The 144179-nt window shown below is 40.4% G+C and overlaps 8 protein-coding genes and 1 pseudogene across 9 annotated transcripts; 5 read left to right on the forward strand and 4 right to left on the reverse strand.

Annotated features, from left to right (window-relative positions):
* Positions 1-4481: 4481 nt before the first annotated feature.
* U2A' (U2 small nuclear ribonucleoprotein A) lies at positions 4482-15000 on the forward strand. Its single transcript, XM_078585183.1, has 8 exons — positions 4482-4770; positions 4976-5016; positions 7157-7286; positions 7376-7581; positions 8751-8924; positions 9281-9331; positions 9800-9952; positions 14804-15000. Exons 1-8 carry the CDS (start codon positions 4689-4691, stop codon positions 14807-14809), a joined length of 843 nt encoding a protein of 280 aa, XP_078441309.1. The 5' UTR covers positions 4482-4688; the 3' UTR covers positions 14810-15000.
* A 5322-nt stretch (positions 15001-20322) lies between these two features.
* On the reverse strand, positions 20323-24368 carry ENT1 (equilibrative nucleotide transporter 1). Its single transcript, XM_078584902.1, has 2 exons — positions 23773-24368; positions 20323-21252 (listed from the first exon to the last, which is right to left on the reverse strand). Exons 1-2 carry the CDS (start codon positions 24287-24289, stop codon positions 20519-20521), a joined length of 1251 nt encoding a protein of 416 aa, XP_078441028.1. The 5' UTR covers positions 24290-24368; the 3' UTR covers positions 20323-20518.
* An 11737-nt stretch (positions 24369-36105) lies between these two features.
* On the forward strand, positions 36106-44802 carry LOC144711316 (chloroplastic import inner membrane translocase subunit HP30-2-like). The gene is made up of 6 exons (XM_078585271.1): positions 36106-36393; positions 38627-38742; positions 41203-41326; positions 41673-41836; positions 44378-44440; positions 44530-44802. The coding sequence occupies exons 1-6, from the start codon at positions 36133-36135 to the stop codon at positions 44558-44560; spliced, it is 759 nt and encodes a 252-aa protein (XP_078441397.1). The 5' UTR covers positions 36106-36132; the 3' UTR covers positions 44561-44802.
* A 10048-nt stretch (positions 44803-54850) lies between these two features.
* Positions 54851-54967, forward strand: LOC144711525 (U6 spliceosomal RNA; annotated as a pseudogene).
* Positions 54968-56898: 1931 nt separating this feature from the next.
* Positions 56899-58583, forward strand: LOC144711065 (uncharacterized). The gene is made up of 3 exons (XM_078584989.1): positions 56899-57127; positions 57213-57357; positions 58270-58583. Exons 1-2 carry the CDS (start codon positions 56964-56966, stop codon positions 57355-57357), a joined length of 309 nt encoding a protein of 102 aa, XP_078441115.1. The 5' UTR covers positions 56899-56963; the 3' UTR covers positions 58270-58583.
* A 13212-nt stretch (positions 58584-71795) lies between these two features.
* On the reverse strand, positions 71796-75483 carry LOC144711401 (MA3 DOMAIN-CONTAINING TRANSLATION REGULATORY FACTOR 3-like). The gene is made up of 3 exons (XM_078585385.1): positions 75106-75483; positions 73767-73861; positions 71796-73633 (listed from the first exon to the last, which is right to left on the reverse strand). The coding sequence occupies exons 1-3, from the start codon at positions 75329-75331 to the stop codon at positions 71906-71908; spliced, it is 2049 nt and encodes a 682-aa protein (XP_078441511.1). The 5' UTR covers positions 75332-75483; the 3' UTR covers positions 71796-71905.
* Positions 75484-96161: 20678 nt separating this feature from the next.
* On the forward strand, positions 96162-103899 carry ELO3 (radical SAM domain-containing protein / GCN5-related N-acetyltransferase (GNAT) family protein). The gene is made up of 9 exons (XM_078585177.1): positions 96162-96686; positions 98672-98741; positions 98909-99081; positions 99743-99917; positions 100020-100186; positions 101282-101501; positions 101577-101681; positions 102722-102874; positions 103728-103899. The coding sequence occupies exons 1-9, from the start codon at positions 96223-96225 to the stop codon at positions 103884-103886; spliced, it is 1686 nt and encodes a 561-aa protein (XP_078441303.1). The 5' UTR covers positions 96162-96222; the 3' UTR covers positions 103887-103899.
* A 5585-nt stretch (positions 103900-109484) lies between these two features.
* Positions 109485-119777, reverse strand: LOC144711423 (uncharacterized). Its single transcript, XM_078585420.1, has 4 exons — positions 119551-119777; positions 119239-119306; positions 118964-119135; positions 109485-112335 (listed from the first exon to the last, which is right to left on the reverse strand). Exons 1-4 carry the CDS (start codon positions 119690-119692, stop codon positions 109664-109666), a joined length of 3054 nt encoding a protein of 1017 aa, XP_078441546.1. The 5' UTR covers positions 119693-119777; the 3' UTR covers positions 109485-109663.
* Positions 119778-135768: 15991 nt separating this feature from the next.
* LOC144710830 (putative membrane protein At3g27390) lies at positions 135769-143070 on the reverse strand. 2 transcript variants are annotated; one of them, XM_078584646.1, is made up of 10 exons: positions 142694-143070; positions 142493-142601; positions 142230-142422; positions 140946-141082; positions 139571-139859; positions 138969-139075; positions 138775-138901; positions 137434-137870; positions 136318-136402; positions 136022-136158 (listed from the first exon to the last, which is right to left on the reverse strand). In XM_078584646.1, exons 1-9 carry the CDS (start codon positions 142785-142787, stop codon positions 136360-136362), a joined length of 1536 nt encoding a protein of 511 aa, XP_078440772.1. In that variant the 5' UTR covers positions 142788-143070; the 3' UTR covers positions 136022-136158; positions 136318-136359. The 2 variants fall into 2 exon arrangements, with proteins under 2 accessions (XP_078440771.1, XP_078440772.1); XM_078584645.1 differs by lacking the exon at positions 136318-136402 and having other exon boundaries at positions 135769-136158; positions 142694-143068.
* Between the last annotated feature and the right edge of the window lie 1109 nt (positions 143071-144179).

Below are 144179 nucleotides of genomic sequence, written 5' to 3' on the forward strand. Positions count from 1 at the left end.
CAGGCTGCCCGCTTGGGGCCGCCCCAACCAGGGTCGCCCAGGCCGCCTCGCAAGACTTCGACACCGGCGGCGCCAGTCGTCGTCGACGCCGTCTGACGCTTCAAGCCGCGCGTGCTACGCGCATTCCGGGTGCGCTACACGTCCTCCGCGCACTCCGCGCGCTCAGCGCCCGCGCGCGCTGCTCCGCACGCTCCATGCACTCCGTGCACCCTATGCGCGCTTCGTGCGCGCGGGTATTCGCCTACGCCTGACTCTGCGACAACGACATCTACTCTCTACCATGGTCGTTCAACGCCGGAACGCCCATAATCTTCCTCGTCCAGTGGGCCTCTCAACGCCCGGATTCGCCCAGCCTCGTCACGATCGGAATTTCTCACATCCTCTTCACGCACTATGGTGCCGAGGTATGCCTAAACTCTTTGGTGTCGAAAGTGTTCTCCGTCCAGTGTTTTCTCGAGAAGTTTCCACCACCGTCAGAATTAGATTTGGTTTGGAATTCCACTTCTTCTCTCTCTTTCTCGAGTGTTTCTTCGCGATGCGAATTCGGATATTGATTTCGGTGCTTAGGCATCGTCGCGCTGGGGGAAGACAGTACTCCCTCCCTCGATAAGGGTCGGAGCTGCACCACCAGATTTTCATCAGTTTTAAAGTCCGAATTCGACCGTGTGATTTCTGTGGCTGTATTATCCCTCCAGTATTCGATCCATCCCTAGTCGTCCATCTACCCGTAGTGACGTAGGATGACAAAGGAAAAGGGCGACTAAGGAGAGGGATGGGTTGACGATGGGAAATGGGTCTGTAGGGAGGGATAAAACAATCCACATAAATTCACATGGTCGGATTCGGACTTTAAAACCGATGAAAATCTGGTGGTGCAGCTCCGACCCTTATCGAGGGTGGGAGTACTGTCTTCCCCCACCGCGATGATGCCTAAGCACCGAAATCAATACCCGAATTCGCATCGCGAAGAAACATTCGGGAAAGAGAGAGAGAGAAGAGGTGGAAATCCAAACCAAAACTAACTCTGACGGCGGTGGGAACTTCTCGAGAAAACACTGGACGAAAAACACTTTTGACACCAAAGAGTTCAGGCGTTCCTCAGCACCGTAGTGCGTGAAGAGGATGCGGGAAATTCTGATTGTGACGAGGCTGGGCGAATCTGGGCGTTGAGCGGCCCACTGGACGAGGACGATGCTGGGCGTTCCGGGCGTTGAACGGCCCTGGTTGAGTGCAGATGTCGTGGTCGCAGAGTCAAGTGTAGGTGAACACCCGCGCGCGCGAAGCGCGCGCGGCTTGGAGCGTCGAACGGCATTGACGACGACTGGCAGCCTGGGATGCTCTGGGTGGCGGCCTAGGACGTGGCTTGGGCGGCCTTGGCGAGGACAGCCTGGGCGTCCTGGCAGGGCTGCCTGGGCGTCTTGGCAGGGCTGCCTGGGCGTCCCTGGTGGGAGGTCTGGGCGACCTTGGCTGGGGCTGCCTGGGTGGCCTCGGCTGGGGCGTTTTGGGCGGTCCAGGCAGGGCTACATGGGCGGCCTTGGCTGGGCGGCCTGGGCGGCCTTGGCTGTGCGGCCTGGGCATCCTGGCGGGGCTGCCTGGGCGGCCTGGATTGGGGCGGCCTGGGCGTCCCTGGCGGGAGGTCTGAGCGGCCTTGGCTGGGGCGGCCTAGGCGTCCTGGCGGGGCGGCCTGGGTGGCCTCGGCTGGGGCGTCCTGGGCGGCCTTGGCTGGGGCAGCCTTGGCGGCTTGGCAGGGCGTCCTGGGCGGCTTGGCTGGGGCCGCCTGGGAGAGAGAGAGAGAGAGGGCGGGAGAGAGAGGGGAAAGAAAGAGAATAGGAGAGGGAGAGAGGATGGCGAAAGAGGAAGGAGAGGGGGCGGGAGGCCAACGTCGTAAGGCGGCGGCGGTGACGACTAGGGTTTAGAGGGGTAGGGAGGTTGGGCAGTCCTCCAAGAAGAGTTAAACAAAACTCAATTCTTGAAATTATTACTGCCTAAGAGTTTCTTGAAAACAATGGCCTTTATATAGGCCTTGGAGGAAAGAGAAATTTACGAGAAAGTAAAGACGTGCGCCGTGTCACGCCAAAGGGCAGTTGTGGATCTGCCTTTGGCGTCGTGTCATGACGCGCGTAGAGACGTGCGCGGGTGGAGACGTGCTAGTTGGCAGTTTTGACGTGTCGGCTTTAGTGTTGACTTCAGTTGACCATGGCGGGTTGACTTCGGTTGACTCCAGTTGACCGTGGTCCATAGAAGGCGTGTTGACTCCGGTTGAGCGTGGTGACGCGTTCGTCGATGATATGTTGGCGTCCTCGCCATCACTTAGTCTGTCCCGTCAACCCAGTCGTCCATTCCTTCGTCGTCCATTCCTTAGTCGTCCACTCCGTAGCCGTCCTACGTCATACTAACTATAATAAACACATATTTCAACCCATCTTTTCTGCACACGAAGCGCATAATATTATTCCCTCTCTTAAGAATTATTCAGCTAGAGAAATAACACACGTGGATATCAACATGGCAATAGTTTTCATTGGGTATTTTACATGCTCAATTTGCATAGAAAAAATTATAAAGACATATTGATAATTTAAATATTTTATTTCAACATATCCTTCGGACTTGCCTTTCAGGCTTGTATATATTTAGCATGCTCGTTCACTATACCTATAATTCACTTAAAATTGTCATTATCAACCTTCACATTGCTATAGTTTTCGCTGAGAATATGTTTCATCAAGAATCAGCTTAAATGACAAACCTCATCAGGTTTCTAGCCAATAGGAGTTTATGTAGACAAAAACGTAGTAAACGTTCCATTTACTTGATATGCATAGACTGAAAAATTCTCAAAGTATATTTATATCATTTGATATATATGTCAGAAACCTTTTTTTTAGTCTGCACAAAACCCCTAGAGTATTGTATGTTATGTATTCTGCCAGGAATTATAATCTGATAAATCATAATTTCCTCGTAGCCAGAGTTCTTATCAGGTCTTTGTGTATTACATCAAATCCTTTCGTCAACACCACATTACATAAATAATAAATGTAGTTCACTACTCAAAGTTTTGAAGCTAAACCCCAAATTATTCTAAAACTTGTAAATAGCACAAGCTCTTAGCAGATAATGGCACATTGCATCAAAACTGTTTCCAATAGAAATCCATTCAAATGAGATTGAATAAATACTTCATAAATTTGACCCACTTAATATGAAAATTGCTTAAAATAAATCGATTGTGTTAAATACCCATGCGGTGCAGTGTCCTTATGCTTATACAAAACCATGGCGACCTGAATACTTTGTGCTCAATCATTAATAATTAAATGTTGGATAACAGTTTGGAATTTCGAGAATGAACTCCATGAGATTATGGTCAACCACACGATGGACTGGCCACACAAAATGACATGCAAATAAAGTAAAATTTAATTAATAATGCATATATCCAACATAAACACAACCTACATATAATTGAATTTATATGTATGTATTGTGAGTTTACTCCATTTTTGCCACAGACCCTGAAATATTGGATAACATGAGAAATTATATTTTTGAAAAAGAGTTCTCAATATATCATGCCATACTTCATCAGCTCCAAGCAAAATATTGAAACATGCAAAAAAACCTGAAATATGCTAAATAATTTGTGACTTTACAGTCATGGCATGCTAATGCACCCAAACCACAGAGAAAAAAACAATTGGAAAGTGTTGGAATTGAATCCACAAAGTCTGATTGGGTCGGCGATTTGCTTGAGGTGGTAGGATTGGGATTATCAGGTCATGAAATTGATACAATAAAGTGTTGCCCTGTGACACAGGCCGTAATTCCTATACTGAAAGAAAATTATTTTATTATCATAGAATGCCCCCAATCAGAGCTGAATCATCATGTTAAATTATAAGTATTGATATAAAATTAATCAAGTAAATTCATAAAACTTTCAGCCAAACATTTCCACTCATGGATCACCAGTCATTAATATTTCAAAATCGTAATTAACAAAAGCCAGAATCAAGCTTAACACAATACAATCAGATTAGGGTAATGACTACTCGTCTAAGATTCCAATATTATGGGTCAGGAGATACTAAATTATCAAAACTAATTCTAAGCAAGGCAATGACTCTTCTAATGAACTATCATGAGATTACATCCATTAAATTTCACCAATAAGAATACTCTTTACTTGAATGACAAAGGGTTTTAGGTAGGAAAAAATTACAAGGCATAACTATACTTTTCCTCTTTAATTGAATGACTCTCCTTCCTAAAACCCTTTGTTTTACTCATCCCTTCATTTAAAAAACCAATAAAAACTTAAATGTAAAACATACTTTACAGATAAAAGAAACTTTCATTATAATGTAGACTTGAATTTGAACAAACTTTAGCATTATAGTGTATGAGCTTATAAGAAAATAAATGAAATATGTGAGAGTACATGAAAAGAAAGATATAAACTTACCCATTTAAGCAGTATTGTAACCCAGAATAGAGGAGAGAGTTCTGTCAAAAACCCTTGTCTTCGATCTGCTCCCAAAACCCCCCTCTCACGTTGTTCAGAGGTTGGTCGCTTTCTCTGATAGTTTTCCTCGGTGCAAGAGAAGAAGGGTATACTTTGTTTCTTCACGGGCAATTTTCTAGCGTTTGCTTGAGTTGAAATCGTTAAGGGGGCCGTCAAAATCATGGTGCGGCTCACGGCAGACCTAATCTGGAAGAGCCCGCATTTCTTCAACGCTCTAAAAGAGCGTGAACTTGATCTTCGAGGTGAATACCCACTTTGTGAGGGTCAATTCCCACTTGGGTTTTCTTATTTCATGTTTGTTTTCGCCCCAAAATTTGATCTTGGGGAACTTTGCTGAGTTTGTAGAACCCAACATTGAAGGGCGTTGCTTGCATTATTCTTATTCTTATTCTTCTTCTCTTTCTCTCTCTTATAATTCCATTCGGATGATTTTATGGATTTTTTCAGGGAATAAGATTGCGGTCATAGAGAACGTGAGCGCTACAGAGGTATGCATTTTTCCTGAAATAAATATAGAATTTTTTTCAATGCACCATCAAAAGTGAGGACCTTAAATAATGCAGGCCCCCAATTTTCCGAATCACTGATGTTTCCTCTTTTTCCTAGCGTGATAACTAGAAACGTTTTCTAACTTGGTGATTTCTCCGAAAAATTTAGAGCGGTTTCTTTTTTATGTCTTTGTGGCCAACGCTATAAAAAACTTCTATATTTCAATGAAAGATAGCTGTGTACCTCTCACGGGCCACGATATAGTTACATATCTTGTATTTCAGAAAGTTGCCAAAAGGTTTATCACTTGTGCGCATGTGATAAAATTCCAAATATTGAAAAATTTGAGCTTCTCTGAGTTCTGAGCGATGAAAATAAGAGTTGAAAACATGCTGACTCTTTCTTTAATATGCCCATTGAAAGAGTTCGGCACAACGAGTGCATATTGGGCATTAGGTATAGGGTGTTTATATTGGGTTATATGAGGGAATGTATGTGGTCCGGAAGATAGTTATCTGGAGATCTTCCCTAGGGCTCATTCATTGGTCTGGAATTGGCTATTCAGGCTCTAAATTATCTTCATCTATGTAACTCATAGATCCTCATGAAGATTTTTTATCTATGGTGTCAGATCCAAACCCGGTGCTGCTTTTGATTCTATGTTAGTGATCTGTGGTCGACTGTGTCAGACTTGTTGTTCTTCATGGAGTGCTCTCGCTGCCAGCAGTCAATATGATTACAGGTTTGAAAAGGCAAAAGCAATTCACTCACTGTAGAACAGCCAGTTAAATTGGGGGTTGGGCTAGGTCCAATCCAAGTCATTAAGAAGAGCCCTTAGGTAGGTCATCTTAAGGACATATTTCCAAATACTTGAGAAATAAGTTCTTAGAAAGTGTCACAGATGAGTAGAGGAACTGTCAAAAAAGGAGATACCAGAGGGGAGAGGGGAGGCAGGGCATTGGAGGAGCCTACGGCCCCAGGAGCTAGGAATAAACCGTAAATGTCTTTATTTCATAATCTTCCTTCTGCCTTAAATAGACGGATAAATATTGCAACTTCACTAAAAATCTGCCTTCTAATGTAAGGGATGACACTTTTAACCCTCCATTTAACAGGGACCTATCTAGAAAATAAACTAAAATATAACTCAGACCAACAAAGTCTAGTTGTTAGAGCAACAACGACATATGTTATCTGAATATCAGTGTTTAAAATATTAATACCGGAACATTATGTCCATCAACTGGACTTGATGTAAGGCTGGTATAAGCATCTGTCGCAGCTACTGCCGTGGCTGCCACAAACTCCAGAGACCCTCAATTGCAGCTATCACCGTCTCTGTCACGTCTGCCGCAGTTTCCGTACCTGCTATAAGCATCTGCAGAAGCCACAGTCGCCGCATCTACTGTCATCAGAATTGCCATTACGACATAATCTGCCGTAATGAGCTGGATTGCACCTGCAGGCCCAACCGTCAACGCAGCCCAACCCTCATAGCCAGTTTGTTGTGGTACCCTTCCAAATAGTTTTTCCTCAGAGAGGGAGGGAGGGAGGGAGAGAGAGGGAGAGGGAGGGAGGGAGGGGGAGAGAGAGAGGGAGGGAGGGAGAGGGAGGGAGGGAGAGAGAGAGAGGGAGGGAGGGAGAGAGAGGGAGGGAGGGAGGAAGGGAGAGATAGAGAGAGAACGAGAGGCCTCCATTATACTGCCTGTTTTATCTTAATTCTCACATTTTCTTTCTTAAAGAACTCATGCTTCCTTTTGCTATGTACTTCCTCTAAGACTATTTACCTGTTAATCGGTACTGTTTCTTTGCCGTGTACTCTCTGATTAACATTTTTCCATTGGATTTGTGAATTGGGAACTCGGCCAGGTCAAGTGTTCTTCAACCATTGATGCATCTGGATAGGTGCATGCCGTGCATATTTCTGTGCTGTTGTGTTCTTCTCTACGAACAATTATCTTTCTTGAAACTTAATTGATGATTATTCATTGAACAACACATTTAATGTAGTAAATATCACCTCTGACTGAGTATCAATTTTTTCCCTGTTATATATTTTATCTTGTAAATTACTGTGTAGTTCAACAAATCTTACTATTACTTGTTTTCATGTGCCCTGTTGCTATGATTTCTTGCCAGGATCAATTTGACACTATTGATTTGACTGATAATGAGATAGTTAAGTTAGAGAACTTTCCTCCCATGATGCGTCTTGGTACATTGCTGATGAACAACAACAGAGTTACTCGCATTAATCCCAATATCGGGGGTGAGGCATGCAGAAATATTGAATAATTTGTAATCTAAATCATCTACCTGAATACTTATTTATTTATTTCCTCCATGGTCTCTTTGCAGAATTCTTGCCAAAGCTGCATACTTTAATTCTCACGAACAATCGTCTAGCCAACTTGATCGAGATTGATCCACTTTCCTCCCTTCCAAAATTGCAAACTCTAAGTCTACTGGACAATAACATTACAAAAAAACCAAACTATAGGCTATACGTTATTCACAAGTTAAAAAAGCTGCGGCTGCTGGATTTCAGGAAGGTGACGCTCAAGGTCAGTTTGTTTTAAGCTGTCAACAAAAAACCTCTATCTAATTTTTCCTCTGTTGAATCCACGAAAGGACATTTTTTATATGATACAGGCAAGGTTAGTCATTTTTCAATGTCATCGCCATTGTCATCGACCCTCGTTGAATGTTGATTGATGAATTTTAGTTTGGCTGACATTGTCGATGATGAGGATGCGGTGTACAGTTGATGTTGGTGATGATGGAATACCTCCTATGGTTGATGCCATCTGTCAATGTTGGCCATCCACTTTGTGTAAAAAAACTGTCCACTCGCCATAGTTAATATCATCATTCACCAGCCTAGTTGACTAAATTTTCTTGAAATATGGATGAGTGATGGTGAATATGGCGTTGATGCTTCTTGATGTTGCCCACGTCATTCGCAAACAGTCAACCAACATCAACATTAATGTTACACGTCACTATTGTCAGGATGGGCTAAACGTTATTTGCAAGTTTAGCATGAGCAGGATAGTATTAAAATTTTGGATACTGGTGTTTATTTCATGATATTAACCTCCCTCGCCAATTTTCAATTCTCGTTCATTTCTATTTCAATTGTCCCATGCTCGCATATAACGTTTTCCCCTTGCCTCAAGATGAATAAACGCTTGAATGACTGTCCGTTGTAATTGTATTCTCCCAGATTTGAACTTCCATTGAAATTTTTTACCCACAATATTTTCACTGTGTCTGAGTCCAGCTAGATCAAAATTGATGCCTATTTGAGATAATAAACGAATTATTTGGTCACAATGTGATTTTTTACACATAATTTCAGCTTATTATATTTTTATGGATGGTTGTAAGCCAAAAAACCCCTAGGCAACAAATGAAAATAATAACGGTGACCATTACTTTAAATAAGCTCTTCGAAAAATCGCATTGTGACCAAATAATTCGTTTATTATCTCAAATAGGCATCAATTTTGATCTAACTGGACTTCGACACATTATTAGTGAAAAAATTGCGGGTAAAAATTTTCAATGGAAGTTCAAATCTGGGAGGATACACTTACAACGGACAGTCATTCAAGCGTTTATATAAATTAATTTGTATCAGTAACTGCTGTTTGCTTTGACTGGAAAACATTTTTACTTTAAAATAATTTTTTGCACAAAACGTTTTATAATATCTGTACTCTGATGATAGGAGAGAACCGAAGCAGAAGCATTGTTTGCATCGTCAGAAGCTGTAGAAGAGGTTAAAAAGCAAGCAACAAAGACAATCACCGTAGCTGAGCCGCCCAGATTGCCTGAGAGGCCAAAGGAAGAACAAGCACCCAAAGTCGTCGCCCCTACGCCGGAGCAAATCACAGCCATTAAGGTATTTTACCTTTTTTTAACAAAAACCATGGAATATTTTTTTTTGACAAAGTCGTCTAGTTGCCAACTCAATGTCATCAAGTCGCGTCATGGTCAGCTTTTTCCAGATATGTTCAGTTAGTACAAAAGAAATCATGTATAACTCAGATCATATGATCCTTCAAAAAAATCACATAGACAATTATATTTTTCATCAAACCATATTCACTTAAAATGCAAGAAGCTTATTTATGTTTAGGAAGTATGAGTATGCCCAAAGGTTGGTAATTCTTTTTCAGTTGACTTAGGATTTTTGGGGTTACTTGCATTCATCTCTCTTGATTCTTTTAACATTCTATCGTGGTAATGAATACACAGGCTGCAATTGTGAGCTCGCAAACTCTGGAAGAAGTTGCGCGACTAGAACAGGTAAAACCTTCATTTTGCAATTGGTTGTCATTTCTGTAAACAGTAGATAAGGTTTGACGCGTTATGACAATGTTAAATTTTGCCGTTGAAGTTGACGCTGCCTATGATTGACAGTTTGCCAGTCATCAATACAACTGATGTCAACATCACCATCACAAATTGCCCGCATTAGGCTATCAAAGTCAACATAAACGTCAGCTAGGCCAGTTGACGGCAATAGCAAAGTGTTGGGGTTGACGATTTTTAACTTTTTTATTAAGTTGACAACTGTCTTTGTCAGGGTGTGACCTCATCAACGTCATCATCATTGTCAACTACCCATATTCGTTAGTGTCATTAACATCATCAGTGTCATTGACTGTAGATGATGTTGACGTTGATATGTGCAGAACCCTACTTGTACGAGTTTTGAAGACATTTTCTATGGATCATGTTCACCCATTATCAAATTATCTCTCCCTTTTGTAGGCTCTTATGTCTGGACAACTTCCAACCGATCTGAAACTCCCAGAAAACAGTGCTTCAGATGCCATGGGTAGCAATGCTGATAAAATGGACACAGATGAAGGCAACGGAGTCGAGAACACTTCTAAAAATGCTGAAGAAAGTCAACCAATGCAGGTTTGTTTGCTTTCATATGACCGTTTTCTATCGTTAAAAGCCTTATTCTTTTTCACTTCCCTAGGCCAGTTTGCGCTTCATGTTTTCATATATGTCTCAAACCATGTAAACTTTGCTGATGTTCTGACTGAGAGATTGTACTGAGCTATTCCATTCGTTTAAGGGACCCCAGATGATATTTTATTGTTAAATGTGTCGAATAGGCAATGCTTGGCCAACTTCCTCATTTTAATCTAAAACGCTTTGAAATTTTTTACTGAGAAATCACAGAGAGCTATAACCCATCCTTTCATAGAGTCAGCTGAAGATTTGGCTCTAGATGCATTCTATGCATGGATCTTAAACACTGGAAAAATTCCTATTGCAAAATCGGATAGCCAGTTATGGAAAATCGTCAATGTCATCACTTAGTATTGTCTTTGCCATTGTCATCCATGTTTGAGCTTTTCTGACGATGCCATTGACGATTCATCATCGCCATTTGTCAGCTGACGCCTCTCTCTCTCTCTCTTTCTTATATTTCTTTCTATTGTTAATCTATAGTGGGCCTGTACGAGTTAAGCCCATTATCTAGAAAGCTCTAATTTTAGAACTCTCATGTAATTTCGGGATACCAAAGCCCTATAAAAGGGGTAGGGCCCATTGTTGTAAATAAGAAGCCATTTTTGGAAAAGTGCTGTTTTGTCTTCTATTCCAAAACATGGTATCAGAGTTCGGGTTGGAGAAAACCCTAGCATAAGTTTGTGATTTCAAGAATCATTTACGTTGGAGTTCAAGTTGGAAGGCATTGTCAGCAAGAAGAAATACCGTCGGTCAGTGGCATCGGCGATTAGGTTGACTTGCTACCGTCGGTCAGGGGAATCGGCGAGGAGGTTGATTTGCTGCTAGAGAATCCAGGTGTGTTTGCTCCTTAACTAAAACTATGTCTGTAGAAAGGGAGATATTGAATATGAAGGGGGTTAAAGGCACAGATGAAATCAGTGAGGAATCCTATGTCAATTCCTCAATGATTCTTCCTGTACCGGAATCCCTCAAGTTAAATGGAAGAAACTTTGAAGAATGGGGTCAAATTGTGGAGTTGACCCTCAGCTTAAAGGGCCTGGAGGATCATTTGGAGACTGAGATGAATTCCTCAGATCCTGGATATCAAAAGTGGAAGAAGGACGACATGCTTGCCCTGATTTACATGAAGACAAGCATGAAAAATGACCAACTTCCCAAGGTGAAATACATGAAGACCTCTTATCAGGTCTGGTCCTATTTAAAGAAGAGTGCTCCCAAGAAGTGCACAACATATATGAGTTGCGAATTAATGCATCGGATCTGGACTACTCAACAAGGAGAAAGACCAGTATCTGAATACTATGAGGAACTTTAAGCTTTGTGGGCAGAGTTGGATCATCTAAGGCCAGTGAAAGATGAAAATGTGTGGGAATACACCAATAAAGATAGATTGTTTAAGTTTCTCCTGTGTCTGAAGCCAAGTTTTGAATCGGGAAAAGGTTCCTAGCCTGGAGGAAGCTCTCTATATTGTGCTCGATGAAGAGTCTCTTAGAGGCCTCAATCCTGAAGGGAAAACAGGGAAGGAGCTGGTCTCTTAACTAGGTCAAGGGGACCGAAGGATCGAAATCAAGGAGAAAAAGGATTTGCCTACAAGAAAAACCAGGGACAAGGTGACAGAAGCGATTGGAGAGGACCAAGAAGACCTAATATAGAATGTAATTATTGTGGTAAAAAGTGGCATGTAGAAGACTCTTGCTGGGCAAAGCATGGTAAGCCTGAGAAGGGAGACAAAGCATACAATGTGCAAGCTGACAACTGCCAGGAAGAAGGTTGAAAGTTCAAGAAGGAAGAAGGAGAGGAAAAAGAGAAGGGAAACAGCGACATAATTAAAGCTCTCAAGAAAGAAATCCTGGATGAAGTAATTGGCCAAATCAGTTTCTCGTCCTTGGCCACTTCAGGTGAGTCTTCTGCTTATCTTTCTTTTGTTAGGAGTGATTGGGTTGTGGATACTGGGGCTACAGATCACATGACTCCGAATCGCAGGAAATTTGAGAAATTTAATGTGTGAGAAATTGTGTGAGAAATGTGTGAGAAATTTCCATCGTTACCTTTAAAGTTAGGACTTACACCAAGAATCCTTGGATGTACAGCCTTTGTTCATGATGACAACCCAAAAGATAAATTTAGTCCTCGGGCAGTGAAGTGTGTGTTTGTTGGATATTCCTCAACTAAAAAAAGCTATAGATGTTACCATCCTCCTAGCCGGGAATTTTTTATTTCAGCAAGTGTTACCTTTCATGAGGATGAAGTATATTTCAAGGAAGAGGCGCATGCAGGAGTCTCAAGCCAAGGAAGTGAACAGAGACATGCACAGGTAATTGGGGAACCATGTATGACATGGAGCCAGTTGAAGAAAACTTGATAGAACCAGAAGAAGAAGAAGAAGAAGAAGAAGAAGAAGAACAAGAGAGTGATGAGTTAGGGGGGGAATTGAAGGAGAAGAAAACCAAGGAATAGAAGTGGACAGCACATGCAGACAGGAGGAAAATGAGCAACTACAGGAGCGGGAAATGGATCAGGAAAATATCCCTCAAGAAGGAAGAAAGGAACTGACAGATTCAAGAACACAAAACAACAATGATCTTGGTTGGCCCATTGCTCTAAGGAAAGGGAAACGTATGTGGACTCAGAAACAGGAATACTCATTGTCGAATTATGTAAATTATCAAGCTATCAGCAAGGATTACAAGGTATTCTTAATGGCCATTGAGATGATAAATGTTCCGAGAACATGGCAACAGGCGATACAGGATGAGAAATGGAAAAAAGCGATGGATGAAGAAATGGGTGCTTTACTCAAAAATGGTACTTGGGAAATTGTGAGGCTTCCAAAGGACAAGAAACCAGTAGGGTGCAAATGGGTTTTTACGGTAAAGTATAAATCAAATGGATCAGTAGAGAGATATAAAGCACAACTCGTTGTGAAAGGATATACACAAGAGTATGGGATTGATTATGAAGAAACGTTTGCACCAGTAGCTAAAATGAACACTGTCAGGGTATTAATTGCTTTAGCAGCCAACTTTAATTGGGAGATGTTACAATATGATGTGGAAAATGCATTTCTGAATGGGGATTTGGAAGAAGAAGTGTATATGAAGCTACCACCTGGATATTACAAAGATGAAGATATGAATGCGTGTAAGCTGAAGAAATCTATTTATGGACTGAAGCAGTCTCCGAAGGCATGGTTTAACAAATTCTCTGGAAGCTTGAGAAATATGGGATATTATCAGTGCTACAATGATCATGCTCTGTTAATAAAAAGGGGATCTTCAGGTAAGATATCAATTCTTCTGGTACATGTAGATGACATCATTATCACAGGAGCTGACAAGGATGCGAATCTGCATTGAAGTCGAAAGTAAGGTCAGCTATTTGAGGTTAAATTGTTCGGACGGTTGAGATACTTCTTGGGAATTGAGGTAGCCTACTCCAAGACAGGCATATTTATCTCACAACATAAATATATAATGGACCTTTTGAAGGAAACCAGTGTGAGTGACTGTAAGCCATCAGCAGTCCCAATCGACCCAAACTCCAAACTTAAGATAGATGAGAAAGATTCACCTGTAGACAAAGGCAGTAATCAAAGACTCATCGGGGAAACCGATATATTTGAATCACACCAGGCCAGATATTGCATATGTGGTTGGAATCCTCATTCAATTCATGAAGGATCCAAGAGAGTCCCACTGGCAAGCAGCACATAGAGTGTTAGCATATTTGAAGGGCACTCTTGGACATGGGTTACTGTTTAGGAGAAATGGAGGACTAAAGCTAGAAGTATTCACGGATGCAGACTTCGGAGGATCAATGGTGGACAGAAGTTCAACATCTGCTTATTGTTCATTCCTGGGAGGAAACCTAGTGACGTGGAAAAGTAAGAAGCAGTCAGACGTCGCCCTATCCAGTGCAGAAGCAGAATTCAGAGCTCTCTTGAAGGGAATTTGTGAGGCAGTATGGTTGAGAAACTTATTAATAGAGATTGGATTTCCAAGTGCAGAACCTGCTGAGATGAAGTGTGATAGCAAGTCAGCCATTGCTATATGTTTGGATCCTATTCATCATGTTAGGACAAAACACTTCGGAATTAATCGACACTACACCAGGAAGAAAAGAGATCAGAAAATTATCAGTCTGGACTATGTACCATCTTCCGCGCAGAGAGCTGATATGCTGACTAAAGGAGTCACTGGAGCAACATTACAAAGACTCAGCGACAAACTGGGCATTCGGAGTCTTCATGCACCAGTTTGAGGGGGGGGTGTCAGCTGACGCCTCTCTCTCTCTCTCTCTCTCTTTCTTATATTTCTTTCTATTGTTAATCTATAGTGGGCCTGTACGAGTTAAGCCCATTATCTAGAAAGCTCTAATTTTAGAACTCTCATGTAATTTCGGGATACCAAAGCCCTATAAAAGGGGTAGGGCCCATTGTTGTAAATAAGAAGCCATTTTTGGAAAATTGCTGTTTTGTCTTCTATTCCAAAACACCATTGTCCACTCACTGTCATCCTCATTGGCAGCAAACAACGGTTGACAGATGATGACAAACTTATCGTCGTCAACCAATTGATGATGATGACAATTCTTCATTGTCTTCGCTCACTCTCCATCGTCATTGACCCACCAAAATAAGGTTGTCATCATCATCCCCAAATCCAGTCCTCATTCATCCAGGTTTTGAGCTCAGATGAATGGCCATGATTTGCATATATACATTGCTATCCAGCATCCTTTTATATTTTGTTCCAAGTTAACATCCGATTGAGGTTTGTCTTTGTGCAGGACTAGCTGCAGCTTGCCATGTTTTCCCGGCCTCCATGGAAAGATGTTCATGTTATTTTCACGTTATTACTGTCACATAACAATCACATCAGACGAATTGGTGCAGTTTTGCTTAAAAACAGCATGGCGGCCAACAACTGTTCCACCTTGTCTGAAGAACAGATTTATCAAGGAAATGAGTTCCTCGGTTGCCTCAAGGTTTGTTTATGTCCATTATAATTCATGCATACCCTAGTCCTGATAGTTTTGTTTAGTTTTATTTACAAGCTATATAATCATGTCTATAATAGTATTCAGGTAGTAAAATGGTATCCTGTGGCAAACAAGCCTGTAGGCTGGAGACAGAGAACCAATCAGACTAGTCCGAAGAATGATTGTAATATGCCAATGAATTACTGGGTTGGACTTAGTTTTGTAGATTTATAATACAACCCCGGACCCCTAAGGATAACTCACCTCATTTGCATAAGATCTCTTTCACATAAATATGTATAGCTCCCCATCTTATGCATGGGTACCAAGATGTACAGGGGTTCAACTTGATGAAAAGAGAGGAAGAGGAAGAAGGCAGGACAGTACATTGATAAACTCAAAATTAGAGTTTTAATTTTTCATTGGTGTTTCTGAGTTTAATAAATAAAATGTAAACTTGTACTCAAATAAATCTAGATAGAGATGAGTTCAGATTGTCTCCATAGAGAATGATAACTAAGAAGTTAATATTATTTTAATATTGATTAATGAGATGGGGGAAGATACAGATAAATACGGTGCCAAGAAACAAGGAAAATGTGCCAGAAGAAGATAATTATTAATAAGATTAATGTAATTATAGTAGATAGTAGATAGTGATAATGAGGATGTTAGAAGAATGAGGGAGAAGGGAGTGACAAAAACAAGAAATGATGGTGAGATGTTGATACTCTAACCTTGTATCTATGTACTATTTGATTTCAATTGCCAAATGTTCCACAAGGATTCTGTACGATAAGAGAAATTGAAATGGAGTAATGAGATCTGAGTGTCTTCTATTCCCTCTGCTAGACTCCTTCCTGGATCTGATCTGGACGGCTCCCACTCCTCTCTGTAGCTCCTTCCTGGATCTAGATCTGGACGTCCTTGTGCCTCGGTGAAGCTCCCGCTTGATCAAGATTCCCTCCCGATCGGCAGGCTGATTTCCTGCCCTCAGACTCTTCTCGACGATGTAATCATCGTCTTGTCCTCCAAGAAAATACTCAATGCCTATTATCTGGTCTCCTGACCTTATTTATAGGGACATGTCCCCACTCTGCTGTCTTGGTCGTCGTTTCTGGTCAACGGTGCTGGTTGACCACCCTTCTCTTGTTCCATCTTATTTATTTATTTGGCGATGAGATGAATCTAAGTTAACGTTGATACGAAAAGAATCAATGTAAGTTGAGGGCACTTACTGTAGATATTATGATGTGATACGACGACGGCCGGGATCGATCGGCGCGTTTCACGTCACAGGGTTATGATGCGAATGTATGGGATGTAAGCCGAATGATGAGAAAATACGAATGAGCAGATAAGAACTTGACGGATAGCGACGTCGGCCGTACCGATCAATGAGAGACGAGTGAACCTAAGATCAAACTCCCAATGACCCGCTGGACCTACTAGACGTCTACTAAGTGAGGGGCATTTAACAGCCCTGGAGCGTTCGGCGTCCAAGTCGGATGACAGTCTGTCTACCACAAGAATCCCTATGCTCGACAAGGTGGCTAGTCCTATCCGATGATGTTCGAGAATATCACGGTAGCAGACGCGATAGGGGAAGACGAGACTGTCGAAGATAATAATACTGAAGTTTATAGAGGGGAGACGACTGACCTTTGTATCGCTTAGTCCAAGGCGCCCAAGTCGTCGAGCGGATGCTTAGTGTCGGGTCGTGCGGACGAGTGTCGTTGGCGAGACAAAACCGGTGCGGACGGTGCGGTCGAACTACCAGCAGAGAGCTGAGTCCACGGGTGGCGTGCAACAAAAGTCGGAGCAGAGGGCGCACAAAGGCGCGCGCGCTGGCTGGCGACGCGTGGTCGTGTGGGCGGGCAAGACAACGAACCAATTATCGTGGGAATAGTCGTGGGGGTGGGGCAGAAAACCAAGTAATCGGTTATGGCGTAGAGGGTGGGAATCAAGAAATCAAGAAAGATGAGGGCGAAGGGGAGAATGAAGGGGAATCAAGGAGATATGGTGAGATCAAGAAATCAAGAAATCATGAAATCAAGAATTCAAGAAATCAAGAAATCAAGAAATCAAGGGGAAAGAAAGTGGGCGATCAAGAAAGACAAGAGGATGCGGTTGGGGATCAAGAAACGATGGGGAAAGGAGGGTGGGCGATCAAGAAAGGCAAGACGAGGCGGTTGGGAATCAAGAAACGATGGGAGAAAGGAGGGTAGGCGATCAAGAAAGGCAAGACGAGGCGGTTGGGAATCAAGAAACGATGGGGAAAGGGGGGGGCGATCAAGAAAGGCAAGACGAGGCGGTTGGGAATCAAGAAACGATGGGGAAAGGAGGGTGGGCGATCAAGAAAGGCAAGACGAGGCGGTTGGGAATCAAGAAACGATGGGGAAAGGGGGGTGGGCGATCAAGAAATGGTGGAAGGGTGGAAAAAGGTACCAAGAAATGGCTTTCTTGAACTGTAACAACCAAGAACCCTCCAAGAAAGAGGAGTTCTTGACGGATCTGGGGTGTGCTCCCTCGACGGAGCAGATTTCCCAGGTTGATGACGTGTCGGCGACGCTTCTTGAATCTCCCAAGACCCCCGGAGTAATCTCGACGAAGGCCTCTTTCGATTCTTGATGGCGGCGACTTCTTGAAACTCTTTCCTCGCACCGGAGTGATCTCGACGGCGCTTTAACACGTCTCCCTCGGAGTGATCTCGACGGGAGAGACGTGGGCTCTACCCACGGAGTGATCTCGACGTGGGGTGGGGCTAGCCAAACCCCCTACACTACTCTCTACGATAGGGGGGGAGACGAATTGTGAATAAACTTTTCAACAATGACTCCAAGGTGTTCCTTGGGCATGCCATCCCCTTATATAGTGAGGATGGGTGCCAAGTGAACGTGGGAGAGGACGAACCGTCGCGAGACGTGGTTCGGCCTCCCTTACAAATTCAAAATACAAACATAAAAAGTAAAAATGACGAGGACGGGGCCCAACAACATTGGCCCAGTCCACGAATCCAAAAATACAAACACACATGAAAATGAGCATAAGTAAAAAGATAAAAGTTCTTACGCGGGGTACTTAAACCCCGGGTGGCGAGCGTCGGCGCGAGCTGCTCGGCGTGGCTGACGACATCCCGTCGCGTCATCCTCGAGATGGTTCTTCGTCATCGTGGCGTCGTCCTCGAGATGGTCCTCCATCATATTACATTCTGCCAGAATCATGAAATTCTGTGAATTTATGTTCCCTGTTGATTCTTTGCATCGTCTCAAACATATATGAGACCACGTACCAGTTTGAGGATCTCATAAACCCACTCTCTTTCAATCCGCCCAAAAATGTAAGAAGCAAGTTTTAGGATGATTTTTGCCAAGATCCATGCCTCAAATTATAAATTAGAAGGTAAAGGCAGAAATAGGGTCAACCATTTTCTTTTTTTTTCTTCAAATTTGTTAGTGTGTTCATAATGAATTTTAATCTAGGAACTTTTTATCTGCAGTATTTGTGTGCTACATCACATGACTTATGCATTCTCCGCTTGTCATGCGTCACCATGTATTTGTGTTGTTTTATTGACTTTTTCACCTTGGAAATACACAAAAATACTGTTTTCCTTTTCTCGGGCTTTGTATGCCTGCAATATATTTTGAATAATTTCTTTTTTTATTTTTCCATGTCACGTGCAGATTAAAAACTTAGCTTGCATCTGTCAATCATTGGATGTTATGGCATCACGATTTGTAATGCCGTAATGATATATTTTCATAATTATTAACTTAGGTAATCATTGGTGAAACTAATGACTAGTTGCCATTCAATCAAATCTAATGACGCTGTGTCGAGGTATAAAATAAGACTAAAAACATTAAATAATCCCAAAAAATATTTTCTGTCTAAAAGTTTAATGGAAAAGACTTAGAAAATTAATATCTTGGTAGTCTAATGCCAAAACTAGTATCTTAGTATATATATATATAAATCATAGAATGTGAAAAGCCAAAACTTGCAGGGCTGAGGCTGTAAGTGCCTAGACTGTAATTTAGGAGTTGGTTGAGAGAGGATCCAGGAAGCAGAGCATCTGAACATGACATAACAAAGTTGAACTACACACTGAACATGTATACTTTTTTTTTTGAATTAAAAGAGGGAAGACCACCCGGAATTCGGTGGTCAACCCAGAAATACTATTATCGTAATATGATCGTGACATCCTTATGATATTCCTCATACCAAAGATACAAACACCATGTCTGACTTAGTTAACTAGATCATAGTAGTAAATATTTTAGAGAACCTAAATCACCACCTTAACGTTATCCCTTAGCTGCTGAAACCAACACATCCACTGGTCAGCCGCTTGGTGCTTGATAATGAACTCAGATTGCAATGAAATCTATAAAAATACAATACATATTTATTTCTAAAATGGAAACAAATTAAAATTTTGTGAATTGATAAATCAGTTTAATCTGGTGGGAGAATATGTTGATGTATTCTTTCAGATTAGGAACTTAGAGGGGGAATGTGAACCAAAATTTGGTTTGAAAAATACCACAAGATGGGGAAAAAGTGCCAAATTGCAGATACCATGGTTGACCTAAATAAAAGTTAAGATTGAATGCAGATACTATGGTAGCCACTTTTCTAGATTTAGAGCAATTTTTTCCCATTTTTTAAAAATCATCCTATCAAAGAAATGAGTGTTTATTTCTTCAAAGGATCAAGAATCCCTCACAAGTTTTTCCTTTATTTATTTCTTATTTATGTATGCATCTATTCTTCCAACTTTTTTAGTCTCAACAAAAAATGAAATATTCAAACACCAGATCTGAATTTTTTTCCCCAAAGCCAGAAATTTCATATTGAAACGAAAATTCACACGAACACATTTGGAAGCAGAAAAAATATACATTCAATTGATTCCAGCCACAACTGATGAACTCCAAAAAGGAGAAGACAGAGTGAAGAAGACAAAGAGAGAGAGTTCGGAAGAGAAGAGACTTGCCGCCCTCGGAATCGGGTAGATGGCGATCACACACAACCTAAACTATGATTAACTTTCCAACCCTTTATAGGGATTTAAGAAGCCTAACAACAGAGATTACAACAATAATATACCCCTACTTGGAGGAGCATCAACCAATCATATATAAAGCTTACAACCTTTGTACACATCTAATGGTCAGTCACTTGGTGCTTGATAATGAACTCAGATTGCAATGAAATCTATAAAAGTACAATACATATTTATTTCTAAAATGGAAACACCAAATTAAAATTTTGCAAAGATATAAATCAGTTTAATCAGCTCAGAACTTAGATGGAGATCACACACAACTCAAACTAACATTAACTTTCCAACCCTTTACAGGGATTTTAGAATCCTAACAACAGAGATTACAACAATAATATACCCCTAATTGGAGGAACATCAACCAATCATGGCACATACATAAGCAATGGAAAGCTTACAACCTTGAGGGTAAATTTTAAATACATGCAAACATTAAAAAAACCCAATAATCATATAACCCAGAACCAGGAGATTACTGAGCCACAGGCCAATCCCAGCACCAAGAACAGAACAATGGCAATCCCAGCCGTCTCCGAATGCTGAATTGGAACAGACTTTGGTGCAAGAATCATCAGCACACTTGTAAGATACCCATTGGTAAGCCCCAGCAGGGAAGTCAACACCGTGACCGGTATTTCCGTTCTGAGCATCTCCGGCCCGTGCATGCATGCAAGGAAGAGAGGAAAGAAGAGCAACCGGGCGACCGCTCCCATAATCGCGCCCGCTTCGCTCTGGACCATGTACACAGCCGGAAGGCACTTGCCCACAAGGTCGAAGACGTTGTACGTGGCGATGAGGATGATGGAGTACCAGTCCTTCAACGCTTCGGAATGCACGTCCTGGGTAAGGTAACCGGGGAAGATGGAGAGGGTGACCGCGTAGATGAGAAAGATGCCGAAGCCGAACCACTTGACCCTCGTGACGATGTTCCAGAGGGTTGACCGCCACACGGACCCGGTGAGGGACAAGTCTTTGCCCTCTCTCTCGTTCGCCTCGGCACGGGCTCGGACAGCCTTGTAGTAGCGGACGACGGGAAGGTGGTGCGCGAGGTTGTAGCAGAACAGGCAGAGTACCATGGTCAAGATGCTGACCGCGAAGTAGAGGTGGGCGCTCTTACGCAGGCCCGGCGCGTCTTGTGGAAACACAGCCTTGGTGAGGATTCTCATAATTGAGACCAGAACACCTGAGCAAGGGGGAAAAAAAAAGGATGAGATGGTAAGTAGATCCTAGATTCAAGGTCAAAATTAAAGGGGTTAATTTGTTTCAGTACCCTTTGCGCGTAAAAAGAGAAATAAAAATGCACTCCTTAAACAGTATTAAACTAAATTATGGCAGATTCAAGGTCAAAATTAAAGGGGTTTATTTGTTTCAGTACCCTTTGCGCGTAAAAAGAGAAATAAAAATACACTCCTTAAACAGTATTAAACTAAATTATGGCAGATTCAAGGTCAAAATTAAAGGGGTTTATTTGTTTCAGTACCCTTTACGCGTAAAAAGAGAAATAAAAATGCACTCCTTAAACAGTATTAAACTAAATTATGGCAGATTCTGAAAGCTGGTATTCGGGTGAAATCTAGAATTCCAATCACAAGTTTACTTTGTTCTCAGCCATTAGTTTTGAAAAGAACAAACTCCTTTTGTGCTTGATGGGATTAGAAACCACCTCGTTTTCTGGAAGTATCTTCCAGTCTGGAGGTTAAAAATGAGACACTGTTTGTTTCAGTACCCGCAACCCATACTAAAAATGTATTTTCGAAAATCTTTTTACGAAATTTATGACAGACTCCAGAAACCGGTATTAAATGAAATCAAGAATTTTTACAAAAAAGTGCTCTTATTTATAAGCCGCCAGCCTTGAAAGAACCTCCTGATTTTCTTGTCTTGGGGGACAAGAAACCACCTCTTTTTCTGGAAGTATTTTCCAGTTTGGAGGTTAAAAGTGAGTCACTATTTGTTTCAGCACCCATAGCACATAAAAAGATAAACTAAATTGCACTTTAATGAAATTCACTGCCGACTCTGTAAGCGGGTATCAGCAGAAAGTTGGAATCCTAACAGAATTCTTCTTATTTCTTAGGCATTAATTTTTAAAAAAGAACCATCTCAGTTTCTTACTCAGAGGAAAAGAAACCAAGATGGTGGAAGACATTACATTGTACAGTGACTTTACCAATTTTCTGAAGAATATTTATTTTACTGGCCTTGAGACTAATTAAGACAACATTTTCCTCTGCTAAAAAATCAGTACACAGAGAGGCGAACATAGATATTGCAAAAAATCAATTATTTTCTGGAATTCAAGGTGTCTGGGAAAGACATATCACAAAAAAGAGAGCAAACCCCCAATTTCAGACATTTAATTTCGTCGAAAACTGATGCATTCGAGAACAATCCAAACAAACAGACGAATATAACTAAGAAGACGAGGCAAAAATATTTTTGGGAATTCGAGGTGACACAGGCAGGCAGAGGAGCAAAAGAGAGCAGAAACCCAAATTCTTCCAGCAAATTTCATAAAAATAGATATATTTGAGAATACTCCAAACCAAAACTGAAAAGGGAAGAATTTTAATAGTCAGCAAAGATGAGTTTCAATTATTTTTGGGAATTTGAGGCACCAGAGGAAGGCATAGGACTCAAAAATGCGTGAAGCCCCAATTTCAGAGAGCAGATTTCATCGAAAATAGATGCATCAGAGAACAATCTAAAACAAAACTGAAAAGGGAAGAATTTAGGTAGTCAAAGAAGATGAGTTTCAATTATTTTCAGGAATTAGGGGCCATAGGAAGGCATATCACCAAAAAGAGAAAAAAATCCAGATTCAAACAGCTGTTTAAAAAAAAAAACAGCTAATTTCACCGAAAATTAATGTTTACAAGAACAATCCAAACCAAAGCTGAAGAGGGAGTTTCAGTTATTCTTAAGAATTCGAGGCGCCAGAGGAAGACACATCACCAAGAAGAGAAAAAAAACCCAATTCAAACGGCTGATTTCAGCAAAAACTGAAGTTCACAAGAACAATCCAAACCAAAACAGAAAAGGGAAGAATTGAACTAGTCAAAGAATATGAGTTTCAATTATTTTCCGGAATTTGAGGCACTGGAGGAAGGCATATCACCAAAAAGGAAAAAAAACCCAATTGAAACGGCTGATTTCAGCGAAAACTGAAGTTTACAAGAACAATCCAGACTAAAACTTTTTTTTGAAAAGTAAACAATCCAAACCAAAAATGAAAAGGGAAGAATTTAACTAGTCAAAGAAGATGAGCTCCAATTATTCTCAAGAATTCAAGGGGCCATAGGAAGGCATATCACCAACAAGAGAGAAAATACCACACTTCAATCAGCTGATTTCAGCGAAAAATGATCATGACAAGAACAATCCAGACCAAAACTGAAAATGAGTTTAAAATTATGTTTGGGAATTCGAGGGGCCATAGCAAGACATCACCAAAAAGAGAGAAAAACCCCCGATTCAAACAGCTGATTTCACCAAAAACTGATATTTACAAGAAAATCCGAACCAAAACTGAAAATGAGTTTATAATTATGTTTGGGAATTCAAGGGGCCGCATTGGAAGACATCACCAAAAAGAGAGAAAAACCCCCCAATTCAAACAGCTGATTTCACCAAAAACTCATATTTACAAGAACAATTCAAACCCAAAAAAAAATTCAAGAAGATGCAAAGCAAAACAAATTACCAGAAGCAGCAGTCCCCGCGACCACAGCCTGCATGTAGCGCTCAGGAAGCTCTCCAGCAGACCCGATGACGCCGCCCTGAACCAGCGCATCGCCGATTCCAGCAAGAACAACGGCGAAAACAGTAACGTCGTACGCAGAATACAACCCTCTCTGCCCCTTGACATAGGCAAGATCAAGCACAGGAACGATCAAGAGGCTGATTACGAAGATAACAAGGCCAGAATTGACGCGAACTGAAGCCCCCGATCGGTGCGCCCACCATCCGACCATGATCACGAGGAAGATCAGGGCGCAGAACATGTAACAAACGGCGAAAATGCGATCGATGGACACATCGGGGTAGATGTAGGAGAAGTAGTCGACGGCGGTGATGAACGCGTTCCACGGAACGAGAAATCCCGCGCCGAGGATGAAGTAGACGACGTAGGCGAGGTGAAATCCGTCCTCGGGAGGATGACCGTTCTCCAGTAGAAACGCCGTCTCCTCTTCCCCCTTCTCCGATCCGACCTCGCCCATCTCTCCTCTCTCTCTCTCTCTCTTCTTTCTCTCTCTACTCCTCTCTCTCTCTCTTGCTCTGTGGCTGAGCTCGTAAGCGTGCAGGAGAAGAGATATATACCAGTCGGGAGGTCGATGATGGTCCACGTTAACGGGTGCGATGATCCTGCGGAACAGTTCAACGTATTCCGTCATCCGCTCATCGTCCGCACCACACAATAAAGATATACCCATGATAAATCGTTTTTTTATTTGAATAGATTATTTTGGGAACATTTGGGATTGACTGATGATGGTTCTGTGCATAACAAACTTTATGCAAAATAAACCCTCAGGAAGTATTTGATTAGTCTTTTGGGATGACCCAGCCCAACGTCACCGGGATGCGGTCTCGTCTCTTCTCGTCTCCTCTCGTCTCCTCTCGTCTCATCTCGTCTCGTCTCGTCTCGTCTCATCTCGTCTTGTCTCGTCTCGTCTCGTCTTGTCTTGTCTCGTCTCGTCTTGTCTTGTCTCATCTCGTCTCATCTCGTCTCGTCTTGTTTCATCCCGTCTCGTCTTGTTTCATCTCGTCTAGTCTCGTCTCGTCTTCTTAGTGGCATTGTATTTTGGGACGGGATGGATGACGGCTGGCGAGGTTGGGATGATTCATTCCCGGAGATGGAACATGGATAATAGTTTTTGAGGGGAGAGGAATTGGGCTAGAGATAAAAGGAGAGGGTTTAAGGGCAAGGAATTGGGTTATTTTTTATTTTAGGATGACCACGGTAAATATTTGATTAATCTTTTGGGATGAATCAGCCCAACATCACTGAGACGAGGTATACTTATTTCATTATTTAAGTGGCAGATTATACTTAAACATGAATTCTCAATGTTCCAATTCATAGAGTACTCGAGAAGGACATGTAAATATCTAGATAAAAAAACAATATATAATCCCACTGAAATGACGATTTATGGACTTTTGTTCGGATATGTAAATGATGGATAACGGGTGATCTTAATGGAAATAGTTCACAATATTAACATATGAATCCATGTATGTTATTGTGCCTAAATGTCAATCAAGTTGATTCATGTCACAATTGTGATACCAGCCCCTTGACCTTGAACACCCAAATACATATTGTGGATGGACTCTTGTGTTATTAGGCTTTGATTGAGTGCTTGAAATCCAATTTCATGCAGTGGAAGATGGGAAATAAAGTCATAATTGATCTATAAAATAAGAAAGGATCTTATCACCTTGTACAGAACTGATTCCACCCTTGACCTTCTCCCTGGAAAAGTTTATCTAAGCCATTCACATGTTCAACCTCTAGACATATTTAGTTGATGGATGCAATGATGTATCTCTTCATCTTCGTCAATGCTTCTTAAAGATCTAGCATATTTTATCACCATAAAGTCTTACTGGTAGAGTGAGAAGATTAACAAGACATGAATAAACAGGGGATGCCCAGGTTTGGCTGGCACGGGCACCTAAATTGGGTGCACTCCTTATCAACTTATTTGAGAACCTTTTGAAAAAAACTCATTATAATGTTGTGTACCCACCGACATCCATATATCTTAAGCGTGTGACCATCTAGTGTATCTACACTAAGAAACTCTTTCCCAAAAAGGTCTCACTTTTGTCCTTAGTGTCTGACATCACATAAATTATTGGGTTATTTATAAGAAATTTACACATGCACATTATCAAGTTTAAAATGATTAAATTAATTCTTAAGGATTTACTCAACTTTGTGTCACATTTATTTTATGACCTTAAATATATTAAATAAGATTTATAAAATGCTCGCCATGAGTCAGCATTTGATCAATCGAATGGAAAACAATGACTACTTTCAGCAATTATTAGCTTAGACAATCATTACAAAAAGGTGTCATTATGGCATCATGAATTGTGATATCATAATGCACCAGCATTGAGTGACAAGCTCTTATTTTTTTATTCGTAGGGATGACATGGACAAAATGAAAATAAAAATCACATTTAAATCACAATAAATGCAATTCAAAACTGAGTAAAAAATGATTTAAAAAATCATTTTTATAAGTCAAAACTTGCGGCGGTACACATGGTGTGCACCATGTGCCACTGCATTTGATTAAAAAAAGAGAATAATGCTGATGTGATGGGCAGAGACGCATCATCACCTCAAAAAATTGTTGAGAAATATTATCTTTTTTCTAACGTGAATGATACGAGTCAAATCATCATTAAATATGAAAAAACAAATTGAAGAATATGATTTTTTTGTTTTCTTACCCTACACAGAGACATGTGGCATTCTAGGATCAACTGATAGCAGCAGATGGGATGATCTCACCAATGATTAAATAGAGGACGATTAAAAATATTTCCGCAGCTAATAGAAAATGAGGAAGCATCACCTTGCCTTTTTCTCATTATTATCATTCCATGCTCTTCCTTTCTCAATATTCTAAAATTCCAATTATCACTGTACACTATCTTCTATTTATTATCTACTATCTACTATCTACTATATGCTATATATGATAATCATCTTAATTATATTATTAATTATTACTATCTTGCCTTGCATTTCTCACCTATTGACTTTGTATTTCTTTGTATCTCATCTAATCGCACCTCAATAACCACTATTAAAAATACTGAATCCTTAATTATCACTCCATATGGAGATTATTTGTAATCATCACTATCTAAATTTACATTAGCGTGGACAGGTTTATATTTACACTCATTAAATTCAAGAATACTAATGACATATTAAAAACCTAAAATTTGAGTTTATTAGCGTCTCTACGCTAATGAATAGCTAGTGTTATTCTTTCCACATAGTTTGATGTGTGTCACGAGTTTCCATTGAATATGAATAAATATACTACATGTTTAGAGACTATTTATCACTGCATTATGATCTCATCATAATTCACTTGGTAATTTCACGTATTCAATGACTTCATTATAAGACACAATAATAATAATGAACAAATATTTATCTCAGCGATCTTCAAAATGACATGGAAACGTGGTTGGTTTGGCAGACACAAAATATCCATGATGGAAAATCATGCTTTTTACTATGAACATGATGGAATATATGTGGCTATAAAGCCAAGTACACATTCCATATCTTGTTCCATATTCATTAATGCATTTTATTCATTATAATGCATAAGGGATGCTCATAATGAACTACATGAATACATGATCTGACTTAGTCAATTATGATGATATCATATTTTTCAGATTGTTAATTCTATAATTATGTGTGCCAAGTATTATTATTCGAATACTGGAGAAGGATATCGAAGTATATGGATAGAATAACCCTGTCTAGTCTTACTCATATAATGAATATGGACAATCCTGTAGCCATTGGTGTGTAGACACTAAAGACCGGGGGCCTGTTGACTAGGCTTGAGTCCTTGAAGACCGGGCCTTCTGCTTCAACCCGTGCTCCTAGAGAGAATAAAGACTAGTTTTTTGGATCTAGATGCTCCCATCACAAATGATGTATCTGACCGTAGTCGTTGGATTTCCCGTCATAAGGGGTTGACAACCGTGAACCCCTTTAAGTTTGGTGCACCCCTAGGCCATGTTTGAAGTTGCATCAACATACACATAAGTCACCCCATCAATGATCTTGTTCGTAACTCATCGTTCATGTGACCCCACCATCTTTGTAAACGTCCACGCCCAAGCAGAAGCATGGAGAAACAAATAAGAAAAAAGAGTCAAATATAGCGCAGATTGTCTGATCTTCCATACAAAGATTGGTTGGTCACGATTAAAAGATTACTTATGATGCATCTTGTTGTGACGTGGACTTCAAGTTGAGTCGGCTCAAAGCGTGGTCATTACTTCTTTGTTCAAATTATCTCAGCCCGGTGGGTTACAATCCATCTATATATATGGCTTCATGGACAAACAATGTGAAGCAAATATTACTGATAGTGAAACTAATTTTAAAACTGGCAACTTTTCCAACTTCTTTGGGCCACATTTATTATTAGGGATAGTTAATTTCATATTTTATTTTTTCTAGGTAGATCATAAAAGTTAAGTATGATAAGAGGAAAATTTTGGATATTCCAAAAATTAAGTAAAATGTCCGTCCTCTGACATATGATAAGTCCAAATTTAGGAGTTTATGTCGTCGTTTTGATTCAGACTTAAACAACAATATTTATGAAGTTTTTTCACTTAAATATTCTATAATTAATATAGGGAAAGTAAGGGGTCGATCCGCAGAGAGGCAGAAATTAAAATTCAGAATTTTTTCTTAAGCTTGGGGTGAAGACAATGATTTTTAAAGTAAAAAAATACAATTTGGGATTTTTATAGATTTTTAGGTAATTTTCATAATTCCATATCATTTAAATTGAAGCCAAAATACAAAGAAAAACACCAAATAATATTTTTACACTATTTTTTCTATTTTATCTCAACAAAATAAATCAGCAATAAATATTTTTAGAATTTTCTGGAATTAAATTTACACCAAAAACCACTATAAATATGAAAAACGAGAGTTAGAGATTTTTTATAGAATTTTTTAGGTGTTAAAATGACTGTCAATTGATTATTTGAATTTTCTGGTTTTTTCCGAAAAAAAAATCTAATTTGTAAGTGCAGAAATTTTTTTCTGATTTTTCGGATTTTTTTCTATTTTTAATAATTTTTAAATACTAAAAATATGGTATTTACCTACTCCGGCGATCGCCGGAGTGGCGGCGGTGTCGGCGGCAGGCCAGGTGGGCCCGCGGGCCTGGTGTGTCCTGTATAGAGCTGGCCTTAGTGGGTCAGCCCACTAAGGTTAGCCCAATTTGGCTAAGTGAAGACTTAGCCAAATGGGCTTAAGCCTTATTGGGCTTAACCCAATGGTCAGGACTTAGTCGATTTGGCTAAGTCCTGCACAGGGCTACCCTGTGCCTTGCGGTCGTGTGCGCTGGCTGCGCGCAGACTGGTGGGCAGAGGGCTGTCCCTGCTGCACGGGCACCACAAGCCACCGCACGGTGGCGGCTAGAGGACAGAAAATTTGAGTTTTGAAAGGATAAAAATGATATTTTAATGCGATTTTTTTTGGAATTCGAAGTAGGGAATGCTTGAGGATATGGAGAGATAGGGAGATATTTTAGAGGGAGAAATAACTGTTTTTAGATAGATAAAATTTCAAAATGAGATGATAGAGAGAGAAAATGAAGAGATAGAGAGAGAAATTGAAGAGAGGGTGTAGAGAGAGTTCGAGAAGGAATTTGAAGGTGTTGATGAAGGATATTTTTTATGAAATTTTGAGGGGATGAACTGTGGATATATATGAATTTATAGAGAGAGAAAGAACAGATTCTAGAAGAGAAAGGGTTGAAATGAGGAGATAGAGAAAGAAAATGAAGAGAGAGTGTAGAAGGAGTTTGAGATAGAATTTGAATGTGAAAATGAAGAAGATTTTTTATGAAAATTTTAAGGGATTAACTAGGGATATATATTAAGGTCTAGTGAGAGAAAAAACCTATTTTTGAGAGAGAAAGTGGAGAAAATGATTGTTTAGAGTGGGAAAGTGATGGATTTTAAGGGTAAATGGATGGGAAATGATGGAGAAAGTAGAAATCTAAGATCCTAAAGCCTCAATGAAAGTTTAATGAGCCCTCAATCCTTCCTCTCAAGTATGGGTCCTTATATTTTTCCAGGATCAGGCATTTTTAAATGCGAACAAGAGATGAGATTAAGAGAAAACTTCAATAAACTTACATCAAGCAGGTTAAACAACCTGGATTCTGAAAAATGCCTTGTCCTGCTGGCCAGCCACTTGCCAGAGCACATTCAGAATGAGGGAAAATGAGGGATAAAAAGTCTATTTGGACATTAGGAGAATTACTAAAATACCCCTTTGGGCATTATCTATTCTATTTTCTTGCCATTTTGCCTCTTTTTCTGCATTGGTTGAGAGTTTTGTCTTGTAATTTACAGTTTGTTTCTTTTGTAAGGTGTTTGAAGGCCCAATAGGTAGGTCAGGTTGTGGCCCAAACCCCTCTGATATCTCCTTTAAAAGACCACAACACTGTTTTATCATTTGCAGCGCATTTTGATAATCACAAAGCTCCCAAAAATCCTCCAATTTCCTAAGACTTCTATCTTCTAATTCCTATAAATTTCTGCAAATTTAGAACTATAAAATACTCATCAGTAATAAAGTTGGTTGAATTCATAGAAGTCAATGAAGTTAGTGAAAAATAATCATTATGTGCAAAAGTTGGAATTTCTAGCTAATGTATAAATATTTGGTTAATTCAAATAATAACATAATAAATTATAAATTACTAATACTAAAAACATATAAAATGTATGAAAATATATGTTCATTTATCATGTTATCAACATACATTCTGTTATCAACATCAATATCATTGTTAGTGGAATGATATCTTATATCAATTATCCTTCACTAGTCTCCAACAACATATTTACTATGTACCAGATTTTTAGGATGATGGATCTTGAATATGGAGAATGCTAGTTGTACACAATGAGGTATATTAGTATCACCAACATCACCATCAACCATCCACCATCCAAACTTTGTCAATATTATCAGATATTGGTCTCCTGTCTCCAACGACCTATTGACATCGTCATCATACCCAACAATAAGGATAACATATATCAGATTATTCCATAATAGATTTCAGTTACAGAGACTGTTAGTTGCACCCTAAATGGTACACCCTCATCACCAATGTCATCCTCAACTGGCTTTGATACCACTGATGAGTTCGGTGCGTTGGTTCGACCATGGAAAACACATTCCATGGATGCGAAAGATTGTCGATCGATTCATAATCGATTTTTAAAACAAAAAGATTGAGTATACCTTTGTGGGGAACTTATTCCACATTTAACATAGTAACTTTAAGATCGTTTCTGAAGCCGTTCACGCGTCCAGCCTCTAGAAGTATCCACGCGATCACTTGGCGCTTGGATCTCCACCTCTTCCTCTTCAACTCTTCTTGGAGACTCTCTCCTTGGTTGATGTAAAGAATGAAGAAGGAAGGGGGCTCTCAAATTAGGCTTGCATGGGTACTTAAAATGAGACCCCTTTCCCTCTTTATATTTCACTTAAGGTTTTTCCTCAAAAACTCTCCAAAGTAAAATATATCCACCAATGCCCTTACGACCTTGTCCGTGTGACTCTCTAGGCCCATGTATCGTTCTAGCTAATAACTTTAATTGCCCAATAACATATATTGACCAACCTTACTAATTAAATATATCAACATATAGATTAATTAAATAAGGATCGATTTAACCCAATCGGTAGGTTAAGTTTCCAGACCGTAGGGTGCTAAGCTACACCTCTTGCTCTAGAAGATATTGAGTAGTCTCGAACTCTCTCATAGAACCTTTACCATCATCGGTTGTCGTACATGTATAATCCATCATCCACGCGAGACTTTTGAACAACCTAGGGTATGATTTATCGTCAAACCCTAATCTGTCATTCGATTAGTACTGACGCGTAATGGGGATCGATTAGTACTCACTTCTCTGGCCAGGGATTTTTCTACATCGTCTTCCTCGAGTCAATATCCTCTTATACTGAGGGTGGATGATCCCATATTGACCACTCAATCATTTCCATAAGCTTCTTACTACATTCAATCTATAATTTATTTGAATCCCATGATTAGAGGCTCATAAGTTATAGTCAAAACATAGTCGTCCACTCACGAGATGTCCTTGATGTCTCAAGTTAGTGTATCATTTATACAACCGTGACTTGAATCAACCAGATTGACGTTTAGGTATAATACCATTTAAGGAGTCGAACAGATCAATTCAATAAACTCTTTCTCCATAGAGCACCCACTATCGGTCCTTAGTATTGACACACTAATAGCTACAGTGTTGGGTTCTAGATGCCTTGACATGGATGAACAAAACAAAACGATTGCAGTGGAAGACTTTTGCAAAATCTTAACGGCATCAATAAAAACATTAAACGAAGTACCCTTGCACGAATGTCATTCATGATTTCTGCGATCCCCAAGTGAGACGAGTCGAGTTGCTCATGTGTGCAGCCTCTAGACGTATCCATGCGATCCTCGGCACGTCGAATCTCCTTCTTCTCGTTGATGAGCCCCATTCTTTGTCCGTCGGCGTCGTTACGTCGTCCCGATCACATCGGGGAGGGGAGGGGATATTGGGAGGAGGGAGAAGACGGGGAGAGGCCCCTGAAAAATTCTGGCCTAGGTGAATTTAGTTCATGGCCTTCCCCTATTTATACTAAGTGGGTATTTTTCATAAAAACCCTAAAATTTAAGTATATCTTATGATAACCAAAACACCATTCGCATGTGACCCTCTAGGCCCATGTATCAGACTAGTGAACGACTCCAGCGGCCCAATATCCTTTATTGGCCTTCCAAATTAATTAACTATATCATCATATATATTAATTAACGTCGCATCCATTTAACCCAATCGATAGGTCGAGACTCTGACACGTGGGGTGCCAAGCTACACCTGGTGTCCTAGAAGATACAAAGGAGTGTGTATCGACTCACTCATGGAACATGTTCATCATCGGTTACCGTGTATGTATTATCTTTCATCCATTTGATGCTCCTTGGACGACTTAGAGTATGGTCAACTGTCAAACCTAATCGATCATCCAAGTTAGTACTGATGCATTCGGAAATCATCGGAGAACTCTTCTCCAATATTTCACTGCCTTGGCCAAGGACTTCGTTGCATCGTCTTCCTTAAGCTGTCACCTCTTATACCGAGAGTGGACGATCCCATCTTGACCACTCAATCATCTTCGTGAACTTCTTCATGTACCCAAACTAAAAATGTTTAGAATCCCATGATTAGAGACTCATTGGCCATAGTCAAAGTACAACCGTAGGTCCACAAGACGTCTTTGGTGTCTCATGTCTAAGGACCACTTACATAACCGTGACGTTAGTCAACCTGATTGACAGTTTGGTATAATACCATTCAGGGATTCGTACGGATCGATTCACTGATCTCGTTCTACTAAAGAGCACCCACTGTCTATCCTTAGTGTCTCCACACTAATGGCTACGGGACCGACCATACTCATCATATGAGTGAGGCTAGATAATGATATTCTATCCAGATACTTCGATGTCCTTCTTGCGTATGCTTTGAATATGAATGTTTAGAACACATGCTTAAAGACTAGTGATCTCCGTATTACGATCTCATCATAATTTGCTAAGTCCGATCATGTATTCATGGACTTCATTATAAGCATCACACGTGCAATATAATGAATATGTTCTATTAATGAACATGGAACGAGATGTGGAATGTGTGATTGGTTTGCCGGTCACATATATTTCGACCATACAGGATCAGCTATACTTATTGTATAAGTAGGATCAACTAGTGCTATTCTCTCCGGATAATTCGATGCCCCTCTCGACTATCCATCGAATAGGAATATATAGAATACATGTTTAAAGATTAGTGATCACTGTATTATGATCTCATCATAATTCACTAAGTCATTGCACGTATTCATGGACTTCATTATAGACAATAAAAATGAATAGAAATATTTTATTCAATGAACTTTAATAAACATGGTTGTGTGATTGGCTTAACGGCCACATACTATCCATCAAAAACTTTATCAACGCTCTTAGATATCGCTTTCCGGTCTCCAAACTCACATTAATATCGACAACATACCAAATATTTTGGATAATGGGTATCATACATAGAGACCATTTGTTCTCCCCAATGGTATGCCTGATGACCAATGTAATTGTTAACTATTAGACATCCTAACTGTATCAAAACCATCATCAAGAGGGTCGATGATGTGTTTGTTGGCGCAACCCTAGGTCAGGCCTCACATAGTGACATGGTATTTATTAGTGTTCAGTTGTCCAATATCTATTTGATATTTGATATCAGACAAATGATATCCGACATTGGGACAAAATTGGGGTAGTTTAAGATACCGTAAATTAGATATTGAATATCCATCTGATAATGTATGTCAAGACACGTATCGTAGGCCTCTTGATGAGCGGGATGTAGGTATTGGATACCAAATTAGACATCAAATATCCAAATCCATACCGGAAATCGCTATCCAAATAATGATATCCAATATCCAGATGCTAGTTCAAAACATCCTCTACTCTATCCCTTGTCAACATACCAGGTATCAAATATCCATTTGAACAGTTAGAGTACTTCTAAATAAATCATAATAAAAAATACTGCTCTCTACCAACCTTGCCTTAAATCTGTATGACACATAGATACTGGGCCATGATATCCCTGCTATTAGGCCCATTTTGTACCAGGCCAAACTAAGTATGAAATATTAACTGAAAACATTAAAGAACAATAATAAAATGCTCAAACATACTAAATACAACTCTCTATAGCTTAGTGTCAATTTGGGGCCTTACACTCGCACATTTATAAATAATTCAAAACATATTTTACATTTATATGTCAAATATCTAAGAAATTAGTATCTAACACCGAAATCTGCTACTGTCATTCAACCCTCAAGATGAAGACAAATGCCGATATCAAATATCAGTTACGAAGCAACTGATATCTAAGTTAAATTTGACTGTATAGAATTGGGACTGGAGGTCCTCCATTTGAGGGTGGAATGGTTGGTCAATCAGTAACTGAAACCAGAAATAAACTATTAATTATTTATTTCATATTTTTCTATAAATTCTAAAACTAACAAATCCAACTCACCGGAGAGTTTTCTATTGATCTCAGCATAGCCGTCATATATTTGCCCATCCCTCTTGATGTAGAGTATATTTAACATAACCATGAACATAAAATTTATACTTTGACTTTGACATTGACTTGTCAACCTGACCAAACCGGGACCGGTCCGGATCAGACCGAGACCAAATTTTAGGTAAGGTTTAGGTCTTTGCTAAAAACATAGACCGGACCAGGATCGTCAAACCCTATATCAAACATCGGCATTCAATATCCAAATATCACTAAAATCAGATATCAGATAACCCGTTTCTGACATCCGGTTTAACATTCGTCCCGACATCGTCACCCGACATCGGACTCGGGATTGGCGAACACTAGTACTATTCGACTACAAGAAGGATGACGCTTCTCGTTAGAGATCAACAGTCGTCATCCATCACGTCATACGGCACAGTGACGACAACGTGACGGATGATGTGATGGTCAGAGTGACAAAATTAGGTGCCCGTGACGGTGACGGTGATGGATGATGAACTGGGCGTGACGGTGACGTTACGGTGACGTGACGGTGATGGAGGGCCTCAGACGAGTGGCCTGATGGGACAACCGTCACGGATGACGGCCGTGAGGGATTTTTGAAAATGACCAAAAAAAGCTTAAAAATCGTTAGATTTAAGCTTTTCGACGGCCAAGATTTCGTCACGTGGTTTCACTAACTTGATTTCTTGGCCTTTTGCAGAAAAGTCGCAAACGGACGCCATCTAAAGATAATTAGAGATATGCCCCTCCAATTTTCTCTCCTCAGCATGGTTCTTTTTCCCGTCACACGTGACGGTGACGCCGTCCCGTGACGGGGATGCCGCAAACCATGACGGTGACACAAATGTGGCGGATTTTTCCGAAATCCTCGGATATGTGGCGGAACGGTGACCTGACGATAGTCATCACGTCATCGTCCGTCACAGATAGTCATCCGTCCCGTCACGTCCGGGACGTTCCCTACTTCCCGTCCCGTCCCCTCCCGTACCGTTCCGTCCCGTCCGGTCAACGAACAGGAGGAGCATATAAATATCTACGAGCGAAAATTCAAAATCCGGCGGTTCTATCTGACTACTCGGCAGCCGCGGCTATGGAGGGGGTCGAGGTGGGGAATCCCGTAGGGTTGGCGAAGAAGTGGGCTATGGCGAAGCAGGAGGGCTTCGGCGCGTGGCTTGGCCAGCAGTCCTTCGCTGTGGAGGCCGCCATTACCGCGGGGCTCGCCGCCGTGCAGGGAGGAGTCATGGGCGCTCTCATGAGCTCCCTCAACAAGGATTTGGCCGCTTCTCTCAAGTCCCAGGGCGGCGCCGCCGCCGTGGAATCCGGCGCTGCCAAGTTCCTTCTCCCTCCCGAGGTAGCCGTGCTCGTTTGCCCTCTATTCACTTGAAATCGTTCGTTTGTAATTTTTGTTCGCGTTATTTCGTTTGCGGTGGACGTTTTTTTTCAATTTAAGAATGGGGATTGTAATTTTTAGGATCTCTTTTTTTTTTTTGAGTTTTTAATGATTTGAGTTTTTAACGATTCATCAGATTTTTGTTTGATTTTGCCCTCCCGAGATAGCCTTGGCCACTTGCTCTATCCACTGGAAATCGTTATTTTTAATTTTTAGGATCTCTCATTTTTTTGAGTTTTTAATGAATTATAATATTCGCATAAATGCTTGTGAAAAATGGATCCTCAGGTTTTTGTTTGATTTTGCCCTCCCGGGCTAGCCTCGGCCACTTGCTCTATCCACTGGAAATCGTTATTTTTAATTTTTAGGATCTCTCATTTTTTTGAGTTTTAATGATTTATAGTATCTGCATAAATGCTTGTGAAAAATGGATCCTCAGGTTTTTGTTTGATTTTGCCCTCCCGAGATAGCCTTGGCCACTTGCTCTATCCACTGGAAATCGTTATTTTTAATTTTTAGGATCTCTCATTTTTTTGAGTTTTTAATGATTTATAATATCCGCATAAATGCTTGTGAAAAATGGATCCTCAGGTTTTTGTTTGATGTTGCCCTCCCGGGCTAGCCTCGGCCACTTTCTCTATCCACTGGAAATCGTTATTTCTTTTACAATGGGTGTTTTCTCGTTTTTATACTGTTAGTGATGTCTAGTTTTTCTTCTGAAAAAGAGAAGGGAAGATCACCCGAGAGTGGTGATCGACCCAGGTATAGTGTTATATATGCTCGTGCTGAGTATGAAACTGACCAACTTGGTCCCTTTAACGTAATTCACCTCCCGACTGACCAATGGGGGACACAAGTTGCCACATTATGCATAACAGAATCTATAGTGACAACCCTTACCTTGAACACGATATTATTACGATGCAGCCATATCGCCAGAAGTACTACGAGGATCCTTGTCCAATCGTCCTCTGCACGCGCCTCCCCAAAGTTAGCTCCGACAGGCTTTGTTGGATATCACATCTACACCAATGGGATGCTGTGAGCTCCAAATGGCCCGGTCAAATGGACATTCAAAGAACAGACGTCAGCAGTCTTCCTTTACTCGTGCGCACATGGGGAATGCGGCCGATGTATTTGGTATTGGGCGCTTACGTGGGACTTGTGCCATCAGTTGTCGTCTAAGAAGCAGCCAGCCAAAAATCCTGATGTTTAACGGGACCTTTTGCTTCCATTGTCGATGACAAGTAGTAATTATAGATTCCTCCACTGTTGCATCCCCTCTGATCCTTTTGTAAGCCTCTTGGACTGAAAATGGTGTGTTGTTCCATGTCCAGCCGTCCCGTGCTCTGTTTCTCAGCCATAGATGTAAGATCAATTGATGCATGTGCAATAAATCCTCCAGCTGCTGGTCCGACAAAGCACCCTCCGCCGTCGGGTTCTATGCGGCATCCCAACAATTGCGCACCAAGGCCTGGGGATTCCATGCCAGTGCAAAAAGGCGGGGACAAGCCTCTCGCAACTTTCGTCTGGCCGACCAATCGTCTGTCCAGTATCGGAATATAACACTGTACCCCAAGTGGGGCACAAAAAAACGCTGAATTTGTGGGAAGGTTTGTCTCAAGCCAATCCAAAACAGGGATACCCCTGTTCTGTCTCTGACAAATGGTTGTAAAAAATGGGTCATCGAATTTTCGTTTGATGCGAAGAAGAGACTCCATTTACCCGTCGAATGCCATTCATGTGTTGTATTTTGGTTGTTAGCCGGGTGCAAATTAAATCCTTAAAATGGTTTCTACTTAATTATTAAGTCAGTTCTAGCAATTAACTTCTACGATTCTACGTCCGTGCATCATGATTCTTCTCTCAATGTTTATTTTCAGCGTGTGATCGAGAAATGTTGTTGAATAGTTTCTTGGAATCTCTTTTAGTCGGCAACTCAGGAAAATATATTTCAGTGTCTTCTAAGATCTACATTTGAATGCAAACACTACCGCCGAGTAGAATATTCTGGTCTCATAGTCTGTAATATGGTATAACTCGACATAATATCATGAGAAATTACCTTCAAGTGCATGCTGTCTCATATTTTTTTCTATTTATCCGTTGTCTCCTTTGTGATGGCTTATCTGCTTTGTCTTAGGTGTAAATCGTTTCTCAATCCCATTGTTTTTTTCTTAATTTTCATTTGTAGGCCTCGATAGGCGGTCCTCTTATCCAGGCTCGCAATTTTGCAGTCTTAACTGGGGCTAATGCTGGGATACATTGCATCATAAAAAAAGTGCGGGGAGTAGATGATGTCCAAAACAAGTAATTTTGTTTATTTCTCACCATCTTCATTATTAAAAATAGTTTGTTTATTTCATTCGTTAGAAAGAGAGAGAGAGAGAGAAGTAGGTGATCTACTCTTTAACAATAATGAAAAAAGGGAAAGTCCCATTATTCATTCTTTAACAAGATAAAGGCCTCACGTACCATCTAGTGTTCGACATTATGCATAGAACGTGTGGGACACGTGCAACTTCATAACAACTAGGGACAAAGAAGCAGTATGGTTGAATTTCAGGAGGAAAATTCCACATGCTGTCTAGCTGATAGAGAGTTCTCGGACTGGTCTAAATCCATGATTTTATCTCCAAGATGAGTCAAAACGTCCAATGCCATCTTCTTTGTAATTCCTCCCATTCTCTAACAGTTTCTCTAACGCTTTCACCATTCAGTGCTTTGTTGTCTGCAATCGCCTGAACCTCTTACTTATAGCACTATTGTCTGGGAAGAGGCTATCAGATGAGACAGGACAGTTATCATCCTCATTCATCATCTTTGAGTTTGTTCAATGCAGTTCTTGGTCCATTACAACATGGTCCTGTACGATATGATAGCCCACTTTTATCACAAGCTCGCACTGTCTGCCCTTTGGTGGATGGTTTGCAGATCTGAACTATAAGTGATGGTTTCCTACATCATCTGGTCCATCATCAATGCAGAATTTGTGGGGGGGAGGTCTATCATCCAGTCCAGCATCTGGGGGTCCTGGTATGGGGCAAAATTTTCGTTGCTGGAGGCATTACAGTGAACTCTCCTCTGTAGTTCTTCATGCACTTTCACTCTGGGCATGCTGTAACTAAACTTCCTCAAAGTTCCTGGCTTTCGTAGGTTCTGCTGTTTCTCTTGCAAATGAACAAGAACATATTTATCACCTAATTGATCTCTCCCAGTTTGTTCCGTAGGGTGCAAGCCACCATAGTTCAAAGGGTATGTATTTTGTGCAAGGGGCCTACTGCCTTCTCAATTGTTTGGGGTCATACTCCCCCGAAGACGTACTTGTGGTGCCATACTCAGTGTTAAACATTAAAAGATGTTATGGGTGAGGTTTACTAGTTCTGGGCAAAGCCTTCTGGAATGTCCATGGTGTATTGCAGGGTATTATTGCTAAATAGGGGGGGGGGCGCATTCTATGAATTCAGGAGTCAGTAGCGATGGAAGGAAGTAGAGGGATCAATCAAAGAGGTAGGGAATGTTTTAGAGGGAAGACGGCTGAATATCAGATGAGATTTAGATGGTTACATGGGTGGGGATAGTAGGGATTTTGAAGGGACTGAGACACAGACAAGAGGCGAGAAAGAGAACTGCAACTTCACCTCATTGATACTTTGTGATCGTCCTCCCTGAGGAAGAGCTGAAGGAACTATCCTCCGGGGAAATTAAAAAGTCCCTTTAGCGGGATAAAAAGACCAAGCTGGTGCCTGGGAGGCTATTTCCATTGACAAAAAGAAGAGAAGCTTACATATTCATGTTAGAGTCCTTATGAAATAACCGATTCTTGAAATCGTAGGGTTATAAATACCCCCTTGTAAGGTCATTAGAAAGACTTTTGATGAATGATTACCCTGTGGTTTCGTGGCACGAGTAGCTGTATCCGGCTTTTGTGAGGGCAAGAACTCCAGATTCGGAGATTCTTGAGAGTTTGTTCTCCAATCGCTCTCTCTTCTTCTGTCTTACCTCTTCCATCTCTCCTATTCTCCTCTCTATCCCTCGTCCCGTTTCTTGATTTTGTTAGATCTCCATGGGGATCGTAACAATTCATTTGATCCCTAAAATCCGTCATGGGTATTTCCACTTACTCAAGATGCAGTATCCATCCCCAAAGGAGGGCAGTCAAAAAGTTGATTGGTGAATTTGGATAGGAGATCCTCCCACTGGGCCGCAGGTGCTGATCTGGACCTGCTCTCTTTGATTTCGTTCTAGCTTTCCCTCGATCGATTTCTCTAATTCCTCCGTGAATATTTATCGATAGAGATCTGTACCAAGATCTCTAGCAGTTTCCTTTTGAGAGGCTCACCAGATTCCGCTTCATTTTTTCTTTTCTATATCATTCCCCTTCTATTGGATCCAAAGTCGTACTGGTGTAGCCTTGTGACACTCAGAATGTACTAATATAAGCCTGTTGATGAAGTCAATACTATCAGAACCCGTGACGATTTGACTGCTGAAAGAAAATAAACAGTGAGGATTTCCTTACGCTCGTTTGTCATTTTTGTTGTAACATTTGGTAAAATAGGACTTATAACCCTACAGCAAATTATCCGCGCTCCCTTCTGGCAGCTTTGGTTAAAGGTTTGAATTAGTTGTTTTTATGTTGACTTGAGATGGCAGCACACATTTAATTTTTTCTCACTTTGGCTAAATTTATAGCCTATTATTTCTTTTAAGAAGTTAAATTTATTCCAAACATCTTACTATAATATATACTATTATCTGTTGTATCAGCATGGCAGCAGCATTTGGATCTGGATTTTTATTCTCATTGGTGAGTAGCTCATCGGGCCCTAACATTCCAGGGGCAGTAGGAACTGGCGCTTTATTTGCGCTTCTCCAAGGCGGAGTTTACAAGGTATTAAGGCAAAAAACATAAATCGAGATAGTCTCCTCTGCTTTTTTCCCTTAGTCGATTTTCTGCTAAACTGACATACTCTATATTCAATAAATCATTCGGGTAAATATGGAATTTTCACTTACATATACTCTTAAACAACTATTATCTTTAAAGCACATATATTATACAATTAGCGTTGACGTTTAGACCTTTGTTATTCCATAATGATACCATGGGTTCAACCTTTGCTGGAAGACAAATAAATCATATAATTTTCCGCCCTGAAGTAATATAAAATTGGCATTTCTTGATTCCCGATTGTAGTTGGGTGAACTTATCTGGATTTAAAGTGTAATTTGGACAGCTGGGACAGATGATGCCCAAGGAGAGTGGTAGCAGCAAGGAAGAAGACGATCCATTCTACGCCAAAGGGTGCGGCATGTTAAGGACGCTAGGCCTGGAGCGATATGAGAAGAATCTAAAAAAGGGCTCACTCACCGATGCTTCCCTACCCTTCCTCACTGACAGGTAAATTTCAGCCCTTGACCCTCTTTTTAATAGTCTTGTACAATTTGCTATGGAATGCTATGATATGCAACGGAATGATATATTATAGCATAATATCTGAGAAGTGAAAGTTCTTTGAAACTGTCAGTCATGCTATATTGCCAATGTTAATCTGCAATTCAATAGAGAAGACATACGACAAAGAGGGTTTTCATTTCAAGTTTACCTTTCTTTAATATTGAGTTTGTATTTAAAATTTCATTTAGATTTAGGAGAAAAAAGTACAAGTCGATTTTTTTAATGTAGCGAGTACAGGTAAAGTCAAAAGAACATATTCAAAAAATTAGTTTTTTGGCCCCCTAGAAAGGTACCCTGCATTCGAGTTACCTTTTAAGACTTGTTCAAGGACTATCATAGTCTGGCTACTGGATCCACCGTTATCTGATCAGAGAGTCTTGTGAAGGGCATGAGATGAATAAATAATAATCTTAGAATTCCCCGCAAGGAGACTGGAGAATCTCTAGTCCCGGCTTGCCAATGATCATATGGAATGTAGGTCTATGAAGCCTTTTGAGATGATGTATGTGAAAATAATGCTTTGAAGACTCGTAAGAAGAAGGGTTAGAATAATGCGTCTAAATTTCTCCTTGCACTCTTGTCTCGCTCTGATTTATTTGATATTCCAGAAGGTATAAACGACATAGGCTCTGTGGTATTGAGGATCATCCTCTGCTGCTATTGTCTATGATAGTGTTTTGGACAATGTCAAAACTTGTTGTCGTCATCCACTGTCCGGACATTATCCGCTGCTCAGGTGATGACGACAATTTCGTCATATTCTTTGTCATCTGAACAAGGTTTATATGGGGAGTGTGACAAAAGGAGATGACAAAAGAAAATCATCATTATCATCATTTTCATCCTAGCATCATCCTGGCTTGGATGAATGAGGGGAACGCGATGACTCACCGTCATCTTCTCGTCATTGTCATCATCATGGGGGACTGCAAAACTTCTCTATGAGCGAGCTGTTGAAAACATGATCACTTGAAAAAGAGAATATTGAACAGCAAATGCACTCAAAAACCTTATCCAAGAACAGCTAATAAGATCTTCCAGTAAACAACCTCAAATACTCGAGAAGCAAGCTTTTCAGAAATTCTAGACTAAGCTGATCCTCGCAGTTTCTGCCTGGTCTGGACATTACTTGAGAGGGGAATATTGGAGTATGACTCCTCCAGACTCTGAATATATTCTCCAAAATGTTCTACTAAGTTCCTGGCAATGATCTTACTGCTGGTCTCCCCCCTCGATCTCCCCAATAAGAACACCCTGGTTCTTATCAGTAATCTACGTTATCGTCATCATCATTCCTCTCCCTATCTATATACAACTAGCCCGCTCGCTTTCTAAAACCACGTCTCAGGCCTTCTATGAGTTTTTTTGGGCTAGTCAGCTCCTTATGGAGCTGGGTTTCTCTTGCTCTTGCCAATCTCCTCGTCATTACTGTACTCTTACTTGATAGGGCCTGTTGGATTGTATGGATCTTTGGGATGTCTGCCCTACACTGTGTCTCATTTTATGTACTCTCGCCAAGGGTTGCTGGAAGATGACTAGTTTGTCATCGTCGTCCCAAATTTCACCATCTGATTTTTTGATTTGAGACTGATGATTGATATGAACCTCAGTCTAGGCTCATATCGGAAGGAGGGTAGAGGGCGAGTTGAGCTAGACGTTCCCGGGGTAGGAGAGTCGAAACGGGAATTATAAGAGGGATCGAACCGACAGGCCCGGGATCGACCAGGGATGAACCGCCTGATGACGCGGTGAAGGGTTGATGATCGCGGGGACGGGGATCGTCGGAGACTAGAAGAGAACGAACGGCAAGGGTAGGGATCGGATTGGAGGGGAGCCGGCTGTAGATCTGGTGAGACGATCACGGGGATCGTTGGACGGTTAAGGGGATGGGACCGAGACAGGGAGGATCGAGATAGTGAGCCAAGAGGCCGATCTTACCATAAGTCTTGACTGCCCTCCTCAAGAGAGGGCTATACATATTTATAAGAAAATAAAGCAATCTACCTTAAGCATGATATGACTAAAATACCCCTAATGGGCTAAAATGCCTAAGATACCCTTGGGGGTACACGATCGTGTCATCGTCGTCCCCAAATTTCACCATCTGATTTTTTGATTTGAGAATGATGAAGTGGAGATGACAAGATGATGGTGAATTTGTCGTCAGATGATTATAAAGTAGGATAGTCGTCATGCTGATCGGATCCAAACCCTACTATCATCACACTTTGATTAGATTATATTGCTCTAAAATTATGTGATATGTTATCATTTGGTAAACTATGATATGATTTGGAATGATATTGTTATGTATTTGATTAATTTTTTTTAAATTGATACACACTATCATGTAATGGTATGATGTGTTATGACATGGTATAATATTTTTAGATCATGGATAATTTAATTCGGTATGATATACTCGTCATACTTTGCAATGCCATCATGTTAGTATGTGACATGGTATGATATCATGGTATTCAGTGACCTCAAGGAGGCGAGCATCCCAACTGGGCCCAGGCTTATCATATTGGATCACATTCACAGGTACTTTCCTATTTGATCATTTCAAGTTCATTATTTGTGTGTTGACGATTTATATATTCTTTATTTTTATTAAATGAGTCAATTTTCAGGAAGTCTGAATTGGCAAAAGGGAGCTCGTGAATTCGTTAGTCCGTGGTTTGACCAACCTTAGTTTGCATGGTTTAATTGCTCTCTCTAGTATTTTAATCTTATTTATTTATTTATTCATTCAAGAATTATCTTGAGAGGGAAGAAAATCACATGATTGAACTTCGTCCTCGACTTCTCTCTTGGTGAATTGTTCTTTCGCAATTGAGAAATAAGGGGATAGAGAGTAGAAATATTTTGTACCCCTTGTTATTAATTTTTAAATTTCCCTCTCATCTCTTCCTCACACTTCCCTGGTTTCAATCTCCAGCTTAGAGAGATTACATTCCAGATTTGCCACGTGTCTACCTTTCTGGATACGCGAGTCATGGATTTTCCAATTTTACTGAACTTTGATAAAACCAAATCGATACCGTCAGTTTCGTGATTCGACATACTTATTTCTGGATACACCTCTGATATTGGTTTATCCATTCATAATCGCGATGCATATATTTATGAACAAAAGTCATTAAGTCTTGAAAAATGAAGCCATACTTGCATAACACAGTTCTGATGCCATACTTTTAGGTTTTGGTATTTAATTAAGCATTATACTTGAGCCCCTTGAAGTGGGGTCTTGACCCATCCCAAACATCTCAAACAAATTGCACTTGAATTGGATTTTCTAGACTCAGATTGCACATTCATTGTTGCAGCCCGAGGTTGGTACAATTCGCAAACTGAGCACGAGGAAAAGAATATGTTTCACTTTGTGTGAACGCAAATTGTGTGTATTGTCATTGTAGATTAATTTTCTGAAATCAAACAAATTTGTTAAAATAGAAAACTCACTCAATTGTAAGGTAGGATCGAGGTAGTCTCCACAGGGACTGGCCTTTAGAGGTGAATTTAATTATTGAGTTATAGTGAGGAGTAAGATAATTAATACGTTAGTGGGCAGAGGTATTTAATGAATGTGAGAAGTAAGATAATAAGAAATAATGAAGAATAGTAAATGGCGTGATAGAGAGAAGTAATGAAAAGGAAGAGTCGAGATAGTAATGAGATAAAATCACTTTGACACCTCTTATGATGAATAAATTTTATTGATTTTCAAGTTAGTAAGCAAGTAAGTTATAAATTAGATTAATAGTTTTAGGATTAAGGATGACACTGAGATAGATAGTATAGGAGAAATAAGATGAGTTACATGGATAGAATAATGCTATGATAGTCTTAATAGAAGATGAAAAGATTATTTATTTGATTAATAGTAAGTTATGTGTAAGATAGGAAATGTATATAATAATGATGGATATTAAGGTTTAATTAGATAGTGAATTAGATTTTATGTTAATATGGTGTAAGAAGTATTTAGTTCAGTAAGAGGTAAAAAGAAGAATGAAGAAAAAGAAAGTAATACTAATGATAGGGAAATAAGGGATTATATGTTAAGATATAGGTTAATGGAGGGCATATATATATAATTCTTACTTTCCTATCTATCCCTCTTATGCTTAAATTCTATGCATATATATATATATGCATAGAATTTAAGCGTAAGAGGGATAGATAATAAAGTAAGAATTATCAAGTGTAGAAGAGAACTGAGTAGATAGATAAGGTGGATATCTCAGATAGTTGAGTTAACAAGATATATAGACATATTAAGAGGTAGAAGAATTAAGAGGATTAGTAGGATGAATTTTAGTGTGTATTTTAGGATTTTTATACTTATGATTACCTTAGATGACTAGTAATAGAATTTATATAGCTAAATCTATTTAAGAAGTATTTTTAAAATATTTTTTATAAGAGAAAATTGAAAAAATGATTTAATTTGTTGAAAAACTTTGAACACACACAAGACGTTCAATGGAATGCCCAAATGAAAACGGTCTATGAAATCTTTGCAAAATCCAATCGGTTCGCGTTTTAACCAAAACTATTGTAAACTAACATATTCTATTCAGAATTATCATCCAAATTGAGTCATGAAAGATACCAGAGATGCCTTAATTCCAGCGAGCAAGAGTAAGGGTGCTGATCGCCACCCGTAGCCTCAGTGTGTGTCCCTACTCATCTTCGTCCATGTTGGTGCAGATCAAAGTCTCCCTCTACTCTCCCTAGAGCTGTCCTGAGCAGTTGAGGCTGTCAAAGAAGTGTCATCTTTCTCCTCTTACTCGTCCCACTGCCAAAATGGGTCTTCGCCGCTTCTGCTTCGCCTGTAGTAAGATGATGTTATGGCTTCCAAAATCACCTTTTAAAGAGGGGAGAGGAGTTCTCTCAACCCTTCCATGGGCTGCATTTGATCCAACGGCTCTCCAGGAGCCGTTGGATCGGTCTGCAGTCCCCTCATCACTAGCCTCCACCGGCCAGCTGCCGAGAATGACGGTCGGGGATGGAGAATGATGGGTTTACCTCCTGGGCGTCTGATAAAGTAATTTTTAGTAGTAAAAAGATATGCATCTTAGAATCATTGTTCTATTAATGTTATCTTTATTTTACTATAAATTCCCCTTTCGTGCATTTTTTTTGAAAAGCTTAAAGATCACTATTTAGAAATTTTTATTTCTAATGGCACTAAGCTTAAAGTGCAACAATAAAAAAAGGAAAGTAAGAACAACAAAAAGGGATTTTTATTGTCCAGCTGAGAAGGGAGTCAATGCCACTCATGCCAGCCGCCAGCTAGCGAGCACACATCACTCAATCTGGCCAGTAGATGGCAAGCATCGTCGCACAAGGAGCCACAGACTGCTGGCACACAAAGGCCCACATAGAGACCCACACAGAGGCCCATAGAGAGGTCCGCGCATGCAAGGGGGAGATGTTAAGCAATTTCAAAGGGGGAAAGAATAAGAGAAATTATATAGTCATGTTTATTTTTTAATTTCTCTGATATAGGATCAATGCCGCATTCTAAATTTCAACACCGCCTTGGGCCACGCCAAGAAGCAATTATGACCCGGCTTCGAGCCAACCTGGCCCAAAGCCTGTGTCATTTTGGGCCGTTTTAAGTAAAGGGACATGATCTCAATTGTCCAATCTTCTTAAGGAAGATTGGAAGGTGAGATCTGTTTGTATTATTTTATCATTTTTATTTCTTTTTTTCAGGCTTTCTGATTGGATGTGGCAAATGAAGTGGATAGCAGGTCTAAGGGCTGAGAGAATTAGAGCATGGGAGGCTGACGCGGTGGCTGAAGCGACAGCTAACAAAGCAGCTGTCGTGGTGAATGAAGGGTACACCATAAGAATTGGTCCACGGCTGTGATCTAATTGCAGCCGTTGAACCCACTTGAAAGAGGGGATCAGACAGTCGGGGGGTAGTCCCACCCTTCTCCATCCCCCGGCCGATGTCCTCATCAGCCAATTGGCAGAGGCCACCGATGCCACAGATTGATTGAATGCCCCTGGAGATCCGTAGGATAAAATCTGACCCCTGGGAATAAAGCAAGATTTTGAAGGCTAAAAAAACATATCTCTCATCGCAGGAAGGAATCCCGATGGCGAAGATCCCTTTTAAAATTTTGAGCACTCGACGGCGTGATGACACCTCCATGGTTGTGCAGACAACTCAAGAAGACTTCAGGGAATAACAAGGAAGTGAGGACTCTACGCTAGGAATGTCTTTATATAAAGACCTATATTCTTGATAAACGGAAGAAAAATATGACCATTTTTGTTCAATAAGATACCAAAGCGGATGGTTGAGTCATCTCATACTAGAAATAATATCATAAAATCTTTAGGTAACTTGGATTCATCAATGATATGAATTGGCCAAATCCCCTAAAACCATTTCAATATATATACATAAAGTTTATTTTGATTGCTTTTCACAAGATTTATCCCCCTTTACCATTCATATTTGTATAGATGAGCAAAATTTGAGAGGTAATGTGACTCTCCAAGCAGTGTGCGGTGTGGTGAAAAATTTGAACCACGTGTCCTGTCGAAACTGTACATAGAAACTGTACCACACAACACACAATGGACTGGGTAAATGTGTGCAAATGAAAAGAAATCAAACAAAAAATATTTATCTTATAGAATAAATCAACCCTCCCTTATGCAAGATCAGATCTTGCATGCCATGCATAAGAAAATCAATGCACACTTCCTTGCCTGGCTACTCCACCTTTCCATCAACTTATTCTTTAACCAATGAAAAAGATTGAGCAATCAAGTTGAGGTTCCAACCAGTGCTATTCGTCGTCTATGATACTTTTCTGAATCAGGAGTAGTTTCAAGTGGAAGAAGAATATCTCGGTAAATGGAAAGGTGATCTAATTATATGCCACACGATGGAAGATTATCGCCGAAAGAGGAATTTCAAGAGTCGATGTTTGGAGAAGACATGTGAACTTTATTGTTTAAGAAGACTCGTATTGTTTAAAAAAATCCACAAAATTTGAAACTGTTAAAATATAAAGCTAGTTTTAATTTTATATGAAAGAATTCTTAGCTACCTAATATATAATTCTTATATGATGTTTATTAAATATTTTATATGGATAACATATTGGCTAATAAAAATTTAAATTTAATGTGAAAATTTTCACTTAATTGTGCATTTTTGACTATTGTCCAGTGTGTGTATGGATATTTTGGCTAAAAATTCACAAAACACATTGCATAAGGGGTTTGCTGCAATCAATGTTTTACACAAGGTGCAAAATTTGCACCCACTGCTCAACAGTGTCTGTATCCATACATGAATATAGAAAACCTGGAGATCATCACATTCACACAATTCTTCATTTTGGGCAAATTTCAAGATAACGCATTCCTTTATTTTCAAAGAGAGTGACAAGCACAAAATGGCCTGTAAAAACAATTTAAAAATCCTATAATCATGTTTTATAGGTTTATGAGGAGTTCACATTTAGTATACTTAGCTCAATTATTGTCATCTTTCTCTTTGGTTTTATATCTAGGTGCCAAACTAAGTGTACATATCTTAATTTCTGAATTTCAAGACTAACTGATTTATGAAAACTGATTATTTAATAACTAAAAATATATTTTCTAAAGTTAGAGACATGGAAACAATTAAATAAATTTTAACTCAATAAACCATAGAATTAGGTTTTCATTGGAAATATATGTCACTAGCTAGCTAATCTCACATTCCATGTCTCATCCATATTCATTTTTACACTATTATATTCATTTTAATGCAAGTGTGATGCTTATAATTGAAGTCCATGAATACATGCAGTGAGTAAGTTAGTTATAATGAGATCATAATACAGAGATCACTAGTAATTAAACATGTATTCTAAACATTCCGATTGATGAGATCATATATGGTTGGCAACCTAATCACACATTCTATACGCCGTTCATATTCATTACTACAATGCATTTGCTATAATGCATGTGTGATGCTTATAATGAAGTCCATCAATGCATGATTGAATTTAATGAATTATGATAAGATCGTACTACGGAGATTTATAGTCTTTAAGCATGTGTTCAAAATATTATTGTTCAAAGAATACTCAAGAAGACATTCAAGTATCTGACGAAAATAGTGGGTGTGCATGGTCGGTCATGTGATGAGTACACCGGTCATGTGATGAGTATCTGAAGAATACTCAAGAAGACATTAGTTTGGTTATATCAAGTTGATTGATATCACAATTGGATAAGTGATCCATTGACCTGAGACACCAAGGACATCTCGTGGATGGATGAGTACATTTTGACTACGACTTATGATCCTCTAATCATGAGATACAAACCTGCCATAGCTCGGGTGTAGTAAGAACCTCACTGAGATGATTGAATGGTCAAGATGGGATCATCCACCCGTAGTATAAGAAGAGATTGACTCAAGGGAGATGATACAAAGAATTCATTGCCGGGGTAGTGAAGATATTGGATAAGGCACTCTCAAATGATCATCATTCCACATCAGTACTAATGGAATGATGGATTAGGGTTTGACAATAAACCATGCCTTAAGTCATTTGGGAGTTTCACGCGGATGATGGATTATACATATACGGTAACTGATGATGGTAAAGGTTTCATGAGAGAGTTCAAACGCTACTCGATATCTTCTAGAGCACGAGGTGTAGCTTTGCACCTCACAGGCTGGAAACTTAACCTTTCAATTGGGTTAAATTGATGCTTAGTTAGTTAATCTATATGTCGATATAGTTAATTAATAAGGTTGGACAACAATTTTTATTGGGCTACTAAAGTTATTAACTAGAATGATACATGGGCCTAGAGTGTCACACATAATATCATAGAGACATAGGTGAATATCTTTTACTTTACGGGTTTTTGAGAAGAAAACTTGAGTAAATTATAAATATGGAAGGGGCACTCATTTCAAGAATTTAGACCAGCAAGATTTGAGAGCCCCCTTTCTTCACTCTACTCTCTTCTCCATTCAACCAAGGAGAGTGTCCTCATGGTGAGAAGATCTTAAGAGATTTTCAAGGAGAGTTGAAGAAGAAGACAGGGAGATCCGAGCACCAAGTGATCACGTGGATACTTCTAGAGGTTGGACACGTGAACAATTTCAAAATGATCTCAACAAGAGCAGGTCAAGGGTAGAAAAAGTTCCCCAAAAGGCACAAAACGGTTTCAAAATGCCTCCACATCATGGAAAACAAGTTTTATATGGATAATCTAAGGCACAAAATTTAACAGGTATAAGAGGTGCCAACCCAAAGAAGACGACGTGATAAAGTCCTTGGCCAAGGTAGTAAAATACTAGAGAAGAGTTCTCTGATGATTTCTCAAACACATCAGTACTAACTCTGAGTCATCCTACGAGCATCAAGTGAATGGGGGATTATATATATACACGGTAGCCGATGATAAACATGTTCCATGAGTGAGTCGATACACACTCCTTTGTATCTTTTAGAGCACGAGGTGTAGCTTTTCACGCATGTACTAGAGATTTGACCAATCAGTTGGGTTAAATCGATCCTGCATTAATTAGTCCTTATGATGATATAGTTAATTAATATGGAAGTCCAATAAAGGTTATTGGTTCGTTGGAGTCATTACTTAGACTGATACATGGGCCTCGAGGGTCACACATAAATGGTCTTCAAACGTCGAAAGATATACTTAAGTTTTGGGGGTTTTATGAAAAGCACCCATTTAGTATAAATAGGGGAAGACCCTAAATTAAATTCACCAATGTCAAAATTATTCAGGGCACTTTCCTTCTTCTCCATTCTCCCCACACCTCCTTTCCATTCACGATGTGATTCGAACAACGTAACGACATTGACAAAGATTGAACAGGGCTCGTCAATGAGAAGGAGGAGATTCAACATGCCGAGGATTGCATGGACACATCTAGAGGCTGCCTACTTGAACAGCTCGACTCATCTTGCTCTGGGATCCAATAAATCATGGATGTGTTTCGTGCACAGGCTCTTGATTTATTATTTTAATGATGTCACTACAATTTCATTATGAGTCTTGCACTACATGGAATCCTCGTCTTCATCCATATAAAGGCCTCTAGAACCCAACAATTGATGGAAATATATGTGGCCGGCAAGCCAATCACACATTCCACATCTCGTTCCATGTTTATTAATAGAACATATTCATTATAGTGCTCGTATGATGCTTATAATAAAGTCCATGAATACATGATCAGACTTGGTGAATTATGATAGATCGTAATATGGAGATCACTAGTCTTTAAGCATGTGTTCTAAACATTCCTATTTGAAGGATACCCGATAAGGACATTGAAGTATCCAGATAGAATAGCACTATCTAGCCTCACTCATGTGATGAATATGGTCGGCCCCGTAGCCATTAGTGTGGAGACACTAAGGATAGATAGTTGGTGCACTTTAATGAAAAGAGTTCACTGAATTGATCCATTAGAATCCCTGAATGGTAATATACTGAACTGTCAATCAGGTGGATTCACGTCACGATTATGTAAGTGGTCTTTAGACCTGAGACACGAAAAATATCATGTGGACGTACAGTTGTACTTTGAGAATGACCTAAATGTCCATAATCATGATAGTCTTAGTTTGGGTACATCAAGAAGTTTACAAAGATGATTGAGTGGTTAAGATGGGATCTTTCACCCTCGGTATAAGAGGTGATAGCTCAAGGAACACGATGCGATGAAGTCCTTGGCCAAGGCAGTAAAATATCAGAGAAGAGTTCTCCGATGATTTTTGAATGCGTCAGTACTAACTCGGATGATCGATTAGGGTTTGATAGTTGACCATACCCTCAGTCCTCCAAGGAGCATCAAGTGGATGAGGAATTATACGCACATGATAACTGATGATGAACAAGTTCCATGAGGGAGTCGATACACACTCCTTTGTATCTTCTGGAACACGAGGTGTAGCTTGGCAACCCACGTGTATGAGACTCGACCTATCGATTGGGTGAAATCGATCCAACATTATTTAATCTATATGATGATATAGTTAATCAATTTGGAAGGCCAATAAAGGTTATTGGGCAATTAGAGTTGTTAACTAGACTGATACATGGGCCTAGAGTGTCACATGCAAATGGTCTTTTGGACGTCGGAAGATATACTTAAGTTTTGGGGGTTTTTTATGAAAAATACCCACTTAGTTAAATAGGGGAAGGCCCTAAATATAATTCACCCAGTCCAAAATTATTCAGGGGCCTCACCCTTCTTCTCCCCTCTCCCTACACCCCTCTGCATGCTCGATGGGATCGGAATGGCGTAACGACGATGGTGGAGGTAGAGCGGGGCTCATCAACGAGAAGGAGATTCGACGTGCCCAGGATCGCGTAGATATGTCTAGAGGCTACACACTTGAGCAGCTCGACTGGTCTCACTCCGGGATCTAATAAATCACGGATGCGATCCTTTCAAAGGTACATCGTTTCATGGTTTTAATGATGTCGTTCGATTCACAAAAGTCTTCCGCTGCATGTCGATTTGATTTCTTCATCCATGTCAAGGCCTCGAGAACCCAACAATAATAAGTTCACATATGTGACGGAATGGTCATCATGGGATAGTCTGCCCTCGATATTAGAGGAGACGGACTCAATGAAGATGATGTAGTCAAGTTCTTGGCCAAGGTAGTGGAGATATCATGGGAGTTATTCTTTGACAATTTTGTCATGCATCAGTACTGATTAGAATGATTCAATCGGGAATGATGATTAAGCGGGCCCTAAGTCATTCTAGAGTCCCATGTAGATGAGTAATTATACATACTCATTTAGTCAATATTCAATGAGTAATGAATGATTATAATGGTTCCATGGGAGCGTTGACATGTTTCTTTGTATTTTCTAGGGTACGAAGTGTAGCTTGACACACCTATGGATCGGGTTAAATTGATCTTTGATTAATTAATCTATATGTGATATCCATAATAAATAAGGCCAGCACAATAAACGATGTTGGGACATTGATGTTATTAACTATACTCATACACGGTTTTTTGGACATCAAAGAATAAACTCAAAGTTTTGGGACTTTTATTATTTTTTCTGAAGGAAGGGGACTTTTGTCAAAAATTCATAGGGACTTTTTATCGTAATTTTTGTCATACATTATAAATAGAGAGGAGCCCTCATTTCTCGTAATTTTCCCTCAAGTGATGCTTTTAGTGGATTCTAGATGGAGTGGAAATCAAATTTCTAGAAGCCTAGTTCGCAAAAAAAAGAGAAGATCCAATGCTCTGAAGATAGTGTAGATACGTCTAGAGTTAACACATCTGAATGGCTTGAAGATGCTGACTCAAGGAACCAAGAAATTATGGATGTGATCCGTGCAACGGATATGTTCTTGGTTTTTTGTCCAGAATTATTTTTCACAATTGAGCTTGAATCATGTCGATCGCGGCCCCAAAATTGCCATTAGTTTTTATGACCATCTCAAGGAAATTCAACATATTTTCAATGGAAGTTGTATGTTATTTTAGTTTTTCGATCTAGGTACTGGATCAAGACAAAAATTGCTCTGGAAAAATTGATCAAGACAAGAAGTCCAGATAAAAGGGCTTCTTTACTTATTCAAACTCATGGAGTAATCATTAAAAAACCTCATTCAATAACTGGAAACTTTATTTTCGGCTGACTAAATATATAATCAGGTTTTATAACTACCTCAACACCCTAAGCTCAGTTGTCATCATTTTCCTTGGTGGTTTTCTGAACTAGCTACTGAAGCAAGAGCAGACTTCTTCATTTATGGGTAAAGTTGATTTCTTGACTTAACCAAATTTATCTTCTCAAAACTAAAAATTAACTTTGAAGGTAGGCATATGAATACATTTAAAAATGATTGGTCAATAAAATATACCAATATATTTGCAATAATAGCTGGCTCTAGCATCACATTTTGGGGTCATCTGATAAAAATTAAAACAATTCATTGAAGATTAGCATGGCCCTTGCACAAGAATAACAAGCAAGAATCAAGAAACAATTCAACAGCCGTTCCAGAATCTTCTTCATTTTCTTTTATAGTTTTTGGATGTAGGTACTACAGAAAAATATATTGGAAAAATTTCGAGATCAAGGACTTCTTCATTTTTCCAAACTCACTATATAAGTCCCAAAAACTTTATAGAAGATAGGGACATGCACACAATTAAACAATGTTTGGTTCGATAAAAATATAGAAGAGGTGGTATTTCATCCATGAACAAGAAAAATACCCAAAAGGGGAGATTATAAGAATGACGGGGCGTAGAATTGTCTGCCAGTAGATATGAAGAATGATGGTATTTTGCCAGGGGACGAGAAAACCATCCATTCTGATGGACGGGACAATTTTTTTTCTCGTGGGAACCAAGTGGGAGTCGAGTAGGAGCTGAGAGGGAGACGAGAGCCCAAGAGGGAAAGCCAAGTGATCCTAGAGGAAAAGCTGAGTGGGAGCCCAACATTAAGGTGACTTTTGTCCCGATTCTCGGACTGGACGAGAATATCTCGGATGGGACGGTTTCCAGACGAGACGAGGCGTAGACGAGGACGAGAATGTCTCGGATGTGACGGTTTCCAGACGAGACGAGGCGTAGACGATGACGAGAATGTCTCGGATGGGACGGTTTCCAGACGAGACGAGACGTAGATGAGGACGAGAATGTCTCGGATGGGATGGTTTCCAGACGAGACGAGACATAGACGAGGACGAGAATGTCTCGGATGGGACGGTTTCCAGACGAGACGAGACGTAGATGAGGACGAGAATGTCTCCGATGGGACGGTTTCCAGAGGAGACGAGACGTAGACGAGGAAGAGAATGTCTCGGATGGGATGGTTTCCAGACGAGATGAGACGTAGACGAGGACGAGAATGTCTCAGATGGGATGGTTTCCAGATGAGACGAGACGTAGACGAGGACGAGAATGTTACCGATGGGACGGTTTCCAGACGAGACGAGACGTAGTCGAGGACGAGAATGTCTCCGATGGGACGGTTTCCAGAGGAGACGAGACTTAGACGAGGAAGAGAATGTCTCGGATGGGATGGTTTCCAGACGAGATGAGACGTAGACGAGGACGAGAATGTCTCAGATGAGATGGTTTCCAGACAAGATGAGACATAGACGAGGACGAGAATGTCTCGGATGGGACGGTTTCCAGACGAGACGAGACGTAGTCGAGGACGAGAATGTCTCCGATGGGACGGTTTCCAGAGGAGACGAGACTTAGACGAGGAAGAGAATGTCTCGGATGGGATGGTTTCCAGACGAGATGAGACGTAGACGAGGACGAGAATGTCTCAGATGGGATGGTTTCCAGATGAGACGAGACGTAGACGAGGACGAGAATGTTACCGATGGGACGGTTTCCAGAGGAGACGAGACTTAGACGAGGAAGAAAATGTCTCGGATGGGTCAGTTTCCAGACGAGACGAGGAAGAGAATGTCTCAGATGGGACGGTTTCTAGACGAGGCGAGACGTAGACGAGGACGAGAATATCTCAGATGGGGTGGTTTCCAGAGGAGACGAGACTTAGACGAGGAAGAGAATGTCTCGGATTGGTCAGTTTCCAGACGAGACGAGGAAGAGAATGTCTCAGATGGGACGGTTTCTAGACGAGGCGAGACGTAGACGAGGACGAGAATATCTCAGATGGGATGGTTTCCAGAGGAGACGAGACTTAGATGAGGAAGAGAATGTCTCGGATGGGTCAGTTTCTAGACGAGACGAGGACGAGAATGTCTCAGATGGGTCGGTTTCCAGACGAGACGAGACGTAGACGAGGACGAGAATATCTCAGATGGGATGGTTTCCAGACGAGATGAGACGAGACGTAGATGAAAATATTTGGGATGGGACGGTGCAGACAAACCTCTAAAACTGGGACGCGGGGACGGGACGATCATCATCCCGTCCCGTCCTGCGTCCCCGTTCCATAACTACCTAAACGAAACTCAACAGTTCTACTCCGATCATCGTCGATTTCATTGTTGGTTCGATCGATCTTCGAACTGAATCAAATGCAGGAGAATCGCGGCGATGAAGAAATCGATGGCCGTGATGATCTTGTCGCGATCTCAGACCGAAGAACGCTCTACCTGGTGAACATCTTCATGGGCAATTCCGCCAATTTCCTCAACTCCTTCGCCGCCGTCTGCGAAGATAAGCTCCTCGACGTCCACAGGTGACCTAGATCTCCTCTCCGTTGCATCGTATTCATTCTCCGTCGTTTGTGAATTTTGCGTTGAATGAAAATACGATGAATTTAGGAGGATTTTGCGGTTGGATTCGTCGCTGCGGATTTTGGAGGAAAAGCTGGGGAAAGCTGGAGAGGACCGACAAATTGCTTGTTCTAGCTTGTCATTTGCCGATCCGAGCTCAAGCGATGGGGAAATTCGGGAGTCGAATCTCTAGGTAAGAAAGGGGAATTTTCCCCAAAAATCTTGAATTTCAATTCTTTCCCATAATCATAGAACAAGCCTCAGCTAGGGTTCATCATGCGTCAACCGTCACGTCGCCGATGTCAGGGATGACGATGACGTTGACGTTGAAGCTTGGTACCATCAATTTTGAGTTAGGCTTAGACATGGTTGTTCGGTTCCTTTTGCGCGAATTTGTGCGAATAGTTTGGGTTCTCTTTGGTTTTTAGAACATAATAATATCAAATTCTCGAACAGATCATCGCACACACCTGTATGCGGTTTCAATTCTTTGTGCAAATTTTGTTCTAGTTTTGTTCGAATGTGTGAATTTTGTTCGTTTTTGCACAAAAAAAGAACAGAACAAAGAACCTGTGCGGTTCTTTTGTGCGAATTTTTTGTTCGTTTCAAAGGAACAGAACAGAACAACCATGTCTAGTTAGGCTTGATGGACACGAATTGACAAGGAATGATGGCAAGGGACAGACAGAAAAGTGACTTGGAAATGATAGCCATTGAGTCATTCATCAATCCATCTCAACTGTCATCAGCCCCGTGATGTTCATCTGTAGCCTAAAATGTACGATACTTTTTTGAACGGACCATATCGCGGAAAAATCACAAAATTATATTCACGTTCAATCAGGGATGATTTAATAACTTCTACAGATGCAGAGGATCCCATAGAAATAGTCTGGATAAATAAAATTCACTGTCTACTTTTTCTGGTAGCTATCCTCAATTCTCTCATCTCTTGAACTTTTTCTTCGGCATTTCTTCCATCCAAAACACAGCTACTTCTAATAGAATTCCTCTTTTGTTTCGTTCTACGTGTCCGTTCTGTGTTTCGTCGTGATCAGGGATTGTGACAGATGGAGATGATGACACGTGGTTTAATTCAATGCAGAGGGAAGAGCCTTTCCAAGGCTTGGCATGCCGTGAATCCTCTTGAAAGAGAGGAGTGCCCTCAGGAATGTTGACAGAGGTGGTGTATGGCTGTCGTCAGCTCGTGCCATAAGGTGTTGGTTTAAGTCCCGCAAACAGGTGCGTCCTCGCGTGTTTTTGTCACATATGAGATTTGTGATAATCAAAAAAATCATCAAGTCTACTATTTTTTTGTCTTGTTGAGGAGATATATTCGTCTTTAGTTCCATGATATGCCATAAGACACTAATAAACATACATTTTTATGATAATTTTTCATGTATTCGATTCATGTCACGTACTTGTGTACTCAACTACACCTCTTGCAGAATCACTATTTCTAGTTTTTTTTTGCCTGGAAGCCTAGGCCCTCCTACCATACCGAAGCTATCCTAATTTATGGTCAATCTTTTCAATGGATCCGTCTCTGAAGATGTAGCCCTTTTCGTCATGTCCCTTTTTATAATACATTATAAAAATTTGGAAATCCGATAGTTTCTTATTGCTTGTTAAACAATCATCTTCCTATGCCTCAAGGAATGTTTCAGCATGTGAGCCATGGAAAAAATATTCAGTGGAAGATTTTTTCAAGTACACAAATTCTTTAGTGTAGAAAATTTCATTTTCAATCAGTGAATGCTTTCTTACATATGTTATTCTCAAAGTTGAAAATTGCTAATTTATTATTTTAATTCATTTGTATGTACAATAAATAAGTTATATGGATAGCGCATTAATTCTATAAGAATCACAATCCTAGGAGTACAGGAAATGATAATATTAGGTCAGACTCTACAAAATTATCTCATAATCCAATATTATTCTATATTTTAGAATTACATTCCTTTATAGAAAAAGATATAAATAACATTTCAAAGGAAATTCAATATGATACTAAAAAAGCCAATAGGAGAACACTAGAAAATACCTTTACGTAAGGTTCTTATAGATTACCACTGGCTAGGTTAGGATTTCTTTCAATAAATATTGAAGTTGACATACAATTTATGGTTACCTACATAAAATGTAATCAACATAATCTACATAAGAAGGGATACTCAACTAAGTATTCAATAATTTTATATCATAACAGATTCAGGTTAAAGTAGCATTTCTATAGGAGATCATGTATTTAATATTGCTGCTCAACAGTCAACGGTAGTTTTGGTAGATATATGCTTTAAGTGTAACATGTTGATACTGATGGATATTATGTGGCCTTCAAGCCAAATCACACCACCATGATTATTTAAGTCCATTAAAAATAAAATATTACGCTCATTATTATTCCAGTGAGATGTTTATAATGAAGTCCACGAATACATGCAATGACATATTGAATTATGATAAGATCATATTACAGTGATCGCTAGTCTTTAAACATTGATTTTAAATAGTCCTATTTGATGGATAGTCGAGATGGACATTGAATTATCTAGATACAATAACAACTCTCTAATCCTACTTATACGATAAGTACAATTGATCATGTGGCTATTAGTGTGGCGACACTAAGGACAGATAATGGGTGCTCTTTGGAGAAAGAGGTCACTGAATTGATTCGTACGAATCCCTGAATGGTATTATACCTAAATGTCAATCAGGTTGATTCATGTCACGGTTGTATAAGTGATACACTGACCTGAGACACCAAGGACAACTCATGAATGGATGACTATATTTTGACTACGACTTACGAGCCTCTAATGATAGGATTCAAACAAGTCATAGTTCGAATGTAGTAAGAAGCTCATGATGATTGAGTGGTCAAGACAGGATCATCTACCCTCAGTATACGAAGAGACTGACTCAAGGCAGACGATGCAGCTAATCCCTGGCCACAGTAGTGAGAATATTGGAGATGCCATTCTCCAATGATCTCCGTTACACATTAGAACTAATCAAATGATGGATTAGGGTTTGATGATTAACCATACCCTACGTCGTTCAAGAGTCTCACCCGGATGATGCATTATAGGTAATCGATGATGGTAAAGGTTCCATGAGATATTTCAAACACTACTTTGTATCTTCTAGATCACAACGTGCAGCTTGGCACCCCATGGTGTGAAAACCAAATCTATCGATTGGGTTAAATCGATCCTTAGTTCATTAATCTATATGTTAATATATTTAATTAATAAGCTTTGTCAAGAATTTTTATTGGGCCACTAAAGTTATTAATTAGTATGATACTCGAGCTTAGAGGGTCACACGCATAAGATCATGGGGCATTGGTGACTATATTTTGCTTGATGGATTTTTTTGCAAAAACTTGAATATAAATAGGGAAAGGGGCGCCCATTTTAGGCACCCAGGCCAACAGAGCTGGGCAGCCCCCTTTCTCCATTCTGCGCACTTCTCCATGTTGGGTTCTAGAGGCCTAGATCTGGATGAACAAATGGACACGATCCGCAACAGAAGACTTTTGCGAAACGAACGACATCATTAAAATCATGAAATGAAGTACCTTTGCATGGATCGCAATTGTGATTTCTTGGATCCCGAAGTGAGACGAGTTGAGCTGCTTAAATGTGCAGCCTCTAAGCGTAGCCACTGATAAGCCGAAAAATCACGTAAAATTACGTGGTCGTTGCGCTTTTTAGACTTATGCAATAAATTTATAATTCCCTTAATTACTAAATAAGAATATAGAGCAAGCAAGGGGTCGATCCGCAAGGAGGCAACAATTCAGAATTTTCAAACAATTTTTATGAATCAAGTCAAGTAATTTTGAATTTTGCAATATTTAATTCAATTAATATTAAATAATAATCTTAAAATAATCAAAATTAAGTAAAACTTAATTTTGATTTCGGTCAGATAATTCCAGATAAGAATATTATTATTATTTTAAGCTCATAAAAATATAAATTATTAATTTCCCAATTTAATAAAATTTATAATAATTTTCAGAATTAAAATTGGGAAATTAATAATCAAGAAAGTGATTTTTGAATTGGAGTTCAAAATGGATGAATTTTCGGTTCAAATTTTATTTTTGGGTTTTTTATATATTAAATTAAATTCCTAAACAATAAAATCCGAAATCTAGAGAGAGAAACAAATCAAATTAACCTAGAGAGAGAAAGTGAAGAAATTGGGGAAAGCCCCAATTTCGACCCTAAATTAAAAATGTAATGAAGCAGAAATGTCCTAAAATGATTAAGAATTAATTATCAAAAGTCAGATCTTGAATCCAAATAAAAAAGAAGTGCTGATGCATTCAAAACATGAATCTAGGGCATGTACATTTCGCCCATGCCAAGGCGTTTTCGAATCGTTCTAGAAGATGATCAAATACAATTCAGAAACTTACAAATTTGATAAAAAGATTCAGATCTGACGACTTCCAGAATGCCTCCTGTGTCCTTCCTGGCCAATTGCTTGGGGAGAGCCTCCAAAAAAGTGAATTTCGCCTTTTTTTCTGACCTCTATTTAAAGATCCAATCGTCCAGATTGTAGAGGAAAAGACGAACCTGCCCTCAAAATTTCAGCCCAATCGGAGTTTTAGATCTCAAGATATCGCAGTTTTAGTGAGATCAAATGTGGGCCGTTGGATCTCTTTTATTTTCTCTAAAAAATCGGAATTTCCTATTGGATGGGCTTGATTTTCTCGCTTTCCGTGTTTCGGGACACGTGCACCCTCGTTGTCCGCGTCGGCCGCACTTTCTGACTTTTCAAATCTCTCTCCTCCTACTAAATATCTTTTCTTCTCTCTCCTCTCTAGCCGCTCTACTCTCTCTCCTCTCTCTTCCGCTTTTCTCTCTCTCTCTTTTAATCACTCTATTTGACTTTTCCTATCTCTCTCCTCTCTTCTCTCCTTTCTTATTTAATTAATATATCCCTTCATTCGCCCAATTCGGCGAATGACGTGATATTCATTTTAAATGCATTTAAAATGCAAAATAAATAATCAATATATTATTTAATTAAATAAAAATCATTTCTTGCCTAAATAATGGTCAGAAAAATAGAGAAAAATTCATAAAAATATGGGAAAATTCAGAAAAATCAGGAGATGATTTACTGACCTTAAACCAAGCAAATAAAATCATGTAAAAATATTTCTTCACTGAAACAATGTCAAATTCCATGTAAAAAATGATAAAAAATATGAAATAATAGAAAAACGACATGTTAACTGATTTCAATGTATTTTATCATGATAGCATGCAAATATGACCATTAAAACACATAAATAGAATGTATAATTCAGTAATTAAGTATATTAATTTGCATGTTATCAGCCACACGATCCTTGGCATGTTGAATCTCCTCCTTCTCCTTGACAAACCCCGTTCTACCTCCACCGTCGTCGTTACGTCGCTCCAATCGCATCGGGCATGGAGAGTGGAGAAGAAGGGTAAGGCCCCTGAACAATTCTGGCCTGGGTGAGTTTTGTTCCGGGCCTTCCCCTATATATACTAAGTGGGTATTTTTCATAAAAAATCCCAAAACTTAAGTATATCTTCCGACGTCGAAAAGATCATTTGCATGTGAACCGCTAGGGCCATGTATCAGTCTAGTTAACAACTCCAGTGGCCTAATAATGTTTATTGGCCTTCCATATTAATTAACTATATCATCATATAGATTAATTAATTTCGAATCAATTTAAACCAATCGACAGGTCGAGTCTCCAACACGTGGGGTGCCAAGCTACATCTCGTGTTCTAGAAGATACAAAGGAGTGTGTATCGACTCACTCATGGAACCTCTTCGTCATTTGTTACCATGTGTGTATAATCCCTCATCCATTTGAGCACCCACTATCTATCCTTAGCGTCTCCACACTAATGGCTACGGGACCGACCATACTCATCATATGAGTGAGGCTAGATAATGCTATTCTATCTAGATACTTCGATGTCCTTCTCGCGTATCCTCCGAATAGGAATATTTCGAACACATGATTAAAGACCAGTGATCTCCGTATTACGATCTCATCATAATTCACTAAGTCCGATCATGTATTCATGAACTTCATTATAAGCATCACACGTGCACCATAATGAATATGTTCTACCAATGAACATCAAACGAGATATGGAATGTGTGATTGGCTTGCCGGCCACATATATTTCCATCAATCCACTCAACCAAGGAGAGTGTCTTCATGGTGAGAAGATCTTCAAAATTCTCAAGAAGAGTTGGAGAAGAAAAAGTGGAGATTGGAGACCAACATGATCGTGTGGATACTTCTAAAAGTAGGGCAGGTGAATGTCTACATAACATTCTAAAAGGAAGCAAGTCAAAGGTGGAACAAGTTCTCCACAAGATATATATAATGTGTTGATTTAAAGATTGATTCTGAATTGATTCACGCTTCCGTATCATGGAAACCATATTTTTCCATGGTTGAACCAAGGCACTGAACCAAACACTATATTCATCCCTCAATAAAATTCCACTTGAACTTTCAAAACCTCCGTTCAATTTAAAGTATTCAAAATATCTTTCTCACTTCAATCAAGCCCTGGTCTCAAAATTTTTATTCCAACGACAAATAAGAATATATCTTTATTCTATAAGCCCAAAAAGTATAAAAGTGTTTAAATTTTTTCCAGAAAGATTAAAATGTAGTATCAAATACATAAAATATGCAGTTTTAAGCACAAGGCTTAATTCCATTTTTTCAAAAATAAATTCAAACACACGAATCTCGTGAAGCCCTAAACTTAGTTAGTATGGAAAACTCTATCCTCACAGTATTATTGGTGTCCTATATCTATAAAAATGATTTAATAATATCCTATTATTTGGATTTTATTAAATTATGCTTCTTTTGATGTTAATTTATAGTGCTTTTATATTGTTAATGTTCGCTCATTTAAGTTTTATTAATTTTTAGCAGAATTAAATAAATAAAACCAATACATATTTTTCTCACGTACTCATCAAGAAACCACACTTTTTTACGACATTATAAAAAGGATACATCAAAAAATATTTAAAATATTTTATTTGTGTATCCAGGTAAAAAATGGTCATCATGTTGTTCACAAATTTATAAAATGTCAACTATTCATAAAATTCGTTACCAGTGTCATGTGTCATTTTTATCTGGATGTGCTTAACCGTAGACTCAAGTAGAAAAAGATCTTTTATTCTATTAAAAAATATTGAAATATCATTTTTTCTTAAGTACTATTGGTGGTTTGAGTATATTAACTGATATATTTATTTAAAAGCGAATAACTTCATAACACATGGTGGTATAGGATTTTTTATAAAATATTTTTAAAATTTAGATAAACTTATCAATCTGTTAGATTCCGTCATAGTCATCTGGATTAATAATAAAGAATAATAGGCAGTGTGTCCTTCTAGCAAACCAATGTAGGGGCTGAGCTCCAAAAGATAATTTATTGGATTTTTGCACCCCTTCACATGTCCCTAAAACTGAAAAAATAATAAATTTTTATAAGTTCAAATTTTTATGTGGTCCGACAGGTTTCCAATGTGACAGATGGCATTTTATAACTCTGGATAATGCATCACAATGTGGGCAGAAGTTTACTGAAAATAATACATCATTTACTGCACTTTTGATTGCATCTTTTTTATGCTGACATGTGTCTAGCTTATTCCATCACATTTGTTACAATGCAGATCCTGGATCATCTTGTCGATCCATTGTCACCTGCACTTAAAATCATGTGATCAGTCCTATGTCTAGATCATAACAATAACACAAATAGAGATGAGATAATGATGCATATTCCCACTATTGTGATGGCCAATCATTTAACAAAATGGTCAAAAAGGAATGTGACATATGGCAGGCTGCTGATTAATCTTGATAAAAGCCATTTTAATCCCTCTTTTGAAAATAAATATGAGAAAATATTATCTCACTTAGAAATTTAATTTATCTATAAATAGAATATCAAATCTATTTTAATTTATTATAATAATTTTAACACTCTATAATAGAATTAAGCAGTTTAAGAAAGACAATATATATTACAATTTTAGTAAAAATAAACATTGTGAAATAAATGAAGTATGTTGAATTAACTACAATGTTCTCAATCACTAACCATTTATGAAGGTCACCTGGTGAATAAGGTCCATGACTTAGAACTAATAAGGCTCTAAAATTACTAAGGCTCCTAATTTTCAGTTAAAATGATGTTTGTGTGCTGATGAAATCTGAAAAAGCTAATGGATCATCGTTTTAAACAAGCCACTTTTGAATCATCCTACTAATGATATGGCTTTTGAGGTGTTGCATCAATATTCACTTTTCAATGCATATAGTTGATAATTTATACATATATCAGATCCTCGGAAACTATATTCGTTTCAGAATTTGACATGAATGGAATCTGTATAATATTAATGTATGAAGTATTATGTTTGTGATAACCAACCGTTTAGATACACCAGCTAGTGGCTAAGTTACACTAATTAGAACTAATAACGTTTTTTAATTAATCTGGATCCTAATTTTCAGACAAAATGATGTTTATTGACTGATGGAATCTGTACATCTATTTTAATGGTCAAGTTTTTGAGGCTCTGCATCAATATTTATCTATCCATCCATTTCATTGATGATTAATCTTCATATCATTAGATAAATATATAGAAAAGTGTTGATGCATTTTAACATATGATATGTGTCACTAAGGGGTTGCATAGAAAACGCATCCACATTACTTGACAAACAAATTTATACTTGTGACTTTGATTCCTAATTTACTGAATTGATATTCATAGTTGAGCATATTGTATTAGCCAATAATTCCATGTCCAGGTAAATAAATCATATTTCAGACATTAGTGGATAAAAAAATATTATAACAAAATTTTAATCTATTTCATGATATCTATCATTAATCGGTGCCACTGTAAGACATATAAAAAACTAGTATTATTAATCTAGAAAATCACTGAATTATGCATGAAACTGCTATAGTTTTATTCATACTTATCATTCATTGTATTTTCTTACGATTCATATGCTGAAATATTAATTTGAATCTATATCAATGATTTTACTAGCACAAAAGAATTCAAGCCATCCTACTTTAATAATCATATTATAACAACGTTTTAGAAGACTGAAAAGGAAACGAAGGATTGGAAATATTATTTTACTTGTAATCCACTGACTAGTTTTCCCATGGCTCTCTTGAAACATTTATTAAGGAATGGGAAGATTAATAATTAGACAAGGTAATACTTAAAGAGGAGCTTATTTCCAGAGCAACACCTCGTCATTATCTTCATTGACCAATAGGATTCTAAATAACAACAGACTAGTCAGAATTGAACATGTACCTATACTCATTATGAGAAGTAGACGGTCAGGATTTAATATAAGATAAGATAGATGGTTAGGATTAAATCTAGATAGGATAAAATCAAGTGTCTAGGATTAAATCTAGATACGCTATTATAATGGTCAAATAATCAAATGGCCAGGATTAAATATATTCAGAAAAGGAACTATGCAAAATCTTGGACTTAAATCAGGATACATTTTATTTGATAAATTATATGATGTGGGTCCCGAAATAGCAACAATTTCATAGTCCACGAGAACCATGCATGAATCCACCATCACTGGAGAACTCGCTCAAAAAGGGCACTAAAAGACATGAAAAACTATCATATAAATTAATTTTATTACTGTCTTTTGGCCTTAATATGAACTAAAGATAAACTTATTTTTACATAAAAAGATAAAATATATAAATTTTGAGGTTCTTTTGTGATGATATCGCATATATGATACTTCTGAAGGTCGTAATATTTTAAAAAAACATGCTACGTAGAATAAAAATTCTAATATATATTGTGAAAAAACATATGGAAAAATATATTCTCTCATCACTATTTTAAGATCAATCTAGTGAAGGGTTTGAAACAGTAGTGGACTTTGTCGGTCTGGGCGTATTCATGAGAAATTATGAGGATTGAGTTAGTGTAAATAATACAGACTAGATTGATGTATCTCGGAATGGTTAAATTCAGAAGTAATGATAGGGGGATATGTTAAAGAAGTCCCAGTGAGTCTTATGTGTGGATAAATGAAATTATAACTTTATAAAATTATGATATAATGCAAAGAAATTTTATATCCTATTGTATTAATCCTTAGAATTTAAATTATTCATTTTGTCCATATGATTCATAAATTAATGCTTTTAGTATTCATTGTATGTATGCTCATAAATTATCTCAAGTTAATTGATTCAGGATTAAAAACGAATTCCACCATTTAGTGAAGCAAATCATCTTATGACATATTTTCTGGGTAAGAAGTTTTCAGTTTTTTCTTGCTGAATGTATAATTAATGATCTTGCTTGTGGCATCCCAAAGTATGAGAAAATACTAATAGGGTTTTTTATAAAATTTTGAACCAAATATATTATGCTTAATTTCAGTAAGTAAATGAATCGAATTATGATTTTTATTATTGATGTTGGGTAGGCAAGTGAATCAGTTAAAAATTTATATTATAGGTTTCTTTATTTCTAGTAGGGATATAATAAGTGAATGTATTAATAACAATGAAAAGGGATGAGGTAAGGATATATATATATATATATATATACATTTATATATATATTTATATATATATACAAATTTAGGCTAATCCCTTATCCTATCTCGGGTAGTCCCTTTTCCTTGGATTTTCTCTATGTTAATTAGTATGGATATTCTAATATGCTAACGCCTTATCCCTTAAACAAATTTTGATACAAGATCTAAAGAAAAGAAAATATATTTAAAGCATAGAGCATGGGGTTCATTTCATCAACATGTTATTCAATCACCAAGGCCACTACTAAATATATTCCCTTTAATGTATGTGATGGAAATATATGTGGCCAGCAAGCCAATCACACATTCCACATCTCGTTCCATGTTCAATAATATAGTGGACGTGCGATGCTTATAATAAAGTCCATGAATACATGATCGGACTTGGTGAATTATGATGAGATCGTAATACGGAGATCACTAGTCTTTAATCATGTGTTCTAAACATTCCTATTTGAAGAATAAGCGAGAAGGACATCGAAGTATCTAGATAGAATAGCATTATCTAGCCTCACTCATATGATGAGTATGGCCGGTCCCGTAGCCATTAGTGTGGAGACACTAAGGATAGATAATGGGTGCTCAAGTGGATGAGGGATTATACACACATGGTAACAGATGACGAAGAGGTTCCATGAGTGAGTCGATACACACTCCTTTGTATCTTCTAGAACACGAGGTGTAGCTTGGCACCCCACGTGTTGGAAACTTGACCTATCGATTGGTTTAAATCGATCCAACATTAATTAATCTACATGATGATATAGTTAATTAATTTGGAAGGCCAATAAGGTTATTAGGCCACTGGATTCGTTAACTATACTGATACATGGGCCTAGAGGGTCACACGCAAATGGTCTTTTGGACGTCGGAAGATATACTTAAGTTTTGGGGTTTTTTATGAAAAATACCCACTTAGTATAAATAGGGGAAGGCCATGAAGGAAATTCACCCAGGCCAGTATAATAGGGCCTTCTCCTTCTTCTCCCTTCTCCCATGACTCCTCTCCACTCCCGATGCGATCGAGACGGCGTAAGGACGGCGATTGAGGTTGAACGGGGCTCGTCAACGAGGAGGAGATCTGATGTGCCGAGGATCGCGTGGATACATCTAAAGGTTGCACATTTGAGTAGCTTGACTCGGCTCGCTCCGGTATCCAAGAAATCACAGATGCAATTCGTGTAAAGGTACTTTGTTCCATGGTTTTATTGATGTCATTTGATTCCCTTCAAGTCTTCCGCTGCGGAATATTTTGATTTCTTCATCCATGTCAAGGAATCTAGAACCCAGCAGTATGCTTATAGATTGGATATTCACTTTCAAGCATATCTTTCAATATTCAAAATACTTGGCAATAAATTTTTTAGTATATAGTTTCAATGTTTTTATTGTCAGCTCAATAATTTACTTCAATTCTGATTACTTTATTTATTTACTTGTGCATTCAATTTGATTTCATTGCCTATCTTGTACATCTTATATCTACTTCAAACCTAGTATCCATCTATTAAGCATAAAATATCAATACTAATATATGTTTCATTTCACATACATATCTTTCTCAATTCTTATCTCATTCAAAACTCTTTTAATAGCATTTCTGAATTATTAAATATCTAACTCTCATTTTTTCACACTCACAATTGAATTGGATTAGATGTATATTAAATATCCAACTCTCTTCCTATATACATATATCTGTTCAATATTAATCAACTTCTATTTCATCTTTTACATATCTTTTCAATACAAAAGTATTACATATATCTATTAATCTTTAATGTTATCAAAATCAATGAAATTTCAGAATTGAATCTTTATAATCAAGGAAGAGGTTAAGTAAGAGAAAGTAATTATCATATAATAATCAGGGAATAAAATCATACTATGTTTAAGAATGGAAACTTGATGAATTGACAGATTAAGTTATAGTTGACAATAGTTGGTAGCATCATTCATCTTTACACCTGAAGTCAGCCATTTCAAGATGAATCTGCAGCCATATATTGACAAGGGTGCTCATTTACTTCAGATGACAGCACCAAGTCCATGAGAATGAGTGATTACAAGAAGTATGATATTCCCTAATCTAATCATATACTTAGGTACATGGAAAATATCACAACTTCATATCCCATGACCTAGGATAACTAACCAAATTTGCACACCTCAGCTTTGATGAGAGTTGGCCTCATTATCATGTCATGATCTGCTTATTATGTCAAAATAGTACTTTTGTTATTATGTTTGACAATTTTTTAATCAGCTTGTTATATCAAGATGGTTTCCTTTCAATATGCATCACCCAGTTAATTGTGGCACAAAAGTAACAGTATTCTATAAACTATGAAAAAAATCAAAACATAATTTTGGATTATTAAATATATAGATATCAAAATAATCATTTATGTTGATCAGGAAGAATATCAGAAGCCCTATTGGAGGTGGAGAGGAAGAGGGAACATATTATGGGCGTTATGACAATACTCTCATCTTTATATCTCCATTTAACAATGGGGACCTGCAAAACTTATGTGATAGGATATATCTTTTCACAACGGTAACTTCTCAGTGTGAATTGACAAGGGAAAGAAATAAAAATTTTAAAATTACTTTGTTATCCTTCAGTTTACAGTAATAAATTTTTTCAAGACAGATGGCAGTTTTATTAAATCATTTGGTAAGCAAAAATGGTCATAAGGGTTTGTTATACCAATACATTCTGCTCTTGGCCCAATTCTTATGCAAAAAACTAATCTTCAACTTACAATAATAATTTTCTCATCATTACTCTCTTTGGACATTTTAGATATATCATTTCTCTTGTTCCAGAGAAATTACTGGAAGAAAAAAAGAGAATCAAGCATGACGGGCAGCTGAAAAGTAAAACATAATATTTAACCCATGCTAATGATTTAATCATTTCTCTCTCTTTCTCTGTGTTAGTTTCCAATTTTCTTAAGAAAGATCAAGTGGATCAAGAGGAGAGTATAATTATTAGCGAGCGCCAATAATGTAATCATGCTAGTTATGTAACCATCTTTCTGTCCCTCCCTCTCTCTCTCTTTGTGTGTGTGTCTCTCTCTGTTTCTCTCTCTCTGTCTCTGTTTCTCTCTCTGTCTCTCTCTCTCTGTCTCTGTTTCTCTCTCTGTCTCTCTCTCTACCTCTGTCCCTTTCTCCATCCCTCTCTTTGTCTCTCTAGCTCTGTCCCTCCCTCCATCCCTCTCTCTCTCTCTCTCTCTCTACCTCTGTCCCTTTCTCCATCCCTCTCTTTGTCTCTCTAGCTCTGTCCCTCCCTCCATCCCTCTCTCTCTCTCTCTCTACCTCTGTCCCTTTCTCCATCCCTCCATTCCTCTCTCCCTCTCTCTCTACCTTTGTCCCTCCCTCTCTCCCTCTCTCCATCCCTCCATTCCTCTCTCCCTCTCTCTCTCCCTTTGTCCCTCCCTCTCTCCCTCTCTCCCTCTCTCCATCCCTCCATTCCTCTCTCCCTCTCTCTCTACCTTTGTCCCTCCCTCCATCCCTCTCTCCCTCTCTCTCTCTCTACCTCTGTCCCTCTCTCTCTGTACCTCTGTCCCTACCTCCCTCTCTCTCTAAGTATGTCCCTCCCTCTCTCTCTCTACCTCTGTCCCTACCTCCCTCTCTCTCTAAGTCTGTCCCTCCCTCTCTCTCTCTACCTCTGTCCCTGCCTCCCTCTCTCTCTAAGTCTGTCCCTCTCTCTCTCTACCTCTGTCCCTCTCTCTCTGTACCTCTGTCCCTCGCTCCCTCTCTCTCACTCTCTACCTCTGTCCCTCCCTCTCTCTCTCTCTCTCTCTCTCTCTCTCTCTCTCTCTCTCTCTCTCTCTCTACCTGTGTGTTTCCATCCAATTCTCCAGAAAGACAAAAAAAATGCTCAGGGAATCAGATAAACTGAACTCCAAGCAGGGTATGAGGGTCAGAAGAGAAGAAGAGGCAAAAAACGCTTTGATGGAAAAAGCAAAACACAGACTGTTTTCACAGGGAAGAACTCCTTGCTCTAGAAAAAGAAAAAAGAAAAAAAAAAAGAGCACACCAAAAGCACTCAAGCTCCAGGCAGAAGAAAGGCCAAGGGCAGCCACCCCTGGCTCTTAGCCTGCTCCACATACCCCATGAACTTGTCCCTGGCATCCGGTATGTCCAGCGCCAGGTCTTCGATCCCGTCCCACACCCTCCCAAATCCCTTCGCCATCTGATTACTCGTTATCAGCCCCTCGCCGAAGCTCTCCCTCAGCAGCTCCAGCACCCGGTCTCGCTTCTTCTCCATCGCCATCACCACTGCCTTCTTCACCACCTCGTGGTTGAAGAACGGCATCGCCAGCTCCCGCACGCACCGGCACGCCTCCCCCACGTCGCCCCCGCTCTCGTACTCCTCCAGCAGCTTCTCGATTCTGTCCTTGGCATCCTCCACCGCCCGTCCCGTGCTGCCGCCCCAGCACCGCAGCAGCCGCTCCCCTGCGTGCCCCGCCGCCACCATCGCCCTGGCCGACGGCACTGTCTCGCCGCCGCCGGACAGCTCCTCCAGATTGTGCGGCGCGAGCACCTCGTCAATCACCGCCCGTGCCAGGAACAGGGCCAGCTTGTTGGCGGCGTCCACCACGTCGAGTGCCGTGTCTTCGGCGGCATCGAGCAGCATCGAGAACCCGCCGGCGACGTCCTCCGTTGACAGTGCCTCCCCGTGCAGCGCTGCGAGCAACGCCGAAGCCATCTCCTTCTCTCTGTTCTTCCTGTCCATGGCCAGAGTGATCAGCTTCTTCACGAAGATCGGGTTCCGCTCCGGTGCTGCCAGCTCCTCCAGGCTCCGAGCCACCTCGGCCACGTCCCCGGAGAGGAAATACTCGTCGACGATCACAGCCACCTGCTCCTTGTACCTCCGAAGCTTCTCCTCCTCGCTCGGCTCAAGCCAGCCCTCGGCCGTGACCCTGGAGACCAAGGCCTGGAACGAGGCTCTGGCACCGGGGATGTCGAGGGAGAGGTCATCGAGGGTCTCGGACAGCCGGGCGAACCCCTTGGCCATCTGGCTGGAGCTGATCACCATCTCCTCCGCAGACTCCTTCAAGAGTTTGAGGATGAACGGCTCGGAGGACGGGTTCTCGAGGGCAAGGACCAGGGCTTGCTTGACGACCTCGTGGTGGAAGAAGGGGACCCCGAGCTGTCTTATGCAGCGGCATGCCCCGACTGTGTCGCTGTTCTTGAGGAATTCCTTGAGCAGCTCCGAGATATTCTTCTTGGCCTTGGAGACCGTGAGATGGGTCGTGCCGCCCCACCGAGATTCGACGACCTCGGCGTGGTGGGGTGCAGAAAGATAGCTCTTTTCAGCCGTTTGGATGACTTCCAGCCCCTGAGCCGAGCCAGAGAGCTTCTCCCTTGCACTGGCGAGGAAGGCTGGCGGCAGAATGTCGTCAACAATGGCCCTGGCGAGGAACAATGCCAGAACATCGACCGCATCAACAATGTCCAGCGCCAGATCATCGACTGAGTCGATAAGCATTGTGAACCCAAGGCTGATCTGGGCTGATGTTATAGTATCTGCATAGAGAGAGGAGAGGAGAACAGAGGCCATCTCCTTCTCCTTGTCGTGCCGGTCCATGGCCATGGAGACAAGCTTCTTCACAAAGTATGGATGGAACTCGTCTGTCGGCAGCTCTCGGAGGTCGGAGGCAGCCTGGCCAACATCGCCAGTACTGAAATATTCCTCGATGATGGGTACGACGGCTTTTTTGTATCCCTCTAGTGGGTTGGAAACTGTGGCACCCACAAGCTCATAGGGTTCCTGAAATGTAGCCCAAATCATTAGCAAGATGATGCTTTAAAAGTAAAGAAGAAGAAAACGGATAAAATTAGGGGAAGTCCCTGAGCAAACTAAACTATGCTAGTGTTTTCATTTAGAGAAGAAGAGATTGCACCTCGTCGCTGTCATAGTTGGGATCATTTCGATCTAGATGAGCCTCCGCGTCAGTGTCAAGCAATTTACCCCAAGTTCCTTTGCCGCCGCCACCATCTATTAATTGATAAATTAGAGAATAGACACTAAAACATTAGAGCCATGATTCAGGAAATATATTTACATATACCAATATATATGGCACGATAATTACAACAGAAGTTTTCGGATAATTTCCGACCAAAATTCGAACCGCATAAGCTGTCTGACAAAACACTCATGAAACGCCTAGTTAAAAGGCACCAAATTCTGATTTATGGGATGCGTCCAAACAAGAGAATAGGAATTTAAACGTAACCTCTAACTCATTTCGTTAAAAGGCTACCACAGAAAGAAAACTCTGGCACCAAATATGAGACAGATATGAAAAGAATTAGAAGAAACGAAGAGACAGAAAAAACATTAGATAAAACCCATTCATCAGGACAGTCAGGTCAGAACAGAGTCTGAATGTAGCAAAGAAGCATGCGAAAAAACAGAAGATTATGTAGTTTGCGTCAAGAAAATTACAATGATGAAAATTTCATGGCCCTGATAATAAAGAGAAAAGTAAAAAATGAGAAAAGTAAGCATAACAGCCATCAAACCATAGTAGAAAAACATCACTTGAGTATCATCAAGAGTTGAAACTTCTAAAAACGGGTGAAATTAAACGTAAAAGATGCCAAAGACTGGATCTCCTGCTTAAAAGATGTAATCGTAACCTCGTGATCTAAGTTCTTTCCGATTCGTGCACTAACAAGACGAACAAGAACTCAACGTGTGAAGTAGAATCTATCCATAAAGAAATCTGCAGATTAAAACTGCAATTTTTCGGGAACAAGCATCAACCCTCAAGCAAATCACCTCAAGAATTCAAAACAAATCAGCATTAATAATCATTAAATTTGTGCGCAAAAAAAGAAAAAAATAAATTCCACCCAGTACAACCCCCAGTCCGAACATACCTAATCCGACATCGTTGTACACCAAAAAAAAGAGAAAAACACCACAAAAATCACAAAGTGTGAAGCTGAATCTATTCCTAAAGAAATCTGAAGGGTATGACTTTCAGATTAAGACAGCAAATTTTCCTAAAGAATCATCAACCCACGAGTAAATCACCTCAAGAATTCAAAACAAACCAGCCAAAATAATCATCAAATTTGCGCGCAAAAAAAAACACATTCCACCCAGTACAACCCCCAGTCCAAACATTCCTAATCCGACATCGTTACACACCAAAAAAAAAGAAAAAAAACCACAAAAATCACAAAAAAACTTAAAAAAAAAACAAAACCAAAGAATCCAAGAACGCGCACCCTTCTTCACGCGCACGACCTTGCCCGAATGCGACCGTCGGACATGCCTAACACCGGGGTTTCCTTTGACGGCGGGCCGAACTCCGACGGGCCTGGGACCATTGTCTTGGACGACGGAGGAGGTCAATCTGGCAGAAGACGACTGCCCATTCGCGTTCTCCGCCGCGATCTTCATCACTTCTCTCTGATCATCCGTCAAGAAGCTCTCCCCGCCGTTCGATGCCATCTCCCCCAAATCGACCACTTCGCCAACACCACTTCCACCTCCGCAAACCCTAGAATCGAGCCTCCATCTCTCTCTCTCTCTCTCTCTCCTCCCACTCTCTCCTCTTCTCTCTCTTTCTCTCTCTAGAAGTACTGCACCAGAGAGATGAAGAAGAGGAAGAAGAAGAAGAAGAAGAAGACGAGGAGGCCAGCTTTATAACTACGTTTTGACGTGCACGTTCGAAGTCAACTCACCAATGAAATAACGCCACGTGTATAATTTTTACACGTGGCAAGTTTTGATTGGGTTTGGGGACCGCCGAGATGATGCGTTTTGTTGTCGGAGAGAGACGGAAGATTTATTGGTGTGTTTTGATATGCACGTAATAAGTGCGTTGCGAGCAGGAACTTCACACGTGGAGGAAATGGCACGTGGCTTGTTGTGATTGGGTTTTGGGGCTGGCCTGATGAGGCGTTTTGGTGGGAGGAACAGACGGATTAGGGTTTTTATCCGTGCCTTCGTTTCGGTCTTATCCACGGAATAGGTGACGTCAGCTTTTTCTTTGATGACGTGGCTCGTCTTCCGTCGTCCGTCTTGACGAAGGGACGGAAATAAACGTCATCCGTTGTCCGTCCACGACCCTATTGGGGGTAGGATAATTATGCCAGAAATGGTATATTTATATGAAATAATGAAGGGTTTTTTTTCAGGATTTGGGGCTATAATAACCTATTAAAATCTTGAATAAATAAGTAGTGAGTTGATTTTAAGAATTCAAACTTATAGAAATCTTTCACAACCTTGAGTAGCGATGACATGATTATGAGTGAAATTTTAGGAATTAAGATTGTAGAGACTCAAGGGATTCTTCCATTTTTATGAAATCATGAGGTGGGCAAGTTTATGAATTGGGATTATTTAGACCTATCAGAAACTTGACATTCAGACTGTGAATGTACACTTGACATTCAGTAGACATGAAACATTGAGTTTCAGAAAAAAAAATCTTCGGCACAGAGAATAATTTCTTATAGACAGATTTGTCAAAGAAAATTCAGGGGAAGGTTTGTGTAGAAACCGGAAAATAACAAAACAGTATTGTATAATTAAAGTTACTTGTCCCTTGCAAGCCTAATAAAAAAGTATAAACCTATATAGTCACCAAACTTTTAAGGGGTTATATCACGGTGTGGCCCGAACTTTTTCGAAAATTCGAGTTACAGCCCTTACTTTTTTTTTGCCGCGACACAGCCCGAAGTCCCATTTGGTCCGCAGCCTGTGACGTGGAGTCTACGTGGCTGCCAGGTGGAGTTCCGGCGGAGTCCACCTAGGCGGAATCTATGTGGCAGCCACGTGGATTCCACGACACAGCGCGATTTGAAGAAAGAAAGATTTTAGCCCGCCCAATGTGAGTCACCCGGGAGAGAGCTGAGAAAGGCAACGAAGGAGAAGGAGACGGTGGAGAAGGAGGAAGAAAGGGCGCGAGGGAGAAGGGGCTTCTTCTTGGCTACGGGAATCATTGCGAGCTTCTTCCTGGCTATGGGAGTTCCACGAGTAGGGTTTCTCTGTTCCATTCATGTAACTTTCTCTATCTCTCTCTAGATTTCATGGTTTACTGCTTTTTTAGCTACGTGTGGGTTGCTTTCTCTCTCTCTCTAGATGGACATACATTACTGCTTCTCAAAATACCGATGATCTTCTATCTTTATCTTGAAGCCCATATTTTATTGCTCTCTCTTCGATTCATGTAACTTTCTGTGTCTCCCTCTAGATTTCATGGTTTACCGCATTCCTCAGCTACATGTGGGTTTCTTTCTCTCTCTTTCCAGATGGACATGCATTACTGCTTCTCAAAATACCGATGATATTCTCTCTTTCTCTTGAAGCCCATATGTAACTTTCTCTGTCAATTTTAAGATCTTGTTCAATGACTTTTTAAAGTTCTTCTTTCTGTCCCTCTCTTAAATAAAGATTACCCAGGGCTGCTATTAATTTTTAGCATTCTGTTCAGTAACATTTGGAAAATTGTGCAGTCTCTCTCCCTTTAATGAAGACTACCTTGGGCTATTTGGTTGTCTCTATGTAAAACTTTCAAACTCCATTCTTGCAACTTTCTCTCATTTTTCACATCTTGTTTAGTGACAGTTGAAAATTTTACGATCTCTTTCTCTCTTAAAGGAAGATTTCCTTGAGCTGCTCTTTTGATTAACAAGACATTGGGAAATTGCAGTCTCTCTCTTAAATGAAGAATTTCTTGGGTTGTTGTTTTTTGTCTCTGTGTAAAACTTGCAGACTACAGTCGTGTAAATTTCTCTATCAGTTTTGACATCTTGTTCAATGACATTTTGATAATTTTAGTCTCTCTCTCTCTCTTCATCAAAGATTATTTATGACTGTTATTTTTGCCTTCATGTAGAACTTTCACACTCCACTCATGTGACTTTCTCTATCAGTTTAAACATCTCATACAATGGCATTTCAAAATTTCAGTTCCTCTCTGCCATAAATGATGTTTACGGTGAGCTGCGTTTTTTGACTCGGTGTAAAAGTTAACTTTCTCTCTCTTCTTTTCATCTTACCATGTTTATTTTTAAAATTTGTGTCGTTCTCTCTCTTGCATTCGTATAAGTTATCTCTCCCGCATTTCCTTTCTCTCGCTTGGGATAAATGTTTTGAGTTCACTCGTGCAATTCTCTCTTATTATGTGTATCATTATTCTCTCTCTCTCTCTTTATATCTCTTGGATGAATAAGATTATTTTCATGACAAAGATGTTGGTGTTTCTCTATTGATCACGGAGGATATGGTGTTTCTTTCTCATACTTATTGGTGAGAACAAGAAGTGTGATCCCTATTTAATTTATTTTGAATTTTTTTTGCTTTATGTTATGAAAAATATGAAGAGTTGTCCTCTTCTCATCATAGTCATCTATTTTTTGCGCTTTTAGGCGTTCTTCTCTTCTTCGACAGTGGACGCTTGGATTCAAGTAATGTAAGATTTTATTATCTCTATTTTTCCTGCACGTCTTATAATTTTAATTTTTAATTATTTCCAATGTTATTTGAGATATATTTGTACATCGCGATACTAACCCTCTTCGCGTTGATGATTCAAATTTTTTTTAAAATTGGTAATGTACTTTTTTTGGCGTTGAACTCTCTGCAGAGTTATAAATATGTCTGTGGATTGTATAATCTTTTTATAAAACATGTATGACAAAAATTTATGGTGTTAACGCATGTTCTATTACTATTTACCATCCGTCACTTAACATGGCCGATGACGAGTGCAAGGTGTTCGGTTCTGAGTATAATAGCGATGATGACTCAAAATATGATATATGTAAGGAAGTTGAGGAAAGTGACGTGTATTTAAGTGCACCAGACGAATATTCCAGTGAGGAATGGAATGACAAATTGGTAGATCATAGCGAGTATGACGATTCAGAGGATGATATGTTAACCCCCGATGGTATCGATGACGATGATGAAAATTGAAGGTACAGATACAGGGGAAATACGTATAATCCGAGATGCCCCACTGAGAGTTTTATATTTCAAGTGGGCATGAAGTTTGAATCGGCATCGCAATTTAGGGCAGCTGTGAAGGACCACGCTATTTGGAACGGATTCAACATCACTTTTCCGAGGTCCGGTGACCGGAAAGTGGAGGTCGTCTGCAAGGGAAATTGTCCGTGGAGGATATATGCTAGTTTGGATGCTAGGATAGAGGCGTTTGTTGTGAAAACGCTTAATGATACACATATGTGCAGCAGGACGCCGAGGAATAGCCAAGCTAATTATCACTCGGTTGTGAAACACTTCTTGGAGAAAATTCGACTGAATTTGGATATGAAGGTGACAGATATGATGCGGGAAATAAATGATCTGTTCGGAATCACTGTTTCAAAACAAACATGTTATAGAGCCAGAGCCGAGGCGCGCATGAAGCTTCTAGGAATATTGGACGACCATTACCACATGCTTCCCGCATATGTTGCCGAGTTAAAGAGGGTAAATAGGCGTGGTACTTTTGAGCTGGTTCTCGATAGAGCGACCCCAGATTCCTTGGTTAGTTTTAAGAGGCTCTACATATGTTTCGATTTGATAGCAAGAGGGTTCCTTGAAGGTTGTAGACGAGTCATTGGAATGGACGGATATTTTTTGAAGACAGAACTGAAAGGCCAACTATTGAGTGATGTCGGCAAGGACGGGAATAATCAAATGTTCCCCATCGCCTGGGCGGTAGTTGAAGGTGAAAATCAATCTTCGTGGACGTGGTTTATTAAGCTACTGATGAATGATCTAGGAATGGTGGACGGAAATGGCTGGACGATTATTAGCGATCAGCAGAAGGTACTTAATTTATTTCTTTGGACTCTTATCGCTTACTGTCAAACACGTGTAGTACATTAATAGATGTGTACCGTCTAACATTGTGCAGGGACTAGAGAACGCAGTGTCCTCCTTATTGCCCAATGCGGAGCATAGGAATTGTGCTCGGCATATCTACGCGAATTGGAAGAAGAAAGGACATTCCACGGCATTTTTGAAGAACTTATTCTGGAAAGCTACGAAGGCCACCACGCACGAAGATTTCCAACAGCTGATGAGGGAGATGAGCAGTGTGAACCCACAAGCCGCGCAAGACTTCCAAGATATAGGTATAAAGAAGTTTTGCAGGGCGTACATTAATGAGGACAGAAGGTGTGAGGTGATCGACAACAACATTTGCGAGTGCTTCAACAACTACATCATGCAGGCCAGGTCTAAGCCAATCATCGACATGCTGGAGGAAGTCAGAGGTGCAGTAATGCAGAGGGTAGCAAAAAAAAGGGAGTTGTTTTCAAATAGAACTGATACGTTATGCACTCGGATAAGGGAGGTTGTCGAAGAGAACAAGAAGAAGTCCAGGAGATGCACTCTTAGGCATGTAGGGAAGTATCAATTCGAGGTCACAGACTTGGGAAGCAGGTTTGTCGTCGATGTACTTCACAGAATATGTAGTTGCAGATATTGGGAGTTAAGGGGCATTCCATGCCCCCATGCTATATGTTGCATTCATTGGGTCAAGGAGGACCCCGTCATTTTTGTCAGTGAATGGTTCAAGAAAGACGTATACCAACTAGCTTACACTTATGGTATCCCGCCAATGAATGGCAAAAACCTATGGAGTGAAGTTGATGGGAGCTATGTATTCCCTCCTCTTGTGAGGAGACAACCTGGAACACCCAAGCTGAAGAGGAGGATTGACGTCGCTGAGAAAGAACCCACGGTACATAGATTGTCAAGGAGAGGCCTGCACATGACGTGCTCCCTCTACCACCAAGTTGGGCATAATCGGAAGACATGTCCCAACCAAAAATGGAAGCTGGAGGCCAGGTACAGTTTCAATTTTATGTCTAACTTTGTTTACATGTGTCATCATTTTTTTCCGAACGTTAACCAATTAACTTGTTTCACTAATCATGCAGGGATCTCAGGAAGCTACATATCTGCCAATTATCGAAGACCATCGCCGGTGAAGTTGCAATTCGGCTACGAAACACAACACGCTCAAGCTTATTAATCGCTCGCCCTAAACAAACATTTGTAGAACAGGATTCAGTTCTCGGTTGATGATACGAACTTTGTTATCCAATTCCAAAGAATTCTCATTCATGTTCGCCGTTCTGAATCGCCGTTGATTAATCCATGCATTTCGGTACTTATTCGTCCTTCATGTTAGCCCTTCTTCTTCGTCGTGGCCCATGTTTTCACAGTAAAACAAAAGGTTCTTACGAACTAAATCGGCCAGTGTCATGCCTACTTATAGTACGTATTCTCCAATAAACCAAGAAATTGTCTTCCAATAAAACATATTTCATTATGTTCCTCGCGACCTCAAAATTGAGTCACAGAACAAAATATAATTCACAAGTCTGCGAAAATGATACGTCCTCATTCACAATTCGATACAAGTGATCCATCATGCTTGCGAGATGTCGGCAAAATTGATATGGCCTCATTGAACGCCAACCAGTCCACCTCCGGGCCACCTCCGGTCCGTGCTGGGTCAACCTCCAGGCATGGTCGAGCTGCATGCTCCCCGTCATTAGCTCTCTGATAAGCTGATAAGCTGCATGCTCCCCGTCATTTCAATGCCTCCTTCACCGTCCCCTGCTCTCACCCAGCAAGAACATATTTTAAATTCAAATTGACAATCAAGAATAATGTTTAACTTTATTGAAATGCTATTTATTAATAATAAATGCATGGTACAATATAGTTGTTCGTCTCACCTGGCACAGAATGCAGCCCGGCTGTGGGGAACTCAGTCTCCTACGTTGGAGTTTTTTATCTGTGGGGAACACATAATCCAGCCAACTCACTTGCTTTTCTTGCCTGAAAATTTCGGTATCGACCGAGATATGAAATTTGAAATATGTTTTTCAATAAATTCTCAAACGACATAGGTGCATATCTAAAAGCGTTAAATGAAATAGAATAAAATAAAGGCAGGTTCACATCTGTAGGAGGAAAAATAATGTTCAACTGTAATGCGCCTTGGCCAGATCCTGGGGGTGTAAAATTTCAATAGCAGAACTAAGTTATCGTTCATCGACCAGCTCAGAAATCTACGACTGGAGAAAATCCTTAGTGGCACTGCTCAAATAAAGATGAGGTTTCAGAATCTCAATCAGATGTACATCATCAGTCGTCTGGGAAAGGCAGGATAAGTTATTCTGAGGTGTTTCTCCTTTTTTGATTGATTCTGCTTTCTTCTGGAGGGCTTGGCGTTCCTCAAGGTAATTTCTAGCAAAAACATCTTCAAAGGTGCTCAACAAACCATGGGAGATTTATGATCTTTGTTTTGCCTATATTACTGCAACTGAATAGAAATGAGGATAAAAAATGAGAAAAATAGCATGAAATATCCGTAAAGAGCAAGAAACTGATGCTTGGAACAATGAAAAAGCAACATGAAAGGGAATTGGGGCAAGAAAAACCTTCTTCCGTCCGGCGGCTAATAGATCCGTCGTGTTCTTCTTTCTTTCCATTAGATCTTGAAGCATAGGCCAAGAGGGAACCGGGGGGTCAACGATTCAATCCTCACAAGAATCTGCTCTGCAAAGAGACCCACCAATTAAAGAAGCAAGAAATTGAATCCTGAAGCAACCTAAATCCATGACGACCGCAAGAGAAAAGGCACAGATCTACCAAGAGAAAAGGCGAATGGGAAAGAAGGCGTCAAACCTAGGACGAATCAAACTAAGAAGCAAAACAGTCAAAGATGAATCTGTTGATCAATAAATCCATCCGCCGGATAACTGTACTGCTTAAAAGAAATCTTGATTCAAATCACGAGAAACCAAATTTCCAACAGAATTTGACAAAAAAAGCATATGAAAACAAATTCGTTGCGTCTGGAGAATTGATTTCTTGGCAAATTGAAGACAATGCTCCGATCAGCGAGAATTCTTCTTCCCCCCCTTCTCCTTCATGCGAGAGTTCTACAGAGAGAGAGATTGAAATTTGAGATCCAATCAGTCCGCAGTCTGCCATCACTCGTGGATCAAAGCAAAAAAGAATCGGCGAGGAAGAAGAATTGAAGATCAAATTTCAATGAACCCTAGAACATCAAGCGCAAATGAACGAATGGGTATGGAAGAGCATGAATTTAGCTCGCCCATCTCCTCTTTATCCCAAGGCACCTCCGTGGCCCGAGAGCAGGCGTTGATGACGGTGTTGTAGGTGAGGACCGTCGTCGCGACAGAGTAGGGCGGCCGCTTCAGCCGATCGAGGAGGGCGGGGGTGAGGGCGTGCTCGCAACGATTCCGGCGCCGATGGCATTGATCAGCGCGGAAGCCCCTTCTCCCTCGTGCCCTTTCTTCCTCCTTCTCCACCATCTCCTTCTCCTTCGTCGCCTTTCTCAGCTCTCTCCCGGGTGACTCACATTGGGCGGGCTAAAATCTTTCTTTCTTCAAATTGCGCTGTGACGTGGAATCCACGTGGATTCCGCCTAGGTGGACTCCGCCGGAACTCCACCTGGCAGCCACGTAGACTCCACGTCACAGGCTGCGGACCAAATGGGACTTCGGGCTGTGTCGCGGCAAAAAAAAAGTAAGGGCTGTAACTCGAATTTTCGAAAAAGTTCGGGCCACACCGTGATATAACCCCAATTTTTAATTGATATACCGTAAGTATTTATTCCCATGGAAAACAAAAATAATGATGATAGGCCAACGATGTAACCTCTAATGCTTGGTCTCAACTTGATACGTGGACCAAATAAGAACGTTTGTTGGAACTGTTGTCTTTTATGCGGGCTTTTCTAAAACCATTAATGTCGATTGATTTTCCATGTTTTTGACCTTTCAATTACCTGAAGTAATTCTTAAGGTTGCATATACATATATCCCCCCTTCAATTACATATTCATTGGGTTTTTAGTAAATTTGATGGAGAATAGTGTAATATTTGTGTCTTTTTTCAATAAAAATGAGTCTAAATATTCTTACAAGTTTCATATGTACGGCTCTGTCAAGAAGCTTATGTTGGTACTTTTATTGTGATTGATTGACCATTTAAACGCCAAATGCAACAGAATCAATGCAAATAGTATCAGATTTTTCTAGAAATTTAAGGATGATCTTATCAGCTTTTGTGGAACTAATTCCACCCTTGGCTTGCTCACTGGAAGAGTCTTTCCAATACGTTCACATGTTCGGCCTCTTGATGTATCCGCTTGATTGATGTGACAATGGGTCTCATCTTCTTCTTCTCCAAATCTTCGTAAAGATCTAGGAGATCTCACCATTTAGTCTCATTAGTGGACTAAGTGGAATGGGGAGAAAGAAAGAACATGAGGGGATGCTAGGTCTGGCTGGCTTGGGTGCTTAAATGTGTGCCCCCATTTATTGATACTTATTTGAGAATTTTTCAAAGAAGTCCTTACAACTTTAAGTATATCCTAATATGGTTTATTGCTTCTGCAGTATCATTGGTTTTCTTTAAATTTTCATTATTCATGGTTTTGTAAATATTTTGACTTTCCTAAAAATATAGGAGAAATTAGTGCGATAAAATTCAATATTCAAATGAACAAATTCATTGTATGTTATTCTCAAGAAAATGTTATCTGCCAGGATACATATATGCATTTCTCACTTAATCTGGTTAATGAAATAGAATAGGTTTGGTGGGAAATTCTAACAAGTGCCAGATCAAATAGGTCTCCTATGAATTTTATTCATCAAAAGTTATGATCAAGTAATATGTAATTGCTCACGTCAAACAAACTATTGGCCATAACTTGATGATTGGCCCTTTGTCCAATTGTTGAAATGTTTGCTCCCTCTAGAATGAGGAAAAGGTCAACTTATGATTTCTGTGTTCATTTAAATAACACTAATATTATTCTTCAAAATAATTCATTTGTTATGCATCTCAGTTACTTGTTCTCGCATATGATCACCAGTTTTTTTATGGTCAAGCATGATCGGATTAATGGTGAGTTAACCATTTTAAAGGTTTGTTACCTTCGTATTGATGAATTGATGAACCTCTAATCTCAATGAAGTTCTAAATCATTTTTTCTGATTCAAGTCCTATCAATGAGTTTTAGGTGTTCTCATGTATGATCATGAGTTTTTTTCTAGTCTATCATGGTTGGCTAACATCAAGTCATCCATTTGTGGCTTAATGTATTTTTTAACATTCATAAGAACATGAACTTAACCATTTATGCAAAAATTCCCTAGTATTCAATATTAATATTTCAGAACGCATGAATAATAAAAAATGGAAAAATAATATATTTTCTTGCTAAATAGCACTTCTTGAAAATCAAAATAAAATCAAATAGAAGAATTACCAGAAAATGATTCATAATATCTATAATTTTGTCACGGAATTATCACAGGGATGTAGGAATATATGATACTGAATTTGACCCCTATCAACAGGAATTTCTGGTCAAAATATCTGGAAAAGTAACAAGTATGTAGGATGTAGGATGGCAATTATGTATAAAAAGTAAAAGCAACGTAAATGTGAGGTCTAATAAAACCATAGAAGTAGTTCATACTTCAATTAAATTACATGAATTCACCGTCAATAATGACACACGATAACTAACAAAATGTTATTTTCTCATGTTTTATAATACTATATCCTAAAGCTTAGACAGTTCTACTAAAAATACATATCAGATCATTAAAAGTTTTCCTATATTTTGCATTAACAATAGACAAAGCTTCAATTAATGTAGCTTATTGGTCAGATTTTCTATCATATCATCACAAAAATTTAAAAAATCATCGTTCAGACAAGGTTGATCGATTTATTTTTTGATTCTCTGCACATGTTGATCATGCATTTTTACCTTTGCACACAATTAATGAAACTGGAAAACAAGATTGGTCTAAACTTCAGTTATTGAAACCGTCTGATTGAAACTATCAGTCCACACGAATTATATGGGCCAGAAAGATTCATCCAATTAGTTTGATAAATTGTACAACCCTATTGATCATTAAGATTCATCCAATTAGGTTAGAAGTCTCAATTAAAAAAAATGATCAAATTCATTACATTTATCCCATAACACGATCAATACTATTTTAAAATTCAAAATTGTGAATCTGAAATGATGGTATTGATAGATATTATGTGGCTGTCAAGCCAATCACACTACCATGTTTATTTAAGTTCATTGAATAAAATATTATGTTCATGTTTTGATGGAGGACCATCCAGCTGATCGCGTCCCGACTTGTCTCCAGCCCTTACGCGGAGCCAGAGCCGACGTGAAGAACCAACTCTTCCACTATCAATCTTGAAGCAATAGTCGCGTCGCCTTGGAGCATGACAAGACGTCTTTATGTTCTTTTCTTTTCTTTTTTTTTTGGAATCGTCGGAGGCCTGCGCGAGTACCGACCTCCTGCGTATGTTTTCATTTTTAATTGTGATTTAGCTATCATCTTTTGGGGGAGGAAATCCATATTGGGCTTCTTCTCCCCCTAAAGATCCCTTTTAAAGGGGAAGCCAATAGGCTTTCCCCTTACAAGGGGCCCAATTGGGTCTCCCACGACCACCACTTCCTCTCTATAATAAGGAGGAAGGGTGGACGTAAAAAAAGGAGGCTTGTTGAATTGTGAAATCTAGATCTCGTCTCCGTTATTGGCAGTTTTTTTTTATTGTTCATCTTTCTAGCCTGTTGCTGAAGAAGAAGATAGCATCATTGTTTCTATTCTCAAAGCGCCCTCGGAGTTCCATCGCCCTTAAATCCTCTTCTCTTTGAGAAGGTTGCATCTAGCGTTAATTCTTTGGTTAACCACTACCTCCTCGGTGGAACTTTGGCACTCATCTCCGGGGTGAAGTTCTTTCTCGTCTGCATTTTCTTTTCAACCGTGACCAAGAAGAAAAAAAAGAGAAGAAAAAAGAGAAGTTTATCAAAGAAGAAAGAGCCGTGTTGATTTGGAAGGTTCGAGGCAGTTCTTTCTCGTGGAGTTCTAGTTCCTCGTTCTTTGAAGTTAGAGATCTCAATATCTCGATCTTCTTATCAAGAATTGATGGTCGTTGCTCTTTGCCTTGCACGAACTTTATTCTGGTCTTCCCGATCAGATTTAATATGGTCGATTTCCTCTCAAAGATCCATTGGTCACGGCAGATATCCTGCATCAGACTCGATCTTTCCACCGAGGAACATCCATTGTCGTGGAGAGTCTCGACTGAACGACGTGAAAGGTTTTGCCACGAAAACACTCCGTGACGGAAGGTTATCAACGGGAAGGCATTTTTTGTCGGGCTATTCTGGCTGTCATCTAGTGGATCCTGAGCCTGTGGCGATCAGCCTAGTCCACCGAGTTACGATCATTACGATGCTGCGTGTTGCAGATGTACCCATATGAGAATTTTCCCCTCTACGTTGCACTTATTTCTTCTTTTATTTGACGGAGCTGCTGACGGCTGAGTTTCACAAATCCTCATGCTTGGATTTGTTCACCACTGTCCCTTCGGTGCACACCAATCCTCGGTGTGATATTGTGGACGTGTGGAAAGTCAGGGAACAGCGCTGCAACGTGGAACGCTCGACATCTCAGCCAGCATATTTCTCTCCCTTGCGACCTTGATCTAGCCGACGGTGAACTATGCAGGTGTGTCCATTCCTTTTTAATCATTTATAGTGTTAATTATTTCTTTCAGTGCCGATCTCTGATTGCTTATCGCCCCGAGAGAGTCTTAAACATTTTTATAGGACTTAGCCACCCTTATCCTATTAGGATAATTCCTTGACGGTAACGGGTTTGATCGATTACTCGGCGGTGCAGACGCTCCTGGACAAGATCGTTCCCCACTAGTAGTTTTTTTATCTGCTCACCTAGGTCATTGGGAGCTTGTTCGTGATATAACTCGTCATGTGTCGTCTAATTGAACTACGTTTCATGTCACCCGATGATTGACTTTACTTCTCGTTATTATTTTCTTAAATCATTTTAATATTCCACTTTATTAACACGAATTGCCGATTCCGACCGTCGTGTTACACCATGTTCATTATCATTCTAGATATGATCTTTATAGCAAAGTCCATGAATACGTGCAATGACATTGTGAATTATGATGAGATCATAATACGATGATTTATAGTCTTTAAACACGTATTCTAAATATTCTTATTCGATGGATAGTCGAGACAAACATCAAATTATCCGGATAGAATTGCACTATTTGATCCTACTTATACGATAAGTATAGCTGATCATGTGGCTATTATTATGGCGACACTAAGGACAAATAGTGAGTGCCCTTTGGAGAAAGAGTTTACTTAATTGATCCGTACAAATCCCTGAATGGTATTATACCTAAACCTCAATCAAGTTGATTCCTATCATGGTTGTATAAGTGATCCAACGATCTGAGACACCAGTACATCTCGTGAATGGACGACTACATTTTGAATACGACTCACGAGCCTCTAATGATGGGATTCAAATAATTCATGGCCTAGATGTAGTAAGAAGCTCATGGAGATGATTGAGTGGTCAAGACGGGATTGTCCACCCTCGGTATACGAGGAGATTGACTCAAGGAAGACAATGTAGAAAATTCCTGGCCAGGGTTGTGAGGATATTAAAGAAGTCATTATCCAATGATCCATGTTACGCATAAGTTCTAATCGAATGATAGATTAGGGTTGAGAATAAACCATACCCTAAGCCGTTCAAGAGTCTCGCGCGGATGATGGATTATATATAGACGGTAACAGATGACGGTGAAGGTTCCATGAGAGAGTTAAACACTACTCGGTATCTTCTAGAGCACGAGATGTAGCTTGGCACCCTACAAGCTCAAAACTTAACCTATCGATTGGGTTAAATCGATCCTTAGTTAATTAATCTATATGTTGATATAATTAATTAATAATTAAATAATAATGTCAACCAATAATTGTTATTGGACTACTAAAGTTATTTACTAGATTGATACATGGGCCTCGAAGGTCGCACGCATAAGATCACAAGGGCATTTGGTAGATGTATTTCACTTGGTAGGGTTTTTTATGAAAACTTAAGTAAAATATAAATAGGGAAGGGGCACTCATTTCAAGCACCCAAGCCAGTCAGGTTTAAGAGGCTCCCTTTCTCAACTCTCTTCTCCACCAAACTAAGGATAGTGTCTTCATGGTGAGAGGATCTTCCCGATCTTCAAGAAGTGTTGAAGAAGAAGACGTGGAGATCTAAGCGCCGAGTGATTGCGCGGATACTTCTAGAGGTCGGACGAGTGAACAACTTCAAAATGATCTCAAAGCAGCAAAGTCAAGGGTGGAAAAATTTCCCCTCATGGTACATTCAATGTTTAATTTTAAAGATCTATTATGAATTGATTACCACGCTTCCACGTCCATGGAATCATGTTTTCTATAAATGAAGCAACGCACTAAATGCAACAATGGTATCAGAGCCAGGTTGTGAGTGCCTTGTTTCAAAGGGAATTGAAAATCATCCAAAAGGACATCAAAAATTTGGATTTTGGACGTCTATAAGGATGTTTGCCAACCCCCAAAGGACGCCCAAGGGCACCCACGTCCGCCCTTAGGGACCCAAGGGTCTCCCAACGGCGGAGCACACGCGCAGCAACTGACAGTTACGCCCGACAATCGCTCGCGCGGGGCGTAGGCACACACGCAGGCAGGCTGTCACCTGGCCTCAGACCGGGTTGAACCTAATCCACTTTCAACAGCTTTTCAAAACCGTCGACAGTTCAGGTCGACCGGTCCGAACTGGGTCAAAATCAGATCACATCTAGGTCAGTCAAGTCGACTAGGTCAGACTCGGGTCGGTCGGGTCCGATCGGGTCAATCGGATCATTTGGTCGATTGGACTCGATCCGACCTGATCCGAATGGGTCTGATCCACAGACTGGATTGGGTCATATCAGCGAAAAAGAATTGTTTTCAAGGAAATGCGGGAGCCCAGATTTGAACCAGTCTCTCGCACTTCTAGCTTGTGAGTGGGGTGGCGCTATCACTGCGCCACCCTGTGTTCTTTAATATATATATTATATTTAAATACTTTGTTAGTAATTTTATTAGTTTAAATACTTCAGAAATATTTTTTTAAAGGCTAAAATAAATTGCAAAAAATTCTGAGAAAGTCAAGAAATATGTTTTTAATTTTATTAACTCAAATAAATAAAAATAAAAATTATTTGATGTTGATAAAATTATGAAAAATATTTTTTGGATTTATTGAATGAAATAGTTTGAGTTAAATTATTATGGGCTTCAATAAAATTCCATAAATTATTTAAAATGTTTAAATAATTATTTCTTGAATTTGAAAGCATGAAAGTCATGTTTCTTTATTAGAATTTTGAAGTATTTAAATAATTATGTTATATTATATTTGTTATGTGATTTCATTTGTGATTAATATATGTGGCATGATGAATGTGTTGTGGAAAAATCAAAACTTAGATGGACTAAATATAATTTCCCTTAAGTTAGTGGACCAATGAGATTGGAGAGTGGAATTGACTATATGAGATATTCAACTTACACTCTCACACTCATACAAATTCAAACACCACACATAAGGTAGGGCATATGTTGATATGATATATTACGTGTGCACATGTCATTGAAGAGACCATATCAAATCCCTCTCTTTAAAATCTGAGCTGCAACTCAAAAGTGATGAACTTAAGTGTGGTCCTCCTTTGTTATAGTCTTAGGATCTAAGTCCATTTTAAGCTAGGTTGGTGGAGTCAACTCCAGGCCTACTTCTTCGCGAGGAACAAAGAGCTAGTGTGTGACACAAGGTCAAGATAGAGGAACTGTGTAGTTTGGTGGGGGTATACTCCAAGATTATACACAGATTTATTTTCATCAAGTAAGGATGATATTGTTCAAACGAAACTCAGTGGTTGGTTGGGGACAAAAATATGATTGGATATTGCAAAGAGTTGCAAGTCCAATGAGATGGGTGTTCAATAATGTGTATTATGATTGGTGGGGTTATCGTAGTACATATGTTAAAATTCTGATCCCCACTAGGAGATAGCTGGTTTTTTCACTTACCGTACACTTGAGGACTGTATGGAATGATGAATTTCAATGGGAGCTACATATTTGATGAACTTAGAATCTGATTGAACTAGTAATTCATTTGACTTATCTCGTGCAAGCAAAGATGTCGTCGAGCAACCTGATTCGTAGCATAAGAGATGCCAACCGATTGACTGGACCAAACTTTATTGATTGGCTCATAAACTTAAAGATCCTCCTTAATTCTGAGCACATAGCCTACGTCCTTGAGATTGATGGGACAGGAGAGCTTGCATCAGATGCAACTAAAGGGGAGATAACATAGTATCAAAAGTGGAAAGATGATTCCACTACGGTCCAATGCTACATGCTAGCTTTGATGTGCAATGAGTTGTAGAGGCAATATGAAGATATGGAGCCAAGGCCAATGTTACTTCATTTGATGGAGTTATTTACCTAACAGAGATATGAGATATCAAAGAGCCTATTCAGAGTTCACATGAGAGAGTCGTCATTGGTACAAAGTCATGTACTGAAGATGATTGAGTGGATAAAAAGGTTGGCAGCGATGGGAGTTGAACCCCCCGTTGAGATGAGCATGATACTCATTCTTCAATCCTTGATTCATTCTCCGTAATTCATTCTCCCCGACTCATTCTCCTAGTTCATTGTTAACTTCAACATGAACAAAATTCAGACAATTTGCCGGAGCTGTTTAACATGCTTACCATTGTCAAGGGCAACCTTCAAAAGGACAAAGCCCAAAGTTCTCTTTGTCTATAGGACCAACAAGAAGAGAAAGGCAATGTCTGCTTCAAGGCGAGACAAAGGGAAGAAGTAAGTGAAAGCATCACCAACAAAGAAGGACAACAACGAGAAAGACACGTGCTTCCATTGCAGAACAAAGGGACATTGGAAGAGAAATCGCAAGAAGTACCTAAATGAGATAGCTCAAAAGAAGCATGGCGATGCTTTAAGTATCTATGTGATAGATACTTGTCTTGTAGAGATTCATCATCTTGGGTATTGGATACTGGATGTGCCTTTCATATCTGCAGTGACTTGTAGGTGTTGAAAAGTAGAAGAAAGCTGAGTAAAGGCGAGGTGGATCTGAGAGTGGGGAATGGCCCAAGAGTTGCCGCTATCACAATGGGGATAGTGAACCTCAAGCTTCCCTCCGGAGATTTCTTGTCTTTAGAACTGCTATTATGTTCCTAGCATAATAAAGAACATCGTATGTGCTTCAGGTTTGGATAGACTCGGGTACACCATGACCATGGTGAACAAATATTCTTCCATTTATTTTCAAAATAAATTGGTTGCATCAACACCGTTGGTCAATGGGTTTTACTCGATGGATGTTTCTTGTAATAATCTCCAAGTAGATGTTGCTCCCAAGAAGAGTAAACAATCAGTGAACACAACCTATTTATGGCACTGCCTGGTTGGGCATGTTGGAAATGGAAGATTGTTAAAGTTGCATAATGATGCATACTTGGGTTCGTTTGATTTTGAATCATACGCAACCTGTGAATCTTGCATTGTGCGTAAAATTACTCAAATCACCATTCTCAATGAATGGGGAGCATGCCAATGGCATTTTGGAACTTGTACATTCTAATGTATGTGATCCTATGACTGTCCAAGCTAGAGGTGGTTGTTCTTACTTCATTGCTTTAATTGATGCTTTCTCTAGATACGAATGGGTATACGTAATGAAAAATAATTTCTAAGCTCTTGAGAAATTCAAAGAATTTAAGAATGAAGCAGAGAAACAATCTGGAAAGAGAATTAAAACACTTCAATCAGATCGATGAGGAGAACACTAAGGTATAGAGTTCATTCAACACATGAATGATAATGGTATCCTAACTTAGCTAACTCCTCCATACACACTACAAATGAATGGGGTGTCGGAAAGGAGAAATCTAAACTTATTAGACATGGTAAGATCTATGATGAGCTTCTCAAAACTACCAATGTTCCTCTAGGGATAAGCGCTTGAAACAACCGTGCATATATTGAACATGTTACCAAGAAAGTCGATAACTTTCAAATCATATGAGATATGGAGAGGAAGACGACCGAATTTTATGTATGCTAGAGTATGGGGATGTCCTGCCCATGTAAAGAGGCATGACCCAGGAAAATTGGAACTAAGAACTGAGCTGTGTAGATTTGTGGGATATCGAAAAGAGACACATGCATACTACTTTTACCAAACTGAGGAACAAACCATTTTTGTTTCAAAGAGGGTCGTCTTCCTAGAGGATGAATATTTTCTAAGAGAAGATAGTGGGAGTAAAGTAGTCTTGAAATAAATTCTAAATCAAGACACAAATGCTATCTCATCAGATGAGCGCTCAGTTCTTGAACATGTTCATGAAAATACACTAGGGCCATATAAGTCAGGAAGAGTAGTGAAACAACATGATCGCTATATTGGACATATTGCACCAGGTGAACTCGAGACACTACACCTTAAGGATGATGACCTTCTAACACATGATGACCTTCTAACTTTCAAAGATCGCGAGAAGTGATGGATTCTGAAATCCAGTCCATGCACCAAAATCAAGTATGGTACTTGGTTGACCCTCCTAAAGGTATAGTACCTATCGGGTGTAAGTGGATCTTTAAGAAAAAGATTAGAGCATATGGACACGTTGGCACGCACAAGGTAAGACTAGTTGCAAAAGGTTATTGTCAAAGGCAAAGAGTTGACTATGATGAAATATTTTTGCTAGTTGCCATGATAAAGTCAACCAGAATGCTTTTCGCCATAGCTACGCACCACGACTATGAGATCTGGAAAATGGATGTCAAGACTGCTTTTCTCAATGAAAACCTTGAGGAAGATGTGTACATGATACAACCCGAGGGTTATGCATCCAAGGAATTTCCAAATGAGGTGTACAAGTTTCAACGATCCATTTGTGGATTAAAACAAGCTTCGAGGACCTCGAATCTCAGATTTGATGAGGCTATCAGAATTTATGACTTCATTAAGACTAAAGATGGACCGTATGTATACAAGAAAACTAGTGGGAGCGCAATTACTTTCATGATTTTATTTATGGATGATATCCTACTCATTGGGAATGATGTAGGAATATTGTCACTAGTAAAGGCATGGTCATCCAAAAACTTCTCCATGGAAGATTTGGGAGAAGCAACCTACATATTAGGAATATGTATCTATAGAGGTAGATCTAGGAGGTTGGTATGATTATCCCAATCTATGTACATAAACACCATTGCCAAATGTTTGGCACGGTTAACTCTAAGAGAGTCTCACACCAATGAGGCACTGGGTTCAAATATCTAAGAAGCACTCACCTAAGAATCCTGAAGATAGAGCAATGATGTCTAAAGTTCCGTATGCTTCAGCTATTGGATCCATCATGTACGCGATGATATGTACTAGGCCTGATGTTCCATTTTTTCGAAGTGCTATTAGCAGTTTTCATGCAGACCCAGGAAAGGAACACTGGGTAGCAGTGAAATGCATCCTTAAGTACTTGAGAAGGACTAAAGTTCTAGGGTTATACTGACTCAAGTTTCTTGTCAGATGTAGATGATAACTTAATACAATGGAGAGCCTCTGGCCTTAGGCTTCATTTCATTGCATTTTTGTCTACTGTGTCATCTACTCTTGCAAATAATATTAAACATAAATTCCTTTTTAGCAACGACGAGGTTATACAATAGCATACATCTAATAGATGATATGTGCCTCTTATATTCCCTCCCATGTATAGGGATAGCTCCAAAACTAATTATTGACAGATTAAACACTTAAACATTCATAACGTAGCTCCAAAAGCAAGGATATTAAACAAAGTGTAACAAAGTAACCAAAGTGTACGCTATGCTAGGATTGGACCCTTCGGTGTTAGCGTATATCAAGTGGGATTAGAAGGGTTATGGGTGGCTAGTGCCTAGCAGCAACAACAACAACCTGTGCTATGCACAACACATTGGGGTCTGCAAGCAGACGTGTGTGCAGAACATAGGTGGGCGCTAATAAGGGGGAGGGTGCACAGGTGAAGAACGAGGATAAACACATGAGTCATATTTCGTCGTCCGTTCCCGAGCCTTAAACTCTACTTAAATGTGCATGTTTTTGGGGCAATTGAAATTTAGTATCTTAGCTGCAATAAAAAATTCGATCATATGTCTTGTCTATCCAATTTTGTCATCCGTCATCCGTCATCTGTCTAGAAGCCTTAAACCCTACTTATACATGCATTTGTTGGGCACAAGAAGGTTAACAACAGCAACAACAACAACAACATATGTAGATGATGAGAACAAAAAACACACACACACATGCAAAAAACATCATCCCGAACATCAACAACATCATCATCATCATCATCATCAACATCATCATCATCATGAACATGATTAACAAGATCAACATCATCAACATGATTAACAAGATCAACATCATCAACATGATTAACAAGATCAACATCATCCACATGATTAACAAGATCAACATGATAAACATCATCAACATTTTCAATGTCATCAACGTGATTAACCTCATCAATATGATTAAATAGATCAACATCATCAACATGATTAACAAGATCAACATCATCAACATGATTAACAAGATCAACATCACCCACATGATTAACAAGATCAACATCATCCACATGATTAACAAGATCAACATGATAAACATCATCAACATCATCAACGTGATTAACAAGATCAACATCATCAACGTGATTAACAAGATCAACATCATCAACATGATTAACATCTCAACATTATCTACATCATCAACAACGTCAGCGCCATCAACATGATTAACATCATCAACATCTTCAACATCATCAACGCGACTAACATCATCAACATCATCAACGTGATTAACAAGATCAACATCATCAACATGATTAACAAGATCAACATCATCAACATCATCAACGTGATTAACAAGATCAACATCATCGACAAGATTAACAAGATCAACATCATCCACATCATCAACAACATCAACATCATCAACGCGATTAGCATCATCAGCATCATCAACGTGATTAACAAGATCAACATCATCAGCGAAATTAACAAGGTCAACATCATCAACAAGATTAACAAGATCAGCATCATCCACATCATCGACAACATCAACGTGATTAACAAGATCAACATTATCAACATCATCAACGTGATTAACAAGATCAACATCATCATCATCATCATCATCATCATCATCATCATCAACATATATACAGTGAAAACAACAACCTATATAAATAAAATGAAAACTACACCCCTCCTCCCTATAAACTATAAACACTACCTGAGCAGAAGAACTTCAACTCTTCGTCTTCCTCCATCTCCGCGAGCTCCGGCAGCCATGGCGCTGGAAGCGAGGAAGAAGCCCGTGCCAGGGCGGGGAGGCTTCTCTCCGTCCGCCTCATCTCTCACCGAGGAAGAGGCACGCGTGCGAGCCATCGCCGAGATCGTCTCCGCCATGTCCGATCGCTCTCGCCGCGGCGAAGACGTCGACCTCAACGCCCTCAAATCCGCCGCTTGCCGCAAATACGGCCTCGCCCGCGCCCCCAAGCTCGTCGAGATGATCGCCGCCGTGCCCGAGGCCGACCGGGCCGCGCTCCTGCCCCGGCTTAGGGCAAAGCCCGTGCGAACGGCTTCCGGGATCGCCGTGGTTGCCGTGATGTCCAAGCCCCATCGATGCCCCCACATTTCTACCACTGGGAATATCTGCGTTTACTGCCCCGGCGGCCCGGACTCGGATTTTGAGTACAGCACGCAGTCCTACACCGGGTACGAACCCACCAGTATGAGGGCTATTCGGGCCAGGTAATTCCTTGTTCTTTGCTTTTTTCAGTTTTATTTGGAGTCTGGAACTGAGGGGAAATCGCTTTTAAGTTTCTGATCGTTTCTGAGAAATTAGATGCATTTAGATGAATGATCGTTTTTTTTGTCCTAAAACCCGAATCCTAGTTTTTTACCCTTGCTCGTGGTTGTTCTTTGCTGTCAGTCTTATCGGGAATCTGGAACTGAGAAGAAATTACTTATAAAACTGAGAAGAAATCACTTTTATGAATCTATTCATTTCTAAGAAAGTAGATACGTTGAGAGGAAAACTCGTTTAATTGTCCTAAAACCCGAACCCTAGTTTTTCCCCCTTGTTCGTGGTTATTCTTTGTCGTTTGCTTTATCAGGAATCTGGAACTGAGAAGAAATCACTTTTCAAGTATCTTTTTCATTTCTAAGAAAGTTGATACGTTGAGAGGAACAGTCGTTTTATTGTCCTAAATCCTAGTTTTTTACCCTTGTTCGTGGTTGTTCTTTGTTGTCAGTTTTATCAGGAATCTGGAACTGAGAAGAAATCATCATAAAACTGAGAACAAATCATTTTTAAGTATCTTTTTCATTTCTAAGAAATTATATTTATATATTTTGAAACATCTTAGAAAATAGATACATTTAGATGAACGCTTGCTTTATTGTCTTAAACCTACATCCTTGTTTTTTCCCCTTGTTCATGGTTGTTCTCTGTTGAAACTAGTCCATAACTGGAGACTTTTAAAACTGAGAAGAAATCAATCTAAGTCTCTAATCAATTTAAGAAATGAGTTACTTATATAATTATATTTCTCGAAATGTGATACTTATATAACAAATCTCAGTAATCTCCCATCAAGAACTTGTCCAAATCCCCCTTGGAGTAGGGAGAGAATTTCGTCGGCGTTACTCTGATCGCCATCTGGAAGCAGCAACCTTAGACGAGCAGGCTGAATTCAGCCGCTCATCCCATGGATTCAGCTCCCTTATGAAGATCTCCGTCACGCAAGCATCACCTCTCCATTTATTGACCAGCCTCGTCGTCCTCCTCCTCGTAACCTTAGTCCCTAAGAAATAATGACGACGTCATGCCCCCTTCATCTCAGGGCCCCCCTTTTATAGGCCCACATAAGGTCTTTTTCAGGCAAATTAAGGAATGATGACCTCCTGAGTCAACACGGCTATCTTGCATGTGTTGATGCATTTCCTCTCCACTTTCACCTTTGTCAGCACATGTGGTGTTTACGCACTGACCTGGCAATGTTTCTGGGCTAGTTTTCTCTGTTTCCCAGCCCTCTCTCCTCTTCTTCAAATATGTCCTTCTTGGGATCATAACTGAATCTCTTTTAAGTATATAATTACTTTTAAGAATCGAATCACTTATAAGTGATTAGATACATATTGTTATATCTCAACTACTGCACAATGTCCTACACCCGGTACAAACTGAACAGCATGAGAGCTATTCAACCATGTTATCAAGGTTCCTTGAGATAAATGTGTCCTACACCGCAAGTCCTAAACCCTTAACCAAATTTAGCCTTTGGTGTATGAACCAACCAGCAGGAGGGTTATTCAAGCCAGGTAATTGATTTCCGCAAGAAAAATATTCACTTAACACTAAACCGAATTTTGGGGTTCCAGTTTTTTTCTTGTTCATAGATTTTTCTATTCTTCTCGTTTTTTCCCTCTTTTTACTCTCTGTTGATGATTATACTTGCTCGGAATTACTTTGGTGTGGAATGCTATCGCATTGAGATCGTAGGGTCTCGATTTCGTTAAAAAAAAGATTCATATGATTCAAATAGAAACAAAAGAAGCTGATTCATTTTGGAAATTTAGAAGAAAACGTTTTTATTTACACTTAATTTTGGAAAAGAAGGATGGCTTATGGATGAAGATCATGCAGTTTTCGGTTGGGAAGTCAAAGAGAAAGAATTATCGTACAGTAGTTGTTCATTTCTTTTTATTCACTTATTTTTGCATTACGATCACAGATACAATCCATACGTCCAAGCAAGAAGTCGAATAGATCAGCTGAAGCGTCTAGGCCACAGTGTTGACAAGGTTTTCTTCTGCACCAGAGGAATCAGTTCTAGCTTTTAGTCTCCCACTTAAACAACTTATAACAATACTTTGTTAAAATCTATTTCTTTCTAAACAACTTTTATAAGCTGATGCTCATCCTTTTTCCCTTGTGGCATGAATTATTGTAATGACCAAGACTTTTGCAGGTGGAGTTTATATTAATGGGTGGAACATTCATGTCTCTGCCTGTTGAATATCGTGATTATTTTATTCGAAATCTGCATGATGCTCTCTCTGGGCACACTTCTGCCAATGTTGAGGAAGCTGTCAACTATTCAGAGCATAGTACCGTGAAGTGTATCGGGATGACAATTGAAACGTGAGTGGTTTAATTTATGTTGAAAAGAAAGCCTCATTTTCTCTATAACTTTGGTCTTTTTTTTCTTCTATCTGTGAAGTCAAGATCCTACCTAAGGTACAAATTGAAGTAGTACCCTTGCTATCAGTTATTGCTTTTGGCACAATGGCAGGTGTTTGAATCTGAACTTGGGCACACTGCCGAGGTAGAGGGTAGTGTACACTGCAGGATGGTTGTGAAAACATTCATCATCATCCAAAACTAGTCTTTGTCATCGTTGTTGTTGGCAACCTGAGTGATAACGATGATTCCATCATTGTCATCCTCTACCTGGTTGCAGACAAATGATGGTAGCAATGATGATTTTGTCATCATCTCTCATCGTCTGAGTGAGGTAAACAAAAAGAATGACAAAGGGCAGAAACAAGAGGAAATGGCCAGGATCATTCTCTGGAGGACAAATGACACTGCTCATTGCCTCTCGTCCTTCCCGTGGGTGTCTGGGAAACACCCTGTAATGCGAGGAAGTTGAAGACGGCAGTGATAGAGTCAACATCATATCTAAGTTAAGTGCTGAAGTTTCACCTTTGCTATCAGCTGTACCTTATAGAATAATGATAGATGCATGAATAATAACAATCATTCACGATACAATTATTAATTTGATGATTTTGTGAATCAGGAGACCGGATTATTGCCTTCGGCCGCATTTACGCCAAATGCTATCATATGGATGTACGCGTTTAGAGATTGGAGTACAAAGCACTTATGAAGACGTTGCCCGAGACACAAACAGGGGTCATACTGTGGCTGCTGTAGCTGATTGCTTCTGTCTAGCAAAGGATGCTGGTTTCAAGGTGTTAAACGCTCGTGAAAATGAAATTATTTGTCTTGTGTGAGATTTAAAGAACACAGATACTTCCCATCGCCTCCTCATAATTTATTTCTCATTGTTTAAGGTTGTGGCGCACATGATGCCCGATCTACCGAATGTTGGCGTTGAAAGAGATTTGGAAAGTTTTAAAGAGTTCTTTGAAAATCCATCGTTTAGAGCAGATGGTCTGAAAATATACCCTACTCTCGTCATCCGAGGAACTGGACTATATGAACTATGGAAGACTGGCAGGTAAACTTATATTACTTTGTTGTTTGTCTTTTCCCTCTTTATATATATTCCTCGTTCTGGAATTTTCTTTTATGATTTCATGTTTTCCTCTTCCCACTTATTTCATATGTTTTACTTGTTAAACTCAGCATGGCAAGGATGACGGCCGTGCACACTAGGTTTGAGAAATGAAAAGCGCACTATTAATAATAGTGAATCTGGTATAAATACCAGTTACATCGATGGGCCACTTATGACAGATTCTTTTTTTTTTTTGAAACATTTTTCATATGCTTTATTATTATTTTTTTAAACATTTAAAGGGATGATTGCCCGACAAGTCGGTGACCCTCCCAGTAGAGCCTTACAGGCCAATTTCGGTCCTATCCACCCAAGGAAACCACACTGCCTTAAATCCCTCCAACTCATGGATAGCCCCATCAGTTGAAGCCGTCCTTCCCCCGAACAGCGCCTCGTTCCTCTGCAACCATATGGCCCAAAGTGCCACCAGTACCCGCTGCATTCTTCCTTTCTTCTACACTGCAACTCTGGATTGAACCCCAAAAAGCCTCTTCTGAAACCATTGATATTTCTTGGCTGGCCCAAATTGTGCGAGTAAAAGGACACTCGAAAAAATATATGTTGACAGTCTTCTTCCCCTATTGAGCATAAACACACGTGCCGATGATGTATCTGGGTATAGCCTTTTGCGAAGGGCTCAGGTCATTAGTCTTCTCCATTAATAGAAGCCATGCAAAAATCCGTACCTTCATCGGGATTTTCTGCAGTCATATGAACATACACTTATGACAGATTCATAAGTTGGGCCATTAGAGAGATAAGACAGATGGAAGGAATAAATGTTACAGGGTAATGGATCATAGGAAGTAGGAGGTCTGTATTAAACTTTACTTAGTATTTAAATCCAAATTTTTTGAATCTTTATCTTCGGCCTCCTTTGATTTGAAATTTGAATCGACTCAAATTTTCCTTTTTTCAACCCCAACCAAAGAAGGTGCAAAAAAATTCAATATAAATTATTGTAATTCCGTTTCTAAAGTTTTCATAATGACATAATAATTAACTAATGCATTTTTTTCTGAATTCGTGGTGAAGATATAAAAACTATCCTCCAGATCTTCTAGTTGACATTGTTGCGAGGATACTTTCCTTGGTTCCTCCTTGGACGCGTGTTTATAGAGTTCAAAGGGATATTCCTATGCCGCTTGTCACGTCTGGAGTGGAGAAAGGAAATCTTCGTGAGCTAGCATTAGCACGAATGGATGATTTAGGGTTAAAATGTCGTGACGTTAGGACGCGTGAAGCTGGAATCCAGGTATATAAATATCAATATTTTACTTCATTCAGGTATGTATCTTTCTCTTTCTCACCAGAGTGGTGTCATTTCTAGGATATCCATAATAAAATAAAGCCAGAAGAAGTAGAGCTTGTCCGTCGTGATTACACCGCAAATGAAGGTTGGGAGACCTTTCTCTCCTATGAGGACACAAGACAGGTAGGACGCCATCCTCTCATAATTTACAGGTTCTGGGCGTGTATGCTTGTTCATAATTGTTTCGGTACTTTTATTCTTGTTCTTTTGTGTTCTTATGCCCTGGAATATCAAGTTAGAAGCAAGTCACGTTCAGGGTGGGCAGATGATGACAAGGTTGTAATCATCATCTTCATCGTTATCCGTCGTGGTAAGTGACGAATGATGGGACGATGATGAGCCAATGTGATAAGATTCCAGAGGGGAATCCTACCACTGAGACGCCAAGAAAGATGAGAGGTTATGAGGATAAGGGCTGTCCGTCACCCTGCTGGATGCAGGAGGGCGTCGCCACACAGATCCTGCTTGGGAGATCTAAATAACGACCAATCCTTCTTAGAAACCCTAACGTTCATTGTATGATACTTTTATCAAAATAGTGAGATAGAAAGATACTGGGCCCTTATGCTGTAATTGGCGGACCCTGACAAGCTCCTTTATGATAAGTATTCCAAAGGATCTTATCACAATGACAGCTTTGTCATCGAATTTTATATTTCTCAACGTCATATTCATCCATCTTGGGTATAAGATGTATGATAAGATGAGGGTGAGGCGATGACAGGATAATGATCAAAATATGAGGAATTCGTCACCAGATGATTCTGACATATGACGATGATGATTCACCATCATCGTCCGCTTGTCATTGTCTTCCTGGACTCCAAACCTGAGTTCCCTTTACTCTGAGGGCGAAAGATGTTTTGTGCTAAATGGCAAAACATCAGTTCTTAATCTTGTTTTAAACATCTAGAAATCAGATATTAAATTGTATGGTTTGATAAATACGTTACTTTGATAGTAAAATTTTCCCAGTTTGGTTCATATTTATTGCATCATTTACAGTTAGGCTTAAGGGTTTTTAGTGGAGGATTTAGTGTTTAGGGTTTAGGTTCACAGGCATATCGGTGATTTTTTTTTCTTTGATTTGATCTGTAATCTTGACGAGTTATCTTTCTCTAATGTTGCTTTGAATTCCAATATTTTCCTTACTGTGAGTCCAGGATATTCTCGTTGGCTTGCTACGGCTGAGGAAATGCGGCCATAACGTGACCTGCCCGGAGCTTGTGGGACGGTGCTCAATTGTTCGTGAACTCCATGTTTATGGGACTGCAGTCCCTGTGCATGGACGTGATGCCAACAAGCTGCAGCATCAGGTAGACTATCGGGCCTTCGCCATGTCATTTTCCAGTGCATTTAATTACATTTTTACCGGCCGTTTCTTCAAAGAAAAGGGGAAAAAAATACTTGTGAACAATTCCTGTGAATTGAAATTTAAACCCTGGTACTGTAAAATATACTCTCAAGAATTCCAATTTTAGATGGCTCAGCTGATTTGTTCTCTGATTTCGTGTGTATGGTGTTTTTTATCTCTACTGGATTGCTTAATACTTCGACATGCCGTTCTGCAAAGAAGTAAAAAAAAAACTTGGAAAAATTCCTTTGAATTGAATTTAAACACAATTGCTTAGTCAAATATTATTCAAAGTTCCAATTTCACCGGTATACTGTTCTTCAGCTCTACATCTTTGAAAAAATGAAAAATAGCGGTAGAGAAGCTTGTATACAGTTCCTTTGAATTGAATTTAAGCCCAATTGCCGAGTCAACTATTCTATCAAGAGTTCCAACTTTACCCACAAATCAGCTGTTCTTCACATGTGAACTGATTTCGTGCTCTAATAGATTGAGTGATACTTCTCCATTCTGTTTCATGAGAAAAAAAAAGGGGAAAAGGAAATAATAACTAGTTTAAATCCAACTTAAAACCCATGTACTTATTAAATATTCTCTCAAGATTTTATTTTTCCTCTGATATCCCCTGATCTGCTCTCTGATATCACCTGCAAACTATTAAATTAACTATCCTGCGGTCATAAATGATTAATTTAACCACTGATGCTTCAAAAGATGCTCCCCATAACGCATTAAATCAAAGTTTCTTGCCATTCTTCAATGTTGAAGCATCAATAATCCTCAAATTTCTCAAAATCTTCTCTATCTGTGTTCAGGGATATGGGACTCTTCTCATGGAAGAAGCCGAGCGAATCGCGAGAAGAGAGCATAGATCGGCCAGAATAGCTGTAATATCCGGTGTCGGCACTCGTCACTATTACAGAAAGCTCGGGTATGAACTTGATGGGCCTTACATGGTTAAGAGCTTGGTTTAGTTTTTGCCTTGGACTTCTGTCTAGCCAGCATTTGATTATTTTCTTTTTTATTCTCTGTTTTTATGATATCTCTAAGATATAGATTTCTGCATGCCCAAGGTCAGGTCTGGTCTACCTGATCCAAAGTCAATCAAACATTTAGTTGACCTGAGCCTCAACCCAGTCTTTTGGTGGGGTTAGGTTAAAATTTCACTCTCTACTTTATTTGGGGAGTTTTATGGAAAATCATGTCTCTATCTGTCTATTTAAGTCAGATGGAGTGAAGTGGAAAATGGGCGATTTTAGGGTTTATTTTTCGAGCTCCTCCCGTCGGCCTGCCTCCTTTCTCTCTCTCTCTCTATCTCCCCTCTGTTCATCGAAAGGTTGAACAGGGTTGGGTTTGAGTTGGTGGATTCAACCTCGGGTTAAATTATTGGGTCAAGTGGTCTCATAGTACAAGTAATTTTATCGATTTTTGGTATTTTTTATCTTTAATTATAAGATCATAGCATTTCTTACTGGCTGAGCCGGCCGGGTCGCGTGACGTACATGCTGACCCAGTTTATCGAGAGGTCTTGGTCAAGTTATGGCTGCTGACCTGTTGACCCAGGTCAACTCAACCCCGGTCTCGTCATCTTGGTTCGGTCGGGTTGACTTAACCGACCAAACCCCCAATCTTTGCCAGGCCTCCCAGCCCAGTAACCCGCAAATATGTTCTTTGATATACTTTGCTCAGAGGAAAAGCAGAGGCTTCTAGAGTCATTCAGTGAAAATTTTTATGTGTAACCTTTGATTTTTGGCCTGGTCATGGGTGACCTCACAAATATGGAATGAAATGGAAGAGGAAAACTGTTCTGTTCTTGGAATGTATTGGTCTAAATCCATAATTCAGAAAGAGTGAAAATTTCTCTACATCATATCCCATGCTAAGTATTGGAATTTAGCTAGTGATATATGCATGAGTTGAGGTCAACTACTCTGTTCCCTTTATAGTGCACTTTCCAGTACCAAATAGTATCAACATTCCTACTTAGGTCACAATGTGAACCAAAGTATATACTTGGGAGAATGCCGCCACACGCGACCAAAGGTCTATACCCAGCATAGAGAGTATCTTGAAGTGGAATATCAATTGATGATTATCTTTGAGGCACATGAATGATGTATATATAACCTTATCTAAGTAGTGAGCTTGCTAAGGGATACGAAATGATTTAACAAATGATATAAAAATACGTATCTATCATGTCTTTGCTTATATTTTTAGGAGTTAATTCAGGGATTTAAGTATCCAAAATATTTGTTTGATTATAAAATAAAGTAAACCCTTGATCATGGTTCCTTTTATTCAATCCACAGTCAAATAATGGAGCTTGTTAGATCATTAAGAAATTTCACATCCTACAAAAATGATACAACTAAATGAGAAGATATTAAATATTGACTGTGAATAATCTAGTGTTAAGAATGGCATATTTTGACAAAATTTACAGCCATCAAACGCAGTGTTCATGAGAAATTATATCATGCCCATCGTAGATATCTTGACAAGTATATCCCATTCTCTTGATGTTAATATAGGCCGTCAAATGAACATACATAAAACATTTTACTAAGAAGACAGTACTTGAATTATTACTTGAATAAAATCAAAAGAGAAATATGAACTATATCCATGAATTTTTTACAAATTTCTTATGAAGTATTTTGGAGTTTTTAAAAATATTTTGAGTTTAAGCCATCTTGAGAAATTATATTCATTTTATTCCAATGAAATTTATTAAAAACTAAAGGGGTGATAGATATATATTCATCATATTTCCTTAAAGTACCATAAAAATTTTCTTTTCGCATGATCATGGCATTATTCTCTTTTACTGAAATCTACCTGGATATGATGCATATGAATAAACATTGGGAAATATTTAATTTTTAAAGAATTAATATGATATCAAAGGAAACTTCCTTTATGACCATTATACATGTGACACTTTTTAAGCAACTGATCGTGTAGGGAAAAAAACTGTTGAGTTTTATTGTTTGTTCCATTATTGAGACTATTTACATTTTCATGCTGGCCCACAAACATTCTCATTCTTCAGCCGCAGAGAGACATTTGGATTGCAAGTACCATGATGAGATTAATATGATGAGAGTGCAACAAGTTCATTCTCTTGGCTCATGTTGAGATGTTCATTCCTCCACACAACAATTCATTTATTGTATCAATGAATCAGAAGAGATGCCAACCATAAACCATATCTGAAAATGTCAATTTTAGGAGAAGAGGAAGAGAACAAAGTAATTTAAAAAACAATCTGAAAGCATTTAATTTATCAATTGCCTTATGTGGATATTGGTAATGTCACTAATGAAGAATGATGGATAAACAAAGATAAGCAAAGAATAGAAGTGGCTTCCTTAATGTTCATGTAGAACCTTCTATGAGTCAAATAGTTGATCAAAATCTCAAAGGTAATAAGTTGAGACACAACTTTAGGATTGTGGATTTGAGGACACGACTGTAGGCGCGACGTTAGTTCCAAGCAACTTAAGGCGCAAAATTTATTGAAGAAAAAATTACTCAAAGGGTGATATGAGTGGGTTACAAAGTCAATTTATATTCATATCAATAACAAAACATCATACATCAGATAAAGGTGCAACGAGGAGTGTGACAGAGCATGAAATGAAAATGAGCATTCATGTTAGAATGTCAATGAAGATTTAGATGAAGAAGGAAGATTTTACTAGGTCAGAAACATTCTGAAATAAAAGTTATGAAGTCAATGAAAGAAATGTTATGGTTTTTGTTATCATAAGAAGTCAATTCATAACTTGCAAATGAACGAATAAGAATGCAAGTAATATCAAATAAACTAATGTGCAGATTTAGGAGTATAAGGGACCAGAATTAAGTTTACAAATGTGAGCGAAGGCGTGACATAAGGCGTCCTATGATGGGATAGCATTTGGATGACATTTTCTCTCCACAAGGTCTATTACGCTCTGATGGCATACTTTGATTCTAATCAATCAAATGTCATACCTTAATAAATAAATCTCATTTCATCAATATAAAAAGTGGCATTGAGATCTATAGAAAGCCTCTGGAATTCAATTGACATCAAAACATGTGCAGATGAGAAGGACCCATCCACTTTACTGACGGGTTCTTAAAAAGAGCAAGGGTTAATATTTTTTTCTAACTTGAACCCGCTTTTGTATGTACATGCTAATCCTTTATGTATTTTATTTCGTATAGTTTTATCTTGGATCTAGACTAAATTGCAAGAAAATCCTATTTATAAAATTTGAGAAAATAAAGAAGAAACAAGTCTAGCACACACCGAAAAAAATGAAGTCAAACATCACAATGAAGGTAGTATTATAAATATTTCATACGACTTGCTAAAATACTTCTTTATAAATGGAAAATAACTATCTGAGGAATGTACATATAAGTATTGAGAAATTTCATGTTTCTAATAAAGCTATTCATAAGAAAGAGAAAGTCAATGCCTAACTTGGTGTTAGTTTATAAATTGTTGTTAAAATTATATCATTGTGGTTTTATATTTATATAAGAGTATCAGAGGAGCACATAGACTAGTTTAGGATAAATATTAAGGTGTAAATAAAGAATAACTTGGAGGTATTTCAAGATAACATTTTTGAGAAATTTTATTTTTGATATATTGAGGCATTATATGATTCCAAAGCAAGAAGATACAAATATAATATTTATGAATAAATAATATCAGATGACTTAAATAAAACAAAGAGAATAATGGAAGCATAATTGAGACTCTGCAGTGAACCTTGGAAAGAAGAAAGGTTGAGTATTGAACTCGCTCAGGGTAGATATTGTTCCTTGGGGTGTTTCCATTTGAGTTAAATTTCCTTCCAAACTTAATCATAAAATTCTTAAAGAGAATTAATAAATACAGATGACTAAAGAAGGAAGAAAAGATAAACATCTAGAAGGTTTTTGAAGTAAAGGCTTGATGTTAAAGAGCTATATCAAGCACCATATGATTAGACTAATCATTAGAAGGCCACATGACAAAAAATTAATTGATCATTAAACAAATAAAATGATTTGATTATGATATGATCCAGAGTCAGATATACTACCGGAAGACATACAGACAGACTAGCCAGCCCAACCCGGAGGACTCTCCTATTCAGGAGGCTTCTCAGGCACTTCCTCAATCAAGACTTAAGCAAATCTAGCCATCACTCACTCTCTTTCTCTTTCTATCTCTCTATATATATGTCATAACTCCTCTCTCTCTCTAGCTCATAATTCCTCTCTCTCTAGGTCATAACTCCTCTATAGATAAGCATATATATATATATATATGTCATAACTCCTCTCTCTCTCCAGGTCATAATTCTTCTATATATCTCATAACTCCTCTCTATATATAATTCTTCTATCTATATATGTCATAACTCCTCTCTCTCTCTAGGTCATAATTCTTCTATATATATGTCATAACTCCTCTCTCTCTCTCTAGGTCATAATTCTTCTATATATGTCATAACTCCTCTCTCTCTCTAGGTCATAATTCCTCTATGATAGATATATGTCATAAATCCTCTCTCTCTAGGTCATAATTCCTCTATGATAGATATATGTCATAAATCCTCTCTCTCTAGGTCATAATTCCTCTATGATAGATATATGTCATAACTCTTCTCTCTCTCTAGGTCATAATTCATCTCTCTCTCTCTCTCTCTAGGTCATAACTCCTCTCCCTTTTGCTCCAATGACTCAATGTTATCCCCCTGAAGAGAGGTGACCTATTCGTCAGCAAACCATTGTCATCCCCTCCCATTTCAATTCTTCTCTCTCACCCCAGGAACCTCTCTCTCTCATCTCTCTCAATCTCCCTATCTTTGACCGTGGAACGACCCTCTGTGAACTTTAAGATTTGGATAAATAATACAAGAACTGAGATGAGTTGATAATAGCACATATATTGTCATAAAAATGTGATGATCATAAATAGTTAAAAACTGCTGAGATTAGATTTTTCCTTGGAATTTGAATTTTCATGAAATCTGTCAACTTTAGCATTTGAATAAATAACACATAACTCAGATGAGTTCATAATAGCACACACAATGCCATAAGAATGCGATGAACATAAATAATTAACTATCGTTTAAATTAGAGCTTTCCTTGGAATTTGATTGTAATCAAATGTGTAAATCACCTGTCAACTTTATCATTTGAATAAATAACACAACTGAGACAACTTTATGAAATTGTCTGTGTTGATAACAGCACAGACAATTTCATAAAAATGAGATGATCATAATCCTTTTAATATCGTTTAAATTAGAGTTTTCCTTGCAATTTGAAGGCAATGAAATGTGTAAATCGTCTGTCAAAAATAAGATTTGGATAAATAACAGATGCGGAATTTGAGTTGTTAATAGCACAGACAATGTCATAAAAATGAGCCGTCTAGATGGGAACCGATAAGCATAGGCATACGAAAACTCGGAAACAAAATTCTGAGAAAAATTACTAAAGAGAGAGAGAGAAAACCTTCCATCCAAATACTGAAACGAAACCTTCTACGTGGAAAAAAAGGAAACTCTTCCTTGGACTGCAAATTCATGCGATCAACACGAAATAAACGAACAAAAACTAAAAACAAAATTCAAGCTTGTGGCCTTGAATCCAGACCCAACAATGCTTGCAAAAGTATTTCTTCATCCAATTCAAATGTTTCCATTCCCACTCTGGATGAACACTCAAAATTTTGGCTCCTCAAGGAGAATTACAATTTGACCACTGAGCCACCCTCCAAAACTCCCCCAGCTCTACGTTTGCTTCCTCTTCTGACTGCAACACGAAAATGACTGATGCTGCTACTCTCTTCTTCTGAACTGTTGCCATTCATTGTGAGAGACCCAGCATCGATATCTTTGATCAGAGTCCGACCCACTCCAGCAGACTGATGATAGATAACTGGGTCATGCCCAGGATAATTCAGATCTGCACAAAGTTTGGAGCTTTTGGCTTTGCTGTCAATAGTTTCATCATTAATATCTTCGGTCATAGTCTGACCCACTTCGGAAGACTGATGATAGACAACTGGGTCATGCTCAGGAGCCCCCATATCTGCACTAAGTTTGGAGCTTTTCAGTTTACTGTCCATAGTTTCATCATTCACATCTTCGACTGGAGTCCGGTCCATGTCAGTAGGTTGGTGATTGCCAACTTGGTCATACTCAGCCCTCAAATCAGCAGAAAGTTTGAAGTTTTTCATTTTGGGGTCAACATTTTTATAGTTATGAGCGTTTATGAGGGAACCCGACTGAGCAACGTGTGAGGGTTCACATTCTTCCTTTCTTCTTTCGCGCTTGTGGGATTTTCTTTTCTTCTTCGCAGGTTGCAGATCGCAACCCATGGCATTACTCTCTTCAAGTTTTCTCTCCTCTATCTCACTTCTCTGTTTTTCATCGCCTCTTTCCTTTGAAGCGAATGCATCAAAAAAATTGATGGCCCCATTGTCATGTTTTTTATACTCTGAGCCAACCATAGTGGCCACAGGGGGATTCTCCTCAAGCACAACCTTCTCTGACTCATAAGAATGATGCTTGCTGTCCGATGATTTCTTGTCCCTGCGCCTTGATTTTTCCTTTTTTTTCTTCAAATTCTCCACATTCGCAGAATTCACATGCATGTTTTCAGATAAATCAGGAATTTTAATTAGCTCATCTCCGCAGAGATTAGATCTCATTACACCAGTAGAATCAGGAACATCAGAGAGCCCAACAACCATACGTACAAGCCCAGAAGTTTCCTCTGCGACAGGGTTTCTATCACAACTAAGAGTTGGCTCTCTATCACTCTGACTAGTTACTTGTTTAAAAGGATCATTTTCAATGATCTCAGCCCTATGTTCTTCATCCCCTCTTTGCATAGAAGCAAACGCATCAGAAAGGGTGACAGTTTCATAATTTTGGTTGTTTGAGTCCTTCTCTGAGTCAATTGAAGAGGGCAATGGGTGATTCTCCTCAAACCCAACCTTCTCTGAGTCACGTGAATGATTCTTGCTGTTTGATGATTTCTTGTCCCTGCGCCTTGACTTTTCCTTTCTTCTCTTCGAATTTTCCGCATTTGCAGCGTTCTCCTGCATATCTTCTGTCGAATTCGGAATTTTAATTTCCTCATCTCCACAAAGACTAGATCTTATCACACCACAAGAATCAGGAGCTCTAGAAAGCTCATCAACTGTGCACCTGTGCCCGTCAGTTTCCTTTGGACAAGCGTTTTTGTCATAAGTAGGATTTTTTTCTCCTTCACAACAAGAATTTGCTTGTTTAGAATGGTAATTGTCAATGATCTCAGTCATATGTTCTTCGTCCCCTGTCTCCTTCGTAGCAAATGCACCAAAACCGTTAACGAGCCCATTGCCATTCTGGTATGAGTACTTTCCTGAATCAATTTCAGAGGCCAAAGGGGGATTCTCCTCAAGCCCAATCTTTTCCGACTCACAAGAATGATACTTGCTGTTTGATGATTTCTTGTCCCTGCACCTTGATTTATCCTTTTTTTTCTTCGAATTTTCCACATTTGCAGCATTCGCACGCATGTTTTCAGTTGAATCAGGAACTTTAGTAAGCTCATCTCTGCAGAGACTAGATCTCATAACATCAGTAGAATGAGGAGCATCAGAGAGCCCAACAACCGTACAGCCAAGCCCAGAAGTTTCCTCTGCGACAGGGTTCATATCATAACTAAGAGATGGTTCTCCTTTCATTTGAGAGTTTACTTGTTTAGAAGTGCCAATATCTATGTTTTCGTCAACAGGTGGATGCGGTTTAGCTATCCTTTTGCTTCTTCTCCTATCTTTAAGGCGATTTTCAAACTTCGTTGTATTTTCCATGAGTTGTTCATCAGACATTATTTTTTCTTTTTGACCTGCATCCGCACAATGAAAGAGCTTCTCCTGTGCATCCTCTGTGGACGCTATCAAGGGTTCTTCCACAGTTTTTGACTCTTCATGGAGAGATAAAATCTGATGATTTCCTCTGACCGTTTTTTCGGTAATTCCAGCAGAAAAATCCTCACAAATATTCTCTGCCTCTGTGTTTTCTTTCTGATGATTTTCTTCGATGGGTTTATCAATAGCTCCAGAAGAAAAATTCTCAGAAATATTTTCTGTTACCGTTTTTTCTTTCACTGCATTTTGATTTTGTACTTCATCTGTCTTCTGTTTTTCCCTACTTTCATTGTAGCTTCTTTTAAGTTCTCCCTCCCCCGAATGTCTAGAATCCTGATTTAGAATGTCACTGATGACACCATTTTCTGCATCCAAGTTTTTCTGATCATCCACAATGTTAGAGACATGCCTGTCATCTCGATCTATATCCATCTGATCACCCAAGTATCCTGCGGAAATAGATCTGTTGGAAACCTGCAGTGTCGGAGACCGGGACTTTCCTGAAACATATGATTATGGGGAATTAGCAAGAATAAATAGGAAGATTTTGTTAAAAAAAAAGAATAATTAGGAAGATACGAACGCTTTTTTAAAAAAATTAGGAAGATATGAATGCTGAAAAGCATAGAGGCCTAGGTACTGGTATCTATCGGGGGAGGAAAAGAAAGAAATAAATCTTCTTGACTGCCTTTAGATAAGTGCCATTTATTTAAGGTCGTAGTCAAAAATTACGTTTAAAATCTATAAAGGGAACTATTCTAAGGACTACCCGCACTTTATGGAGAGGGCAACAGGTCTTTAAACAGAACTGGAGATCTACTTTCATTATATGGGCAACCCAAGAAGTAGAATACAGAGGGAAACCCTGCTATGAGTAAACGGAGAGGAAAGATCTCCAGAGATTCCTATCTCATTCTGTCAAGAGAGGAAGGAAGAAGATAATGACATAACTCAATAGAGTACATGGCTGGGTATACATATACCCTAGGAGGGAGAGAATGATAAGAGGGCTAATGGGCTTATAGAATAGGGCCCATTAGCCCATAAGGCTGACTATCTCACTAACACCCCCCCGCAAGCGAAGTATGGATGACATCCATGCCGAGCTTGGACACTGCACGTTGCAGGAGAGGTCGAGATAGTCCTTTGGTAAGGACATCAGCAGCTTGATCAGCGGATGGAACAAATTCCAAGTCTAAGATGCCCTCGTCCACGCGCTCCTTGAAGAAGTAGCGGTGGAGTTCCATATGCTTGATCCGTCCCTGTTGGCCAGGGTTCTTTGCCAAGGCGATTGCCGACTTGTTGTCGCAGTAGAAGTGGATCGGGCCGGAATACTCCACACGAAGGTCATGGAGAATTCCGTATATCCACTGGCCTTCAGAGGCCCCATCGGCAAGTGCCCGGTATTCGGCTTCAGCACTGGAGCGGGACACTTTGTCCTGCTTGCTGCTCTTCCAACTGACAAGACTGCCGAAGACAAAAGTGCAGTACCCCGTGGTGGAACGACAGTCCACAACTGAGCCGGCAAAGTCCGCATCAGTGTACACCTTCACGGTCCGCTCCATACTCCGAGGAAAGAACAAGCCCTTCCCGGGGCAGCCCTTTAGATACGCAAGTACCCGGTTGGCCGCCTGACGATGGATCTCCCGCGGAGAGTGCATAAACTGACTGAGGAGGTTGACGGCAAAAATGATGTCGGGGCGGGTGTGGGTCAAGTACAGGAGTTTCCCCACCACCTGCTGGTACTGATATGCGTTCACCGGTGCTGAGTCCTCCCCCTTACCCAACTTGACGTTAGGGTCGATGGGAGTAGTAACCGGTGCACACTCAGTCATTCCGGTCAAGGCCAGTAGGTCAACGGCATACTTCTGCTGTGACACAAAGATCCCCCGGGGGGAGTAGGCCACCTCAAGGCCGAGGAAGTAGCGAAGAGGCCCAAGGGCCTTGATTTCGAACTCCTTGGCAAACGCAGAGCTGAGGCGGCCGGCCTCTGCAGAATCGGACCCCGTGATGAGGATGTCGTCGACATACACGGCCAAGATGGAGACACCTGCGGAACTGTGACGGAAGAATAGGGAGGCATCCCCATTGCTCTGAGTGTAGCCCTCGGTCTTCATGACCGAAGAGAATCGACCGAACCACATCCGCGGTGACTGTCTCAGTCCATAGAGAGACTTCCGCAGCCGGAAAACGGTGCCCGGAGGGCCAAGGGTATACCCGGGAGGTGGCTGCATGTACACCTCCTCCGTCAAGTCACCGTGGAGAAAAGCATTCTTCACATTGAACTGTCGTATCGGTCAGTCGGAATGAGCCGCAAGCGCCAAGAGGAGACGGACTGTTTCCATCTTCGCCACAAGAGAGAAGGTCTCGAAGTAGTCCACGCCATACGACTGAGTAAACCCCCAAGCCACAAGTGGAGACTTGAGGCGCTCGAGAGTACCATCAGCATGATGCTTCTTGGCATGAATCCACTTGCAATCCACCGCCCTCTTGCCAGGAGGAAGTGGGACGACTTCCCAAGTGTGGTTCTTGAGCAAGGACTGCATCTCCTCATCCATCGCCGCTTTCCAATGAGGAGAAGCAAGAGCATCGGATAGGCGACGAGGAGGATGCGACGATGTGAGAAAGAAAGGACCGTAGGAAGGGCTTAGCCGATCAAAAGAGAGATAGTGAGATAAGGGGTAGAGAGGTGTGCGAGTGCACTGACGAACCCCTTTCCGAAGGCGATAGGCCATCCCAACTGAGCATCATCATCAGTAGGCGAGGTGACGATCGTCCACGGAGGAGCGGAAGCAAAGGAGGGAGAAGAAGATAGCTCCCCGGGGGTAGGGGGAGGCTCCCCGGGGGAAGGTGGTGCACTAGGAGAAGGATATGGTGCACCAAGAGTAGGAGGTAGCTCCCCGGGGTGAGAGATGGACTTCCCGGGGTTAGGAGGTGCACTAGGGGGAGGATACGGTGCACCGGGAGTGAGACGGTAGGAGGCAAGGGAGAGAAGGTGGCTGGGGACGGCGACGATGGAGGAATGGGTCCCACAAACGGAAAGGGTTCCAAGGAAGGAGTCGAAGACGCCTCAACCAGCGGAAGGCGTGGCGAGGTAGAATCACCGAAGTAAGACTCATGCTCGGCAAAGGTGACGTTTGCCGAGATGAAAAATCTCCGAGACGGAGGGTGGTAGCAACGGTAACCTTTCTGGAGAGAAGCGTACCCGACGAAGACGCACCGGAGAGCTCGAGCATCGAGCTTCGTGCGAGAGGGAGCCGTATCGTGGACGTACGCCGTGCACCCGAAGATGCGAGGGAGGAGTCCAGTCCGCAGTGAGAGATGGGGGAACGCCGTGGAGAGACGATCCAATGGGCTGACAAACCCGAGGGGCTGGGAGGGGAGACGGTTTACGAGATGGGTACTCGTTAAGACCGCCTCACCCCAATAAGCCCACGGAACAGAATAGTTCAGCAGAAGGGTATGGGCGGTCGACGTGACATACCCGATCCGACGTTCTGCCATACCGTTCTGTTCTGGGGTGGCCACACAAGAGGACTCGTGGAGAATCCCATGGTCAGCAAAGTACGTTGCCAGCTCGGTGTTGACGAAGTCCCGGGCGTTATCGGAGCGGAAGTGCTGAATACCTCGGCCAAACTGAGTACGAACCATGGTGCAGAAGTGACGGACCGTCGGAGCAACCCCAGATTTGGTGGTCAACAAGTAGACCCATGTGTAGCGGGTGGCCTCGTCAACAAAGATCTGAAAGTATCGGTGGCCCTTTAGGCTAGCCTGCGGGGCGGGTCCCCAAACATCACTATGGATGCGAAATAATGGAGTGGAGGAGTGCGAGGTGGACGGAGAGAAAGATGAACGATAGTCTGAAGGTCCAATCCAGTACACATCGAAGGAAAGAGACGCTGTAAAACTGAAAATGGCGGGTGACCCAGCCGTAGGTGAGCCAACTGGAGACGTCCCATACGCTGCACATCCGCCGGTCGGAGTTGGCGGTGAAGCAGGAAGCACCGAGAGCGTCCCCCATCGTCCAACAACAGCAACCCGTTCTCCCGCCTAATCGGTGTAGTCCGACCCACCTTGTCAGACAGAAACATCCCGTCAGGCTGGAGGTGAAAAGAACAGGACAAACTGTCAACCAAACGCTGAGGAGACATAAGTATAGCTCGCAGGGCGGGGACATGAAGAACATTGCTGACCACTCCGAGGCCGTCTACAAAAACTGCCCCAATTCCAGCAACACGCAACCGTCCACCACCGGCTGTAAGAACTGTACGGTCCCCACTATGCCTTTCGTAGGATACAAACCGGTCATTGAACGGGGTCATGTGTTCGGTTGCCCCCGAATCAAGAACCCAGCTCGTATCCGATACGAGAGGCGAGTAAGAAGCCGTACCACAATACCACTGCTCAGACTGAGGGAGAGAGAACGCACCAAATCCACCAAAATGTGCCGTCGACTGAGTCGGAGTCTGCATAGTAGCCACTTGGTCACGGAGACGGGCCAAGTCGGCTTGGAGCTGCTCAATAGTCACCGGGCTGGTAGAAGAGGTAGAGGAGGAGGCAACCATAGCTTTCCCTTCGGTAGCCTCCTTTTTTTTCCGGTTGTCGTACTGACGCTTCTTGCACCACTTGCGGAGATGTCCAGGCTTGCTGCAGTAGGAGCAAATCAGCCCGGAGGGGGCCGCCTCCGCGGAGGGAGCAGGAGCGGGCGAGGGAGGCCGGGCGAGGAGGGCAGTCGAGTCACGAGCTGCCTCCGAGGAGAGAGTGCCAATGACATGAAAATGACTCTCCTCTTCCTGGAGTTCCTTCACCAAGTCATCAATGGAAGGAAGGCCTTCCTTGCGATGGAGGGCACGGCCCCGAGTGTCGTCATACTCCTTGTTTAGGCCATAAAGAAACCCCAAGAGGCGTAGGCGAAGAGTGTTCTGGAATGACTTGCACGTCGGATCATCCGTCGGCAAGTAGTAGTCCACCTCGTCCCACAGCTTCTTGTGTTCCAGCGCATAGTCGGATATGGACAATGCGCCTTGGCGAAAGTTGCTGGCTTCGGCAATGAGCATAAAGAGGCGCCAGTTGTCCCCTTCGCGGCCGCAAAATTTGTTGGCCTGGTCCCAAAAACCCTTCACGGTGGAGCAGCGAGGGAACCTTTCACGGAACGAGGGTGCCAGGGAGGTCGTGTAGAGCCATCCAAGGACGAAGTGTTCCTCTGCTTCCCACGCCGCATAGTGTGGATGGGTCGATGGAAGCGGGGCTTGTGTGCAATGCTTGAACAGTTGGCGAGCCTTGAGAGTAGTCTCGACAAAGTGACGCCACTATAACAAATTCGGGCCCTGGAGACAAGTCGTGTCGGGAACCGCCGGCAGAGAATGAGTAACCTTGTGTGACAAGGGTTCTCGTTGAAAGTCTGCATCGGTGAAGCCATCATCTGGGACGGCCGGTTGACGCGTCTGGCCCGTGGAGTAAAGTTCCTCCGACATCAGAGCCGTGGTCTCTACGGAGACGGCTGTTGTGACTGAGGTTGCGGCCCGTGCTGCGGCTGCGGCGGCGGCTGCGGTTGCTGGCAGTGGCTGCGGCTGCTGCTTCGGCGGCGGCTGCGGCTGTTGGCTGTGGCTGCTGCTTCGGCGGCGGCTGCGGCTGCTGGCTGCAGCTACGGCGGCTGCTTCGGCGGCTGCTGCGGCTTCTGCTGCTGCTTCGGCGGCGGCCGAGGCAGCTGGCTGCGGCTGCGTGCGGCCGGCTGGCGCGGCTGCGGCTGCGGCTGCGCGCGGCTGGCTGGCTGCGCGGCTGCGGATTGCGCGCGGCTGCAGCTGGCAAGCGGCTGCGACTGCGGTTGGCGCGCGGTTGCGGCTGCGGCTGTGCGCGGCTGTGGCTGGCGCGCGGCTGCGGCTGCGGCTGTGCGTGGCTGCAGCTGGCGAGCGGCTGCGGCTGCGGCTGTGTGCGGCTGCGGCTTGCACTCGGCTGCAGTTCCGGCTAGGGCTGCGGCTGCGGCTGGCGCTCGGCTGCGGCTGCGGCTGGTTCTCCGGAAGCTCCGCGGGCTGGCTACAGCTCGCGCTGTGGCTGATCCGTCGGTCACGTTCCGGGTTCGCTAGACAGCGAGAGGGTGATGTCAAACCCTAGATGGAAGAGCTCTGGAGCTCTGATACCATGTCAAGAGAGGAAGGAAGAAGATAATGACATAACTCAATAGAGTACATGGCTGGGTATACATATACCCTAGGAGGGAGAGAATGATAAGAGGGCTAATGGGCTTATAGAATAGGGCCCATTAGCCCATAAGGCTGACTATCTCACTAACACATTCCATTCCAGTGGCTCGACCAGTAACCAATGGCGAAAACTAAAAAATCCATGGTTTCCAGGCTCATTTCGACCAAGTACTGGAAAAAAGAAGCGGTTTTTCGCACAGCTTGCTCATAGTGAGGGTCCTACTTGTATCTCGTATTTGACCGAAGTAGCATCGGACAGGTCGGAGTTCCTACTTTCTTGGGACTCTATGGACCAAGATCTACTTTCATTATATTTGGAGAAAACATGGAAATGCCCTCTCCAATGGGTTGTCAAGAATATTAATATCTGAGCACAAAATAGTCTTCCAAAGAATTATATTTGAAAAAAAATATATAGGGAACTAGACTAAGGACTAATGATAATTTGAGGAGAGGGCTACTGGTATTTAAAAGGGGTTAGTCTAAACGACAAAAGATGGAGAATAAAGTGGTCGTATGAGATAGTTTCACCAATATTTTATGTTTGAAAAAATATATAGGAAACTAATCTAATGATTACGTGTGCTTTAAGGGAGCTACACTAAGGACAAAGGATGGATATTACCTCTCCTAATAAAGGCAGATAATAAGATTAAGGAGGTTGTATAAACTACTTTTCAAATAATTTATATTTGAAAAAATATAAAGGGAACCAATCTAAGGGCTACAGGTACATTATGGAAGTGCATTTGAAGGGAACTACTCTAAGGACAAAACAAGGAAATACCCTTTCATACAATGCTGAGTTGATTTGGCAGGGAGATCCTCTCTAAGAGATTAGAAACTATTATTTTCTGTACATTTTCTTCCGATCATTCTCTTTTTTTTTCCTTTCTCTCAAACAAAAGATTAAGAAGGTCGGTTTTACCAAGAGCATCAGCAATTGGGAGAGCACCGGCCTCAAGAAAAGCATCGGTTTTGCAATCGCTGGATACAACGCTCACATCCATTTGCAGAAACCAAGTCCCTTTGATCCCCTCAAAAGATGTCTTGACAAGCATTGCATCCGACAAGTGATAATATGCAGACCTCCGCTTTACCTGAGATAGCAACGCATGTTTCATCAGACCACTCAAATCAGAGAAACACCAAATTAAGGCAATAAATACCCATAAAACAGTATAATTGAAGTATAACCATTACCTTCATCGCCAAGATGTTGATATCGCCAATTTGAGGGAAGCAAGAGGCATGCTCGATTCTGGCCTTCTCTGAGAAAAAATTCCGGTCAGAGACTGAAGAAGACAAAACAGACAGAAACACCACAGTAAGAAGATTCAAGAAGAAAAGAAAAGACAGATTTCGGAAGCAATCCGATACGTTCAAGAACCCAGAAACGCACCAAAAATCCTAAAAATTAGATTGTGACACAAACCCATTATAGAATCGAGCCTAGAAAAGGGAATAATTGCGAGATGAATCGATCAAACGGGGATGAAGCGAGCGTATGCGTACTCTTGAGATCGGCAACGGTGTCGAGATCAGAGACGGGTAGGGCAATGTGGGTGTCTATGTTCGTGTCGATGAACACTGGGGGAGAACCCATCAACGCCGTACACTCTATGGCAGCGGCGTGGAGAGACCCCTTCATCGCCATGAAAGAAGAACAGGGGATGGCGCGAGAACAGTGAAGTGTTGAGTATTTAAATAGACTGTGTGTAGTGGGCTTTAAAAGCCCATTATCACATAAGCGTTTTTTGCCATGTTCATCCAAAACCCCTCATCTTCATTGTCTCTCTTCTTGACTGATGATCATTACTTCATCGTCGTCATCATCGTTGTTGTCGTCATCGTCATAATCATCATCATCATCATCCTCCTCATCTAAATGTTGTCGTCATTGTTGTCATCGTCGTCATCATCATCGTTGTAGTAGTCATCGTCGTCGTCATCATCATCGTTGTTGTCGTCATCGTTGTCATCGTCATCATCGTTGTTGTCGTCGTCGAGGATGAATGAAAATGGTGAAAACTTTCATCATCATCTATTTTCATCTGAGTGAGCGTACTTATGACTAGACAAAATAATCAATACCGCTACAATATGAATGTTTACGTCATCGTCATCCTAAACCCCTCGTTTTACTTACTCATCTTGACTGATGATCATTATTTCATTGCCATCATCGGCATAATTGTCGTCATCAAGGATGAATGAAAGTGGTGAAAACTTTCATCATCGTCTATTTTCATCTGAGTGAGCGTACCTATGATGAGACAAAATAATCATTACCACCAGAATATGAGTGTTTTCATCATCGTCATCCTAAACCCCTCATCTTCATTGTCTCTATCTTGACTGATGATCACTACTTCATCCCATCATCGTCGTCGTCATCATCGTTGTTGTTGCCGTCAAAGATGAATGACATTGGTGAAAATTTTTATGATCGTCTATCTTCATTGTCGTTGTTGTCGTCATCGTCATCGTCGTTGTTGTCATCATTGCGGATGAATGAAAATGGTGAAAACTTTCATCATCCTCTATTTTCATCTGAGTGATCATAGCTACGAAGAGACAAAATAATCATTGTCACTATAATATGTGTGTTTTTGTCATCATCGTCCTAAACCCCTCACCTTTACTCTCTCATCTTGACTGATGATCATTATTTCATTTCCATCATTGACATCATCATCGACAATATTGTCATCGTCAAGGATGAATGAAAGTGGTGAAAACTTTCATCGTTGTCTATTTTCATATGAGCGAGCGTACCTCTGATGAGACAAAATAATCATTACCACTAGAATATGAGTGTTTTCGTCATCGTCATCCTAAACCCCTCGTCTTTGCTTTCTCATCTTGACTGATGATCATTATTTCATTGCCATCATCGTCATCATCGTCATTGTTGTTGTCGTCGTCAAGGATGAATGAAAATGGTGAAAACTTTCATCATCGTCTATTTTCATCTGAGCAAGCTTACCTATGATGAGACAATAATCAACACCACTAGAATATGAGTGTTTTCGTCATTGTCATCCTAAACCCTTCATCTTCATTGTCGCTTGTCTTGAATGATGATCGTTACTTCATCCCATCATCATCATCATCGTTGTTGTTGTTGTCGTCAAAGATAAATGACATCGGTGAAAATTTTCATCATCGTCTATTTTTATCTGAGTGAAAACTAGCTATGATGAGACAAAATAATCATTGTCACTGTAATATCAGTGTTTTAGTCATCGTCATCCTAAACCCCTCATCTTCACTGTCTCTCATCTTGTTTGAGGATATGATTTCAGTACCATCATCATCATCACCACCCCCAAAGATGAATGGCAATGGTGAAAATTTCATCATCCTCTATTGTCGTTTGAGTGAGGTTAGGCATGATGACACAAAATCATCATTGTCACTGTAATATGATTTTTTTCATCATCATCGTACAAAATCCCTCATCTTCATGGTCTCTCATCTTGACTGATCATCATTATTTTATCATTGGTGTTATCATCATCATCGCCATTGTCGTCATTGCCATCAAAGATGAATGATATTGGTAACTTTTTTCATCATTGTCTATTGTCATCTGAGTGAGTGTTTTGGTCATCATTGTCACTATAATATGAGTGTTTTGGTCATCGCCATCCAAATCCCCTCATCTTATGCATCTGTAGTGAATATCACTATTTCACCATTATCATCATCATCCTCACTTGGGTGCTTCTATCGGTATATGTATCTGAGATCCGTTATCAGATACCGCAATAAGTGTTATACTAAAAAAAGGAACACAGATGAGATCAGATACAATATCAATGACAGATAACATTTTTTGAGTGGAGGATGGAGAACAATACTAGATATCATTGGGTGGATAACAAAACCAAATACCAATTAATAAGGAATTATGTTCAAAGGAATGACTATGTCGACAATGTCCTCAACCAATAGGAATTAACATGACTCATTAGAGATGTATTAATGAACCTCATTATGAAATCAGCTGCTAGGATTCTATATAGGATAAAAGATAGATGGCAAGAATTAGAGATAGATAGGATGAGAACAGTGGAGTGATGACATCAACAATTGGAGTTTGGTCCCCACTTAGTAGAGAATTGTATTGTGTCACATCTGATCGAAATATGATAAATCTACCAAAACTTATCATGGGAATGATCATTTCCAGCTAGAACATGTTTGGTAATCTTATCAACTCGGTCTTATAAAGTTGCTATGCAAGATAGAAATATTTATTCAAATGACGTGCTTCATGTTCCAGAAATAACTTAAATGATGTCGATGTTGAATTTCATTTTTTTTATTGCCTTGTGAAATAGAATAAAACCAACAAAATTCTGCATCATGAGTCAATTAAAGATGGACTTTAATGCCTGTAATATTTTCATGCAAACCCACACCATACAGTGGCAAAAAAGCTTCCTCAAATACTTGGCATGCTTGACTTGGACATCATCAACTTGTAATAAATAATTCATCTTTATGTTTCTCCGCTTAGAAAACACTAAATGTATGAATCATGTTGCAATTTTCAATCTGACAAACTTCCATTTCATCCAACAAATCATTATTCACAAAACCACATGAATATTCACTCAGATTTGTCAGAGATGTCACCGAATCAGTCACAACCTGCTTTTCTATGTTATGTAAAATGTGTTATCAAGTAATTTTAAAATGCACTACAATGTGAAATCTTAGGGAAACAATGGCTATGTGTTATCATGCTAACAGTTTATGGCAAGGAGAGATAAATATCACGGGCTATGCTTGCTCGAACTTTAAATGGTGATATCTAATGATCCAAATGGATTCTCAAGATAAATTTTAAGTATGGTTTGATCTTAACCTCATTTATTCATCCATAATCTTCGATCTATAAAGAGAACCCATCATCAACTTTATATTCCAATACTATTCTTCTCATTTCACTGGTTATTTGAAGAGAATGCTTATATACATGCAAATCATGAGATTTATTTGAATTTAGTGTGTGGTTCAGTTGGAATTTTGAATTTCACACTGTGCAAACTTCAAAGAAACAGACACCGCAAAGAGGCTTGTGTAGTGCGAGGGTATGGTTGTGCTATTTTAAAAAATAATAATATTACATCTCTCTCAAAACTCTCTCACTTGCTCACTCTTTTGTCTCTGTCTCACTCAATCTTCATTCTATCCATATCTCACTCACTCTTCTGTCTCCATCTTGTGTGATATTCTCTTCGTACATATATATTAGTTGCTCCTCTTTGTCTCTCTCTGCCTCGCTCTCTCCTCTTTGTCTCTCTCTCTACCTCACTCTTTTTTCTCTTTTTATCTCCCTCATTATTCTCCCTTCCAATCTCACTCCCTCTCTATCTTTCTCTCTCACACACCTACACACTTAGACACGCATCTCTCTTTCTCCAATCCATATTGAGTGATTTTGTCAAGCGTGTAGGGAACATCATGTTTAGGATGTGATGGCTCAAACGTGGCAGGGCAGATGAAAAGTGGTGACAGACAATAGTATGATGTGGTGTTCACCACATCTCCCATCCCATTTTGCATCCCAATATTTTAAAATTATGTCATGTTAAAGTCACATATCACTATAGTTGTGGTCCCATGATCATCATGTCGCATCATAGTGTCCTCGTCACACAGGATGAACATACAAATCTATAATTAAATATATTTTTTGTTTGGTTTCAACATTTTCAGTCCTCTCTCTCTCTGTTTGTTTCCCTCCCTCTGTCTATATATTTTTCTCATACTCTCTCTCTCTAGGTCTCTCGTTCTCTCTCCCCCTCTTAGTTTCCTTTCTCTCTTGGATTCCTTTTCTCCTTCTCTCGGACTCATTTGGCCTCTTTCAGTCTTCCCCCACATCTCAGACTTTGTCTCCTTCTTTGGTCTTGCTCACTCTTTCTCCCTATCTCTCTCTTTCAGTCTCTAACCCCCTTCTTCTCTCAAACTACCTCTCTCTCTTTCAAATCTCTCTCTATATATATCTCTTTTGGTCTCCACCCCTCTCATGATGGAAATATATGTAACCAGAAAGCCAATCACACATTTCACATCTTGTTTCATATTCATCATAATGCACGTGTGATGCTTATAATGAAGTCCATGAATTCGATTTAGGGAATTATGATGAAATTATAGTACATAGATCACTAGTATTCAAGCATGTGTTCCAAATATTTCTATTTAAAGGATACTCAAGAAGGACATCAAAGTATTCGTATAGAATATCACTATCTAGCCTTACTCATATGATGAATATGGCCATTCCCATAGCTATTAGTGTGGAGACAGTAGGGATAGATGGTGGATTCTCTTAAGCAGAAAGAGTTTACTGCATTGATCTGTACAAATCCTTGAATTGTATTATACCAAACTGTCAATCGGGTTCATTTACCTCACGGCTGTGTAAGTGGTCCTTAGACCTGAGACACCAAAGACGTCTTATGGACGGACAATTGTACTTTGACTATGATCTACGTGTCCCCAATTATGGGATTCTGAATAGCCATAATTTCGTTACATCAAGAAGTTCCATAAGATGATTGAGTGGTCAATATGTGATCGTCCACCCTCGGTATTAGAGGTGACAACTCAAGGAAGTCGATGCGATGAGGGACTATAAATACATGGTTACCGATGACGAACATGTTCTATGAGTGAGTCAATAACTACTCCTTGGTATAGTCTAGAGCACGAGGCATAGCTTGGCACCCCACATGTTGGAGACTTGACCTTGTTGGGTTCTAGAGGCCTTGACATGGATGAACAAAAAAAATATATTCACAGCAGAAGACTTGAACGAATCGAACGACATCAACAAAACCATTGAAACGAAGTACCTTTGTATGGATCACGTCCATGATTTCTTCAATCCCGGAGTTAGACGAGTCGAGCTGCTCAAGTGTGCAGCCTCTAGACGTATCCACACAATTCTCAACACGTCGGATCTCCTCCTTTTCCTTGACGAGCCCCATTCTACCTCCACCATCATTGTTACATCGTTACGATCACATCGGGCACGGAGAGGGGATGTTGGGAGAAGGGAGAAGAAGGGGAAGGCCCTGAACAATTCTAGCCTTGGTGAATTTCATTCAGGGGCCTTCCCCAATTTAGACTAAGCGGGTGTTTTTCATAAAAATCCCCAAAACTTAAGTATATCTTCCGACGTCCAAAATACCATTTGCGTGTGACTCTCTAGGCCCATGCATCAGTCTAGTTAATGACTCCAACGGCCTAGTAACATTTATTGGCCTTCCAAATTAATTAACTATATCATCATATAGATTAATTAATGTCGGATCAAGTTAACCCAATAGATAGGTTGAGACTCTGACACGTGGGGTGCCAAGCTACACCTCGTGTCCTAGAGGATACATAGGAGTGTGTATCGACTCACTCATAAAACTTGGTCGTCATCAGTTACCGTGTCTATATAATCCCTCATCCACTTGATGCTCCATCGACAACTTAGGGCATGGTCAAGTATCAAACCCTAATCGATCATCCGAGTTAGAACTAATACATTCGAAAATCATTGTAGAACTCTTCTCTGATATTTCACTACCTTAGCCAAGGACTCCATCACATCATCTTCCTTGAGTTGTCACCGCTTATACCGAGGATGGACGATCCCATCTTGGCCACTTAATCATCTTCGTGAACTTCTTGATGTACCCGGACTAAGACCGTTTAGCATCCCATGATTAGAGACTTGTTGGCTATAGCCAAAGTACAACCATCCATCCACAAGACATCTTTGGCGTCTCAAGTTTAAGGACTACTTACACAACCATGATTGACAATTCGGTATAATACCGTTTAGGGATTTTTACGGATTAATTCAGTGAACTCTTTCCACTAAAGAGCACCCACTATCTATCCTTAGTGTCTCCACACTAATGGCTACGACACCGACCATAATCATCATATGAGTGAGGCTAGATAGTGCTATTATATTCGGATACTTTGATGTCCTTCTCGTGTATCCTTCGAATAGGAATGTTTAGAACGCATGCTTAAAGACTAGTGATCTCTCTATTACGATCTCATCATAATTCACTAAGTCTGATCATGTATTCATTGACTTCATTATAAGCATCACACGTGCATTATAATTAATATGTTCTATTAATGAACATGGAATGAGATGCGAAATGTGTGATTGGCTTGCCGGCCACATATATTTCCATTAATCTCCCACTTGGACAAAATCCAATCACTCTTAGTAACAAACCATTTGTTTACGAGTGATACTCAAAATACATTGAGCTAATGGCTCCGTCTATGGATCTGCTATAATGTCGGTCAATGGAACACTTCCATTATGCAATCTCCTACCAAAGTTGATCTTCCTAATCAAGTGAAGTATCTTAAGAAATTCTCCAATTTCAGATGAGACATAGACTCTTTCACTTGTGCAATAGCACCATTAGTGTCACACAACAATGGAATAGGGTTTATGATCAAATATAAATGTAGGGTTAGTGATGAACATTTCAATCACTCTTTCTTAATGTGGAAACATCAACTAAAATGACGTACTCCACTCTCGTCATCAAATTTTAAGTTGACCTGCATGAAAACTTTCCAATAGGCTATACTTTCATACAATAAAGTATAACTTCAAATGTAGACTTTTTATCATTTCAATCTCATTGGAAACTCAATTTTATGTAGCCCTTGAGTTTCAACTCATATTCTCCATGAACTCAACATTTCCTTTTGTCTTCTCAAGACATCCTGAACACATATCATATTGTTTAGTGCTCATTACTATTATAGCTTAAGACACTTTAGGCATTTCACACAGAATGATGTGCATGATTAATCTCATTATCATGACACAATGAACCTCTCTTAGAGTTCCCCATCCCAAAACTCCTTTGGTGATGATTTTTATGTTTATGGATTTGGAGAGTAGTGACCTTATTGACCTATCTCTATATATCGGTATTCTCAATACATAGGTTACTTCTCCAAAATCCTTTCATGGAGAAGATATTTGACAGTCCTTTTGTCGAGTATAACTTTCCTACATCATTCTCAACGAGTAGAATGTACTATACTTAATTATGTTATAATTATGATTGTATCTGACATTAATTAATCTATATGATGATATATTTATTAAATATTGAAGGCCTATAAAGGTTGTTGATTAGAGTGAGACATGTGCCTAGAGGGTCACATACAAAAGGTCTATCAAACGTCAAAAGATATACTCAATTTTTTGGGTTTTTTATGAAAAAATACCCACTCAATATAAATAGAGGAAGGCCTTGAACAAAATTCACCCGTGCCATAATTTTTCTAGGGGCCTTCCCCTTCTTCTCCTTTCTCTCCATGGCACCTTTCTACTCCCTATGCGATTGGGAGGGTGTAACGATAATGACGGAGATTGAACCAGACTCGTGAATGAGGAGGAGGAGGAGATTGGATGTGTCGAGGATCACATGAACATGTCTAGAGGCTTTACATTTGATCAGCTCGACTCGTCTAGCTCAAAGACCCAAGAATTCATGGATGTGATTTGTGCTAAAGTACTTCGTTCAATATTTTTATTAGTGCCATGATGATTGGAATGTTTTGGTTTGTTCATCTATGTCAAGGCTTCTAGAACCAAACATCTATCCCCTCTCAAACCTCTCTCTCTCTCTCTCTCTCTCTCTCTCTCTCTCTCTCTCTCTCTCTCTCTCTCTCTCTCTTTCTTTCTCTCTCTCTCTCTCTCTCTCTCTCTCTCTCTCTCTCTCTCTCTCTCTCTCTCTCTCTCTCTCTCTCTCTCTCTCTCTCTCTCTCTCTCTCTCTCTCTCTCTCTCTCTCTCTCTCTCTCTCTCTCTCTCTCTCTCTCTCTCTCTCTCTCTCTCTCTCCCTCTCTCTCTCTCCCTCTCTCTCTCTCTCTCTCTCTCTCTCTCTCTCTCTCTCTCTCCCTCTCTCTCTCTCTCTGTCTCTCTCTCTCTCTATCTCTGTGTGTGTGATCGATCTCTAGCCCCCTTCTCTCGGAATCCCTCTCTTTTTCTTTTAGTCTCCGCTGCCCTTTCTCTCAAACTCCCTCTCCCTTTCTATCTCTTTCAGCCTCCACCCCAATATCTCGGACCCCCTCTCTCTTTCAGTCTCCACCTTGATAAATACTATGTGGCCGTCAGGCCAAATCACACCACAATGTTTATTTAAGCTCATCAAATAAAATAATACATTCATTATTATTCTAGTGTGATCTTTGTAATGAAGGCCATGAATATCTGCAATGACATTGTGAATTATGATGAGATTATAATATGATGATCTATACTAATTAAATATGTATTCTAAATATTATATTCGATGGATAGTTGAGATGGACACTGAATTATACTAATAGAATAACACCGGTTGAGATTGACACTATTTATACGATAAGTAGATATGATTTTATGGCGATTAGTGTGGCGACACCAAGGGCAGATAGTGGGTGCTATTTGGAGAAAGGGTTCTGATGCAGGACCACGTCTGAGACGAAGTCCTGCCGTCACCGAGGGTTCGTACTCGGTGTCGAGGGTGCGTCGGTGCGCGACGAATGTTCGAAGGGTTCGTCGGGCACGGGAGTCCTATGAAGGCGAGCTAGGATGAAAATGATCCGGGAGGGGGTGTATTACGTGCAGTAGCCGACGAGCAGGGAGAAGCCGGCGTCCGAGGGATCGACGGGGTCGCCCGAAGACGGGTAAGGGGACCTTCTGACCCTCGTCCAGATGGACAAGGTTGGCTACGACGCCGTACGGGGAATCCCCGCCAGAGGTTGCCCGCATGCGACGGGCGAACCGACTCGTACCGACCGGGTGGGACGCTCGATAACACGTAGTTCTTCGCTCGCCTATCTCGCTCACCTATGTCTAACCAGAGCGCGGTGGAGGCAAAAGAAGATGTACTGCAAGAAATAAAAGACAAGATGAGAGAGGACGGCGTACCAAGTAGTCGTCCGGCAATGTCATGCGTAATCTCGGTCGGCTCGGTGGGAGTTGTCGTTGACAGAGGGGCGGTAGTGGGTGTAACCGAGACGGGCCGGGCGTCGCAACGGGGCACGTACAGAGGAGGCACAACGAGGGAGTTGAGGGTCGTAGCGCGGCACGGCACGTGGCACGACGCAGGAGCACGGCTCAAGTGCGCAGGTGCTGCGTGATCGGGCACCAACGTGGTGAGGCCGCGCGGCAGAGCAGGTGTGCGCGGCACCAGACGGTGCAACGGATGACTCGACGGCCCGGTGGCGAGGCGCGAAGGCACATCGCGGCGGGCGCGAGTCAGGGTGGTGAGCGGCGCAAGACGGCAATCACGTCGGCGGAGCTAGGTGCAGGTGGAGGGCTGCGGCCTCGACGGTGGGTCGGCACGGCTCGGAGCACCGGCGGCGACGAGTAGGGAACTGTCAGATCGGAGAGTGGATGCGTGCCCGGGGTGGACAGGAGTCGCCCTACTGCTTGAGCAGGCGGGGGGCGAGGTTGCCCATGGCGGACACCATGTTGATTGCACCGTCGCGGCAACGGGCAAACGGTGACTGAGCACCAGTAGGGGCACGGACGTGCGGGCTGCCTCTGATGCAGGGCGAGGGGAAGGGCGGCCCTTCGGGTGCAGCGTCGTCCTTCAGAGCGGGGTGGAGACTCCAAGTGCAGCCAAAGGAGGGACGACTGGAGCCCTAACATGAGCTTTCATCCGCAGCGGTGGCTCACACGGGCAGGAAGCCAGCGGGAAGCGGCGGACGCCTCCCAGGTAGCTTCCTCTTTCTTCCGTTCTTCACCTCTGGCTCTTCTCCTCTTCTTCTTCTGCTTCTTCTTCTTCTTCTGCTTCATTGGTCGAAACCCTAACTCAACGGGGAGTAATCATCTCTTCTTTCAAAACAACGATATTCAAATTCATCAAAATAACAGCGTCCATCTTAGGGCACCCCCTCCGACCCTTATATAGGGGGGGGGGGGGTATGGGAGCCCAAAGACCAAAAAGACCTATTTTTATCTCAAAATAACCCTGGGACCTAAGGGCATGAGGATGACTGTAAGACGAAGAAAACGAAGATGAAATGGGGGAGAGGAGGGGAGATCCTTATAGGGTTGAATCCTCCCTCCGTACATGCGATGACGACGCGTAAGAAAATACGAAAGACGAAGATCAAAACCAAAGACGACGAACGAAATGAAACACAAAAACAATAAGGTATCCATTACCCAGAATACTTGAATCTAGACGTGCGTACTGACGGCTTGGCCTGCCGAGCTGGCTGGACGCGGACGGCCGGTGCAGTCGATGGCGGCCGTGATGTCTCGAAAGACGTATTCGGGGCTGGAGCTGGTGATGTCGGGGACGATGGTGACGACTCCGAAGGCGTATCCGGGGTTGTCGCCGGGGCTGCGCCATCAGGTTCATTGAATTGATTATGAATTCCTGAATGGTATATATCTAAATGTCGATCAGGTTGATTTATGTCTGATGGAGGACCATCCCCAAGTTAGCGTCGATGACCAGCCCGTGGAACCTCGCAGGCAACCCCGCCGTGAAGCCCGAGCCGACGAGAAAGACTCGTCCTTCAAGTATACGGCTTGACGATCTTCGCTTGTTGTTTCTTTTCTTTCTTCTTTTCCTTTTCGTAATTCTGCATGTTTTCCCTTTTTCATGTCTCTGGGCCTCGTGTTTGGCCCGTCTCTGTTTCAGAAGAACCCAGTACTTTGTGGCTTAGTTGTGGGGTTTTCTTCCCCTAACCAAGCCCCAAACCTCTAGGGTTATCCACTCTCCTTACCCTATAAAAGGAGAAAGGATGCCCTAAGAGAGGGGAGAAGTTTTCTTAATGAGAATGTTTTTGTTTGGAAAAATGCCGTGAGCTCTTGTTTGCAGGACCGTGAAGAATCGACACCCCTTCCCGCCGTTCTGGACGGAAGAAGACCACTCAGGGTACGCTATCACCGATCGTGGGAGAGAGGAGCCCTGCGCCACTGCCCGAGCTGAAGAAGGGGGCACCTTCCCAATCTCTTCTAGCAGAACGTGAAGGAGAGGAGCCCCTTCGCCCCATCGCCCGGAGCAGAAGACAGGGCGCCAGGAACCCTTCGCCCACCGACGAGAAGGAGTGAGCCCCTCTTCCACCATCGAGAGAAGAAAGGGGTGGGGGGGCGCCCTGGGCTTACAGTCTGCCATTTGAGAAGTATTGGAGCCCAGTCAGTCCTGCCTTTGCGCGTGCTATTTCGGCATCGACGACCGAGAAGGCCGCCCGCTCGCCTGCAGCGGCCACGATTCGACAGCCGCCGCTGCCGATCGCCGCCTGCGCCCCGGCCGGCGCCCTCTCCCGCGTGATTTTCGGTTGCCCAGCGCAGCCGTGGGAACTGCCTGTCGCTGTTGGCCGGCTGTGCCCCCCCCGTCTTCCCCCCCCTTTTCTTCTCACGCGTCGTCCAACGCGCTAGCTGCCGACGCCCGTGGTCGCCACTCCCAGCATTCTGCTTCTCCATCCGACGCCTACTGCTCGGGCCCCGTCCGAGTCCCTCCGCCATCCACACCGCCCAGCCGCCGTCATCCCTCGCTCAACATCGACTAGGCCCGCCGCCCGCCGCACCTCTCCCAGCTTACGGTCCACCACGGCCTTCTCGGACCCTGGTCCGCAGGTCAGCTCACGCTCCTCTAAGTGCTATTACCCCTTGACGATAGCGATCGTGTGCTCCTCTGCCGTGAATTATCATTTCCCTACATTACCTCATTTCGGGTTGGGGAGAGTTCTGCCCTTTCCTTTTCCTCTCTCAACGTTTGCTCCGGGGAGTTACGACCAGATCAGTGGATACCCGCTCGTCGGCGCTATCGTGATCTATCGGGTTAGCGAGAGTCCGACCGTACGAGGCTCGTACGGGACGCTGCCGGGTCCTTCGTCCATTTGGCTGCGGATACGTACTTCTCGTTTATTCTCGTGCATTTCTGCATCAATTTAAATTGATCGAACTTGACTTCTCGGAATTGAACGCCGCCCCATGTGATGCAACGCGCGCCGACAATCCCGGCCGTCTGTGTTGCATCAATATCACTGTTATATGAATGATCTATTGACGTGAGACGCCAAGGACATCTTATGGATAGACGACTACATTTTGAGTACTGCTTAAGAGCATCTATTCATTAGATTCAAACAAGTCATAGCTTGAATGTAGGAAGAAGCTCATAGCAACGATTGAGTGATCAAGACAGAATCATCTGCCCTATGTCTAAGAGGAGATTGACTCAAGGAAGATGATGCAAAAAATCTATATCCAGGGTAGTGTGGATATGGGAGAAGGCATTGTTCAATGATCCTCGTTACAGACTAGTACTAATCGAATGATGGATAAGGGTTTGACAACAAACCATACCTAAGTCGTTCGAGAGTCTCACCTAGATGATAGAATACACATACTCGGTAAACGACGAAGGTAAAAGTTTCATGAGAGAGTTTGAACACTACTTGGTACCATCTAGATCACGAGGTGTAGCTTCACGAGGCTGGAAACTTAACATATCGATTGGGATAAATCGATCCTTATTTAATTAATCAGTATGTTGATATGGTCGAGTAATAAGGTTTGTCAATAATTATTCTTGGACCACTAAATTTATTAACTTGAACGATACTTGGGCTTAGAGGGACACACCCATAAGATCATTAGGACATTGATGAATATATTTTACTTGGTGGGTTTTTGAAAAAAAATTAAGTAATATATAAATAGGGGAAATGGCATCTATTTTAGGCACCCAGGCCAACCAAAGCTGGGGACCCCCATTTTTCTCCAGTATGTGCACTTCTCCCCTCAACTAAGGATAGTGTCTTCGTGGTGAGAAGATTTTTAAGATTTTCAAGGAGAGTTGAAGAATAAGAAGTGGAGATCCAAGAGTAACGTGATCGCATGGATACTTCTATAGGTGGGCCACGTGAACGACTTCAAAGAAATCTCAGAGTGAGCAAGTCAATGGTGGAACAAGTTCCCCATAAGCTACATGTGATGTATGATTTTAAAGATCAAATTAGAATTGATAAACGCTTTCACATCCATGGGAAAACTTGTTTTCCATGATTTAACCAAGGCACAAAACCCAACACACCCCACTCTCTCTTGGACTCCCTCTCCCTCTATCTTTTGGTCTCCCCCCCCTCTCTCTTTCAGCCTCCACCCTCCCTTTTCTTGGACCGCCCTCTCTCTCTCTATCTCCACCCCACCTCTCTCTTGGAATCCCTCTCCCTCTCTCTCTTTCACTCTCCATCTCTTTTGATCGCCAGTCCCCCCCTGTTGGACACCCTCTCTCTCTCTCTTTTGGTCTCCACTCCCCCTCTCTCGGACTCCCTCTCCCTCTTTCAGTCTCCTCTCTCTCCCTTTCCCTCTTTCAGTCTCTCTCTATCACTCTTTCCCTCTCTCTCTCTCTTTTGGCTCCAACCCCCCTCTCTTGGACTTCCTCTCCCTCTATCAGTCTCTCTCTCTCTCTCTCCCTTCCTCTCTCTTTTGGTCTCCACCTAACGCAGCCTTTGTACACGAACAGCGTTGGAACATGACTTGAATCCCCAAGCCTTGCTCAACTTGAAGGAGCCAAGTCCTGAATCCACAGAACTAGCTTCTCCATCCCTTGAGTCCACAAGGGGTTGTGCTTGAATCTACAAGTACTAAAGCACTCTCTAGCAAAGAGAACACTCAGAAGGAAGAAACAACAGTTTCAACAAAATAATAGACTTCGATAATAATCCTTCAAGGGTACATGGGGGGCTTATATAGGCCACAACAAGTGTAGGGTCGTCCATAATGACTGTACACATGAAAGGACAACTCAAAACATTGAGAAAAATAACTTTGACAAGCTAAAATAGAGGATAAGCAACCTGACAAGCCAGAACAGAGATATCTTGCAGATTCTGGGGCTTGTAGAAGCTGTCAAAAGATATTTGTGTGCCTCAAGAAGATCCTGATGGGACAAAACAGAAGATATGCAACATTGTCAAGTTAGAGCAGAGATCCTGGCAGAAGAAGAATCTGGCAGAGGATTCTGTCAGAAGATATTGTCAGAGAAAATCATGTGAGAGAAAATCATGTTAGAAGATCTTGTCAAAGAAAATCTATTAAAGATCTTGTTAGAGAAAATCCTGTTATGGGATTTTCAGGGGCCATAGGTATATTTCTACAGATCCTGGCAGTTCTAGAAGAATATCCTTCTTGGGCCACAAGTTGCCAATGGGCCTTAGAAAATAGGCTTTTGGGCTACGTCACCACCTTCCTCTCTCGTACTCCCTCTCCCTCTTTTAGTCTCACTCTCTCTCTCACTATTTCGGTATGCACTCCCCCCCTTGTTGGACTCCCTCTCTCTCCCTTTCGGTATTCACCCCCTCTTTTGGATTCCCTCTCCCTCTTTTGGTCTCTCTCTCTATCTCTATCTCTCTCTCTCGCTCTTCTCCCTCTTACTTTTTCTCTCCACCTTCCCGCACATACTCGTTCTCCCTCTTTTGGTCTCCCTTTTCCTTTCCCTCTCCCTCTTCCTCTCTCTTTCAGTTCCCCCTCTTTCTCCCTCTTCCTCTCTCTTTTGGTCCCCCACCCCCTCTCTCTCAAACTTGCTTTCCCTTGCTGGTCCCCCCCCTCTCCTTCTATCTCTCTCTCTTCCCCCTGTGGCTCTCTCTAGGTCGATCTCTCTCGATATCTCTCTCTTTCTTCTAAATATAACACAATATTATTATTATTTTTCTGTTTTCCCCTTTTTTCATCATTTAAAATTCTATCACCATCACCAGTGACGGTCCTCCCGTCACATCACCTGTCACGGGTATTTTGTCACGTCATCCATCACTGCCCGCAAATCCATTATAATGACGAATGACACGACAGATGACCTTTGCCATTCCTCGAAAAGTCAAATTTCCAAATTTCTAAACTCAAAGCCAAGGCCAAAAAGCTTTGCATAACTGCCAGAGCTTCTATTATATATTTAATGGGCCTCTGATAGTGACATTTTGGGCCTAGGGTTTGTTGAGGAACTATTTATACCCATCCTCTAGTCTCAAATTGCAGCCAATCTCTTTTCTGCACACTCAACTCGGCTTCCTGTTTCTTCAATTTCTAATTCGATGGTCGATAGATTTGTTTCATTGATTTGATCAATCGCCTTTACTCCGTTGTGTAGTTGTTCTTGCCTTTTGTATTCTTGTTGAATTTGTCACATTTCTGTTCATAATCGCAGTCTTTTTATCTCGTATAAGGGATTTCAGAATGCGTGTCTACCGTCTCTCTTTCGGATTTTTGTCTTGAATGATTTCAAGATCGATTGTTTCTGCATTTCATTGATTATTAACTTGATGATTTTTTAATCGGTGTAACTCCATTCTGAAGTTGTTCTTGCCGGTTGTAGTCTTGTTTAATCTGTGATAGTATGTTTATCGTTTCTCTTTCGGATATTTTATTGTTGGAAGATATCTGGATTAATCGGTTCTTTATTATAGGATGATCTTTTGATCTGTGAGATTTATGTAATCGGCGTTACTCCATTCTGAATTTCTTGCTCTCTGTAGTTTTGTTGAATCTGTGATATCTCAGAACTGCAGTTGTTTTTTCTAGAATTAGGGTTTTGAGAATGCGAATTTTCATCGATTCTGATTCGGATTTCTTACTCGAACTTGCTCTACATTTCGTTTTCCGTGATTATTAGCCCTATGAAATTGTTAACCACGAAGGCGCCTATGGAGGTATTGCACGTCGATGCGATCTCATCCAAGTTTGCCTTCGAATAAAGCTCGATCTGCGTAGTTGAAGGCCGGGATTAACCACCATATCCCAGTCAATCTTCAACATTTCTTCGCGATCGTACATATCATTCTTGCAAAGAAAATTAAAACATTGATCGATTGAACGATATTTTCTAAGATCACATACACATCTAGTTACTGCTAGAGATCAGACCAGATTTGCTGCCATGTTCTTCTCCGAGGTGTTCTCCGAGCTCAAATTCATAACCGGCACCCTCCCGCCGTTCGATTGAGAATCTTGGTAGATCCTGGCCGTCAATTTCTCCTGAAGAGATTTCGCCAGCCCGTCAATCTGGCGCTTGTACGTTGGATACCGCGAAATCGCCCTGGTAATTCCCTGCAACCTTTACACAATGCAAGAACAAGAATATCAGGAGAGAGAAAGAGCTAGAGGAAGGATGAGGGTTAAGAGAGAGAAAAGGGTGAGGAGCTTCCTAAGCATAGAAAGAGAATGGAGTGAGTACAATGCATGTCATGGTATTGAGGTGAGAGAAAACTTTCACTTTTTAGAGAGAGTGGGTGAGCTCCATGTTCCCAAAGAAGGGTCAGTTGATTATGTTAGAATTCCGCAAACTGCTGGGCCAAGTTCTGAAATTTACAGAGAGAGAAGTAAGAGAGAACATGTTTGATAGAGATTGATGTACATAGAGGAAAAGAGGAGAAGATGTTTGATAAATACTGGCTCAGAGAGGGTTGATCGAATGATAGAGTGATGTAGAACAAAAGTTTACTCCCACAGTAATTCTTGGGACGATGAGTTAGAGAGAATTGGAGAAGTTCACCAGTTCAGAGAAAGAGAAAGAAGAGGATTGGTAAAGAAGCAGAAAAAGAATGATTTTTCTCAGCTAAGAAATGGAAAGAAAAGACGATGTTTCTGGAAGAATGATAGAGAGAGAGAGAGAGGGGATGAACTTTGAATGTTTAGAGAGATTGATGCAATACAGAAGTTCACTTTCACAGTAACTCTTGGGAGAATTGGGTGGAGAAGAGTGGAGAAGTTTCCCAGTTCGGAGAAAGAGAATGAAGAAGATGAATTGTCGCAGTTTGGAGATGGAAAGAATGCATGATGGTAGTGGAAGAATGGTTAGAGAGAGAAAGGTGAACTTTCGATGTGTAGAGAGAGTGATGTAGAACAGAAGTTTACTTTCTCAGTAATTCTCCCAGATCAGAGAAAGACAAGGTAGAGAGAATGACTTTGGTGCAGCAAAAAAAGAGGATTTTTCGCAGTTTAGAGATGGAAAGAATGGACCATGGTTGAGGATGGATGGTTTAGAGAGAGGTGGTGAACTTTCCATCTTTAGAGAGAGATATTGAGAGGTGGGGAATGAAGAAAAAGAGGGTGAATTTGTCAATTTAGAGATGCGGAAAGAATGGATCATGGTAGAGGATGGATGGTTTAGAGAGAGAAGGTGAGCTTTCGATCTTTAGAGAGAGATATAGAGACGGAGAAACGAAGAAAAAGAGGATGAATTTTCGCAGTTTAGAGATGGAAAGCATGGAGAGAAGATGAATTTTGGTAAACTGCTTTAGAGAGAGGTGGTGAGCTTTCGATCTTTAGAGAGAGATATAGAGAGGGGGAAAATAAGGATCTGTTTATAGAGAGAGAGAGAGAAGGAAACCTGCGAGCAATGGCGTCAATCTCAGCCCGGCGTCGCTCCGCAAACTCAAGAGGGCCGCCAGAAGTCGATTCCTTGGCACGGATGGAGTCCCCAGCGAAGAGAACAAGCCGGCAAAGGTACTCTTCTTCCTCGCAGGAGAGCTTCTCGGCCCGAATTTGCTCCTTGATGATGATCAGCGGCTCCAAGAACCAGTCGAAGAAGGTGTCTCGAGGCTTGTTCGACGCCGTAATCTCCGTCTCGTCGCTGAGCAAGATCCCCTCCGCCTCCGCCGCCGCCGACCGCAGCAGCGTGCGCAGAATTGCGTACGCAGGTAAGCCCACTCTCACCACTCCCTTTCCTGCCTTTGAATAATCCCCGACTTCTTCTGCCGTTATCAACCCCTTTGAGATCAATTCCTCCCCATACACCTCGCATTCTGCAAACAAGTGCTCAAGCAGCTGTCCCCCCCCAAAAATCATTCGCCAGATTTCAAAAATAATACCCAGATGATCTCTATCTATTAGCTGGATGTGCATCTATTTGCATCTCTTTCTGCGTTGCTGGATATAAATCTCTAATTCTCTATGCAGATTTAGACATACATGTGTATCGATTTCTCTCTCTAACATGATGTACATCTATGCACATATATCTCTCTCTCTATAAATATCTCTTTCTAGATTGATTTACATGTATGTGCATCTCTCCCTCTATCTATTTAGAATGTACAGTGATTTAGATTACCCTTTCTAGATAGATGTACATATATGTGCATCTCTCCCTCTATCTATTTAGAATGTACAGTTACGTATATCTCTCTTTCTAGAAAGATGTACATATATGTGCATCTCTCCCTCTTTCTGTTTGGAATGTACAGTTACGTATATCTCTCTTTCTAGAAAGATGTACATATCTCCCTCTCTCTCTTTAGAATGTACAGTTACGTACATCTCTCTTTCTAAATAGATGTACATATATGTGCATCTCTCCCTCTTTCTGTTTAGAATGTACAGTTACGTATATCTCTCTTTCTAGAAAGATGTACATATATGTGCATCTCTCCCTCTATCTCTTTGGAATGTACAGTTACGTATATCTCTCTTTCTAGATAGATGTACATATATGTGCATCTCTCCCTCTATCTATTTAGAATGTACAGTTACGTATATCTCTCTTTCTAAATAGATGTACATATATATGTGTCTCTCCCTCTATCTATTTAGAATGTAGAGTCATGTATAAATCTCTTCCTAGATAGACGTGCATTTTAATCACTCGATCTAAATATCCGTATATGTATAATCGATATATCCTTGTATCTATCTATCCATCTAAGAGTCCATCTTCAGAAGAGGAACATACCTTGAGTGGGTTCAATTCAAGGACAGAGTTCTTGAAGGATACAGAGCGAGAGGCAGTCTTCGAGCTTGAACCTCGCGAGCCGAAGCTCTGCCCTTTTGCGACATACTCTCCTTTCCTGTAGCCAAGCCTGAGCAACCACCAATAGAATTAACCCCTCCCCTATTCTGGTTTCCTCTTGAAGATCAGCTTCTCACCTGGGTAAGCAGGATCCTTCCCCCATATCCAGCATATCATTGCTGTACTCGTCGTACATGGCCACTGATGCTATGATGTATCTCATGCCCATCGTAACAGATCTCTCCTGTCCACCATCATTATCATCATCACATCATCATCATCATCATCACATCATCTAGGTGGACCACCGGTTTCCGGGTGGTCTGCCCTACTTTTCTTTCAAAAAAAACAAATCATCATCACATCATCATCATCACATCATCACCATCATCATCATCATTTATTGAACAGACTTGATTGCATTTTCGAGCAACTTATCATAGCAAAACTTAAAGTATTTGCGGTACAGTCAGATTATATGTAGGTGGTTATCATTTGATCAGCTCCATCATCATCCGTGATGACAACAAAGATAAATTTGAATCATCATCCATTTGTGTGTGGCTAGGCCAAATTATGATGATGATGATGATGAATGTGCCATCATGAAGGTGACTGTGATGGTGTGATCTGACTGATACCATGGATTCTAGCAGCCAATTAAGATGTTACTATTGGATTGATCTTCATTCATCAAACATTAAAATCGGGTTTTTGAATTGATCAGGATGATCCTTACCTGGTAAGTGACTACAGTGGCATACCCGCCGAGGAGGAAGGCGGAGAGAAGGGAAGCGACGAGGGCGGCGATGACGGTGGCGGGCCAGAGAAGGATTGCGAGGGCGGCGAAGGGCACACACGCAGTCTCAAGAAACGGACCTTCTCTGCCGATGAGATCATGGAACAGCCTCTGCCACCCTTTTACAAGCATGTATGGACTCTTGCAGATGGCAATTAGAGAGATCCCTATTATGTCAATCATGATTCCAGCCAAGCCCACCAAGATAGAGGCCACCAGGTACATAATGCTGTCCATGTTACATAGATTTGATCATGTTTATACAGAAAAAAATGATAAATAAAGTTTAATCAATATGATAATGCAGTCTTCATTCATCTAGTATGATTCATAAGTTGCGACATGCATTCAAATATATTTCACTTTTTGCTAGAAATGAAGGTGAGGGTAATTTATTAACTGGAATTGTGCAAGTGAGAAAATAAAAACATACTAAAAGAAGCCCTTGGATTTGTTTATGTTTGCTCAAAAAACAATGGCCTCTTTTAAAATGGACGAAAATATTTACGCTAGCTCAAAAAAGCCATATTTATTATTTTCATGATAGCCAATGGATTTGTGTTGTTTACATTTATTATGCTTATTTGGCTACTGTGACTGATACCCAAAGAATTTATATTTATATTAATAATTTATGAAAAATAAACTAAGAAAGCTAAATTCAGGACTAACCCTAACAATATACTTTGTAAGGGCAGGTTCTCGAGATTATTGATTTTCTTCTGGAAAATGGTAAACATCAATAAAAAGAGTAGGCAAATAAACTAAGGAAATTTGATTCAGAAATATTCTAAAACTATATTTTGTTAGGGCTGGTTCTTAAAATAGCAATAATAAACTAAGAAAGCTAAATTCAGAACTAACCTAAGTCTATATATACTTTGTTTAGGGTTGGTTCTTGAGATTATTGACTTTCTTCTTCTGGAAATGATAAATAACAATATAATGGCAAATGAACTAAGAAACCTTAATTCAGAACTAACCTAATACTTTATTTTGTTAGGGCTGGTTCTTAACAAAAATAAGGATATTTCTTTCAAAAATACAAACCTAAGGAAATAAACTAAGAAAACTAAATTCAAAACTAACCGAATTAAACACTTAGTTAGGGCTGGTCCTTTAGTAAATTGACGTTTTTTTATGGAAATGATAAATAACAATAAAAAGACAAAAACTAGGAATACCTCATTCAGAACTAACATTATATCATATTTTGTTAGGGCTGGTTCTTGAGATTATTGACTTTCTTCTTCTGGGAATGGAAAATAACAATAAAAAAGGAAAATAAACTAATAAAACTAAATTCAGAACAAACCTGATCTCATATCGCTGGCCATGAGGAGGAGAACGCAGTCGAAGATCATCCATGATGGAGAAATATGAATAGAAGCACACATCAGAGAGATCCCTCACCACGGTGCAGCTTCCCCTCACCGTTGACCAAGTTCCATCCTACCAAGCTCAAACATTAGAACAAAGTTTTTCAAAAAATTAAAAACCTTACATTAAAACTTCATCATTTGTATCAGAAGATCAGAGAAATAATCTGAAATCACACCAAGTTCCATAGTTTATAGTTAGATCGCAGTTTTTCAATGAATAAACCATCAAACTTCATCATCAGTACGAGAAAATTAGAGAAATAATCCGAAGTCAAACCCAGTTCCATCCTACTAAAATTGATCATTAGCAAACTTAAAAAATAAAACTTTAAACTTAAACTTCATCATTAGTAGCAGAAAATCAGAGAAATAATCCGAAGCCATGCCAAGTTCCATCCTACCAATCTTTATAATTAGCTCAAAGTTTTTCAATGAATAAAACATCAACCTTCATCATCAGTAAGAGAAAATCAGAGAAATAATCGGAAGTCATACCAAGTTCCATCCTACGAAACTTGATTATTAGGTTGAAGTTTTTCGATGAATAAAACATAAAACTTCATCATCAGTATGAGGAAATCAGAGAAATAATCTGAAGTCAAACCCAGTTCCATCCTACCAAACTTTATTATTAGCTTAAAGTTTTTTCAATGAATAAAACATCAAACTTCATCATCAGTACGAGAAAATTAGAGAAATAATCCGAAGTCAAACCCAGTTCCATCCTGCCAAACTTTATAATTAGCTCAAAGTTTTTCAATGACTAAAACATCAAAATTCATTATGAGTAAGATAAAATAAATTAGAGAAATAATCCGTAGTCATACCAACTTCTACACTTCCAAATTTAATCATTAGATCAAAATTTTCAAAAACTAAATCATCAAAATTCATAATTAAAATGAGAAATAATCTGAAGTTGTAACATGTTCTATCCTATGAAATTTCATCAAAAGATTAAAGTTTTTCAAAAAATGAATCACCAAACTTCATCATTAATATGAGAAAAATAGAAAAATGATATGAACTCAAACCAAGTTCGATCCTGTCAAACTTCATCACGAATTGGAGAAAATACATGACAGAAATAATATCCGACATACTTTCAACCAACTACCCTCTTTCCAAAAATTCCAATGGGACCAAGTTTTTGAAAGAACAAAATCATCAAGCTTCACCAATTATGTGCAAAAAAAAAAAACACCAAGAAATCATACCACGAAACAACGTCTAAACTTGTCCGTCTTTCCCTCTCCGACTGCCTCAAATGTAGCCATCAGTGGCGAAAAAAATCCATATCCTGCGCCTCCGATCACACTCCCAGCAACACCCACAATCGGCCAAAGAATCAAAACAACAGCCACACCAATAAACACAACGATCTTCAGAACAGGACCCAGGATTTTGCTTCTGCAGCGGAAGAACACGGAATAAGTTCATAAAGAAATTATCAACCGAAATGCATGAAGCAGAACAAAACCTGGCAATACAATAAAAAGTCCAGAGACAATGAGCAGGCCAAAGACCGAGAATAACAGCGGAGTTTCCGATGCTCATGATGGTACAGATTAATGGGCAGAGAAGGGTTCCTGAGTAAAAAGGGCAAATTCAGCGAGATTTTTCACTACCCAGTTTTCAAAATGAAGAAAAAAACAAGCCCAGGAGAGTGATTCTGCGTTACCCTTTAAGATGCCCAGAAGGAGTAGCCCAGCGAAGAAGGGCAAGAAGACGATGAAGCTCCAGAAGGAAGAACAGAAGCTCGTGGGCGGCTCCATAGTGAATCAATCAAGGAGGAACAAGGCTGATAATCCTACTGTTGAGGAGATTTGAGGGATTATAGGACATGGGTGGGCTTCACGCCTTCCGGACGGTGCAAACAGGGCAAAAATCCCAGGCTTCTCTACACGTCTTCTCGGTTCCTGTTGGCCTTGTCTCTAACTGACAAACTGAACACCCTCCCTCCACTCTCTTCTGAGGTGTGTGAGAGCGAGGGAGGCATCTTTTGGGGGCCGCGAAGCCCCCAAAGTTTGCTATCCTGTCTTTCTCTCTCTCTCTCTCTCTCTCTCTCTCTCTCTCTCAATCTCACTCTCTATCTATATCTCCATCTCTATCTCTCTTTCTATCTCACTCTCTCTATCTATATCTCCATCTCTATCTCTCTTTCTATCTCACTCTCTCTATCTATCTCTCTATGTCTCTGTCTCTTTCTCTCTTTATCTGACTATCTCTCTTTCTATCTCTCTCTATTTCTATCTCTCTCTATCTCTCTATATATCTCTTTCTATCTGTCTCTTTCTATCGATCTATCTCTCTGTCTATCTATCTATCTATATCTTTCTGTGTCTCTCTATCTCTCTCTCTCTATTTCCATCTATCTATCGATCTATCTCTCTGTCTATCTATCTATCTATCTATCTCTCTCTCTCTCTCTATCTCTCTCTATCTCTCTGTATTTATATATCTCTCTATCTATCTATCTATCTATATATCTATCTATCTCTCTATCTATCTATCTATCTATCTATCTATATATCTATCTATCTCTCTATCTATCTATCTATCTATCTATATATCTATCTCTCTTTTTTTCTCTCTCTCTATCTCTCTGTATATATATCTCTCTCTCTATCTATCTATCTCTCTTTCTCTCTCTATCTCTCTGTATATATCTCTCTCTGTCTCTCTGTATATATATATATATATATCTCTATCTCTCTGTATATATTTCTCTTTCTATCTATTTATCTCTCTCTCTCTTTCTATCTCTCTATCTCTCTATCTTTCTATCTCTCTTTCTAGATCTCTCTCCATATCTGACTCTCTCTCTTTCTAGATCTCTCTCCATATCTGACTCTCTCTCTTTCTAGATCTCTCTCCATATCTGACTCTCTCTCTTTCTATCTATCTCTCTCTCTTTATATTTATCTATCTCTTTCTATCTCTCTCTTTTTCTCTCACTATTTCTATTTATTTCTCTCTATCTCTCTTTCTATCTCTCTCTGTCAGTCTATCTCTCTGTCTCTATCTTTCTATATCTATCTTTTTATATCTCTCTCAATCTCTCACTCTCTCTCTCTTTCTATCTCTCACTCTCTCTCTCTCTTTCTTTCTATCTCTCACTCTCTCTCTCTCTTTCTATCTCTCTCTCTCTCTCTCTTTCTATCTCT

Source organism: Wolffia australiana, chromosome 13 (genome assembly GCF_029677425.1).
Source record: "Wolffia australiana isolate 7733 chromosome 13, ASM2967742v1".
NCBI classification, from domain to species: Eukaryota; Viridiplantae; Streptophyta; class Magnoliopsida; order Alismatales; family Araceae; genus Wolffia; species Wolffia australiana.

Excerpts from the sequence above, each read along its gene's own strand:
- U2A' (XM_078585183.1), top strand. The coding sequence starts at position 4,689 with ATGGTGCGGCTCACGGCAGACCTAATCTGGAAGAGCCCGCATTTCTTC. Across the intron at positions 4,771-4,975 it reads GCGTGAACTTGATCTTCGAG|GGAATAAGATTGCGGTCATA; the intron begins GTGAATACCCAC and ends GGATTTTTTCAG. Across the intron at positions 9,332-9,799 it reads AAGTTGCGCGACTAGAACAG|GCTCTTATGTCTGGACAACT; the intron begins GTAAAACCTTCA and ends TCCCTTTTGTAG.
- ENT1 (XM_078584902.1), bottom strand. The coding sequence starts at position 24,289 with ATGGGCGAGGTCGGATCGGAGAAGGGGGAAGAGGAGACGGCGTTTCTA. Across the intron at positions 21,253-23,772 it reads CGCGGGGACTGCTGCTTCTG|GTGTTCTGGTCTCAATTATG; the intron begins GTAATTTGTTTT and ends CCCCTTGCTCAG.
- LOC144711316 (XM_078585271.1), top strand. The coding sequence starts at position 36,133 with ATGGAGGGGGTCGAGGTGGGGAATCCCGTAGGGTTGGCGAAGAAGTGG. Across the intron at positions 38,743-41,202 it reads GTAGATGATGTCCAAAACAA|CATGGCAGCAGCATTTGGAT; the intron begins GTAATTTTGTTT and ends CTGTTGTATCAG. Across the intron at positions 41,837-44,377 it reads CTACCCTTCCTCACTGACAG|TGACCTCAAGGAGGCGAGCA; the intron begins GTAAATTTCAGC and ends CATGGTATTCAG.
- LOC144711065 (XM_078584989.1), top strand. The coding sequence starts at position 56,964 with ATGCAGGAGAATCGCGGCGATGAAGAAATCGATGGCCGTGATGATCTT. Across the intron at positions 57,128-57,212 it reads AAGCTCCTCGACGTCCACAG|GAGGATTTTGCGGTTGGATT; the intron begins GTGACCTAGATC and ends CGATGAATTTAG.
- LOC144711401 (XM_078585385.1), bottom strand. The coding sequence starts at position 75,331 with ATGGCATCGAACGGCGGGGAGAGCTTCTTGACGGATGATCAGAGAGAA. Across the intron at positions 73,862-75,105 it reads GGTCGTGCGCGTGAAGAAGG|ATGGTGGCGGCGGCAAAGGA; the intron begins GTGCGCGTTCTT and ends ATCAATTAATAG. Across the intron at positions 73,634-73,766 it reads CCAACTATGACAGCGACGAG|GAACCCTATGAGCTTGTGGG; the intron begins GTGCAATCTCTT and ends GCTACATTTCAG.
- ELO3 (XM_078585177.1), top strand. The coding sequence starts at position 96,223 with ATGGCGCTGGAAGCGAGGAAGAAGCCCGTGCCAGGGCGGGGAGGCTTC. Across the intron at positions 98,742-98,908 it reads TAGGCCACAGTGTTGACAAG|GTGGAGTTTATATTAATGGG; the intron begins GTTTTCTTCTGC and ends AGACTTTTGCAG. Across the intron at positions 99,082-99,742 it reads ATCGGGATGACAATTGAAAC|GAGACCGGATTATTGCCTTC; the intron begins GTGAGTGGTTTA and ends TTTGTGAATCAG.
- LOC144711423 (XM_078585420.1), bottom strand. The coding sequence starts at position 119,692 with ATGGCGATGAAGGGGTCTCTCCACGCCGCTGCCATAGAGTGTACGGCG. Across the intron at positions 119,136-119,238 it reads TCAACATCTTGGCGATGAAG|GTAAAGCGGAGGTCTGCATA; the intron begins GTAATGGTTATA and ends TTGCTATCTCAG. Across the intron at positions 112,336-118,963 it reads CCCAATTGCTGATGCTCTTG|GAAAGTCCCGGTCTCCGACA; the intron begins GTAAAACCGACC and ends CATATGTTTCAG.
- LOC144710830 (XM_078584645.1), bottom strand. The coding sequence starts at position 142,787 with ATGGAGCCGCCCACGAGCTTCTGTTCTTCCTTCTGGAGCTTCATCGTC. Across the intron at positions 142,602-142,693 it reads CCTTCTGGGCATCTTAAAGG|GAACCCTTCTCTGCCCATTA; the intron begins GTAACGCAGAAT and ends CTTTTTACTCAG. Across the intron at positions 139,860-140,945 it reads GGCCAGCGATATGAGATCAG|CATTATGTACCTGGTGGCCT; the intron begins GTTTGTTCTGAA and ends TAACATGGACAG.